The sequence below is a fragment of the Adiantum capillus-veneris genome, chromosome 11 (genome assembly GCF_014529385.1).
Source record: "Adiantum capillus-veneris isolate H3 chromosome 11, ASM1452938v2, whole genome shotgun sequence".
Taxonomy (NCBI): Eukaryota; Viridiplantae; Streptophyta; class Polypodiopsida; order Polypodiales; family Pteridaceae; genus Adiantum; species Adiantum capillus-veneris.
The window spans coordinates 123,480,349-123,621,722 of record NC_140941.1 but is presented as its reverse complement, the minus strand read 5'-3'; the positions used below and the strand labels follow the sequence as shown (position 1 = coordinate 123,621,722).

The following is a 141,374-nucleotide window of genomic DNA, read 5'->3' as shown; positions in this document are numbered from 1 at the left end:
ATAGTGCTCTTGGATTAGAGCGGGTGTTTTGGCATCATTTGAGCCGTTTTGCTCACTTGTTCGTTACATTGATCACCATATTTGTTGACACTTCTCTTAGACAGCTTATGCCAAGTAGTGATGTATTTTGACAATACTTGGTGTATGAGTTAGCCAGGCTTTGGCTATTGTCAGTTGATCGATTTGTGCTCGGTCTTGTCACAGGTTATCGCCATGGATTTGGCATGTACATCATTGTCAGGGTTTGTGCTTTTCCATACAAAGTTTGATGGTTCAAACTTTGAGCATTGGAAAGCAGGTATGCATGATGCATTGACTCAGTTGGGCCAAGTGTTGCCACTACACAGCATGGATGCTAGGCCAGATTCTATGACTGACGATGAGTGGGAGGACTTGGATGAGCTTGCACGTTCGACGATCATGTTACACCTTGGTCAGTCTGTCTATCGCATTGGTTTGGATGCATGTACAGCTAGAGAGATGCCTACCATCAAAGGACGATCTTGCAGACATAGAGATGTGTGTTGGCATTGTTGTCATACAGGGCATGTACGTAGGTGTTGTTTTTGACGGATGAGACAACGCAGGAGACATCACAAGAGGGATGCTATCACTTTGGATGATGTGGGAGCAGATGTAGCGTATGTGGCTACGCATGACGAAGATGTAGCCTTTGCTTCCATGTTTACTCTTGACTTTGTGAGTCACTTATGAGACAACGGATGCCAGACAGTGCTGGATGAGCACAGTTTTAGATTGCATAGTGGACAACTAGTCATAGCTAGAGGTGCTCATGTTGGCACGGTTCATGCGATGTGAGTACGTCATGTGCAAGACGGATCAGTTTTCGTGAGTACGCAGCCATGCAGAGAGATGAGACATGTCTCCTTTGCGGATAGGTTGCATGATGCTCCAGTTTGTAAGCATGTTGAGCCAGTTGTGCAGACAGTTGTGCAACAGGGCATGTCATTTGTGGATACGATGACGAATATGGATGGCTTGAGTGTTGAGGATTCAGCCGTGATTCAGTCATTTATGGATATGCTTAGGCCAAAGGTTGATGTATGTGAGTTAGAGCTAGGCATTGCTATTACCACACAGGGTTCATGACAGAAAGATGCTCTTGGTGCGCATGTGACATGCGATGGACACGAGGATGGATTCCAGGGATCGAAGTTCGGTTGTGAGGATGATTTCCATGAGTGGAGTTTTGAGCCAGATTTGACTGAGATGGTCAGATTGGCAGATATTGCTAGGATTGCATCAGCATTTGGGAGTCTCATGTACGAGATACTCATCTCGAGACCCGAGATTGCATTTGCAGTAGGTGCATTTGTAGTGGGAGCAGTTAGTCATGCAGTGCCTGATGTTGGCCTTGAGCATAGCGGTACTTTGCAGCGTATGGTGAGATACATGCAGGATGTGTGCGGCTTTGGTGAGGAGTATGGTGTCGATCGCTCTATACTTTCTCTACGATTAGAGCTGGATGCACACAGATCCAGTGAGCTAGTGGGGCGTTGGCTGAGATCATACTTGTGATGGCCTTGTACAGGTTTTATACGGTTTTATTTTATCTCTCACGGCCACATTGGCCTTTACGTGGGAGGTTGTTGGGGTAAAGCCCCATGTGGCCGGTTAGGCAAGGTGCCTACCCACTATACTTATTCATTATGTACATAATAGAATAAGGGGGCTCACATGTAAAGAGTGAGTTTTAGCCCCTGCAAACACAAGGTCTCCTCTTCTCCTCTCTTCGCCATCGCTGCACACACTCACACACGCTCTCACTCGCACACTTCATTAACTTGGCTTGGCTATCTACTCAACTCTCTCTCTCTCTCTCTCACTCACACACACACACACACACACACACACACACACACACACACACACACACACACACACAAACACAATGTGATGAGCTCTCACAATGTGTAGATGACTTCTGAAATGCTCATTTGATGGTGTTAAAGTGATAATTGGCAGAAGGAGCTTCATTAGCAGGTTTGAAATTCATGGCTTTTCTCTTGCCTCTATAAGAAGGTATTCAACCACTTTTGAGAAATCTTATGTTTAAACACAATCTCTCTGTTATATCAAACATTTTTGCAAGCAGGTTTTTTGTTTGAGAAGTATCACTTACTTTAGGGATGGCATGGATACCCTTTTTAGATTTAATTAGGCTTACACGGCATCATGCTGAAAGCATTTGTGTGTAGATTTTCACATAGTTCTTATACAATAGAAAAGTATTATGTCCTTCTAAGGATGCTATGCTTGCAAATGTTTTTGGTTTCTTTTTGCATTTACAAACAAGTAAAGGGTAGCCTCATTTGTGATGTATACGATAACTATATCGAGTGTTATAACTTGCATATGCTTAAAATGTTATTGATTGCAACATTGAGAGATAATTTGTGTTAATTATGTTGTCATCTCTTGCGACCTTTTTGTGAAGACATATGCGGGACACTCTACATGCATGCAAGGAAATGCCACTCTTTGATTTTCTTAGTTGTCTCCAGTTATTGCCATCTCTGTGTCTTACTCCCCCCAATGCTATGCTATCCTTTATAGTTTTTCTCCCTCCCCACCCCCTCTCTTTTTCTCTCTCTCAAGAAATTCTCCCTCGAATTGGTTTACTAGTGTGCTTCTTTCATCAACTAGGTTTGTTGGGTAATTCTTGAAATCAATAACAAGGGGAAGGGGTCTTCGACTCCTGCCTTCCCACTTGAAGCATGCTAAGTACTAACTTAATCTTTTTGTGTGGATGGCAGCACGTAATAGGTTCCTTCCTTGGGGTTACATACCAAACTACACATGTAGTAGCAGATTCAATCTTGCTCGAGAAAATCTATGTTGTTGTCTTTATAACGATAACACAAGTGTAACTCGTTTGTATGATTATTGGAATACATTGTACTTTTTCAAAAAATCAATTTGTCAAAATGCTTTTACAGTTAGATTTTATGGAGGTTTATATATTGTCTAGTCAGTTTCGTTGTATGATTCAATAGATTGAAAGATTCAATCTATTGTTGGATAATAAATATAAACACACACACACACACACACACACACACACACACACACACACACACACACACACACACACACACACACACACACACACACACACACACGTGTACATAACCAATACTTACCTCATCTGAACTTCTCATAAAGCTTGGACTTCTTGTGGATCTTAGGCTCATAAACCTTCAATATATAAGGAAAATGATGAACTCATATTATGGCAGAAACAGTGAGAGTACAATGTTCACAGAAACATTGTCTAATACTACTCGTGAGGCCTTACAACTCCTATTGGAGCAACAATGATCGTAGAACCTTTGTTTAAAACTAAACAACACTCACATTACAATTGTTTTTAGAGATACAAACACATCTGCACATGTTTTGAGATTCAAACCAATAACGTAGAGCTGATTCAAACAAAAGAAAAATTAAAAGATAGACAACATACTATATGGGTAAAAGCGACGTGACATGTTAGTGTCCATTTTTTTGCTTCTATCTGTCTATCCATAATCTAAGCAGAATCAAGGGTAGGTAAATGAAACTACGCTTTTCCTTTTTTTGCTTCTATTTGTGTATCCATAACCTAAACAAATTCAAGGGTAGGTAAATGAAACTACGCTTTCCCTTTTTGTTTTTTGTTAGAAAATATTGTAACCTAAGCGGTATCTATAGCCTTGGTATCCTAGAGTAAAGGGATTCGAACCTTTGTCGGTACCAAAGCTGACGCCTTACAACTCGCCTATACTCCATATAGTGGTAACCAAGGGAAAGGAGCAAAGCTCGGAGAATAGGCAAGTTAACTATGGCACAAGTAAATAGGCTTGGTAGGAATTGGACCTACAATATTATCATTATAAGTGATATGTTTCAACCAATTAAATTACAATCCTACTATCGGCCCTCTCAAGTAATGGACTCAATAGATTTGTGAAGGAAAAGCAAGGTTTTACACTACAAGAAAACCAACACCTTAACATGATCAGTGATACCTATGCAACCCCTGACGATGACCTAGTAATAGGAATCACAAAGGTTGCTAAGCAGTACCACGAAAGACATAAATAATGGCAAGTAGACATCTCAGAAGGGAAGTCATTGATTTGCTCGAGATGAGGTTAGGATTCTAAGTCAACTGAGTGAGTGTATGCGAACTTAGTTGCAAATAGGACCAATCAAGCGCTCTCGATTTTCATACATAGCCTTGCTATTTACAATTAATATTGACTTGTCTTGCCTCTATCCTAGGAAAAAGTCCACGAAAATTAGAGATGTTATGATAATTAGTTTGGGCGACTAAGGTTTTTGGTTTAAAGATAACTGTATGATTGTCTAAATAGTATGATTATAGCCCACTAATAAATAGGTACCCAATAGCACCACACCATACCGTTATCCACAGCCTTACGTCCAAAGGGCCCACGTAAGTTGTTCTAGGTATCTTTTTTCAAGTTGCACGCATCCAAGATCAACCGAGTCACCCACTTGATTTTCCTTCTCTAAAGGGGGCTCAGGGAAAGTCCAACATCTTGGGAATTTAGGATAGCAATGTCTAGTATATCTATTGGATCCGATTGTATATTACTTATGAGAGAGTTAGAGAGGAAACCAAGAGATCAACCCATGACTCTCGTAGTTCCAAATTCCTAAAAGCCAAAGTTTTTGAAAGTGACACGACTTTAAGGGCGTTTCTTTTGCAAAGAATTGTTCTTCCATTTGCGTGAAGATATCTAGAAATTAGAAAATCTTCTTCGCAGTCCTTAATACCAAAAAGGGTGGGTAGGATCCTTTTGAGGTGGGTGATGCTCAAGTTGTTCATAATATTTAAGATAGGTTTTGTTTTAGAAAAAGATAAGCGATGACGGATTTCAAACCCCGACACTCATGACGTGCTTTAATCCCTTAAGCTACAAGTGTTTTTTTAAAATTGTTTACAATGTTTTGTGTTTAGCCCTTTGAGGTATTCGGATATCTCAGGGACATCAAATTTCCTTTTAAAAAAAAACCCCTTAATTCTCGCTTTGACTACCGCCAAATGGGTAGATAATACAAGGTATGCGATAAAGAAGAGAAATTGTAATGAAATATGGGTAATAACATTGATTGTAGCAGAATTTAAGTAACAATAGTGAGCATTTCCTTAAGAGAATCCTTAAAGAGCATAAGGAGAGTACTCGATTAAAAGTAGCAAAACGAACATTATATCTAGCTAGCTTGGCATGAACAATACTTGCAAAAGAGAGAGAGAATTAGAGAAATTGACAACAGTTTAGGATTGGATTTACTTGGAGCCGGTCCCCCCTCCAAAAGGCTTTTGTATTATAGATTCTCCCTTGAAGAGAGACTTGGTACAATACATACTTTGTGTTCCTTGAGACCTTGTTGATGCCATGAAGATGGTAAGCTTCATGCGCCAATATTATGCCCCTAACTAACTTGCAAAAGCATTAACTTGTCCTCGGTCTCAATCCCAAGACCCCAAACACCTTCAAAGGTGGAGAGAGCTAGCAGTGAGTGAGGGAAGGGAAGAGGAATAAGAAGTAGCATACGAGAAAGAAGTACTTTCCTCACCATAGCTTACTATTGGAGCTTGGCTTAGCATAGAAATATAGATGCTAGAGAAGATGAGCATGCCATTGAAGCTTGACTCTGGGTTGGATTTACATTCCATAGCTATTGGATGCATCCAACATCAGCAGCCATTTTCACCTTCTCATGGACATTATTTTTCCATTTTCTATGTATATATTCATGGGCTCACATTGAGTTCCAAGTTGTATCTGTTTATTCACTCCATGTACTTTGGCCGGCCGACGATAACTTTTAAAACCCTAGGTATAAAAGTGAATGTAGCTCATGTGAAAGGGGAGATATCATTTTGAGAGAAACCTAGAGTAGAGAAGAAGAAGAAGGATGCTATGGAGGTGGAAGCATGGAGCCGCATGTACTCTTTTCACAGACTGATTATATGCATGCAATGAAGATGCGTCCTTTTGCCTTTCTCTTGCTTTTCATTAAGCTGTGTATTAGTGTTTTGATGGTGTAGATTAAGAACTCATCGCTCTCTAATTCTTGACTACTTATTGTATGTATGATTCTAGTAGTGGGTGCATGATTAGATTAGTGTATAGATTAAGGATTTGTGTATGCATTGCTCTAATCATAACTCCATGAGCTTGGGTGAGCTTGTGATTAGGATGTGACCACGAGGATTAATAGAGAATGCAACGATTAGCAACCTTGATTAGCGTAATGGTTAGTGTGTGTGCATACACTAATCCCTTTCATTAGTTCTCTCTTCTTCCTATTGTAGACGATCTCATGTGATTTCCCCACTCAATTCTATCTCATTTCTCTCACACAATCACCATGTGTGAGGTTTCCATGCCCTAGACTGGGTAGCTACTGTAATGGAAATGGCCTATGGACTTTGAAAGTAGCGGAATTAAGAAATTATGTGAAGCACTTTTGAGAGATTACTTTGTGAGCATAGCGGACGAACTTAATTGATGGTAGCAACATAAACATGGCACTTAGTTAACTTGGCATGCATAATACTTTTGCAAGAGAGAGAGTTTATAGAACATGACAATAGTTGAGGACCGGATTCATACGGAGCCGGTCCCCCCTCCAATAGGCATTTGTATTATAATTTCTCCCATCAAGAGAGACTTGTTACAATACAATCTTTGTGTTCCTTGTGACCTAGGTGATGCAAAGAAGATGGAAAGCTTCATGCGTCACAAGCATAACATAAACTTTGTAGAAAGCATCAACTATCCCAAGCTTCAGTCCCAAGGCCTCAAACACCTTCAAAGGTGGAGAGAGCTAGCGGGGAATGAGGATAGGGAAGACGAAGAAGAAACATTTCATAAAAATAAGAAATAGTTCCTCACTTATCATTACTCTTCTTGCTAGCATACATAATAGCATAGTAATGAAGATGGAGAAGATGACAAGCTTAAGCATTGAAGCATGGATCTTGGTTGGATTTGCATTCCATAGCCAAGAGTGTTGATGTAGGCTCTCACTTCTCACAAGCTTGGAGAAGGAGGTGGTGTTCCTCAATTTTCACCAAGTGAGAGTAGTCCACAAAATGAGTGTATGTGTGGTGTATATCCCCCTAGCACCCCCCTTGCTTGCTTTGGGTGAGTGGTAGTCCACATGCTTCAAGCTCATTGGACCCCTTTCCCCCTAGCCAATCACATGCATCATGCAGTTAAGTACATGGGTAGTCTTTTGACAAGTGTCGTCCTTACCCCTTAGAGAGAGAGAGAGAGAGAGAGAGAGAGAGAGAGAGAGAGCTTGAAAATATCTAGATATTTGTTGGATGGAACTAGAAGCTCATTGGACCCCTCTTTAGCCCAACCAATAGCATTCAAGCACACCATGTGGTTAAGCTCAGGGAGAGTCTGACATGTGTCCCATGTGTCCTTTGAGAAAAGGGGTGCTCTTTGGGTGAGTGGAAGGTTAGGTCAAAGATTCCCCTAACTTTGGAACTTTCATGCATAGGACGCTTCTCAAGCACCTTCCTCATTAAGTTTGTAGGGTCTCTTTTTGACTCAAGCACCTTACCCCCATGCATGGGAAGCTTCTCAAGCACCTTCCTCATTAACTATGACAAGTGCCTCAAGTGACTTAGTCATCAAGCATGACAAGCACCCTAGGTGGAGTTCCCACCTCAAGCTCATCCCTAGCTTGCCTAAGGTCAAAGGCAAGTTTAGGTCCGGTTCCCACCTCAATCTCAGCCCTAACTTGCCTAAGGTCAAAGGTAAGTTTAGGTTGGGTTTCCACCTCAAGCTCAGCCCTAGCTTGCCTAAGGTCAATGGACTTTTAACACTAACCATTGGAGGTCTTTAATGAAGCTAACCCTAAGATCTTTTAAGCTCCATTAGTTAACCTTGCTCTTTGACAGACCCTCTCTCATTTGGGCCCCTTTACCATTCGCCCCGTGTTGAGATAGATCCGTAAGCACATGTCTATATTCTAGCCCTTGTTCCCATTCATTATCCCACATTAAATGATCAGTTTAATATGAGAAAATCATTTGGGTTGATTAGATATTAGATTTAATGACATTACCTCTCTATTGAAATCATAGTCGTCTTTGACTATGAGGTAAAAGAGATAAAACCATAGTCATTAGTCAATTTGTCTTAGCGGGTAGAGGATCCCTTTTTACCCTATGACATGATTCCAAGATGGATGACTAATCCATTTGCTGCTTTGGGAGACATAGCTGCCGCAAGCATGTCTGCTCTTTAGTCCATTTCATCCTCCCAAGTAGAGTGACAAATTCTACATGGTGTTTGAGAGACGTCGTCATCCCAAACATGATTCTTAGTATGCATACTACTTAAATTTGTGCACAATAAAGAGAGAATTAGTCTTATAAAACAAAAAAATTGATCATTTAAAAGAAACATGTACATTTACTTACTCGAATGTAGCATTGTAAGCGTTGACAAGGTTCATACTATCCGTAAGTTGGATTCCTTGTATCCATCTAGCATCTTCAAAAGGATAATTTTTGAACTTAATAAGATACCGTCGGATAATCTTACCATGTCATAGTACCTTGTCTTCATGTCAAAGGATAGGTTCGGGTTGTAGCATCTCTTCTTGGTCTTCGATTTCGGGAGGGTCTTCAATAATTGGTTCATTTGGAGGCTCTCCTTTGTAGGGCTTAAGTAGGCTCACATGAAAAGCATTGTGTATGAGCCAATGGTTAGGCAACTTGAGTTGATAAGCCACCTCATTGATTGACTTCAAAATTTGAAAAGGACCATAGTATCTTTTTGCTAGTTTAGCATAATACTTTTGATGGCCCGTAGGATTTTTGCCCCTCGTTTGCCTCCATCGAGCCTTACGAAACTTAAGTAAGACCCAATCATTTTCTTTGAACGTTAAGGTCCTTCTGTGCTTGTCAGTAGCAGCGTTTTTTCCTTAGTTGGGAGATGGATATAGCCTCCTTAATCTTTTGAAAAGATGCTTGCAGGTCATGGCTATACTCATCGGCAACGAAGATCTTCCCATGTACTTTAAGTAGCAAGGGACGTTTAGGTCTTCCCTCTATGATTTCAAAAGGTGCTTTTCCCTTAGAAGTATGGATAGTATTATTATATGCATACTCTACAAGAGGTAAGTACTTTTCCCATTGTGAGCGTTGATCTACTTCTGTAACATAGATCTTTAGTAGATCAAGAATCGTAAGATTAGCTATCTCACTTTGGCCATCCGTTTGTGGGTGATAGGCCGAAGAGAAATTCAATCTTGTACCTAGATTTTTGAAGAGACCTTTTCAGAAATTATTGGATATTCTAGGATCTCTATCTGACACGATGGATGTTGGCAATCCATGGTGTTTGAAAATGTGTGATATGAAGAGAGTTTCCATTTGGTGTGCCTTAATAGTCTTCTTGATAGGGATAAAGTGTGCTTGCTTGCTAAACATGTCGACTATTGTCCATATTCCCGTATTCCCCTGGATAGACTTGGATAATCCAAAGATAAAATCCATGGATATACTCTCCCATGGTGAATTAGGAATTGGCAATGGCTGGAGTAATCCAGGTTGCTTCCCTCTATCATACTTGGTCTTTTGGCATACCACACATTTTGAAACATACTCTTGTATGTCCACTTTCATGGTAGGCCAATAAAAGTACGTCTCTACTCCTTGAAGAGTAGGTTGAATGCCTCTATGCCAAGCATAGGGAGGAGCATGGGATTCATACATGACTTTCTCATGAAGGGAGTGGGTAACACATAGCCTATTGCCATGGAGAAGATAACCATCATGCAAGGTGAATGGTTCCTCTTTCTTCCCAAATCAAGGGCTGACATTATGTCTTTAAAGTCAGGGTCAGTAGCATACTCATCTATCATAAAAGATAGATCATTGTGAGTTGCTATTGACACATCATTAACTTTTGGTCTTTGTGAAAGTGCATCAGCCACTTGATTGTGCTTACCAGCAATGTGAGCAATGTGGAAATTAAATTGTGAAAGAAAATTTGCTCACCTCATTTGTTTGTCGGAAAGCTTTGTTTGCGTCATGAAGTACTTGAGACTTTGATGGTCTGAATGGAGTCCCCAATAGATAGTGTTTCCATGTGTCTAGGGCATGTAAAACATCTAACAACTCTTACTCATAAATGCCTAAGACCCGTTCATCCGTGTTGAGCCTTCGGCTCTCATATGCTATGGCATGCCCTTCTTGAAGCAAGATTGCTCAAAGGCAATCACCACAAGCATCACATTGGACCTCAAATGGCTTTGAGAGATTCGGAAGCATAAGGACTGGTTGGGAGGTAAGCTTCTCTTTGAGCTTGTCAAAAGCACTTTGCTCCTTAGCAGTGCATGAATACTTAATATTTTTCTTTGTTAAGTCATGTAATGGTCCTACTATTTGAGAGAAATTTGCTATGAAGCGTCTATAGTAAGCACACATACCAATAAAGCTTCTTAGCTCATGTAGATTCCTTGGATTAGGCCATGCTTTTATTACCTCCAAATTTGATGGATCCATACGGATACCATCTCCAGAGATAATATGACCTAAGTATTGAATCTCTTGAAGGAAAAATTCGCTTTTCTTTGATTGAGAAAGAACTTATTCTCCCTTAATGCTTGAAAAATCACTTGGAGATGTTGCTTGTGTTCCTCCAAGGAATTGGAGTAGATGATGATATCATCAAAGAACACTCCAGTGAATTTGCGGTAGGGTCTAAATTTTTTCTCCATTAGCCGATTGAATGTAGCTGGGGCATTAGTCAAGCCAAAAGGCATGACTAAATATTCATAAAGGCCAAACGTTTTACGAAACGCGGTCTTTAGGATATCTTCATTCACTATCCTTATTTGATGGTAGCCACTTTTAAGGTCAATCCTACTGAAGTAGGTAGAGCTTGTAGCTTATCAAAGAGATCTTCTACCCGAGGTACGGGAAATCTATTTTTCATAGTGATATGGTTTAGTGCACGATAGTCCACACACATTCGGTATGTACCATCTTTCTTTTGCACTAAAAGGATTGGAGAACAAAAGGGAGAGGAGCTAGGCCTCACCATCCCTTTGTATACCAATTCTTGTACTTGCCTCATGATCTCCTCTTGTTGAGCTTGTGAAACTCAATAAGGAGGTTTATTAGGCGGTGAGCTTCCTGATAGGAGCTCAATTCGATGGTGATTATCCCCTCGTTTTGGAGGTAAGTCCATAGGGATATCATCGATGAACACTTCTTGGAATCCTTTTAGAAATTTAGATAAGTCTAACTCTTCTTGATTCCTACCATTCACCTTTGATGAAACACTGGTCCTTTTAGGGACTCTTTGACAAAAAATCATGCACGCAGATACTGAGCTCTTCATTGATTTATCAAGAGCAAGAGGATTTACAAGTGGTATAGTACGACCAGACTCATTAGCATCTATATACATATTCTTTCCCCTATAGGTGAAGTAGATTCTCCTTTCAGGGAACTTCATGTTAGGAGCCATGCGGTTGAACCATGGTACCCCTAGGATAGCATCCTCATGTTGGAGAGGAGAGATAAAGAAGTCTTCTTTGTCGATATAGCTTTGGACATGAAGCCTCAACTTCCCAATCAAGGGAGTAACGGAGGCCTGCTGTCCCTTGAAAGCGACATCTGCAGTTCCAACATCTCCCATCTCAAAAGCTTGAATGCCCAACTTGGTGGCCAACTCCATTGATATGAAGTTGTGAGTAGAACCAGGGTCAAACAAGATGAAGGCATCATGCTCCCTTACCTTTCCCCAAGCATAGGAGAGAGGTGATCCTTTGCAATGAGCATCCTCTTTTGGACCTTTGATAGTGGAAGCTCTAGGAGTCTCATTGCGAGCATTTATTTTGGGGCAAGAACGATAACCATGTCCTTGCAAACATTTGTGATCCTTGCAAAAATTTTCAAGCTCTTCAGGAGAGAGTTTATTTTACCGTTGTAAACTCCTTTTTCCTTGGACCGATTGTTGTTGTTGTTGAAATGGCCTTGGGAAGAATTTTGGGCATTAATTTTCCCCTTTGCATCACTTTTGTATTTATATCCATGTGCTTGACATTTTGTCTAACCCCTTGTTGGAAATTGATGCGTGAAGCAACCATGGTATGGTGGATTACTTCACTGATAGAACTAGGCCGTTGAGAGTTGGCATACTTGACCATCTCTTTAGGTAATCCTGCATAGAATTGTTGCTTTTGCTCAGTAAAGTCTATCTTTTGAAAGACAGTAGCCTTGAGATGTAAATCCCAAAACTTGTCCACATATTTGTGGATAGACTCATGAGAAAGAAGCCTCAAACTCCACCATTTGGTGAGCACTTTGTCCTTTGCATCGCTTGCATGATGGAAACTCGTAGAGCTTTCCATGTCTTTGGGGCTTCGCCATGCCACGAAGGCTAGCCCACCATTGACGAGCCAATTTTTGGAAGTGCATAGCTACATGGTGTAGCTTGGAGGACTCCGTGAAGCCCTCATCTCCAAAGGCTGCATCAAATTGTTGCATGAAGGCCAATACTTTGTCGGTAGCATCAAAGGCCCCCATCATAGGTGAGAAAAGAGATACTCTTTCCTCCCTCTTTGAACTTATTTAGCTTTTGTGACCTTCGCCATGCACGGTAAGATTTGCGATGTCCTCCCCTCTGTATTCTCTAGGAGAATAGCCATAGCTTTCATCGATAGAGGAGGAAGGTGAAGAAGAAGGAGAAGAGGGTGACCTCTTTCTTGCCCTTTTCTTCCTTGGTTTCCTCTCTTCCCTTTTGGAGTGACAAGGAGAAGGACTATGGGTTAACCATTTCCTCTTGGGAGGAGTTGGCGATCGTTTAGTCCGTCTTCTTCGTGGAGCCACATCTTCGTAGGAATTTAGGGATTCATTACTTTCTTGATCTTTGGATTTCTCCTCTCGTATGGGAGAGAGTCTTCTTTTGGGGGTCTCATCAAGAGGCCTCCTAATCTCTCTCTCCTCTTGGAGAGGAAAGGAAATCCCATAAGCACAAAGTTGTTAAGTAACTTCGGCTTGCAAAGCGGGGTTGCCAATAGGTTGTTGCAACCTAGTGACAAGATAATTAACAAACATGGGGGCATTATCATTGGCACCTTCATGTGCAAAATCAAAGTTATGAATTTTCATTCTACTCTCTTGGTTATTGTCAGCCATGCTAATTAAACTTATGTGTTTACTTAGTGTATGCTTTGGCAATTCAAAACCTTAGTTGCTACTCCTCTTAGCCTTTGAAAATAGGCACTTAAGTATCTACAACCATGGCTCAAATTGGTTAATGATAGAGAGTAGTGGAGTGAGTCTAACATAGCAAAGTTGCCGAGGGATAGCTCCTTTCGGACTTCTTATGTCTCAATAATGGTAAAGCCGTAGGCAAGTCTAAATAGACTCCATTATTAAGACCAAAGCTCCCGAGTTCTGCACCATATCCCACATAGTGAGCTCAACAAAACCGATAATAGATCCCAAACCCACTTACCTTAATATAATTAACAAAAACAACCATTAATAGGTTACTTAAGGACCTCTTTTCTTAAGCAAGAAAAGAGAAACCAAATGCTCTGATACTAATGTAATGGAAATGGCCAATGAAATTTGAAAGTAGCGGAATGAGGAAATTAGGTGAAGCACTTTTGAGAGATTACTTTGTGAGCATAGCGGGTGAACTTAATTGATGGTAGCAACATAAACATGGTACTTAGTTAACTTGGCATGCACAATACTTTTGCAAGAGAGAGAGTTTATAGAACATGACAATATTTAAGGACCGGATTCATATGGAGCCGGTCCCCCCTCCAATAGGCATTTGTATTATAGTTTCTCCCATCAAGAGAGACTTGGTACAATAAAATCTTTGTGTTCCTTGTGACCTAGGTGATGCAATGAAGATGGAAAGCTTCATGCATCACAAGCATAACATAAACTTTATAGAAAGCATCAACTATCCCAAGCTTCAGTCCCAAGGCCTCAAACACCTTCAAAGGTGCAGAGAGCTAGCGGGGAATGAGGATAGGGAAGAGGAAGAAGAAACATTCCATAGGAGAAAGAAATAGTTCCTCACTTATCATTACTCTTCTTGCTAGCATACATAATAGCATAGTAATGAAGATGGAGAAGATGACAAGCTTAAGCATTGAAGCATGGATCTTGGTTGGATTTGCATTCCATAGCCAAGAGTGTTGATGTAGGCTCTCACTTCTCACAAGCTTGGAGAAGGAGGTGGTGTTCCTCAATTTTCACCAAGTGAGAGTAGTCCACAAAATGAGTGTATGTGTGGTGTATATCCCCCTAGCACCCCCCTTGCTTGCTTTGGGTGAGTGGTAGTCCACATGCTTCAAGCTCATTGGACCCCTTTCCCCCTAGCCAATCACATGCATCATGCAGTTAAGTACATGGGTAGTCTTTTGACAAGTGTCGTCCTTACCCCTTAGAGAGAGAGAGAGAGAGAGAGAGAGAGAGAGAGAGAGAGAGAGAGAGAGCTTGAAAATATCTAGATATTTGTTGGATGGAACTAGAAGCTCATTGGACCCCTCTTTAGCCCAACCAATAGCATTCAAGCACACCATGTGGTTAAGCTCAGGGAGAGTCTGACATGTGTCCCATGTGTCCTTTGAGAAAAGGGGTGCTCTTTGGGTGAGTGGAAGGTTAGGTCAAAGATTCCCCTAACTTTGGAACTTTCATGCATAGGACGCTTCTCAAGCACCTTCCTCATTAAGTTTGTAGGGTCTCTTTTTGACTCAAGCACCTTACTCCCCATGCATGGGAAGCTTCTCAAGCACCTTCCTCATTAAGTATAAAAGGTATCTCAAGTACATTAGTCATCAAGCATGACAAACACCGTAGGTGGAGTTCCCACCTCAAGCTTAGCTCTAGCTTGCCTAAGGTCAAAGGCAAGTTTAGGTCGGGTTCCCACCTCAAGCTCAGCCCTAGCTTGCCTAAGGTCAAAGGACTTTTAACACTAACCATTGGAGGTCTTTTAATGTAGCTAACCTTAAGGTCTTTTAAGCTCCATTAGTTAATCTTGCTCTTTGATAAACCATCTCTCATTTGGGCCCCTTTACCATTGGCCCGGTGTTGAGATAGATCCGTAAGCACATGTCTATATTCTAACCCTTGTTCCCGTTCATTATCCCACATTAAATGATCAGTTTAATATGAGAAAATCATTTAGGTTGGTTAGATATTGGATTTAATGACAGCTACCATTCTTGGATTGATAAATTTGTTGATTCTTTGGAGCTATGTTACGAGGGAGTTAACATTTGGCACCATTGCCGGGGATGATAGCCTAAGCTAGAGGAGAGTTTTTGAGTATAATCGAGTGTTTAGGAGTAGATTGAGGTAGAAAACCCCTAATTTTTCACTAATTTTTGACTAATCCGCTACCAATTCAAGTGCGTTACGTGTGTGTATGCCTAATTAGAGGTTTAGTCATCACTCTTTTGATATGAAATTGTCAAAATTTTGACTAAAATTGAGTGATTTTTGAGTGTGTAATTAGGGATTTTTTTTCCTAATAAGGCTCTCTAATTACTCTCTAATCACATGTGCTTTTTGTGCTACACATAGCTAAATCGTTGATTAGAGTTGTGATTATAATCCTTATGTGTTTAATTTCATTGAAGATGATACTACACATGAGATTTTGTGCTCAATTGATTGTAGGTGAAATGCTGTGAAGCGGTTGCTAGTACACACGCGTGTGTAGGCATCAATTGGAGTTGGAAATCGACGTGTTGCTCATGAAATTGTGAGTGCACTAACCCACTCAATTGCTGATTTGGTTTGTAGGTTTGATTACAAAAAAGATTAGTACAAATTTAAGTGCAATTAGTATGTCTATGTGTAGACAAAGTGTGCACTTTCGAGTGCTAATTATGGCTTAATTGGTGCCAATTAAAATTGTGAAAGACAATGACTTGTTTGATGATGTTATGACAATGATGGTTCAGATTTTCTGATTGCTAAAATTACGTCGTTATGTCGTCGGAATTGCGATAGAAATTGTGTGTGTGCACTAATGACCGGATTTATGCTTAATTTTGCTAGTTTTGCACGCGTAATTGAACTAGTAATTGGCTGCAAATTGATGTGTGATTAATTGCATTGCAAAGTCCAAAGCACAATAATCAAGTGCATGTGTAGAATTCTGCCTAATCACATCATGAAGTTTGCTAATTTTTGGGTCAAAATTGGGCAAAAAAGAGGCAAAAAACGATCAATTTTACATCGATTTGATTGTCAAATGTATTGAAATTGATTGGAATTGTAATCTTGATGTTTCAAGTACTGAAAATCAAGTAGAATGAGCTGCATACTTTTCAAAAAGAATTTGGTTAATTTTTTGTATTTTTTGTGCTAATTTAGTCCTTAATATTATTAATTTTTTAATCAAAAATTAATGAAATTGTAAAAATTTGATGTGAACAATTGATTCAAAACAAAAATTTTGAAACGATGAACTCTCGCTAAGTTTTTGGTTGTTTTTAGCTTTTTCCCGGGTATTTTTTGGATAATTTTACCTTTTCAGACAATTTTTTTATATATTTGTTGCATCTGTGTATATTTTCACCCGCCTCGCCTCCATGACCACCGGACCCTGCTCAACCTCACTTGCATCCACGCTTGCACTTACCTTGTCCCACACTCGTTGCCCCCGTGCACACACTCTCTAACCAATCTCCACTCCTTGACCTCTTGTGAACCAACCCGTGCGCGCGCGCACACACACACACAAAACAAAAGCAAAACAAATAAAAGAAGAAAAGAAAAAAGACTTAAAAAAGAAAAGACAAGAAAGTCAAATACACAAATAAACATACACACACACACACACACATACACACAGACGTTTTCTCTCTTGCGCACAAAAAAATAAAAAAATCAAAAACTCAAAAAATAAAAATTTTCAAAATTTTTGCTTTTCTCTATTTTGTTTCTCTTCATTGCATTGCATATGCATCAAACATCCACACACGCGCAGTTCACATGCATTTAAGCACGAATAGGCACTTTTGGAGCACCGAGAGTCATATTTCATCCGAAATTGTTCGATTTTGTCGATTTGAGCCGTTTTTAGCATATTCGAGTCAGATCACACAGACAAACCTTGTTTGACACGGATTTTGATTTTGGATCTAGGATTTTCCAAATTACATGCTTTAGAGCTGTTTCACGCGTAATATTGCATTTTGGCTCGATTTGACAGCAGAGTCCCACGATTGACCATATTTGACCTCGACTTGTGATAGAGATTTGTTTTGGTCTTGATATTGACCAAATTTAGCTAGTTAGAGTTTGGTCACATGTGAGATCTCGATTTGGACACTTTTGGCTATTCTTAGCACACCAACGCGTGATTAGAGTTCGATTTGGTTACTAGACCTACATTTGGCTACGACTTTGACCGAGTGACCGATTTTAGAGCCGGATTACACACTGAGATCTCGATTACCATTTAAATATCAATTCATTGCCAGATCACGCCTTATACCTAGTGCATTGGTTTATTGTCCCCTAGCACCAGAGTTGACCTAGATTGCTAGACTTTGGCAGTCATGGATCTTGAGGCCATATTTGATCAATCATTATGGATCCATGGAGAGTTAGATGGATTACCTGTGTACATCCATGTAGATACCCATCAGAGGTATATCTAGATTCAACCCACAGATAGCTAGGCCCCCAAATTTCAGATGCTTAGAGCCCGGGCACATGCCACATTGCCAGTTCATCTTCTTGATGGTGTTGGTACAATATATAGACACATGATGGAGGAAAGTATGGAGCATATCACTTTAGCCCATCTTGAGGATTGCAGAGACACACTTGAGCCACCACAGATTTCATCATTGCGAGTGTGTGACGTTGGACCCATATATATGGATGAGGATAGGAGGTTTTACATGAGAGAGCTTGCTAGCTCTGGAGAGTATCCCTTCTATGATACAATGATTGTGATTCCCCCAGGTTCCTTCCAAGGTACCTACAGGAGTGTCCATGATGATTCTACATATGTATTACTATGTGGACTACGATATTCTTCTTCACGGCCTAGTGATACTCAGAATACAATAGATATGATGACTATGCAGCCTACAGGACTTCGATCACCTCTAGGATTTCCATCCTCACCACCATCTAGGAGTCTGACCCCAACAGAGATCATAACAGAGGCTAGGGCAGATATGGATCATAGGATGCAGAGACATACTAGTGCACAACAAGAGCTACAAGCCACAGAGACAGCTACACCTCAGATTTTGACTGTTCCTACTATTAGCACACATGTTAGAGAGGTTGTAGACATGGTAACACCTTCCACATTGCCAGCCATGAGCACACCAGATACTGAGCTTTCCAACTCACATGCACCAGATTTATCGATGATTGCTAGATCACCTAGAGCCACCATGCAGGCACACAAGCCAAGCCTAGGGTTGACACTTCGAGTATTGAGGACCGAGATGAGATTGTGCTACATTTTGTAAGCCATAGAGGAGCCAGGCCTTGGTTTCTTAACCATGACAGGACCTGATGGGGAGGAGCTGGGAGCACAACGGAAGAAGAATATGCACGCACACACTCACACACACACCACCATAGCCACACACAGGTTGAAGGGGGAGAGCCAATGTACTGTATGCCCCCCTTTCTTTCTTCTCTTATCTTATGCACTAAGGCACAATACACATTGTACTTAGTGTTAGTGGCTCACACAAGTGTATAGCTGTACACTTAGGGTTAGTGGCAGTTAGTGATGGGCGGTCGGCCACATGGCCATTAAACCTAACACTCTCCCACTTGATGGCCAATGTGGGAGACTATAAAAATGGAAGAGCACCACTCTTCACCCAATGCCCATCAACTTACAATAGTGTTGAAACTAATGGCTGGAGAGACTCTTAGTGAGTGCATCCGCTGTGTTCTCTGATGTAGGAATTTTCACTAAATCAAGGCTCTTGTTTGCTAGGCATTCACGACTGAAGTGATAGCGCACATCAATGTGTTTCGTTATGGAATGAAACAATGGATTGTTAGCCAAGGCAATAGCACTTTGACTGTCACAATGAAGAACTGGTGTACATTACTCCAATCCAAGATCTTTCACTAGGTGAGCAAGCCAAATAGCTTCTTTGCATGCTTCATTCAATGCAACATACTCTGTCTCTGTGGTAGAAATGGATGTACAATCTTGAAGTACAGATCTCCAAGAAATAGCAGAACCAGCAAATGTGTAAATCCAACCTGTTGTTGATTTATGACTGTCAACACAGCCTGCATAGTCACTGTCTACAAATCCCTGAATGGATGACTCTCCACGACCATAGCATAACTGTCTATCTGCAGTGCCGCTCAAGTATCTGAGAATCGACTTGACAGCATCCCAATGCTTTTTACCAGGGTTAGACATAAATTTGCTGACAACTCCCACTGCATGTGCAATGTCAGGTCTTGTAGCCACCATGGCATACATGAGACTACCACAAGCTGAAGCATAAGAAATTTTAGCCATCGCAGCGTTTTCCTCAGTAGATTTGGGACAATCGTTCTTGCTAAGTTTCAAATATGCAGGCAATGGAGTACTCGAGGCCTTCCCCTTCTGCATGTTGAAACGATCAAGAACCTTGTGCACATACTCTTTTTAAAAACAGGTACAACAACCTGTTCTTACGATCACGAGTAATGCGCAAACCCAAAATGTGATTGGCTTCACCCAAATCTTTCATGTCGAATTGAATTTTCAGCTTGGTTTTCAAGTCAACAATGTCCTTCTTAGAATGACCAGCAATAAGCATGTCATCTACATAAAGGATAAGCATAATAAGATGTCCATTTGGTTGTCTTTTCATGTAAAGACATGGATCCTCATTACTGCGCTTATAGCATAGGGAACGCATAAATGCATCAAACTTTTGATACCATTGTCTGGACGATTGCTTCAAGCCATAGAGACTTTTCAGAAGCTTACAGACCAAATGTTCCTTGCCCTTGAGCACAAACCCTTCAGGTTGCTGCATATAAATCTCTTCCTCAAGATCACCATGTAAGAAAGCTGTAATGATATCCATTTGATCAAGCTCCATATCTTCAGTGGCAACCAAAGCAAGCAACATTCTTAGTGTCTTCATCTTGACCACTGGAGAAAAGATTTCCTGGAAATCTACACCATATTCTTGCTTGAAACCTTTGGCCACTAAACGAGCTTTGTAATTCTCAACATTGGATGCAATCTTCTTCTTGTAAACCCATTTACAAGGCAAAGCTTTCCTACCTTTTGGCAATGGAACAAGTTCCCATGTTTTGTTCTTTGCAATACTGGATAGCTCCCTCTTCATAGCATGTTCCCACTGAACCTTATCATTGGCTAGCATAGCCTCTTGGTAACAAGAAGGCTCACCACTATCTGTCAGCAACACAAAGTCCACGCTTGGAACAAACCGTTCTGGCGGATGTGAGACTCTTTGAGATCTCCTCGGCTGATCAGAGCTTGTACTAGCCTGTGTAGTAATTGGCTCTGGAGCTATCTGTGCAGGAGGTGATACATCGAAAAACGTCACTTTCCGGAATTCAACTTATTTCGTTGGCTGCCTATGCATCTTGGTCTCATTGAAGACAACATCACTGCTATAGATTATTGATCGACTTTTTGGATCCCATAAACGATAGCCAAATTGACCATCTACACCATAGCCAATAAAGATGCATTTCCTGGACTTAGGGTCAAGCTTAGCACGCAACTCCTTGGGTACATGTGCATAAGCTTCGCAGCCAAATGTACGGAGTTTTTCATAAGACAACTTATGTCTGACCATAACTCCAAAGGTACACGAAACTGTAATGAAGCATGTGGTGATCTATTGATCAAATACACAGTAGTGTATAATGCTTCAGCCCAAAACGCTTGCGGTAAATTAGCCTGTGATAGCATATACATAATCCTCTCTTAGATGGTCCTATTCATTCATTCGGCAACACCATTTTGTGCAGGGGTATAAGGAGCTTTAAACTCACGCTTAATTCCCCTACTTGAATAGAAGTCTGCAAACTCTTTGGAGACATATTCTCCACCATTGTCTGAGCGTAAAGCTTTCAACTTATGTTCAGACTGAGTTTCCACACTAGATAAGAACTTTTTGAAACAAGAAAAAGTCTCATCTTTAGACTTCATGGCATAAACCCAAACATGTCGTGTTGCATCGTCAATGAATGTAACATAATAAGACGCACCACCATGGGATTTAGTAAGGCATAGGCCCACATAAATCACTATGCACAAGCTCTAAGGGCTTTCTTTCTTTGTCAAAAGACTGTGTACGATGTGCTCGTGTTTGCTTACCATATTGACAGTGTTCACAAAACGGAAAGTCAGAAAATGATAGAGACGGTAAGTAGCCCAAACGAGAAAGAGTTTCCATTCCCTTCTTTGACATATGACCTAACCGGCTATGCCACAAAGCAACAGTTGGCAGCTCGGTTACAGAAAGAACACTGTTCTTGTCAGATACATAACGAGGATAAAGTGTACCAACTTTAGAACCATGGGCTAAAATAAGATGACCGTTTGCAATACGCCAAGACTGCTGATGAAAAGTGACTTTGTAACCCAAGTCATCAAGACGTCCAACTGAAATCAAATTTCGTGTCAAAGCTGGAACATGACGCACATTATGTATGGTAAACCTCACCCCATTTTCCATAAACATAGCAATATCACCTATGCCCACAATGTCACAAGAGTAGTTGTCACCTAGCGTAACAGTGCCAATGGTTTCCTCATATGTAGTAAACCAATGCCTATGAGGTGTGACATGCAACGAAGCACCCGAATCAAGAATCCATGTATGGGACACTTCACCACTAACAAGTAGCTCTGCTGGCATAGAACTCTGCAAAGATAGAGTTTCTTGTGCATCATAAAATACATCATTATTTTCAGTCAACATATTGATGTCTTGTGCATCACAATCATCTTGCACTATGTTCAGTTCTTCAATCTTAACCGAACTCTTTGGTTTCTCCTCTTTATCATCATTGTCTTTGCCTTTGCCTTTACCTTTGTCACGCTTCCAAGCATAACAATCCCTATTTATGTGACCAAACTTATCATAATAATGGCATTCAACATTGCGACGGCCAGGAGACTTTGATCTACCTTTTGATGCATCTCTATTGCCCTCTTTCTTGGATTCACGATTCCAAGAATGACCTTTATGTTGTTTTCCATCCTTTTGCACATAATGAGCTTCGCCATGATGCGAGCTATCCATAGCCTTGCGGCGCATTTCCTCTGACAAAAGAGAACTAGTGACATCAATGTACACTAGCGTACCATTAGGAGCAGAGTTACTGACAGCTATGTAAAGATATCCCATGAGGGTGGCAACGAACAAAGTAAGAAGATTGCTTTCATCTCGTCATCAATATTGATCCGTTGTGCACGAATCTGGGCAAATAGAGAATCAAAGTCATTAATATGACTAGCAACACTGGCTGACTCCTTCATGCGAAGGTTAAACAATTTTCGCATCATGAAAACCTTATTACTTTTCGTATCCTTCTCATAAGTGTTGCATAACTTTTGCCATAAAGCATAGGCAGATTCACATTCTAGCACTGAAAAGTACACTGACTCAGCAAGGTGCAATCTAATAGTAGATCTGCATAGCTCATCAAGCTCCTCCCACTGAAACTGAGTCAAATTCATCTCTTCAGTCCGTGTCGCATAAATAATAGGCAATTTTTGTTTCTTTTGGACAAGCACATCTTGCATCCGATTCTTCCAAAGCTGAAAATTAGTGCCTCAAACTTCTTTATATCATAAATGTCACGGTCTTTGCTAGTAGACATGGTGACAAAACTACCAAAAGATTCTGGGAAAATTTCGGCAGAGTCTCCTTTGTATTTGGGACTATGTCAACCAAAATACGAGACAAAATGACCAAGTATGTCACTCAGAAAGCATAAAAGAGAGCAATGCCTCTCAAATGCACACTATATAGAGACCGACTGAGGCACATAAACAGTCAAACTGACCATAGACTGCCAAATCGGCGTCAAAAGCACCTATACCACTCTATACATGTCCTATGGCAAGGCCTCGTAAGGGATGCTCCAGCTACCTGTATCACCGAAGGTATCTCCACATTTGAGAATACCCCAGCTCAATGAAAACCTCATGCTATCGACCCTCAACAACGTAGGTTATGCAGCAAAAAACGTATAGCCAAGTCTTAGAAATGGCTATCTTCTGGACTAAGTCTCAGAAATGGCCGGGACTGCCGTACTAGCCAAAAGATGGCTCCACAAAACTGTACAGTGGCAGTATCCACAAAGACGTACAAGTCTGTCAAGACGCTCAAACAAGCATCAAAAGCATGTGCCTGCAACTAAACATCCCTGCGGGGAGTCAATCCGCTCTCAAAAGAGCTCAAACACTGTCAAAAGTGTCAACATGTGCATGTATGCATAAACAACTGCTCCCAATGGAACCATAATATCGCAAGCACTAAAACCTGTAGCATGTACCTGTACCTGTACCTGTAGTAGTCGAAGAAGACAATGCTGTCAACCTCCCACTCTATGTGTGTGTATGAGGCCACTCCGAAAGAGGCTACACACTCCTAAATGAGCCGTGGGCTCTCGTAGATGGAAGAGACTGCAACAATGGTACCTGTAACTGACTATGGAAGCACTGCAACACAAATTACCACAAGAGGGCTGAAAATTTCAGCTCCTGAACCGTAGCTCGAATGGGGGTTTTGATGGCTCAAATGGCTCTGAAAGGTAGGTAAAACCCCCAGGACACCTGATGGAAGCGCTCTTGGGAAGCTGAACTTGCCAATAGCGAAATCGAAATCCTGTTTGCACTCTTGAAAGTGTGTGTGCGCGCGGAAACGATTTCGGGAATGAAACCGCTCTGATACCAGATGATGGGGAGGAGCTGGGAGCACAACGGAAGAAGAATACGCACGCACACACTCACACACACGCCACCATAGCCACACACAGGTTGAAGGGGGAGAGCCAACGTACTGTATGCCCCCTTTCTTTCTTCTCTTATCTTATGCACTAAGGCACAATACACATTGTACTTAGTGTTAGTGGCTCACACAAGTGTATAGCTGTACACTTAGGGTTAGTGGCAGTTAGTGATGGGCGGTCGGCCACATGGCCATTAAACCTAACAGGACCGAGAGTTCACATACACCTCCTAGACAAATATCCCATCTCAGGTCACCTCCCAGAGCTTCATCACCTAGACAAATTTTGCCACAGAGCATAGTTGATCAGGTGCGATCTAGAGTGATTGAGATGAAGAGGGCGAATGCTGAGATTGTTGATAAGACGAGTACACTAGAGGGCCCTACCATGGAGCCACCTACATTGCCAATCCCAGAGGTTGACCCTACGAGGGATGTACAGCCTAGTGAGATTGCACCTACACTAGACACGAGTACTGAGCCACTAGAGATTGATAGAGTCCCTTATTCCATAGCCATTATTGGTGATCCCCTTTGCACCTATCATAGAGGTAGATGTCCACCATAGCCTATATATGAGGAGATAACCGATGCACATGACCATGAGAGTGTTGACATTACTACAGAGCCTTTAGAGACAGAGATACCTATAGAGACAGATGCCTGTATAGAGACACCTACTCATGAGCATTCACCACCAAACTCATTGATGATTGAGCACACAGACCCCCCATGCGAGACACGGACATATGAGGTATTTAGAGACCATGATTGTCACCCCCCGAGTGTAGACGCACACATCAAGATATAGAGACCTTTTTTACGAGAGTGACTTCTACCATTGATAATTTTGTTGATTTTTTGGAGCTATGCTACCAGGGAGTTCACAATAGCCAAGAGGTGTTGGTGTAGGCTCTCTACTTCTCAAGCTTGGAGAAGGAGATGGAGTTCTTTCTAAGCACAATGAGAGAATGTGTGAGTAGGTGTGTGAGAATGAGCAAAAATGAGATCTCCTCCTTGCCTAGGTCGACCCCTCTCTCTCTCTTTACACTAGTTTGATCCCAATTGGCCCTTGCCAAGCCTGGCCAATCACAAGCTATGGTAATTTCAAGCAATAGGGGTAGCATTTGGACAAGTGTCCTTCTTTCCCCCTTTGAGGAAGAGAGCTTAATTAATTAATTACGTGCATTGAAATTCTCATTGGACCTCCCTGAAGGCCATCCAATAGGCTTTAGACACAGCATGAGGGCATCATGGGTAGGTTCTTGACATGTGTCTTTAATGCCTCTTGAGTCTTGGCCTGCCTTGAGTGTGTGTGTGTGTGTGTGTGTGTGTGTGTGTGTGTGTGTGTGTGTGTGTGTGTGTGTGTGTGTGTGTGTGTGTGTGTGTGTGTGTGTGTGTGTGTGTGTGTTCCCTCCTATGCCCCTACCTTTAGGGCTCACCCCCTCCTTTGTAGGGATCATCTTTGACTTGCAGACATAAGCACCTTGGTCATCAAGCATGACAAGCACCTTGGTCATCAAGTACGACAAGCACCTCAAGCACCTTAGTCATCAAGCACGACAAGCACCTCAAGCACATGCCTAGCTTGCCTAAGGTCTAAAGTACCTAAAGGTATTAGTCCTAAGTCCTTTTAACACTAACCTTTGGAGGTATCTAATGAAGCTAACCCTAAGGTATTTTAAGTCCATTACCTGCTCATTGCTCTTTGGTTGACCATCTCCTTTTTGGACCCTTGATGAGAAGTGGCTTTCTCTCCTTTTTATCCCGTGCTGAGATAGATCTAAAAGCACTTATCTATATTCTAACTCTTGTTCCCATTCATATTCCCACATTGATTGATTAGTTCAATATGGGATAGGTAGATATTATATTTTATGACATTACCTCTCTCTTGAACTCCATAGTCGTCCTCGACTATGAGGTAGAGAAGATAAAGCCTTGGTCATTAGTCTATGTTTCTTAGCGGGTAGATGATCCCTTTTTACCTTACGACATCATTCCAAAATGGATGACTAATCCATTTGGTACTTGGGAGACTTAGCTGCCACAAGCATGTCTGCTCTTTAGTCCATATCATACTCCCAAAGTAGAGTGAAAAATTCTACTTGGTGTTTGGGAGATGTCGTCCTCACAAACATGATTTCTAAGCATGCATAATACTTAAATTTGTGCACAATAAAAAGAGAACTAGTCTTATAAGACAAAAACATTGTTCATTTTGAAAAAAAAAAGTACAATTGCTTACTCTAGTGTAGCATTGTAAGCATTGACAAGGTTCATACCGTCCTTAAGCTGTGTATCTTTTGCATCCATCTAGCATCTTCAAAAGGATAACTTTTGAAGTTAATAAGATACCATCGGATAATGTTACCATTTCTTAGTACCTTGTCTTCATATTGAAGGATGGATTTGGACTGAAGCACCTCTTTTTGATCTTCGATCTTGGGTGGGTCCTCAATTATTGGTTCTCTTGGTGGCTCTCCTTTGTAAGGCTTAAGTAGGCTCACATGAAAAGCATTGTGTATGAGCCAATGATTGGGAAAATCTAGTTGATAGTCCATCTCGTTGATTGGATTTAGGATTTGAAAAGGTCCATAGTATCTTTTTGCTAGCTTAGCATAATACTTTTGGTGGCCCGTAAGATTTTTGCCCGTAGTTTGCCTCAATCGAGCCTTGGAAAACTTGAGTAGGACCCAATCATTTTTCTTGAAAGTTAAGGCCCTTTTGTGCTTGTTAGAAACAAATTTTTTCCTTTGTTGTGAGATGGATATAGCCTCCTTAGTCTTTTGAAAATATTTTTGTAGGTCTCGGCTATACTCATCAGCAGCAAAGATCTTCCCTGTAGTAGTATGGACAGTGTTATTCTACGCATACTCTATAAGGGGTAGGTACTTCTTCCATTGTGAGCGTTGATCTACTTCCTGAACATAGGTCTTGAGTAGATATAGAATCATAAGGTGAGCTATTTCACTTTGGCCATCCGTTTGTGGATGATAGGCCAAGAAGAAATTTAGCCTTGTACCTAGATTTTCAAAGAGACTCCTTCAAAAATTACTGGTCATTTGGAGATCTCTTTTCAACACTATTGATGTTGGCAAGCCATGGTACTTAAAAATCTGAGATATAAAGAGAGTTGCCGTTTGATGTGCCTTAATAGTCTTTTTGATAGGTATAAAATGTGCTTGTTTGCTAAACCTTTCGACTATTGTCCATATTCCCCTATTCCCATGGATAAACTTGGGTAATCCAAAGATAAAATCCATGGATATACTCTCCCATGGTGAATTAGAAATTGACAATGGTTGGAGTGATCCATGTTGCTTCCCTCTATCATACTTTGTCTTTTGACATACCATGCATTTTGAAACATACTCTTGTATGTCTGTTTTCATGGTAGGCCAATAGAAATACGTCTCTTCTCCTCAAAGTGTAGGTTGAATTCCTCGATGCCCCACATAGGGAGGAGCATGAGATTCATACATTAATTTTTGACGAAGGGAGTTAGCAACACATAGCCTATTGCATGGAGAAGATAATCATCCTGCGAGGTGAACGGTTCTTCTTTCTTCCCTAAGGCAAGAGCTGAAATAATATCCTCAAAATCAGGATCAACAACATACTTATCTATCATAGAAGATAGATCATTGTGAGTAGCTATAGACATTGCATTTACTCTTGGCCGTCGTCATAGTGCATCGGCCACTTGATTGTGCTTGCCAGCAACATGAAAATTAAATGTGGAAAGAAAATTTTTCGACCTCATTTGTTTGTCGGAAAGCTTGGTTTGCGTCATGAAGTACTTAAGACTTTGGTGATCCATTCGTAGGACGAATGGAGCCCCCAAAAGATAATTCTTCCATGTGTCAAGGGCATGTAGAGCAGCTAGTAGCTCCTTTTAAAATATGCCCAACACCTCGCTCATTGGAGTTGAGTCTTCAATTCTCATGTGCTATGGCATGCCCTTGTTGAAGCAAGACTACTCCAAGGCAATCTCCACAAGCATCACATTAGACCTCAAATGGTTTTGAGAGATTCGATAGTATAAGCACAGGTCAAGAGGTAAGCTTCTCAAAAGCATTTTGTCTTTTGCAATCCATGTATACTTAACGTTCATTTCATCAAGTCATGTAATGGTCCTACTATTTGCGAGAAATTTTCAATGAAGCGTCTATAGTATGCACACATACCAATAAAGCATCGTAGCTCAAGTAGATTCTTTGGGTTAGGCCATCCTTTAATTACCTCTAACTTGTTGGATCCATACGATACCATCTTGAGAGATAATGTGACCTAAGTATTGAATATCTTGAAGGAAAAATCCACTCTTCTTTTGATTAATGAAAAGCTTATTCTCCCTCAAAGGTTGAAAGATTACCTAGAGATGTTGCTTATGCTCCTCGAGAGAATTGGAGTAGATGATGATATCATCAAAGAATACTCCAATGAACTTGCGGTAGGGCCTAAATTTTTTCTCCATTAAGGATTTAATGTGGCCGGATCATTTGTCAAGCCAAAAGGCATGACAAGGTATTCATAAAGACCAAATGTTGTACAAAATGCGGTCTTTACAATGTCTTCATTGACTATCCTTATTTGATGGTAGCCACTTTTATGGTCAATCCTACTGAAATGGGTAGAGCTTTGTAGCTTATCAAACAGATCTTCCACCTGCGGGTAAGGGAAATCTATTCTTGATAGTAATCTTATTTAGTACTTTATAGTCAATACACATATGGTATGTGCCGTTTTTCTTTTGCACTAGGACTGGTGAACAAAAGGGAGAGGAGCTAGGCCTTACCATCCCCTTACCCACCAGTTCATGTCCTTGCCTCATAATCTCCTCTTCTTGATCTTGGGAAACTTGATAAGGAGGCTTATTAGGCGATGAGCTCCCAAGTAGAAGCTCTATTTAATGGTGATCATCCCCTCGTTTTGGAGGTAACTCTTCAGGAAATGTCATCAATAAAAACATCTTGGAATCTATTTAGAAAATTATATAACTCTAATTCCTCTTTATTCTTACCCCATTTCCATTGGATAAAACATTAGGATCATTTATGGACTCTTTAACAAAAATCATGCACGTGAAAACTGAGCTTTTCATTGACTTATCAAAAGGAAGCATATTTACAAGGGGTATAGTGTGACCTGATTCATTAGCATATATGTACATGTTCTTTTCCCTGTAGTTGAAATAAATTCTCCTTTTAGGGAACTTCAAATTGGCGGCCATGCGGTTGAACCATGGTGCCCCTAACATAACATCTTCATGTTGGAGAGGGGAGATGAAAAAGTCCTCTTTTGTCAACGTAGGTTTGGACATGAAGCCTCAATTTCCAATGGAGGCTTGTTGTCCCTTGAAAGCCCCATTGGCAGTCACAGTGTTTCGCATCTCAAAAGCTTGTATGCCTAACTTAGTGGCCAACTCCGTTGAAATAAAGTTGTGAGTAGAGCCAAGGTCAAAAAGGATAAAGACATCATGCTCCCTCACCTTTCCCCAAGCATAGGAAAGGGATGATCCTTTGCAATGAGTATCCTCTTTTGGAGCTTCGACCATGAAAGCTCTAGGAGTCTCATTGTGTGAATTTTTTTGAGGAAAGAACGATAGCCATGTCCTTGATCCCCACACTTGAAACATTTATGGTCTTTGCAAAAAGCCTCTAACTCTTCACGAGTGAGTTTATTTTTACCTTTGTAAACTCCTTTCTCCTTGGTCTCGTTGTTGTTGTTGTTGCTAGTATTGCTTTGGGAAGAATTTTGAGCATTGTTCTTTCCTCTAGGTTCATTTCAGTCTTTAGTTTCCATGGGCTTAAAATTCCTTTTAGCCCCTTGTTGGAAACTCATTCGTGAAGCGACCGTAGTATGGTGAATCACTTTAGTGATGGTCCTAGGCCTTTGAGAGTTGACATACTCGGCCATATCTTCACGTAGTCTTGCACAAAATTGTTGTTTTTGTTCGGCAAAGTCTATCCTTTGGTAGACTGTAGCATTGAGACATAAATCCCAAAACTTGTCCACATACTTGTGGATAGACTCATTGGGAGATAGTTTCAAACTTCGCCATGTGGTAAGCACTTTGTCTTTGGCATCGCTTGCAAGAAAGTGCTTCATTATGGAAACTCACAGAGTTTTCCATGTCTTTACCTTGTAGAATAGCCCACCATTTTTGGGCATACTTTTGAAAATGCATACCTACATGACGTAGCTTAGAAAACTCCATGAAGCCCTCATCTTCGAAGGCAACATCAAATTATTGGATGAAGGTCAAAACTTTGGCTGTAGCACCAAATGTGCCATCCTACGTGAGAAAAGAGACGCTCTTTCTTCCCTCCTTGAACTTCTTAAGCTCGTAGGACCTTTTCCAACCAGTATCGAATTTGCGATGTCCTCTCCTCTTGTATTCTTTAAGAGAAAAACCGTTGCTTTCATCTGAAGAGAAGGAAGATGGTGAAGATGGAGAAGAGGGTGACCCCTTTCTCGCCTTTTCCTTCTTTTGATTCCTCGCTTCCCTCTAAAAATCACGAGGAGAAGGACTATATGACAATCTTTTCCTCTTGAGAGGAGTTAGGGATCGTCAAGACCACAGTCTTCACGGAGCCACATCTTTCGAAGAATTTGGAGATTCACTTCTTTCTATTTTATAGGGTTCTTCCTCTTCTCTCACCAGAGAGAGTCTTCTTTTGGAAATCTCTACAAAAGGCTTCCTAAGCTCTTGGAGAATCCCATGAGTGCAAAATTGCTGGTTAGCTTCGGCTTGCAAAGTAGGGTTGCCCATAGCTTGTTGCAACCTAGTAACAAGATAGTTCAAAAACATGGGGGCATCATTAGTAGCACCTTCATGTGAAAAATCAAAGTTGTCAATATTCATTTTACTCTCTTTATTATTGTCAGCCATGCTAACTAAATTTATATCTATGCTCCTTTGTGCTTTGGCAACTTCAAAACTTTAGTTGCTACTCTTCTTTTGAAAATTAGCTCTCAATCTGCCACACCCCATGGCTTAGAGATTGTTGATTGCAAAGAGTAGTGGAGAGGGTCTAACAGTGCTCGGTTGATTATGGTTCCCATTGAACTTGCTAGTAGCTCAATAATGGTTAAGCCAAAGGCAAGCCCCGAAAGACTCCATTATTAAGTCTATAGTTCCCAACGGTGTACCTCGAACTAAGTTCATTCCAACAGGGATAATAAATCTCTGTCCCACTTACCCTCTTGCAATGAACATGTCCAACCTTTTATGGACAACCTAAGGACCTCTCTTGGTAAGCAAGAAAAGAGAAACCAATAGCTCTAATACCAACGTAATGGAATATGGCTAATAACATTGACTGTAGCGGAATTTAAGTAATAATAGTGAGCATTTCCTTAAGAGAATTCTTAAAGAGCATAAGGAGAGTACTTGATTAAAAGTAGCAAAATGAACATTATACCTAGTTAGCTTGGCATAAAAAAATACTTGCAAAAGAGAGAGCGAATTAGAAAAATTGACAACAATTGAGGACTGAATTTACTTGGAGCCGGTTCCCCCTCGAAAAGGCTTTTATATTATAGATTCTCCCTTGAAGAGAGACTTGGTAAATACGTACTTTGTGTTCTTTGAGACCTTGTTAATGCCATGAAGATGGTAAGATTCATGCACCAATATTATGCATAACTAACTTGCAAAAGAATTAACTTGTCCCCGGCCTAAATCCCAAGACCTCAAACACCTTCAAAGGTGGAGAGAGCTAGCAGGAAGTGTGGGAAGAAAAGAGGAAGAAGAAGAAGCATATGAGAAAGAAGTACTTTCCTCACCATAGATTACTCTTTGAGATTAGCTTAGCATAGAAATATAGATGGTGGAGAAGATGAGCATGCCATTGAAGCTTGACTCTTAGTTGGATTTGCATTTCATAGCCAAGAGGTGTTGGTGTAGGCTCTCTACTTCTCAAGCTTAGAGAAGGAGATGGAGTTCTTCCTCAACACAATGAGAGAATGTGTGAGTGTGTGTGTGAGAATGAGCAAAAATGAGATCTCTTCCTTGCCTAGGTCAACCTCTCTCTCTCTCTCTCTCTCTCTCTCTCTCTCTCTCTCTCTCTACTTTAGCTTGATCCCTATTGACCCTTGCCAAGCCTGGCCAATCACAAGCTATGGTCATTTCAAGCAATAGAGGTAGCATTTGGACAAGTGTCCTTCTTTCCCCCTTTGAGAGAGAGAGAGAGCTTAATTAATTAATTAATTGTATCTAAATTCTCATTGGACCTCCCTAAAGGCCATCCAATAGGCTTTAGGCACAGCATGAGGGCAACATGTGTAGGTGCTTGACATGTGTCCTTAATGCCTCTTGAGTCTTGGCTTGCCTTGTGTGTGTGTGTGTGTGTGTGTGTGTGTGTGTGTGTGTGTGTGTGTGTGTGTGTGTGTGTGTGTGTGTTCTCTCCCATGCCCCCACCTTTAGGCTCACCCCTTCCTTTGTAGGGATCATCTTTGACTTGCACACCACAAGCACCTTAGTCATTAAGCACGACAAGCACCTTAGTCAGCTCAAGCACAACAAACAGCTCAAGCACCTCAGTAGAGGCCTCGCTTGCCTAAGGTCTAAAGTACCTAAAGGTCCTAGGTCTAAGGACTTTTAACACTAACCTTTGGAGGTTTTTAATGAAGCTAACCCTAAAGTCTTTTAAGCTCCATTACCTGCTCATTGCTCTTTGGTAGACCATCTCCCTTTTGGACCCTTAATGAGATGTAGCCTTCTCTCCTTTTGATCCCGTGCTAAGATAGACCCAAAAGCACATATCTATATTCTAACTCTTGCTCCCATTCATTTTTCCGCATTAAATGATTAGTTCATTATGAGAAAATCATTTGAGATAGGTAGATATTAGATTTTGACAAAAACCCAAGTGCCATTACACTTTGGTATGTAGAAATGGTATTAGGCAACAACAACAGTAATGTACAAGACAACAACAACACAAATTGAAGACAAAAAAGGAAGAATTTAGCTTGTCTTTTGGAGTCCTGGCTTTATTGGTAATAGTATTGATGTACATGTTTTTTTGTTTATTTTGCTACTATCATGTCATGGCACAATAGCTACCATTACATTGATGAGGTAACGGGCCCATACTCAATGGGCCTACTACCGCATTGAATATGGTACCTAAAGAGGGGCGCACACACACACACACACACACACACACACACACACACACACACTTACACTTGTACATATAGTTGTCATTCTAATACTTAACTCATCTGACCTTCTCATAAAGCTCAAACTTCTTGTGGGTCTTTGGCTCATAAACCTTTAATAGATAAGGAAAACGATGAACTTAGACTATGAAGGAAACACTCTTTGGATACTCTAAGGATGTGTGTTCAAAACGCATTATTTTGACAAAAACTTTCTAGTTAAATTCCAAAGTACTTAAGTTTGTATTATACAAGACTTCTAATGATTTTTTAGTTTAGACATATATAACAAATGATAGGCTCTTTGACACTTGTGCTACGTATATATATTAAAAAAAATATATTTTGGTCTTTATATGACGGAGGTGAGAGTACTATCCTTGCTTAAAGGTTTGTTGCAGCACTCGACCTTGACAATGAAGACCTAGTTCATCTACAAACTCACTTCTTGTTTTGACTTATATGATAATGGGAGTGATTCCTCATTTTAACTAAATTGTGCAAAAACATGATTCGAATACATAATTTATTTAATGCAAATACTGTTCTCTACATTTATATGGACAACCTACTAGAGCAAAATGCTCATAGAAACATGGTCTAGCATTGGTTCACAAGCCTTAAAACTCCTAGTGGAGTACAATGTTCATAGAAACATTGTTCAATACTGTCTCGGAAGGCCTTAAAACTTCTATTGGAACACAATGGTTCTTACACAAGTTTTTGGAGACACTAAGGGAAACACTCACTAAGGTTGTTTTTAAAGACAACCACTAGCTTAATGACGGGCTTTACTTATATACTTATCACATGGATAAGGAACAGGGGCCATACTTAATGGGCCTACTACTTCATTGAGTATGTTGCTTGAGAAAGGGCATGCGCGCGCGCGCGCACACACACACACACACACACACACACACACACACACACACACACACACATGTATGTGTACATATGGATGTCGTTCTCTAACCTTAACCAATACTTACTTCGTCTGACCTTCTCATAAAACTTGGATTTCTTATGGATTATAAACCTTCAAGAGATAAGAAAAATGATGAAGTCAAATTGTGAAAGAAACACTGTTGAGATACTCTAAATTGTATAGAAAAGATTCAAATGCAAAAATAACTTTGTACAAATACTGTTCTGCTGTTTGGGACTAGCTATCTTTTGAACATGTTGTTCTTTTGTGCTTTAAGTAATCTATTTAAACCAACCACACACAATTTGTATGAGTAGCATTTTTCTTTATTGTAAATCCTATTTTGTAAGTAAGTTTAAATTCTCTTACCCTCGGGAGTTGTCCATCATTAAATGCAACCCTCTTGTACTCCAATTCTCCCTTTCAATATATGGCTAATAGTCTATTATTAGTTTTACTAACTTCACTATTCTAGCTCACACAAGGCATATGAATCACTATACATGTTCTCTCCTTCCTTAGCTACGTTTTCCCTCTCCTTTATATACATTACTTCCCATCCTCCAAAAGAATACCCTTACTCCAATCATGCACCCAACTTATTGGATAATTAGTAATGGAGATGTCTTCTACAATACAAGTAGGATGTTATACTCATACTGAATTTGTGCAATTTTTGTTGTTCATCACAATGAATATTTTGGTAGCTGTTGACTTGTCGAGCACGCTCTCCACTGCTTACAAGAACACATAATACCCTTGTAAGAGGCTTCTATAGTATGGCATGCATAAATGGCTATTCCACATTTAAAGCCATACAGCTCCTTATTGGTTAACTTGGTTAACTACTTCCAAGCGACCAGGTTTAGTGCTATGTGCGCCTTTTATTGAGATTAGTTAGGACTAGTTCTCCACTCTCTTATATGCACACCTTGCTACCTTGGTCCTATTCCTTCCAATGCCGACACCCTAGCCTAGATGTTTACTGGTGTTATGATTCTCCAACGACATCATTTCCAAATGCCTTGAGCTTTTGATTACAGACTCAATTGTGATAAACTATTAGTGTGCCTTGAAAGTTCATTCTTTAGGCCACCCTCACCTATTCTATGTTGCCATCTGAAGGTAGTTCTTGTGCAAAAATTTGGCTTTGGTTTAGTGACTTTCACTATCACAATCATCTCTATTTGGTTCAGACCTTAACTTACGGCTATGGATACTTTTGCTCACTTTTATTGGAGAGTTGTTTAACGATAGCCTTGAGTCGTACTTTGGATAAACTAGAGTGTATAGGACTTTGTATTCCCCTCTGAATTTGCTTACCATGAGAAGAAGTTTTGTGCTTACTCAAAATCTGCAATGTTCTCTTAAAATGAGCTTTGTGATCATACTTAAGATTCATGACTTATTAGGTTTTCATTCTAAAGTGATCACTTCTTTAAAATATTCGAGTTGTGCGATGTACTCCAAGTTGTGAAAATGAGACTCAGTTGTAACTGAGTGATTTTTTTATAAAGGGTGGCAGACAGAGCCCAATTACCCACTCCAATTACCCTGATCTTGCTAACCCTGATCCATTGTTAAAAATAATTCCATGATCTGATACTCAATATTTTCATTTATTTGTGTTCTTACATTGTCATGTTTTAGATTAAAGGTTGATAAAGGCTTGGATAGTAAATGATAACCCCACCCACACATACACACACAAGTGAAACGTACAAATTGTGCCCTTGGAAAACATAGTATACAATGATTGACAAATACAGACAACTTGCATGATACAAAACCAGCACATTTTGACTAACTGCCGTCTGTCTCCAATCAGATTTCCCTCACCACCATGTTTATGCCACCAGAACTACAGCGACATTTTCCTCCAAGTTAGCCGGCATGATTTCACCATCTTGATTGACACCCCACTTTTAGCTGCCAAATGAACTTATGACACCACCATTGTATGGGTGATCACACAGTGCAAAACCTTTCTTTGAAAGGTTGTGTCCTGGGCTCTGAAGCAAAACACACTGTAGGAACTCCTTTGTTGTACGTCTTCATTCAGCAGTGCCAAAATGCTGACAGCAGAACCAAATACTTCTTTGCTGCTTTTGTGACATATCAAACAAACCACTTGGATGCTATACAAAGTTCAAACCAGAAGGCTTGCTTGATCATCCTCCATCCCCTTCCCTCATAACTTGATCGATTGATTGCAAACCAGACGAGCTAGCCTGGAAACATGGAAGGCAACAGATTTGATGAGAATGCTACACAAAAGAAAGACTAGAAAACAAGAAATTTAAGGTCTACATGAGAAAACAAGGATGACAGAGAAGTAAAGGGAATTGCCACAATTTGAAGCAAATGCGACAAACACAATGACAAGTAAAAGCGAAAACAATAGGACGTGAAAAATAACTCACAAAGGAGGTCACACTAGAATAAGGAAAACTCTGATTCAATATCATGAATGACCATTGAATAGGATACTGGCAGATTACTTCTTGCCAGCCCAGGATACATATCGTGGTTTGTCTATCAACATTTTAGTCCACTAAGTTGTTAGTCAGACAGACATACCTTAGTCTGGTCAAAGATCTCTTTCATTCGCCTATACTGCTGTCTTGCAAGCTTTGACCTAACCATGGATTGAACCAAAAGCACTGCTCTATCCAGGGCATCCTCAGCTTGCTTTCTGCCAATTTGAAGAAAATCACTGCCATCTTTGCTTTCAACACTGACGGGTACTTCTGGCTGGTAGCCTCGAAGCCCTTTACGCCTTTGCCTCCATCGCAATATTGCTTTTTCCAGGACTCCAACCGACCAGATAATCTTGTGGTAGTGCTTTCGCGCCCTGTGCATTCGGTAGTATGCCTAACAAAGGGAAAAGACTTTTCAGAATCATTTTTAAAAGGGAAGAATGAAGAACAATTCTGCATAAGTCATGTAGGTGCTAGATAATAGTAGACAGACATGATTCTCAGTACATACCTAGAGACAAATTAAAGAAGGTAGCAAACACAGGTAGATTCCTTATGGATTACATGATTCTTCAACCTTAATCTTAATAAAATGCTTCTTTTAAAAGGGGAAGAATGAAGAGCAATTCTGCATAAGTCATGTAGGTGCTAGATTATAGTAGATAGACATGATGCTCAGTACATACCTAGAGACAAATTAAAGAAGGTAGCAAACACAAATAGATTCCTTATAAATTACATGATTCTTCAACCTTAATCTCAATAAAATGCTTCTTTTAAAAGGCGAATAATGAAGAAGAATTCTGCATAAGTCATGTAGGTGCTAGATAATAGTAGACAGACATGATGCTCAGTATATACCTAGAGACAAATTAAAGAAGGTAGCAAACACAAATAGATTCCTTAATGGATTACATGATTCTTCAACCTTAATCTCAATAAAATGCTTCTTTTAAAAGGAGAAGAATGAAGAACAATTCTGCATACGTCATGTGGTGCTAGATAATAGTAGACAGACATGATGCTCAGTACATACCTAGAGACAAAATAAAGAAGGTAGCAATCACAAATAGATTCCTTATGGATTACATGATTCTTCAACCTTAATCTCAATAAAATGCTTCGAATTGAGATTAAGGTTGAAGAATCATTTCTAAAAGGAAGAATGAAGAACAATTCTGCATAAATCATGTAGGTGCTAGATAATGGTAGACAGACCTGATGCTCAGTACATACCTAGAGACAAATTAAAGAAGGAAGCAAACACAAATAGATTCCTTATGGATTACATGATTCTTCAACCTTAATCTTGATAAAACGCTTCAAAATGCCAATAGAGTAATAATTATGAAAGTATAAATCAACTTCTGGCTTAAGAAGTCCAGCAAGCTGCAAGTCTACCTGGATTTTGATGACATTCTGCCGCAAGCTGAGGTAATTTTTCCTAGTTTTCCAAACACGAAATCGATTCTGAATCTGCAAGGCTGCACTTTCCTTCTTCTTCCGTTCACGATGATTTCTGTAAGCTCTCTGAATTTTCTGAACAGCTATTTGTTCTTCCACTGAAATACCATATTCGTCTTCCTCTTCAATAGCATGCAAGCGCTCCCTCATAAAATACTCTTTGAAAGCTGCATGTATCCTTGCTGAAGAGATGGTTGCATTGCCTATGGCTGATAGGGAATCCTCCAGTGCAAGCTCATCCTCAACTGTTTTTATGCTCCTTCGTAAACTCATACTCCTCCTTAAGTATTCAACAACCCGATGTCCTTCATCATTTGCAGACTCTTTGTCCCGATCCGTCTCAGCAAGCGTTAAAGTTCTGAGATGAGATACCAAATCCTGTTCAGACAAGTAACCAGCCAGACCATCATGACCCGCAGATGCAGCAACATCTGCTGGAGTACATCCTGCCTTGTTTTCAGGTGTCGGATCAGAAATTGTTCCTGGCCTTGCACCTGCTACAAGCAAAGCTGCTACCATGCTTTCTCTGCATCCAGAAGGTTTGATACAAAGATCCTAAATTTAGAAGAACATAAACATATTGTAACAACAAAAACACATAGTATACAAGCATGCCCAACCACAATACACATTCACTACACAAAGCCGTCAAGTCATCGGTGTGGAAGTTTAAACCTACTATGAAGTATACGATGCCTACGAATATCCATAACTCCTACACTTCATCTTTCCATCTCTGAAAGGGGTCATGAGGTGATCAAGTCTTCTTTGATCGAGTTGGTCTATCCACAGTCCTAAACTAAACAGTGCTGATGAGAAGGAGATTGCCCCCTATGGCTGCTCTGCATGCACTCTACTACAAAATACAAGCACCATACACTTAGCTCTCTCTGTCACGACGATGACTGCATAGATATTATATTCTGGCAGAGAAGCTGCACAAACACGATGGAAACATGAAAATGGAATTCCAAGAGGCTACAAAGGAGAACAAGATTTTCTTTTGCACTAGAAGTGATGCAATGAATAAGAAGGATTCCATATCTCATTACCAATTTGGTATAAAGATTTTACCTTCCATAATATGCAGCCCAGTGTAGAGCAGTCCAGCCCTGCTTGTCTCGGAAATCAATGCTCATTCCAGAGACCTTTAGAATGTTCAACACCCACTCATAACCGAGAGCAGATGCTAAATGCAGGGCATTTTGTCCTGAAGAATTGAAACATCGCCAGCTTTTTCTGTCTGATGAAGGTCTTTTAACTATTAAGTCGATCATCATGCTCTTAAGAATTAGTTGCAGAAGTAGGTCTTTGACCTCAGGCACATCAATAGACCGCTTGTCCAATAAATTATCAAGATGAACCCATTCTTGCTCTACGGCATCTGTGAGATGTATGGCTTCTGAAGGCATGGATGCAAGTTCTTTCTGAGGTTTCGTTTTGCTATGATCAATACTGTCTAGCAGTAAGTGTGCCAATTTGCATTGTAGCCTTGTATCTTCATAGGCTTTGTCCAACCCTGCATCAGTTGATTGCTTTTGAGTCTGTATATCCTCTTTCAGCTCAAAAGGTATAACATCACTGCAAGGTTGCTTGGTGCCATCAGTAATGTGAAATGAGATTTTGCCTGGAGCGACATTCTTAGGTGTCACAAATCTAAGGACACCTAATTGAACCACCTCTGCGCGAACTTCTTTGTCACCATAAATGCAGTACCAGTCTATCTTATCAAAATCCGTCACATCCCCATTAAAATGGCCTGTTATAATCACCTGCAGTAGAGGTGCAAGGTCAATATTGTTATGCAAGTTTTGCCCATGGGATATTAGGGCAAAAAGAATACCTTAGCAGCTTCTGATGCAAAGCTCCAGGTTGGTGAGTAATCTGTTATCTCAAAAAACAGCTGTTGCTTGAAAGACGGAGTCATCTCCTCAGTTAGTGGAGATTGCAATCTAGGTTGAGCTCGGTCTTGTAGAGAAGTTTTGTCCTCGTACATTGGAGACCCTAGGACAGAAGAAGAATTGGGTGATGGTGCTAGAGGGCTTGTTTTATTCTCGACAGGGAGCTCTCTCTGCATCCACCTATCTAAACTGTCTAGTTTTTTCAAGACTTCATCTCCGTTGTCAAGCCAGGACATCTGCAAGTTAAGCTCAGCATTGTGTGTTCCATCTGAAACACACTTCTCTCTTTTGACAAAGCTGCTGTTTTCTGATTGCATACTGTAAGCAATCGTTGTGGATAAACAACTAGCTTCGGGAACATACACCTGTAAAACCGTCGCAAGCCCAATCAGTTTAATCAAAGTAATGTTTTCTGCCGAAATAGATAGCAACCAAAGTCATGCACAATTTATGATCCAAATCAACAAAGAAGAACCAAAGTTATGCACAATATATGATGCTCCTATTATTGCCTATACATGGATGTAGACCTCCAAATGACAGCAGTACCATTGAAGCATGAAAAATACTTAAGTGCACGTGTATCATCCCATAAGAAACGCTTGACATACAAAAAAAGAATTCGCATGTGCGTGTATGGGGAAAAAGCACATATGCTCTTGGGTGTTCAAGTGTTGTCCGACTAAAGACCACGACTAGTGTCATCAAGATGCTTAAACTGTCTTAACAAACACAATGAAAATTAATGTAAGTGGACAATCCGAGTTAGAGCTCACTGCTGCTGCCCCCTTCGCCTCCTTCCCTGCACACACCTCTCTGCTCCTGCTGTGCCCCCGCCCCACCCTTTCCCCCGTTTTTTCTTTTTTTTCTGTTTCCCCTCTTGTTGCTTGCTCGGGCCTCCCAGCTAAGGAGTTCTTGAATCAAGTAGATTTCCCTCTTCTTCGCCTTCTTGCAATAGCAGTCGCAGATGGAGGTCTCTGCTTCATCTCAGCGGGGCTCAATGTAACAATGTTAGTCTTGTAAATAATTAATTTATTTACTAAATTTTTTTTTTAATTTTTTCCCAAAAGAGAAAATCTTTCTATTAAAATCACCTCAAGGGCACGGACCCCAAGGTAGAATTACATCAGAATAATACATAGAGAACACCATAAATGGTATCACCAAAAGATAAAATCCTAGGGCAATCTAAGATACAAGATTGCCTCAAATCAAGGCTAGATATGGGGGTTAAGTCTTGAAGACCTCCTAGGCGTCTTCAAAGACTCAGCAGACTTCTTAGCACTTTCTACCAAAGAAGGAAAATGCCGCTCATAAGCTGAATTTATGCCTTCATAACTGCTGCTGATATCCAAATCATTGCCTTGAGAATCAACTGGCGGATCATGAAGAGCTGGTGAAGAAGTAGTATCCGAGGAGAGAGGAGAAACATTTTCTCTTCTTCTATACACAAGCTTTGTAGCCTTTGTCCTCCTAGCTCGTTGTCTTCTTTTCTTCCGTTCCTTCCTCCTAGCTTTCTCTGCTTCACTTCTTCTCCATACCAAATGATCTTCCAATCCCCCATTCGCATGAAGTGCCTCTTGTTTTGAAGCTTGCTTCCTTTGATCAGGAGAAATCCTGCGTCGAGTACAATTTGCAGCAACATGGCCTTTTCTGCCACAAACAAAGCAGTGACCAAGAAGACCAATGAAGAAAACCCTCTGTAAAATTTCTCCCCCATGAATGGTCAGGAGCGAAATAAATTGCGGAGGGTTCTTCGCCAAGGATGGGAAGAGCACCATCCTAATGGAGATTGTGCGATCCTCATCATCAGGAATCATAGCATCTCCAACCACAAAACCCATACATCTCCCAATTTCATTAACATGCAGAGCAAATTCTGGAAGAAGTCCTGGGAATCTAGTTGTAATTGCAGTTCCACCTACAAGTCCATTTAGATCCATTCCCTGTGTCCATCTGGCAAGAAAGCCTATGGCAAAATGAAAGTCCACAGGGCCCTGTGCTAAGACCTCCATGGCTTGACTTTCAGACTCAAACTGCACCCTGAAGAAGCCTCTCCTGAGAGGGGAGACATTCACAATCTTAAAATTGACAGAAGAAGCGAAGCTTGAAAGTAGAATGTTCTCATGGGTAGAATAAATGTTAACATTTGGGAGTTAGTTGCACATTTTTTAAAAGTGACTTGTGAACTTTTAAAACTTAAAAGTTAAAGGGTTTTAAAGTTCTAAAGTAAGTGTGCCAAGTGGCACACTTACCCATGCAAGCTCTCTCTTACCCTCCCTCATCTCCTAGCGCCCCCTCCTCTTGCTCCTGTCTATTTAAGTACATCACCCCTCCCTCTTGGGAGGTTGGCAATGCTCCTAACCCCCCTAATGTGAGCATGCTCTACGCGATGGAGCTCTTTATTAGGCTTGAGAGAAGCCCCTTGTGACATATGTGGAAGCTCTTTTTCCATTGTCTAGAACAAGGTCTCTCACATCCATAGCCACCTTCTTGAGAAGTTTTGTCACGAGAAGTTGCACCAGACGCTCATTTCGTGTAGCGGCTGCAAATTCTCTGTTTTCAGCCACTAATCATCTCAATTAGGACGATTTTCAATGGAGTACTCATAGAATCTCGGTTTTCTCTACTTATCCTACACGTACACAAAGTTTGGTGCAATTCCATCTTGAAAAACGCCTCCATTTCGGCATTAGAACGTGCACAAGTAAGAATTTCAGGTTATGTGCAGAAAATTACAGCAAGAGAATGTGTGCGTTCTACGTGCTTCTTCCTTGTGATCATTGCAGGAATGATTAGGTATGAAGGGGACCAGTTAGACTCTCTTCTTTGAGAGCTTCGGAGGAGGTTTGTGGAAGATAGACTCTCATTTATGAGAGCTTCCAAAATCTCACAGAAGATGGAAAAATCCTCTTAGCAATTAGAAAGTAGTTTTCTCTCACTCTCAACCAGAAGCAGAAAAAGAACAAGAAAGAATTGAGGACAGGCGTTTGCCCTGTTCCTGTGATTGTGAAGATTCTCCCTTAGTAAAAAAGATATTCTCTTTATGGGGGGGGGGGACCAACCCATCTTTTGGTCCCCAATGATGTGTCAAGCTTTTCTTTCACTTCTTAGTTCTCTTGAGTATATAAATTTCATTTAAAAGTTAGTTTACGATTCTATCTTCTGTGACGCTCAGAAGCAGCCCCCTCGCCCGACCCCGCAGAGCCTACCATCTGACTTGTTGTTCGCTAATGGAGTAAGCGAGCCTTGCAGTAGAGGTGGAGCGCCTCCACACCACCTCTATCATTTGCAAAATTATTGACACCCGACCTGACAGAGGCGAGGTGCGTGACCTCCTTCAGGCCTTCCTTCTTTCAAAGGTGGGAAAGATCATCAACGTACAGGTCCCCACGCGCACCTACTACTAGATCGAGTTTGAGACTCCCAAGATAGCAACCAAGGTCATTTCGATGAGTCCGCTGGCCATCCAAGTAGCTAGGGCGGCCCATTTTGACCGTGGCACCATGGTTTTGGCCCTGCCTCTGATGTTCTTGTCGAGGAAGCAGACCTACCCATCTCGGTTTGCTTCCTCGGCCTAAGGAGAGAGTACCTCCCGCTACTATGATCCGCTCTGAGATTGGGACCATTTTGGAGACACTGTGCACGGCAGCTTGAATTGTTGCCAAGGTAGTAGGCATATCTACAGTCTGCGTTTAGGTTTGTGACACCCACTCTCTCTTGGAAGTAGTCTTGCTGCCTAGAGTGAGAGGTGGATGGATCCGCCAAAGCGTGGAGTACTTGGGACTCCTGAAGTGCTTCATATGTAGATAGATGGGCCATCTTGAGATCCCCAACAGACAGGGCAGCTGGGGACAGGTGGCCAGGGCGGATGTCAGCAGATAGATGTGTAAAGCTCAAGTTATGGGCCATGCCGATCCTTTCGGATTGCGAATCGAAGCTCTGGATTGCAGGATACGGTCATTTGAAAGTTTGCCGGGGGTCAGATCTGTGCCCACCTGACGGCATGGGGAATCAGACCACCAGGCATTTTTTGGGCCTTGACCAAGTTCTGGGATGTAGCAGGTATTGTGTGGTGTTAGTCGAAAGTTATGGCTCGTCAGTTGGAGACTCCTTCCACCTCAGCCTCGCCACCGCCAGCTCCCTCTCCTCCTCCACCCGCCGTCTCTACTAAACCCCCCCTCCCCCCTCCACCTCCTCCTCCTGCCCCTCCCATTTGCCCCACTAGACCTGTAGCCTCGTCTCCTGGCCCCTCGCATACCCTGTCATCGGCCCAAGGGACAAGGCATTCCTAAACAACTCAGAGATCTCTTGGCACTGCTTTTGCTACGAGCCGATTAGCTTGGGAGAAACAGTCCTACCTGAGGACACCACTTTCGGTGTGCGCTTCCTCTTTTGCAATAGTCCTGCGAGGGTTGACTGATTTTGACATTCGTCGGTGATGGGATATTTCGACTACGGCTTTACACGCTTTCTTGGCGACCCATCTCCCTGACCTCTGAAGCAGCTTGCTTCAGAGTTCATGTTCTTTTTCTGGTAGCCAAAGCTGTAGATGCCTTGGACACAATGGTTGGTTTCTTTGTGTGGCAAAAATCACACAGAGTGGACTATGCATAGTGTACTAGATTGGCTCAATGTCCAAGCCCTTGAGTTCTCTCACCACACAGGGGACACACAAGGGACATGGGAGTGAGATTTGATATAGACCCAATGGACGATGGCCATGTTTTCTGTGATGCCGCCTGATGCACCTTGTTGTAGACACATTGCTATATACTTCTTTGCGGACACCCAGAGTGCGCCTTGCTATGTGTACGCACATGAGGATTCTTGGACAGAGGATGTAGCTATACGGACTGCACGCTCACCTTGGGCCTGAGTTGGACAAGCTCCACCTTTCTCGGGGTCATTTGGATGCAAACTACTACCCATCCAAGCCGGCCTCGAAGATTGCTAGATTGGCTGCTACGGCAACATTGGTTATCTCTCATTGACCCCGGTTTGTACGCTAGAGGGGTAGATTGAGATAGGAGCTATAGAGAGATGCCTTGTGGACGACACGATAGATATGCTTCAGGAGCATCACCTTTTTGAGAGCCGTATTTGGCGTTGTGGATAGATCTTGCGTGATCACTATGAGACATTTTGGTTAGTTGCTTTAGGGCCTAGAGGCATTCAAGGAGGTGCATGTATGACTATTGCAGACTCATGGCAGCAGGCCATTGTGGACACAGATATTATTGTGCCATGCAGGGCCCAGTGGGTTAGTATGCACATTTAAGGTAGTCTTGTGGGCTTTTTGAACGTCTTATGTGCTATCCATGTGAGTGCACGGGCTGAGTTTTGGTCCCATATTGTGGAGTCATGGCCTCATGCGGAGCAATGGTGCATTGGGGGGGGAGACTTCAACACGCTTGAGGACCCTTCGCATAGGATTAGGGGCAACCATATTATTGTGCGCGGAGTTGAGTTGGCTACTTGGGAGCTCCTATGTATTACTATGAGGATTTCGGATGTATGGTAGCATGTAGGCTTTGTGCGGCCTCCAAACAACCTCTCTTTCTCTCGATCTGACCGTGAAGTAGGTGGGGTGAATCTATCCAGGATAGATCATTTCTACGCTAGTGATCACATCTGCGACATGGGCGGTTCACCATGCATCTTGGCAGGGACAATTTTTTCAGATTATGCGCCAGTGATCCTACTTTGACAGATAGACAATGAAGTGGCAGTCTCGTGCTACGCATCCCAAAGAGAATTTTGTTGACAAAGGTCAAAGAGCAGGTCGTGGCGCTTTGGACAGCGAGTAGGGACACACCCGCTGACCCTGCTGCTCAAGGCGCCATTGGCCTTTGTGGAGCTTAGTCGTTTCTTCAACCAGAAGTTGGTAGCCTGCTTGGTTGCAGCCCAAGAGAAGGAGAAGTGGCTTCAATGGGGCATAGCTTCTTTACAGAGGATAGACGAGTGTCACCCAGGTATGATGGAGGATCAGATGCAACAGGCTCAACAAAAGCTTTTTACCATTGAGGAGCGGTGCCACGAGTTTGCCTTCCATCGTGCCTTCCATCGTAAGGGATCTCAGTGAACCTAGGTGGGAGACAGAGTTACAAGAGAGTTTTTTGAGATGATGGGTCCTCGTCATGCACATACCAGCGTTCGCCAGTCGAGGAGACCGGATGGGACTATTGCCACAAAGCCTGATGATATGCGTATCGTTGCTACTGATTTCTACCGCGAGTTGCTCTCAGCCGAGCCACTTTCAGAGGGCAGGGATGCATGCAAAGAGCAGGTATGGGCACAAGTGCCTCGCTTAGTCACTGAGGAGATGCGGTAAAGTCTTCAGAGCCCACTCCAGCCAGACGAGCTTCACGAGGCTCTCAGGGCACTCCCCTATAGGAGCTTCCCAAGGAAGGAGTTTCTATCGTTGCTATTGATTTCTCACTTGGAGTGTCCAAGCCTGTAACAACTCTCACCGGCTATTCCTGCTGCGGCTTGGAGCCTATATAAGCAATCCCAGCGTTCCCTCTTCACCAAGTTCTGCCAACGCTAGCACAAGGAGTTCATACTGCCGAGAATCTGCAAGTGCTCACGTGAAGACATCGTGCGAAGGTCACTTTTCCGTACTTGGAGTGACAGATAAAGCTTGTGAATACGCTCTACGGGTTGTCGCTTTTGTGTTTGTGCTTTTTTGCAGGTTCTCCATCATGGAGAAGAATTGTGGTACATCACATCTCGCTAAATCTTCTCGAGTTCTTGCATCGAGTTGGAGAGGTTGATCAGGAACTCTTTTTGTGCTCAGGGCAAGACACATAGTCTGCTCGGACCAAGAAACTTTGCTCGGGCCAAAGTTTCATGGCAGGTCATTAATTTACCTTGCTCTCAGGGAGGGTTGGGGATCATCGACCCAGCACGGCAGAGTAGAGCCCTCCTTGGGAAGCTCATTGTCAGAGGTCTCCTTCCGAAGGAGAAACCCTGGGAGGAGCTACTGCTTCACCGGATTCTTGGCCGGGTCGCACAGACGGGCGGTACATGGAGCCCTTCCACTCACTAGATTTTCACAGAGTTGCGCAGAGTCGGCATGAGTAGGAGATGGGAGGACCGTCTTACTGTGAGCCTACTTCCGTCTTGGGAGCCGCTGCGGAGTGGCCTTGAGCAGCACCAGCCCACATGCATTGGCAGCCACTTACATGGAATCGCTTGATCACCACACAGCAAGGTCACATGGTTGGTAGCCGACCTCACGTCAATTGGGGCCCATGGCAGAGGGTCCAGCTCGTACTTTTGGTGATTGGTTGCAGTTTACAACACTTCTTGAGGAGACTCGGAGCCTTCAGCTGCGAGACATGAGGGCGGTGCAAAGCATGTGTCAGGATATTGTAGAGGCTATACCAGTAGAGTGGCACAACCCTCTTCGGCCGGCGGTTCCCTACTAGATGGGGGCTTTCACTCGATTGGAGGTCCTCATTGCCATCATTAGGGCTTGCTCAGACACAACTTTCTACACGTTCTTTGAGGTTTAGAGAGAGAGTGGCCTCTATAAAGTCACTACTAAGGCATCAGAGGTGGCCGAGTATTGTTTTTAGCGGATCCTAGTTGTGGGCATCAGTGGCAGGACTTGTGTGATAGACCCTGACCTGTCAACTCTTGAGTCAGGAAATTGGCGGTTATGGGCTTGGGAGTGCCGCCCTCTGGTGCGAGTGTAGTGGGGGCTTTTAGCGGGATCCTTTTGCTTCAGCCGATCACCTGGGGACTGTAATAGACTTGGACACTCCAAGCCAAAGATCAAAAGCAACACACGTGAGAGAGACTGGAAACAACTGAGCAGAACTGAGAATAAAAGAGAGAGACGACACGACACGACGTAGTTCTACACCCTTATGCACTGGCCCCGAAGATTGGTGCCCCTTCTCGGTATTTCTTTATTATTATGCTTCAGAAAGTACAAGGTCCGAGGGTCCGCTCTTTGGCAATGATCCCAGCAAAACTGCCCAAGAGATGAGGCCCTGGCAGAGAGAGGATCCTCGGAACTTGTACTTTCTGAAGCATATTAATAAAGAAATACTGAGAAGGGGTGCCAGTCTTTGGGGACAATGCATCTGGGCACACCGCCGTGCTGTATCATCTCTCTCTCTCTCTCTCTCTCTCTCTCTCTCTCTCTATTCTCAAGTATGTTCAGTTGTTTCCACTTTCTCTCACCTGTGTTGCTTTAGATCTTTGGCTTGGAGTGTCCAAGTCTATAACAAAACTGCCCTTCTTTGAGTACTCAGCACGACTGGGACGTCACATACTAGAAAGGCTCGTCCTGCTGTAGTGGATCACTAGCAAGAGGAGGGTCTCACGTCCGAGTTCTTCGCACATTTTTGGGGACATCTATGGGACAACATACCATCGAGGAGAGCCACTATGTTCTAGTGGCTAGTTGCCCATCTAGCTATTGCAGTTGGGAGTTGGTTGGTGCACAATGGCCACTCTGGGGTGTGTACCGTGCACCAGTCTTTGGGGACAATGCATCCGGGCACGCTACCAAGACCACGTCCATCGAGGCCTAGAGGAGTCCGTCTTGATCAGGCCACTGCACAGGGTCGTTCTCCACCAGCAGATCGACAGCGCACTATGCGTGACTTCTTCAGTAGAGAGGGAGAGGACCTTGGGACACAGACTCCATCTATGGATACAGCCACACCCCCAGGACCACGTCCATCGAGGCCTAGAGGAGTCCGTCTTGATGAGGCCACTGCACAGGGTCGTACTCGCCGTCCTCGACCACCCGGTCCTCGACCCAGACCCTGCCATTTGCACCAAATCAGAGCCATCATCGCTCGACATCGGAGACGAGTGCCACCTTTCAGCGGCCTCTCTATACTGGATCTACCCATCTGCGATATCCTGGGATAGAGGACAGGGAGATAGAGAGTTGATGGTCAGATTTGGGTGGGATCAATCATGTATTTGTACATATTCTCAGTTTTAGCTTGGTTTTAGCTTTGTAGACTTAAACATCACTATGATGTTGAGTAGATCCTTTTTTTCTGTTTCAGTAGACGAGAGATGTATTACCAGATGTATAGTTTCTTGTCTCATGGGCCATTTTGGCTCTTTCGAAACGTTAATATATCTTTCTTTCTTTCTTCCTTTCTCTCTCTCTATTCTCAAGTATATTCAGTTGTTTCCACTTTCTCTCACCTGTGTTGCTTTAGATCTTTGGCTTGGAGTGTCCAAGTCTATAACAAAACCCCCCTTCTTTGAGTACTCAGCACGACTGGGACGTCAGCATACTAGAGAGGCTCGTCCTGCTGTAGCGGATCACTAGCAGGAGGAGGGTCTCACGTCCGAGTTCTTCGCACATTTTTGGGGACGCATATGGGACAACATACCGCCGAGGAGAGCCATTATGTTCTAGTGGCTAGTTGCCCATCTAACTATTGCAGTGGGGAGTTGGTTGGTGCACAATGACCACTCTGGGGTGTGTACCGCTTGTGACCATCCCCCTGAGACACAACATCACTGTCAGTGGGACAGCCCCATGGCACAACAGGTTTGGCTTCGATTCCTCCCGCACTTTCGACAACTAACCATTACACGTGGGGTGCTACAGCTTGGTCCACCCTCACGGGGTCAACACCTTGTTTTGAGATGGCTTCAGTCAACCGGATGATTGTGATACAAGGAGGCCGGCCGCCGGCTACCCTCCAGCCCCCCACAGAGCTTGTGCCTCAAGAGTGGAGCAAAGATAGAAAGTGTTGTTAGGAACTCATTTGCAACGTGACACTATGGTTCATTTAGAGAGCCCGGTCTTTGAGGCTCGTCTCGTCCCACCGACGAAGATTGTACGTGACATCTGGTTGGAGCTAATCCATACACTCAGGAAACAGTTTGAGAGACTGCACGGCAGCTCCGACCGCAGATATTTGAGAGAGTTCGATGCCCAAGAGGTATGTCAAAGATCATTGCTAGCAATATTGATCGTAAGCAATATGCCCACTCTCTCCCAAATTGTTTGAATTATACATAGATGAGATAGCCGCCTTCATTACAAATGGTAAAGGCGGCGGAATCAACTTGGAAGGTACTTCAGTCCATATTGTGTTGTAAGCTGATGATATATGGTTTCTGAGTCTCCAAGAGGACTACAGCAGCAGTTGCATGCATTAGATGACTTTTGTACACAAAGAGGCCTCACAGTCAACCTTGGGAAGACCAAGGTCATGATCTTTCACACCTCAAAACAAGGCGGAAACCATGCTACATTCAATCTTGCACGCGGTGAGGTGGTGGTCACTTCTTATGTATTCACTATGGGATCAACAGCTAGGGCTAGGCTGACAAGATAATATGCTGCATTGGCTATGTTGGAGAGACAATGCCACAGGCACACTTCCAGGAGCCATAGAGAAAGGGGTGGCATTCAGCACTTCAAAACAACTTGAACAGAGAGAGAGAGAGAGAGAGAGAGAGAGAGAGAGAGAGAGAGAGAGAGAGGGGGGGTGGCTCGCTGTGACTCCTTCACCCTCCTGCAGCCTCCCCTTCCATTGCACACCTTCTACCTGCTCGCCCTCACTGCCCCGTCTTACCCGTAACACAACCCAACCCCCCGTGCATATTCCCTAGCAGCCCGCTCTCTCTCTCTCTCTCTCTCTCTCTCTCTCTCTCTCTCTCTCTCTCTCTCTCTCTCTCTCTCTCTCTCTCGCCCACTTCAATCCCTCCTCCACCTTCGCTTTGTGCCTCCCCATGGCACTTGCCCACTCGCTGCCCAAAAACTTTTCGTTTTTGCTTTGCTTCTCGCATCCTCCTTGCTTGCTCAGGCCTTTTCCTCAAGGTGGCCTGACAACGAGGAGAAATCTGCAATTGTCCTTCCTTTCGCAGTGTTGACACAAATGGAGGCTTCTGCTTCTTCTTCTCAAAGGGACTCAAGCAAAGCCCCCTTGCCCGACACCGCAAAGTCTACCATCCAACTTGCTCTCTCGTTGATGGAGCAAGCGAGCTTTGCAGCAAAACGCCTTCAGGCCACCTCTGTCATTTGTAAGACTATCGGCACCCCATCTTGTAGAGGCGAGGTGCGTGATCTTGTCTAGGCCTGCCTCCTTGGGCGTGGCTACTACCAGATCGAGTATTGAGCCTCCTGAGATGGCGACCAAGGTCATTTCGATGAGCCTGTTGGCCATTCGAGCAATCACGGCCCATTTTCGCGAAAGTGGCGCCATGGTTGTCACAAAAATACGGAAGCGTAAACTGACTTTTAATTGTACTTCAAATGCGAGAGAGAGAGAGAGAGAGAGAGAGAGAGAGAGAGAGAGAGAGAGAGAGAGAGAGCTTGACACTTCATTGGGGACCAAAAGATGGGCTTATCCCCCCTCCCATAAAGAGATTATCTTTATTACTAAGAGAGAATCTTTACAAGCACAGGAACAGGGCAATAGCCCGTGCTCTATTCTTTCTTTTCTGCTTCTCACTAAGAGAATGCGAAAGCTACTCTCTGATTTCTGAGAGGATTTTTCCTCTGCTATGAGATTTTGGGAAGCTCTCGAAAACGAGAGTCTATCTTCCACAAAACTCAACGGAAGCTCTCAAAAATGAGAGTCTACCTTCCGCTAACTGTGTCCCTTTATGCATAATCATTCCTGCAATAAAAACAAGGGAGAAACACGCAAAATGCACGCACACATACTTGCTGTAATTTTCTGCACATAACCTGAAAATGTTACTTGAGCACCTTCCAATGCCGAAATAGAGATCTTTTTCGCGATGGAATCGCATCAAACTTTGTGTATGCGTAGTGTACGTAGAGAAGAACTCGATTCTATGTGTACTTTGCTGAAATTCACCCTAAAAGAGATGATTGAGGGCTGAAAACAGAGAATTTACAGTCACCACACTCTACGGAGAGAGTACTTACTGCAACTTCTCGCGATGAAACTTCACCAAAAGTTGGCTATGGCTATGAGAACCCTTGTTCTAGACAATGGGAGCATGAGGCCACCACATATGTCGCAAGGGGCTGCTCTCAAGCTTCCGTGGAGGGCTCCAATGCGTAGAGCATACTCACAATAAGGGGGGTAGGGGCGTTGCCAACACTGTGAAAAGGGGGCTCCTAAATAGCCAGCAGAAAGAGGGGGCGCTAGAAGAAGAGAGAGGGTGAGAGTGAGAGTGAGAGAGCCACTTAGTATTGGTAAGTGTGCCAAGTGACACACTTACTTAATAACTATAAAACCATTCAACTTTCACATTTAAAAGTCCCTAAGCTATTAATAAAATGTGTAAATTAACTCACAACTGCACACACAGATGCTACTAATGAAATGTTAGATGCTCCGTAGCACAATGCCGTACCGACACTGCTCTAGCATTACCTGCTCGCACCATTTTGTCCAACACAAACCATTCAAAATAATTTAATTGACTTATTCTAAGGCCGTAAAAATAATTCAGGCCTTAAGAGTTACTGTTGTTCTAAGGACCCCATCTCATTCCTGTGCTCGCACTGACACGCGTAATTGTCTGACCCTGAAATCTGAGGCTACTATCTACCCCTTTATTGAAGACCCGATTTCCCAATCACTAGGGCTTCAGGGTATTTTCTGCTAGGGTCTACCTCAAGTGCTCTGGCCCAAACTTGGACGCACCTGAGGCCCCAGATCTGCTAGATCTATATTGATGTGCACACAACTTATTAGATAATTATTTCCTTGTAAATAAATTAATTATTTACAAAGTCTGACATTGTTACATTGGTTTTGACCCTACCTCTCATGTTCTTGTCGAGTAGCGGATTTGCCCATGTCAATGTGTTTCCCCAGCCTGAGAAGCTTAAGTCGTTGCCAAGGCAACAAGTGTACCTACAATCTGCGTTTTGGTTCGGGACACTCACTCTCTTTCGAAGGTAGTCCTACTGCCTAGGGTGAGTGGATGGTTCCGCCAAAGCGCGGAGTATTTGGGACTTATATGCAGACATCTACATGGGCCATCTTGCGAAGGCCTGTCCTTGCAAGAGACCCTAACTTGCGCCACACACGGCACAGACTGAGCCTACCAAGGTTGGCCAGACACAACAGACAGTGACCTTGGGTGCAACCAACTGGCACCTCCTCAAAGACTAATGGCTAGTAGCAAGTGCATGACCGTTGCCGCCCGGGATAGGCACGCCCCGCAGCCCCCCTTGGTGGTCGACTTGTGATAGGCCAGCAGCATTGGGTTCCTACAAAGAACTGTTTCGATCCTCTCCAACAGGATGGTCCAGAGGAGACTCCATCCACCTCAGCCTCTTCGCCGCCAACCCCTCCTCCCTTGGCCCACCGACTCCATCCCCCCCCCCCCCCTCCCTCTCCTCCTGGCTGTCACCAGCCAGTGGCAATTCCATTTTTGTTCATTTTCTCTTTCTTTGGGGAATTTCGTTTGTTTCACCTTTTGGAAACACCCCTCTGGAAATCTAACTGCCCTGCATTGCACAGCCAGTGTGGAACTGTTCAGAGAGAGTCCAAGCCTGAGGGCTAAAGAGCACTAAGGTTGGACAAGGACTATGGTTAGCCAAAGTGGGGTCATTGGCCAGCCAATGCGGAATCCTTTGCTACGTAGGCTACATTTGGGTGTGGCTGCAGTGTACAAAGAGGGTTAGATGACCTAGAAGAATGTAATGGCAGAAACTCCTAAATTTTAGGGACTGCTTTTTTTCGACGGCAATGTCTTCGCGTCATTACGTGCAGTTTGACATGGGGATCATTTTGTTACTCTGTGGCCAAGTCAACAGAGGTTGCAGGTGAGATATTTTTAGACCTGAGGGTCTAAAGCGGGAAAATGCACAAATGAGTGACACTTGGCACTCCGAGGCCAGTTTACTACTTAAAGAGAAGGCAAAAACGTGATTTTCAGCTGTGAGCTCGTTTTTGAGAGCTGTCACAGGTGGGAGAGCTTCAATGGAGTGTTGGCTTACCCTCTATGTATAGTGAGGTACAGGATGTCATGACCTGCACACCTCTCACTGCTCTCTCTCTCCCCTATTCTTTATGGTTATGCCCCTCTAGTGGGCTCATCAGATTGACCATGTACAGTCTTGTGGTTTGATGCTCTATTGCTGAGGCAAGAGTCTCCCTGAACAGGAATAGGAGTAGCTAACTGCTACTCCAAAGCAGGGAAACGAGAGGGTGATAACCTCTCAAGTAAACACACAAAAATCAGCACTGTTTTATTGCTGATTTTGGGCTGTTTTGGGACTCTTTTGTGCTTGGAATCATGCCAGAATCAAAGGGCACGTAGTCCAAGGCATTGGGAACAGTGCAGGGACAGTTGACAGCTGAAATTAGGTCAAAAACAGGTCCTAACCAGAAAATACAGCGGTCTGAAATTTACTGTTTTGCAGCCGTATGGATGATAGATGCATTGGGAACAGTGCCCAATTGTCAGAGAACACTTCCTTGAAGTGTTGGGGCTCAAAACAAGTGAAAAACAAGAAATTCCAGCGAGCTGTAATTGCTCTTTTTGAGTTGGAATCAGAGGGTTTATGCCAGTGGAAGTGAGTTCCAGCAGAGGAATTGGTTTCGGGTCAATTTTGGAGCCGTTGTGCTGCCAAAATTTAGCCAAAACAGGTATTATATTGCTGGATATAGATTAGGATTCTCGGAACTCTGATTTTTGCAGGTTTGGGGCTGTTTCGATGCCCTAAATCCTTCCAGATTCAAGGGGTAACTAACCCAAGGTATAGGGAACAGTGCAGGAACCACAAGGAGCTGAAAACAGAGAAAAACCAGTCAATAACCAAAAATTACAGAGGCTGGTTATGCTCTGTTTTGGTCAATTAAAGGTGGAATCGGGACAAGGACAGTGGTCTCCTTAGGTTTCCCTACTTGCAGACTGTTTTGGGCAGGGTTCTACGCCGTTATGCTGCCCAAATTCCTCCAAACAGGATAGAAACTACGGGATACATGTTAAGAACTGCGGGATACAGGTTTAGTGCTATAAGCACTCTTTGTACTTCCTCTTAACTGTAAAAGAATAAAGAAATACCGAAAGGGGCCCCTATTTAGGGGCCAATCTAGTGTCTGACTCGCATACAGATGCATTCTAGCATCTGTATCCCATTCCCCTCTCTTGTGTCATTATAGCACAGGTAGAATAGACGACTAATAATGGGTGAAAGCTAAATCAAGGTTTTAAGTAAAGTCTACCGCCCTTTTTGAAGTTAACAGGCCGGTTTCATGGTTCCATCGACGGGATTAAATCACTTTTTCCTCAAAAAGTGAGCCTTGGTCAGTTTGGGTTAAAGACACAGAGAGTTTTTGGGATGACCTTGAAAACACAGAGAGTTTGAAAGTAGATCGAGTGGATTTACAGGTGAGAAAGGCTACGAGAGTCTTTGTTTGGATACAGGTGAGAAAGGCTACGAGTCTTTCTTTGGATACAGGATGGATGGCAACAAGGAAGAGGGTTCCTCTTCAAAGGATAGACAGCCTATTCCAACTGCACATGAAATTGGCGAGAGTTCAGGCAAAGCAGAGAAAGCTTTGCAGGTTGTTACTGTTGTGACCATGTTCAAGCAATTGATGGAGAATCCAAGATTTATGGAGTTCGTACAATCCTCATCAATAGCACATCAAGTTCAAGGCAGTTTTGGCATGTCAGAAATAGTGTTTAGGGGTATGCAAGGCATGGTGCCCAACCCCATGTATGCAAACATTGGTTTGCATATGTTTGCACCCAGGATTTCAGGGCACACAAGGTCAGTTTGGGGTGTCACAAGGCAACTCAGGTATGGCTGGTTTTTCAATCCCATCAGTGAATATGACACCTGGACATCAACATGTTACTGGCCAGAGAGTACAGATGGCTCCCACAGGTGTACCCATTATGCAAACTGTCTCTTTTGACAATTTGGAGTCAATGGATAAGCTAAAGCCATACAAAGAAGATGATCAGTGAGTCCATTGACACATTCAATGGCTTTGATGAGAGGACAAAGGTTTTCTTTTTCCTCGAACAATTTGACAAAGCATTTGTTGGAAGGAGCATTTAAAGTCAGGAAAGCTGCCACTTTTCTGAAAAAAAATGCAAGTCAGTGGTGGAATACACTGTTGTTACAAGGACAGACTCCTTCCACTTGGAATGATTTCATACAGGTACCGAATTAGCTAAAGGCTAATTCAAAACAGGTACAAGATTGATTTAACAAGATTTCTTGCGAGAAATCTCGTATAAATCAAAGGACAAGTAGTCCTACTGATGCAGAAGATCAAAGGCTACGAATTGGTGTGATTGGCACGCAAAACAGAGCCCGAAAGAAGAAAATACAGCTTGCTGCATTTTTCTGCAGATTTAGGGTTTTGACCCTATTTGATGCCTTTTTGTCCCAAGAGCTTCGGGGAAGCTAGAGGACAGTGATACAAGTGATCTCGATCATTTTAGGAGCTAAAAACAGAGAATTCAGCGTGCTGAATTTCCAGGACAGGTTTGCAAAAGTGCTCTATTATGCATGGATAATCACTTGGATATGTGGATTTTTGGTTGTGAAGGTTTCTACTATAGTTATGCTACCAAAATTGGGTCAAAAAAAGAAAATTCAGCCCAATAAAAGTGATAGCATAAGGATAGATCACAGGTTAATCTCCAAAGATCAAGATGAAGAGCAGAGAAAGATTGTTTTCGATGCTCAGTATGCAAATCAGTGATATTCCATAAAGGCTGAAATTGCCTGAGAGTTGGAAGATTCACAATGCGTTTCACGTGAGTCTTCTCAGACCCTATGTGGGTGATGTGCCAGAAGATATGCCAGTTGAAGATCAGCCGGAAGTCGAGGAACTTGACGAGATCTTGGTCCCGGAACAGATTTTGGCACATAAAGAAACAAAAGAAAAGGCAAGGTTGCAAGGTGCTGTTTGGTAAAGTTCAAAAGCTATTCACCTCTGGATGTCAAGTGGATGGAAAAAAGTGAACTTGCAGAGTCACTAAAAGTATGGAAACTTAAAACCTTGGTTTAAAACCTACCTTGACCCCTTGAAATTCAGAGCTAAATGGATTGTCAGTGTAACAATGGCTTCTGAAAGAAATGATTTACATGGTACTTACAGTGAGCTCAAATGAAGTGCATGTCACATGAATGTTAGAGCTGTACAGATTGTCAGTTTGGCAATTGCTCTTCTGGAATGTCCAAAAGTTTGTTTAGTGCTATAGAAGTGAGTATTTCTTGTCAGTTTGTCAAGGGTACAACAATTATTTCTATTGAAGAGTACATGTGTAACTGCATTCTTAAACTGTCGGTTTGGGTATGCTCGAAACGTTGCTGGATCCAACGTGTACTAAAAGACAGTGGCAAAATGTGACGCTTCCATTTTTTCATTGGAAAGTTATGGACTCAAAGCAATGGGAGTGTGACGCTTCCACTATGTCATTGGGACAGGGTTCACACCCAGGCAATACATGTGTCAACGAGGTGTTGATTGTGAGCATGTATATGTCGTACATGTGTCGACACGGTGTCCGGACACCCGAGTGCTGACTGTAAGCATGTACGACATAGGTGCAAACGAAGACATTTGAGATTTCAAGAGGGGGGTATGTCGGCAATTCCATTTTTGTTCATTTTCTCTTTCTTTGGGGAATTTCGTTTGTTTTACCTTTTGGAAACACCCCACTGGAAATCTAACTGCCCTGCATTGCATAGCCAGTGTGGAACTGTTCAGAGAGAGTCCAGGCCCGAGGGCTAATGAGCACTAAGGTTGGACAAGGACTATGGTTAGCCAAAGTGGGGTCATTGGCCAGCCAAAGCGGAATCCTTTGCTACATAGGCTACATTTCAGTTCTGGGTGTGGCTGCAGTGTACAAAGAGGGCCAGATGACCTAGAAGAATGTAATGGAAGAAACTCCTAAATTTTAGGGACTGCTATTTTTGGACGGCAATGTCTTCGCGTCATTACGTGCAGTTTGACATGGGGATCATTTTGTTACTCTGTGGCCAAGTCAACAGAGGCTGCAGGTGAGATATTTTTAGACCCGAGGGTCTAAAGCGAGAAAATGCACAAATGAGTGACACTTGGCACTCTGAGGCCAGTTTACTACTTAAAGAGAAGGCAAAAACGTGATTTTCAGCTGTAAGCTCGTTCTTGAGGGCTGTCACAGGTGGGAGAGCTTCAATGGAGTGCTGGCTTACCCTCTATGTACAGTGAGGTGCAAGATGTCATGACCTGCACACCTCTCACTACTCTCTCTCTCCCCTATTCTTTATGGTTATATCCCTCTAGTGGGCTCATCAGATTGACCATGTACAGTCTTGTGGTTTGATGCTCTATTGCTGAGGCAAGAGTCTCCCTGAACAGGAACAGGAGTAGCTAACTGCTACTCCAAAGCAGGGAAACGAGAGGGTGATAACCTCTCAAGTAAACACACAAAAATCAGCACTGTTTTATTGCTGATTTTGGGCTGTTTTGGGACTCTTTTGTGCTCGGAATCATGCCAGAATCAAGGGGCACATAGTCCAAGGCATTGGGAACAGTGCAAGGACAATTGACAACTGAAATTAGGTCAAAAACAGGTCCTAACCAGAAAATACAGCGGTCTGAAATTTACTGTTTTGCAGCCATATGGATGACAGACGCATTGGGAAAGTGCCCAATTGTCAGAGAACACTTTTGGGAAGTGTTGGGGCTCAAAACAAGTGAAAAACCAGAAATTCCAGTGAGTTGTAATTGCTCTTTTTGAGTTGGAATCAGAGGGTTTATGCCAGTGGAAGTGAGTTCCAACAAGGGAATTGATTTCGGGTCAATTTTGGAGCCGTTGTGCTGCCAAAATTTAGCCAAAACAGGTGTTGTATTGTTGGATACAGATGAGGATTCCGAGAACTCTGATTTTTGCAGGTGTGGGGCCGTTTCGATGCCCTAAATCCTTCCAGATTCAAGGGGTAACTAACCCAAGGTGCAGGGAACAATGCAGGGGCTACAGGGAGCTAAAAATAGAGAAAAACCAGTCAATAACCAGAAATTACAGAGGCTGGTTATGCTCTGTTTTGGTCAATTAAAGGTGGAATCGGGACAAGGACAGCGGTCTCCTTAGGATTCCATACTTGCAGACTGTTTTGGGCAGGGTTCTGCGCCGTTATGCTGCCCAAATTCCTCCAAACAGGATAGAAACTACGGGATACAGGTTAAGAACTGCGGGATACAGGTTTAGTGCTATAAGCACTCTTTGTACTTCCTCTTAACTATAAAAGAATAAAGAAATACCGAAAGGGGCGCCTATTTAGGGGACAATCTAGTGTCTGACTCGCATACAGATGCATTCTAGCATCTGTATCCCATTCCCCTCTCTTGTGTCATTATGGCACAGGTAGAATAGACGACTAATAATGGGTGAAAGCTAAATCAAGGTTTTAAGTAAAGTCTACCGCTCTTTTTGAAGTTAACAGGCCGGTTTCACTGGCCCCCCCCCCATTCCCCCCACTCGACTAGCAGTCTCGTCTCTTGACCCGTGTCATGAGCATTCCTAGACAAAGGATGTAGCTCTATGGACTGCACGCTCATCTTGGGCATGGGTTGGGCACACACTTCAGGCACGCCTATCTCGGGGTCGCTCGGATGCAAACTACTCCCCATTCAAGCCGGGCCTCCGAGATTGCCAAGTTGGCTACTTACCCCACGAGGATAGTCTCATGGAATGTGCAAGGCTTGGTGGACCCCAATACCTATGCCAGAGGGGCACACTAAGACAAGAGCTTCAAGGATGTTGTGGGTGGCACGATTGATGTACGTGTGCTTCAAGAGCACCACCTTTGTGAAAGCGGTATTCGGCGTTGTGGACACATCTTGCGTTGTCGCTATGAGACATTTTGGTCAACTGCTTTTGGGCTTGCAGGGATTTAGGGAGATGTATGTATGACTATTGCAGACTCATGGCAACAAGCCATTGTGGGGAGAGGTATCATTGTGCTAGGCAGGGCCTGGTGGGTCACTATTCAAGTTCAAGGTAGTCTTGTAGGCTTCTTGAACATCTATGCGCCCAACCATGCGAGTGCACGGGCTGAGTTTTGATCACAGATTTTGGAGTCATTACCAAGGTTTACAGACAATCCACTATCCTCCGCAAAGCTTGCATACCCTCCAGTGAGTCAAAGATCAATACAATATCATCAACATATAACAACAATGGAATCCATGTCGCAGCCAACTGGGCACCTCTATCACCCTCTCTGTCCATGTAATCAGAAACCTCATCTATATACATACCAAATAGAGTAGGAGACAATGGAAAACCTCGTTTCACTCCAATATTGGAGTGAACTAAACTACATATCCCCTCTAAAGTGCGTACATGTCCCACGACCGATGTGTACAGAGCCATGATCCCCTAAATCAACTCAATGGGCACTCCCATCTCCTGTAGTATGCGCATCAATCACGTTTTGGGCACCATGTCAAATGCTTTGCGGAAATCCACAAAGCAACAATAAATCCGTCTCCCATGTGCCCTACCCTCAATGATGGCTCTAAGTGTAAGAATATGGTCAAGAGTGGAGAAGCCTCTCCTGAAATTGGCATGTCCCACTGCCCATATGCCCTTACTCTCTGGAGTCTACGAATTTTCTCAACTACAATGGTGTATTGGAGGTGACTTCAACATGCTTGAGGACCCTACGGATAGGATTGGGGGTAGCCATGCTACTGTACACGGAGCTGAGTTGGCTGCTTGGCAGCACCTATGTATCACTTTGAGGATCTTGGATGTATGGCAGTATGCATGTTTTGTGCAAACTCTAGCCAGTCTCTCTTTTTCTCGGTTAGACCATTGAGTAGGAGGGGCGAATCTATCCCAAATAGATCGCTTTTACGCTAGTTATCACACTTGTGGCATGGGCGGTACAATATGCATTTTGGCAAGGACTACTTTCTCAGACCATACGCAAGTGATTCTTACTTTGTCAGATAGACAACAGAGTGGCAGACTCATGCTTCGCATCCAAGAGAGCATTCTATTGGATGCAAAGCTCAGCCAGCAAGTTGGGTAATGAGTTTGGACACGCCGTGTGACCCTACTGCTCGAGCGGCCTAAAACTGGCCTGTAGGGAGGTAGACTTTAGCTTTCACCCAATCTTTACACTCTTTAACTTTATGACACAAAGGAACTTCACAACAAACCTGTGACTAAAATTCAACACTTCAAGGCACTTCACGACTTGGTAGCTAGAGCACTCTCAAGTAGACAGCGACTCTCACAAGTGATGACGTGGCTATGGACAGCAGAAACCCTAATTTCTGCCAAAAACCCTAAAATTCCTGCAAACCCTAATTTTTGCCAAAAACCCTAATTTCCGGAAATCGCGGAGGCTTTTTTTTTTTTTAATAATTTTGAAAATGATGAGCGACGCAAATTTTGCTTTTTTCTCTACAATATGAGAAAGAGAGAGAGAATGCTTTTGCTTTCAAGTTTTGACTTCTGTGAGAGAGAGAGAGCAATTGCTTTTGATTTGAAGCTTTTGGGGCTCTGCTTTTTGGCATCCCTTGTAACCTTTAAATTAGTGGTGAGGGCCTCACTTCTCAGAGCATCTGGACGCAGAGTCTGAGAGTGAAACCCTAGCCATTCTCTTGTACTTTGATTTGATTAATATAAAAAGAAATACCGAAAGGGGCGCCAGTCTTTGGGGCCAATATCTCTAGGCACGGAACTCCGCCGGGCCAGTGTACATCTATTGTGATCAGTGACTTGTTTTGAAGTGGTTATTTGGTGCTGTTGCGGTTGATTCTTGACTTGGAGTGTCCAAGTCGGTTACAGTGGTATCAGAGCACGGCCGATTTCTCTTCTACAGGAAATCCGATCCCCAATATTTTTTTTCCGAGGCACCTATGCCTTCACGCAAGGATCAATCGACTCCCTCTGCATCTGGAGATGCGGGCAGGGATCACAAGGAAGATTCCGACAGAGAGTATGGCCCCCCTTGGCCTACTCAAGCGGAGCGGCGAGAGATGGAGCGTCGCCAGTTGATCGGCGATGCAACAAAGATGATGCTCAATTTTGCCAAGGACCCAAGATGGCAAAATATATGAACTAGACCTCTTTGGAAGAGGTACAGACGGAGTGGCAGAGAACCACAACACCACTCCCGAAACACGCTCTCAAGAAACCTTCTGCCTCCAAGAAAATATATGGAGAAGGAACTGGAGAACGTGGTTGATGCACGGATTGCTCAGCTTTTTGACGCGCAAAAAGCACGGCAAAAAAGCACGGCAAAAAGCAGAAGAAAAGCACTCACTTTCCAGGTTATTTGGATCATTAGTCAACTTTTGACAAGGTAAAGAAACAGAAGAAGCGTGTCAAGTTTGAAGGCTTACTCAGTTCTTCTTCTTCTTCTGACAGTTCTTCTAGCTCTTCAGACTCGAGCGAAGAAGACAGAAAAAGCAAAAAGCGAAGTAAGACACAAAGCTTCGGAAAGGGCAAGAAAAAGGCAAAGAAGGCTACATCTCGCCCAGAGACTGACAGTTCTACTGAGGACTTGTCTACAGACAGCTCCAATTCCGATGACGGAAACTTCTATGCGAACAAGAAGAATTTTTACAAGCTAACCAGTATGACTTTCTCGAAGATGAAAGCAAGAAAGTCCGAGAGTTTAAGGAAGGTGGCCACTCGATCAAGTTTGATACTTTTTCAGGATACTCAAATGCTTCGAAGGCTTTATCTTTTATACAGCAGTTTGACATAGCTTTCGCGGGAGGACGCTATTCAGAGCACTCCAAGATTCGGAGAGCTGCCTCTTACATTAAGGGGAATGCTCGTACTTGGTGGTCCACGCTTCTTTTAAACAAGACTGCGCCAATTAAATGGCTGAAATTTAAGAAGCTTTTTATTTCTTCTTGGTTGACGCAAGAATATGAACGAGATATACGAGCTGCTTGGAACCATCTTCGGATGACCAAGAAAGATACAATCAATGCTTATTGTGAAGGATTCTGGAGCTCTTTTCTACCCGCCTCTTCATTCAAGAAAATCTCATTCAGAGAACAGATTGAGCGGTTTACCTTGGGTCTACCTACAGAGATCCGAGATCACTGCTTGGAACAGAAGTCAGCTTCTATTCAGGAGTTGATGAGTCATGCAAAGCGGGGCTTTGGCATTCACTCTGGCAGTCTGACCTACCCCATGGATGAGGCCATGACACAACGAGCCGAACAGACTTCTGGGAATGAAAGTAGAAGGAAAAAGAGCAACCCAGAGAAAAAGGATGCACGACCCAAGCTTACTCCTGAGGAGAGAGCTCGCTTCATCAGAGAGGGGAAGTGCTTTGGATGCGGGGAACATGGACATATCTCCGCGAAGTGCCCTAAAAAGGCACAGAAAGAACGGAATGATAAAGACGACGACAGGCCTGAGTGTTCCAGAGCAGCTGAGGAATGTGGCAGAAAAGACAGATAGAAAAACAGAACTGGTACCACATAGCGTGGAACCTACACCAAATATAATGAATGAAAGTACAAACCTTACCACTTTTGGGGCAAAGTGAAGGATCAGGAAGCTCTTTTGAAGGAGCCAAGGCCAACTTCTTTTCACTTGGAATTGGCGGCTCGATTTGGAATTACGCCCGACAGACTAACGCCACAGACGGAGGTAGTTCGACTGGCACCCGGATGGGATGTTGCCATTACAGCGAGCATTGCAAACTTCGTTTGCAATGACAGAGATGTTCAGGGCACGCGAGTGACGTTCTACTCAGGATCCCTTGGTACCACAAGAACTACGCCGTGGTTGACTACCGGGTCGAGAAAGCGACTTTGATAAATGAAGGGCTTAGAGATTGTACTTGATGAACTTCAGTTTCTTACTCATTCTTTTGGGAGAGAACTGTACGATGGATAAAGGTTGAATATGTTTTGACGTGATCAAAAGAACGCCAAGATTTTTCTCCACACTCATGCCGATTGCTTTTCAGAGGGCCTGAAGATCAAACCATTGATCTGATACATGGAAGCACGCCACCGAATCGGCCACCTTATCGTGTGAGCCGAGTACAGAATGAAAAGATTATGAACCCAGTGAAAGACCTCTTGGAAAAGAGTCTTGTCCAGCCTAGTACTTCACCGTATTGCTCTCCAGTGTTGTTGGTTTTGAAGAAAGACGGATCTTGGAGAATGTACATCGATTATAGCGCTCTCAACAAAATCACCATCAAGAACAAATTTCTGATTCCTAGGATCGATGATATACTTGACAGGTTACAGGGATCCTCGTGCTTTAGCAGGATTGACTTGAAGAGTGGATATCATCAGATCAGGATAGCGCCAGGAGATGTCTACAAGACAGCTTTTTGGACGACTTTTGGGTTATTTGAGTTTTTGGTGATGCCTTTTGGCTTAACCAATGCTCCTACGACATTTAACCGGATGATGGACAGGATTTTTCGAGAGTACACGCTATTTGTTGGCACTTTCTTTGACGACATCATTGTTTTCTCCAAGAATGAGGCATAACTCAGAGATCATCTGCTTCAAGTCTTTCAGGCATTACGAGATCACACGTTAGTGATTAATGCAAAGAAAAGTGAATTTTTCCTACCAGAGATACACTTTTTGGGACACATTGTGTCAGCAACAGGAGTGCAAATGGACCCGGCCAAGATAGAGACTATCCGTGATTGGCCCGATTTGAGGAATGTCCATGAAGTTAGAAGCTTCTTGGGAATGTGTTCGTACTACAGGCAGTTCATACGAAAGTTTGTAGAGGTTGCTTCCCCTTTGCATACCTTGACACAGAAAGGAGTACCTTTTTCGTGGGGACCCACAGAGGTGACTGCCTTTCGGACATTGAAAGAGAAAATTGACTACGGGACCTATTTTGACTTTGTCGGACTTGCAGAAGGCATTTGAAGTATATTGTGATGCTTGTGGTCGTAGTCTGGGTGCGGTCTTGATGCAAGAAGGCCATGTCATGGCTTACGAGAGCCGTTTGTTCTCTAGGCCGGAGATGACAGCACAGATCTATGAGAAAGAGCTTTTGGCGGTTATCCATGCTCTTACTCAGTGGCGGCATTACCTACTCGGAGCGGATTTTACTGTCTTTACAGACCATCAGAGTTTGCGCTACTTCTTGTCACAGAAGCAGCTTTCGGAAAAGCAGATGCGGTGGGCGAACATCTTGTCACAGTTCCACTTCCAGATTTGAGGAATGTCCATGAAGTTAGAAGCTTCTTGGGAATGTGTTCGTACTACAGGCAGTTCATACGAAAGTTTGTAGAGGTTGCTTCCCCTTTGCATACCTTGACACAGAAAGGAGTACCTTTTTCGTGGGGACCCACAAAGGTGACTGCCTTTCGGACATTGAAAGAGAAAATTGACTACGGGACCTATTTTGACTTTGTCGGACTTGCAGAAGGCATTTGAAGTATATTGTGATGCTTGTGGTCGTAGTCTGGGTGCGGTCTTGATGCAAGAAGGCCATGTCATGGCTTACGAGAGCCGTTTGTTCTCTAGGCCGGAGATGACACCACAGATCTATGAGAAAGAGCTTTTGGCGGTTATCCATGCTCTTACTCAGTGGCGGCATTACCTACTCGGAGCGGATTTTACTGTCTTTACAGACCATCAGAGTTTGCGCTACTTCTTGTCACAGAAGCAGCTTTCGGAAAAGCAGATGCGGTGGGCGAACATCTTATCACAGTTCCACTTCCAGATTGTCCATGTGCAGGGACAGAAGAATGTGGTGGCAAATGCTTTGTCTCGGAAACCGTTGGTTCTGGCTGTTTCCGCGATACATCATAGGAGCTTCAAGGATATGGTCGATCAGTATGCCACAGATACAGATTTTGCAGATATTTTCACACGAATACAGGATGGGGAGACAGTAGTTGGATACTCCCTTCGGGAAGGCTACTTGATGAAAAAGACTATGTTGTGCGTTACACAGCCGTTGAGGGATAAGGTTATGATTGAATGCCACTGTCCACCTTTTACAGGTCACCGCGGCATTGCTACCACCATGAAGGGGGTAGAGAGATACTTCTTTGGGCCGAGACTCAAAAAGGATGTGGAAGAGTTTGTGCGCAGTTGCTTGGTATGCCAGAAGGTCAAGTTTGACAGGCATAAGGCACAAGGATTGTTACAACCTTTACCCATACCCACCCACCCCTGGGAAAGTATTGCAATGGATTTCATTTTTTATCTCCCTAGAACACAGAATGATCACGATGATTTTCCGATTACATGGCACGTCTGAGACGATTGTCTCCGACAGAGACCCCAGATTTATGAGTTTGTTTTGGAAGGCAATTTGGGAGAACATTGGCATGCAGTTGCAGTTCTCGTCATCGTTCCACTTGCAGACTGACGGGCAATCTGAGATTGCCAATTCAGTGATTTTAGATTTATTGAAGTCTTGTATCTCGAATCAGAAGACTCAATGGGAAAAGAACTTACGTTTGGTGGAATTTGCCTACAATAACACGATACACTCTTCGACGGGGAAGACGCCATGTGAGACTGTTGAAAGTGCTGCGAAGGTTCCATCCTTCCTAAGCACGAAGATTAGATATTTGAAGCGGATGAATATTCGCGAGATTTGGATACAGCTTTTGCCAAGGTTCGCGAGACTTTGCAGGAGTCTCAAGAACGACAGAAAAAGGCAGCGGATCGCCATCGTCGCGACTTGAAATTGAAGGAGGATGATTGGGTGCTCTTACTTTTGAGAAGGCACGCCTACGAAAGAAAAAGGGAAAGGAGAGGCTTTTTCCAAAGCTTAGTATGCGATACTACGGACCTTTCCAGATCACTGACAAGATAAATGATGTCTCCTTCCGATTGAAACTGCCAGATACTTGGAGGATTCACAATGCATTGCATGTGAGTCTCTTGACGCCTGTTAAGGGTGATGTGCCTGATGATGGGGAGCCTGATGAGCAACCCGAAGTGGAAGAAAACGAGGAGATCCTTGTTCCTGAACAGATTTTGGCACATAACGATACGAAGAAAGGTAAAGTCCCAAGGCGGGTTCTTGGTTTAGTTCAAGAACTTTCCTACATTTAATGCGAAGTGGATGGAGGAGGAGGACCTAGCAGATACTGAAACCGGCCTGTTTGATCCAAAAAGGGCGGTAGACTTTACTTTAAACCTTGATTTAGCTTTCACCCATTATTAGTCGTCTATTTTACTTGTATTTTCAAGACACAACAAAGGGGAGAGGGATACAGGCTGCTAGATTGCACCTGTATGAGTAGACAGACACCAGATTGGCCCCTAACTTAGGCGCCCCTTTCGGTATTTCTTTATTGTTCAAAAGAGGGAATAAACGTTGTGGTTCCTACAAGCTGCCCCGCACAAACTCGGCTGAATTTCCACTGTTCCAGCCCGATTTCGGCAGCATAACTGTACTAGAACCCTTCACGGTCAGTATTCCCACGCATTGACTGACTTTCCCGACGCATACGGGCACTTTGCAAAACCTGGCGAGAATCTGCAGCACGCTGAATTCTCTGTTTTCAGCCCTGAAAATACGCCAGATCGCCTGTACAGCGGTCCCCTTGCGTCCCCGAACCTCCTGGGGGTATTAGGGTCCGTTTAGGGCCAAAACCCTAAACCTGCAAAAATACACAGCAGGCTGTAATTCACTGTTTCGGGCTCCGTTCCGCGTGCCGGTCGCATCCCTAGCAAGTCCTCGAGCTCCCGCACCTGTAGGGCTACTTGCCCTTTGAATCGGACGAGATTTCTGGCGTGAAACCTCTCCGAATTCACCTGTACCTGCGGGGGGATTAGCCGCTAGCTAATCCAGTACCTGTGCAAGAGGCTCTTGCCTCGGCAATCGCGCATGAACCCACACAACTGTACATTGGTCAAATGAAGAGCCCACTAGAGGGGCATAACATACTGCCAAAGGGGAGAGAGAGAGCAGTGCGTAGCGTGCAGGGCATCACTCCTGGCACCGCACTGTGCATAAGAGGGAAAGCAAGCACTCCATAGCTCTTAACCTGTGACAAAATCTGAAAATGAGGCTCTCTCCTCTTCAAATTCAGCGCCACTTCTTGTTGCATAAGGCAAGTGCACCAGAAGGTGCCACTTGGCACTTTTACAAGCATTTTCCCGTTTCGGGGTTGCCGCCTAAAAATATCCCAACCGGTTGCCCAGTTGACTTCACGGCAGAGTAAGAAAATGTTCCCTTTGTCATTCCAGAGGTAATGACGCCAACACATTTTCAGGTCCCAAAATAGCAGTTCCCTAAATTTTAGGAGATGCTGCCATTGTATCTTTCTAGGTCATCCGACCCTCTTTGTACACTGCGGCCACATCCAGAACTGAAATGTAGCCTCTGTAGCAAAGGATTCCACTTTGGCTAGTCAATGACCCCACTTGGCTAACCATAGTCCTTGTCCAACCTTAGTGCTCTCTTGCCCTCAGGCCTGGACTCCCTCTGGACAGTTCCACACTAGCTATGCAATGCAGGGCAGTTAGATTTCCCGAGGGGTGTTTCCAAAAAGTGAAAGTAAATAGATAATAAGAAAGAAATCAACAAAAAGGATAGATAGTAGTCACACGCTGGTGACACTACCCCCCTCTTGAAATCTCAAACGTCCTCGTTTGCATCTACGTCGTACATGCTTACTGTCAACACTGATGTATTCAACACCTGTCGACACATATACGACACATACATGCTCATTGTCAACCCTGGTGTATTCAACACCTCGTCGACTCATGTATTGCCTGCGTGTGAACCCTGTCCCAATGACATAGTGGTAGCTTCGCACTCTGCCATTGCTTTGAGTCACTAACTTTCCAATGACAAAATGATAGCTGCACATTTTGCCACTGTCTTATCATAGACGTTGGATCCCGTAACACTTTCGAGCATACCCAAACCGACAGTTTAAGAATGCAGTTACACATGTACTCTTCAATAGAAGCAATCACTGTATCCTTGACAAACTGACAAGAAATACTCACTTCTATAGCACTAACCAAACTTTTGGACATTCCATAAGAGCAATTGCCAAACTGACAATCTGTACAGCTCTAACATTCATGTAACAGGTATTTCATTTGAGCTCACTTTAAATACCATGTACATCATTTGTTTCAGAAGCCATTGTCACACTGACAATCCATTTAGCTTTGAAACTCAAGGGGTCAAGGTAGGTTGCAAATCGAAGGCTTCCAGGTAAAGTGATAACACAGTTGGTGACTCTGCAAGTTCACCTTCTTCCATCCACTTAGCATCCATTGGTGGATAGTTTCTGAACTTTACCAAGTAACGCCTAGCAACCTTGCCTTTCACTTTCCTTTCTTTGTGTGCCAAAATCTGTTCAGGGACCAAGATCTCGTCAAGTTCCTCGACTTCCGGCTGATCTTCAGCTGGTATATCTTCTGGCACATCACCCACATAGGGTCTGAGAAGACTCACATGAAACGCATTGTGAATCTTCCAACTGTCAGGCAATTTCAGCCTATATGCAACATCACTGATTATGTCGCATACTTGAAAAGGCCCATAGTAACGCATGCTGAGCTTTGGAAAGAGTCTTTCCTTGCCCTTCATCTTCTTTAACCTTGCCTTTTCAAACCGTAGAAGCACCCAATCACCAAGTGAATATACCACTTCACGACGGTGACGATCAGCTGCTTTCTTTTGCTTTGCCTGAGTCCTTTCTAAGGCCACTTTGACCTTCTTGTACATTTCATCCATGTCTTGAACATACTTATCTGCTTCAAATATCTTGTCCTTTGTATGCAGTATGGGAGGAACTTTCTTGCCACCTTCAACTATCTCAAAAGGTGCCTTGCCAGTTGATGAATGCACTGTATTATTGTATGCATACTCCACCAATGGCAAATACTGCTCCCACTTTCCTTTATGCTCTGACACATAGCACTTCAGCAGATCTAGGACAGTAGAATTTGCCTCTTCTGACTGCCCATCTGTTTGAGGATGAAATGACGAAGAGAATTTGAGCGTGGTACCCATATTCTCAAACAAGCCTTTCCAGAACAAACTAGTCATGCGTGGATCACGGTCGCTAATAATCGACTGTGGCATGCCATGATACTTGAAAATATTGCTCATAAACAAGCGTGCCATCTGATCTGGCTTTATCTTCTTCCTGACAGGAATAAAATGAGCCTGTTTGCTGAATCTGCAAATAATGGTCCAAATACCATCGTTTCCTGTCTGCGTTCTCGGAAGATCAAAGATAAAATCCATAGCAATACTTTCCCATGGTTTATCTGGAATAGGTAGTGGTTGCAATAACCCTGGTGCCTTTTGCCTGTCAAACTTGACCTTTTGGCATATTAGGCATTCTCGCACAAAGGCATCCACATCCCTTCTCAATGTAGGCCAATAGAAGAATGTCTCAACCGCTTTAACTGTAGCATCGATACCACGATGCCCTGCATACGGTGGGACATGACTCTCTTCCATAACTTTGCGTCGCAATGGCTTTGTGACACACAATCTGCCATGCATCATCATGAACCCGTCTTTAAGAAGATAGTGTTCATGACGTTGTCCATCCATTAGTTGCTCGAAGACCCTTGCAAAATCTTCATCATTTGCATACTGTTCTCTCATATCATCAAGTTCATGATGATAAGGAATCGACACAGCTGAAATTTGTGGCTTTCTTGACAAGGCATCAGCCACAACGTTCTTCTTGCCTTCCACATGCACAATCTGAAAATGGAACATGGACAAGATATTTGCCCATCGCATATGCTTCTCAGATAACTTTGTCTGTGTCAAGAAGTATCGCAAGGTCTGATGATCCGTTTGGACAACGAAATCTGCACCTAGCAGGTAGTGTTTCCAACTTAAGAGCGCATGAATCACAGCCAGTAACTCTTTCTCATAGACCTGCATGGTCATCTCTGGCCCTTGCAAAATTCTGCTCTCATAGGCTACTACCCTGCCATCTTGCATTAGCACAGCACCAATGCTACTACCGCAGGCATCACATTGGACCACAAATGACTTCCTAAGATCTGGCAACACAATGACTGGATCCGAAGTCATCTTTTCCTTTAAGAGACTAAAAGCTGAAATCTCTTTTTGTGTCCATCTAAAGGTGACTGCCTTCTTTTGAAGAGCATGTAAAGGTGAAGCAATCTCAGCGAAATTTCGGATAAACCTTCTGTAATAGGAGCATAGTCCCAAAAAGCTTCGGACATCATGCACCGTCTTCAAATTTGGCCATGACTTGATCGCTTCGACTTTTGCAGGATCCATTCTGACACCGTCCTTTGAGACAATGTGTCCCAGAAAGTGAATCTCTTCCAGAAAAAACTCACTTTTCTTTGCATTGATGAGCAACCTATGACTGCGTAGCTCTTTGAACACAATGGCCAAGTGATGCCTATGCTCCTCTTCATTCTTTGAGTAGACTATCATGTCATCAAAGAATGTACCAACAAACTGCTGGTGTGGACGGAAAATTCTGTCCATCATCCTATTAAACGTAGCAGGAGCATTTGTGAGACCAAAGGGCATCACTAAAAATTCGTAAAGGCCAAACGTTGTTCTAAAAGCAGTCTTGTGCACATCCTCTGATCTAATGCGGATCTGATGATACCCACTCTTTAGATCTATCCTGCTAAACATAGCTGCTCCTTCTAATTTGTCCATAATATCATCAATTCTAGGTATAGGGAACCTATTCTTGATGGTATTCTTGTTCAGTGCACGGTAGTCGATGCACATACGCCATGAGCCATCCTTTTTCTGCACCAACAACACTGGAGAACAGAATGGAGATGAACTGGGCTGAATCAGCCCCTTTTCTAACAACTCCTGTACTTGGCCCATTATCTCTTTCTGCTGAGCCGCACTAACCCTGTACGGAGGCTTATTTGGTGGGCTACAGCCTGGCACCAAATCTATCGCATGGTCCTCGGGTCTCTCTGGCGGTAATTGAGACGGTAATGAATCGGAAAAACAGTCACTATACTGTTGTAAAAACATTGACCTTTCTTTATCTAGCACAGATAAATTTGATTCATCAAAATCTGACACTTCACGTGCAAAAACCAAGTACGCAGAAAGATGCTTTTTCATTACAGAAGTAATAGCAGAAGCTGATACAGTAGGAATAGACTCCCCTTTAAGTATGAATCACCTGTGTTCGAGCCTTAACAGGCTTTTGAATATGATCCAGTGACCCAACTTGCTGAGACGGAACCGGAGGTTGCAGAAAGGCTAAAAACCTCGGATTCTGCATTACTTGTGTGAACATAGCCACAGCAGTAGCCAACTGGGTCCTGAATATATCATCATCAGTCTGTGGTGGTCTTGAGGACTCACCCACTTCATGTGTCTGTTGACCCTGTGAAGAGGAAACCTCTTCAGTCACATCATCTGGTCTGTCAGCCATAATTACAATTCCCTGTGTCTGGTCTATGATCCCCTGTGTCTTCAAGCCCAAAACTGACCAAGGCTCACTTCTATGGAAAAAAGTGATTTAATCCCGTCGATGGAACCATGAAACCGGCTTGTTTGATCCAAAAAGGGCGGTAGACTTTACTTTAAACCTTGATTTAGCTTTCACCCATTATTAGTCGTCTATTTTACTTGTATTTTCAAGACACAACAAAGGGGAGAGGGATACAGGCTGCTAGATTGCACCTGTATGAGTAGACAGACACCAGATTGGCCCCTAACTTAGGCGCCCCTTTCGGTATTTCTTTATTGTTCAAAAGAGGGAATAAACGTTGTGGTTCCTACAAGCTGCCCCGCACAAACTCGGCTGAATTTCCACTGTTCCAGCCCGATTTCGGCAGCATAACTGTACTAGAACCCTTCACGGTCAGTATTCCCACGCATTGACTGACTTTCCCGACGCATACGGGCACTTTGCAAAACCTGGCGAGAATCTGCAGCACGCTGAATTCTCTGTTTTCAGCCCTGAAAATACGCCAGATCGCCTGTACAGCGGTCCCCTTGCGTCCCCGAACCTCCTGGGGGTATTAGGGTCCGTTTAGGGCCAAAACCCTAAACCTGCAAAAATACACAGCAGGCTGTAATTCACTGTTTCGGGCTCCGTTCCGCGTGCCGGTCGCATCCCTAGCAAGTCCTCGAGCTCCCGCACCTGTAGGGCTACTTGCCCTTTGAATCGGACGAGATTTCTGGCGTGAAACCTCTCCGAATTCACCTGTACCTGCGGGGGGATTAGCCGCTAGCTAATCCAGTACCTGTGCAAGAGGCTCTTGCCTCGGCAATCGCGCATGAACCCACACAACTGTACATTGGTCAAATGAAGAGCCCACTAGAGGGGCATAACATACTGCCAAAGGGGAGAGAGAGAGCAGTGCGTAGCGTGCAGGGCATCACTCCTGGCACCGCACTGTGCATAAGAGGGAAAGCAAGCACTCCATAGCTCTTAACCTGTGACAAAATCTGAAAATGAGGCTCTCTCCTCTTCAAATTCAGCGCCACTTCTTGTTGCATAAGGCAAGTGCACCAGAAGGTGCCACTTGGCACTTTTACAAGCATTTTCCCGTTTCGGGGTTGCCGCCTAAAAATATCCCAACCGGTTAACCGCCCAGTTGACTTCACGGCAGAGTAAGAAAATGTTCCCTTTGTCATTCCAGAGGTAATGACGCCAACACATTTTCAGGTCCCAAAATAGCAGTTCCCTAAATTTTAGGAGATGCTGCCATTGTATCTTTCTAGGTCATCCGACCCTCTTTGTACACTGCGGCCACATCCAGAACTGAAATGTAGCCTCTGTAGCAAAGGATTCCACTTTGGCTAGTCAATGACCCCACTTGGCTAACCATAGTCCTTGTCCAACCTTAGTGCTCTCTTGCCCTCAGGCCTGGACTCCCTCTGGACAGTTCCACACTAGCTATGCAATGCAGGGCAGTTAGATTTCCCGAGGGGTGTTTCCAAAAAGTGAAAGTAAATAGATAATAAGAAAGAAATCAACAAAAAGGATAGATAGTAGTCACACGCTGGTGACAGATACTCCTCAGATTGTGAAACTTTACCTCGATGTTTTGGTTTAGCATAGTCTACTCCAAACGGAACCCAGAAACTCAGCTTGGCCGAAGATCTGGTGCAGTTGGATGCACAAGAGGGGCGTTACTCCGCTCCTTTGTCAACAGATGCCTCGATTTTGATACTAAAGCCATTGATGTCTCTTTGAGCTTCAGGGATACTGAGAGCTGACAGTATTCTGCTGGATGACTTTATGAAATGGAATTCCTGATAAAGATACTGATTTGTTCTTGACTTCTTGTGAGTGCACGAACTGATAGCCGAAATGACTGCAGCATTTTGGTCTGATTGATCTGGAATAGACATGGTTGCAATAAGGGTTAGTCAATCGACATCGATGAGGTCCCGATTGGACCTAGATGTGATTGCTAGCTACATTACCGATAAATCATGGTCTAAGATCCGAATGAATGTTGAATGTCATGTGATGTCCTGTGATGTCCTGTGGTGTCGTGTGATGTGACTGTCGATTTTGTACATGTGCTAGATGTGTGTTCCTCGTACGTAGGTACTAACAGTCAGTGTCTGCTAAGACAGTTTATGGCTTTTGTCAGTTTTGCATGCGTAATCGCGGTCGATTACAATGCTTTCAAGAGGGGGGTATGTCACAAAGTGATGACATGGCTATGGACAACAAAAACCCTAATTTCTGCCAGAAACCCTAAAATTCCTGCAAACCCTAATTTTTGCCAAAAACCCTAATTTTCAATTTTGCGGAGGCTATTTTGGGAAAAAAAAAATTGAAAATGATGAGCGACGCAAATTTTGCTTTTTCCTCTACAATATGAGAAAGAGAGAGAGAATGCTTTTGCTTTCAAGTTTTGACTCTTTGTGAGAGAGAGAGAGAGAGAGAGAGAGAGAGAGAGAGAGAGCAATTGCTTTTGATTTGAAGCTTTTAGGGCTCTGCTTTTGGGCATCCCTTATAACCTTTAAATTAGTGGTGAGGGCCTCACTTCTCAGAGCATCTGGACGCAGAGTCTGAGAGTGAAACCCTAGCCACTCTCTTGTACTTTGATTTGATTAATATAAAAAGAAATACCAAAAGGGGTGCCAGTCTTTGGGGCCAATATCTCTAGGTACGGAACTCCGTCGGGCCAATGTACATCTATTGTGATCAGTGACTTGTTTTGAAGTGGTTATTTGGTGCTGTCGCAGTTGATTCTTGACTTGGGAGTGTTCAAGTCGGTTACAGCGACACCTTGTAGGCTCCAAAGACTGGCGTCCCTTTCGGTATTTCTTTATTCTTATTACACTTGAGAAAAACCTGTAAACTTCTAGAGCTGTCCCATTTTTGTCGGGCTGAAAGTCCCCTATTCTAACCCAATTTTGGTAACATAACCACAGTAGAAGTCTCCACGGACAAAATCCCAAGTAAACAGTGACTTTCCACGCACTTTGGGGCACTTTACAAAACCTGGCGAGAAATTACAGCGTGCAGAAATCTCTATTTTTAGCCTCCAATTTGCACTAAAACACCTGTTCACTGATTCCCTAGCTTCCCCGAAGCTCCTGGGAACTGTAGGCCTCAAAACTGGCCAAAACCCTAAACCTGCAAAAAAATTACAACAAGCTGTAATTCTCTGTTTTGCGCTCTGATGGGCGTGCCGATCACTCCTGTGGGTAGCCTCGAGCTCCCACACTTGTAGAGTCACTTGCCCTTTATATTAGACGAGATTCCTCGCGGGAAATCTCTCTAAATTGTCCAATACAAGCACCCAAGGCTTTACCAAGGCTCCCCTGGCATTACCTTGCAATGTAGGTGCGAAACCCTAAACCTGCAGAAAAACACGGAAGGCTGTAATTTTCTGTTTCACATCATTTGGAGCAGAGCAAATACGTCTGCGCGTGTCTTAGAAGCTCCCGCATGCAATGGGATAATTCCCCCATTTGCGTGGATAGTTCCCATGTAAATCAGACGAGTTTTCACGCGAGAAAACTCTGCATTCCTTAGCGATGGAATTGTGCGTACCTGAAGGGGATTAGCAATTAGCTCATCCGATTCCTGTACAGAGGGCTCTTGCCTTGGCAAACGCGCATAAAACCCCCAAAACTGTACATGGTCATCTAGTGGGACATGATGTGGCGTGACCCCATGGACAAAAGTGATGACGTGGCAAAAATGTACGACAGGGTGCCACGTGGCAGCAATACGGATTTTTGCATAACGCACTGACATGCTGACGTGGCAGCCTCTACGGATTTCCGTAATTTATGTAGCCCGCTTTTGGGGCTCTCCTTTTGGCATCCCTTGTAAACTTTATAAGAGCCCCTGGCCTCACTCTGATGGCACCTGGACGTAGAGTCTGAGAGCAAAGGTCCCTCGGGATTTGTACTTTGCAATGATTAATGAAAAATAAATACCGAAAGGGGCGCCAAACTTTGGGGCCAATACCTCTGGACACGGGACTACGCCAGGCAGTGTCGACTCTCTCTCTCTCTCTCTCTCTCTCTCTCTCTCTCTCTCTCTCTCTCTCTCTCTCTCTCTCTCTCTCTCTCTCTCTCTCTCTCTTAATTGATGTTCAATAATTTTGAAGTATCGGTTTGTGTGTTGCTATTGATTTTTGTGTTTGGAGTGTCCAAGCCCGTTATAGTGGTATCAGAGCACAAAAAGATTCTTCTTCTACGGATGATCCGATCCTTTTTGCAGCACAGGCAGGTTTTTGTAAAAGAATGTTCATGCCCCAACCCCAGACTTAATAGGTACTCCCACCCTTCATACATCGCGCATCACGCGTGCTCCCATCTATATCGCTTTGTCTTACAGGGCATAAGCCATAAAGAATTCCTAATTACTTATGGGTTATCTCGGAGAAACAGAAAGAGATAACACTACATGTGTGAAAAGATTGGTCAAGTACTCCAGAGACCCGAGCACTTGCGAAACACCTGAAGAATACCCCGATTGATGAGATTTACTCAAGATGGCGTGAGGCCATTGCTTCTTCTCTCAGGTGGGGAGGAAAGTTGAAAGGATAGACGAGTGCAAAAAAGCGGAACCTGTGCTCGCAGGAAGAGCCAGACAAATTTCTTGAACAGAAGACGAACTAGAGGACCGCCAGAAGATAAGCCAGAAAGTTACAAAGTAGCAGCCAAGCGCAGAAAAGGAAAGATGAAAGCAGGACTGGTACCACATAGCATGGGGTCCGACCCGAATCAGATGAACGAAAGCACAAAACTTTGTCGCGCATGGAGCAAAGTGAAAGATCAGGAAGCCCTCAATCTTTGATGGAAGGCCAACTTCACTGGCGGCTCGACCTGGAATTACGCTCGATAGCCTAAGGCCACAAGCGAAGGCAGTTCTAGCAGCACCCGGACGGGATGTTGCCATTACACCTGTCATTGGTAAACTTCGTTTGCATTGTAAGGGGTATTTACGGCACAATAACTTTTATATCATGCCTTTGGAAGGGTGTGATGTCCTCCTAGGAATCCCTTGGTACCACAAGAACAACGCCGTGGTTGACTATCAGGCTAAGAAAGCGACTTTGACAAATGAGAAGGGCAAAGAGATTGTACTTGATGGAAAAAAAAACTAAAAGGTCCAATATGTTTGACCTCGAAAAGAAACGACAAGATTTTTTGCAAACTGAGGCTGACTGTTTCTCTGAGGGTGTACCAGGCGAGTTGCCTCCTTCACGTCCTGAAGATCACATGATTGATTCATGGTAGTACACCACCAAACCGGCAACCTCACAGAGTTAGCTGAGGCCAAAATAAAGAAACAACGGACCAAAACAGATTTCCACATTACGAGGATCGATGATATACTCGATTGATATGAAGAGTGGTTATCATCATGTCTGAATTGCTCCTGGACACGTCTACAAGACAGCTTTCAGGATAACTTTTGACATTTTCAGACAATTTTACGGGCACTACGAAAGCATAAATTGGTTATAAATGCGATAAAAAGCAGATTTTTCTTCCCTAAGAAACACTTCCTGAGACATATCGTCTCAATAGTAGGGGTAAAGATGGACCCGGCTAAAATTGAGACTATTCATTATTGGCCTGATTTGAAGAATGTTCATGAGATTCGAGCTTACATTATCAGTGGTTCATTCGGAAATTTCCAGATATAGTTTCTCCTTTGCATATGTTGACTCAGAAAGGAGTTCCTTTTATTTGGGACCAACAGAGATTGCAGCCTTTGAGACTCTTAGCGAAAAGTTGACTACTAGGCTCGTGTTGGCCTTAACAGACTTGCAAAAGCCATTCAAAATTTACTATGATGCTTATGGTGAAACCGGCCTGTACTTTCAAAAAGGGCGGTAGACCTTAGACTTAAACCTTAGTTGCTTTCACCCATTTAATTTGTCGCCCACTTTACCTGTACTTTCAAGACACAACAAAGGGGAGAGGGATACAGGTTGCTAGATTGCACCTGTATGAGAAGGCCGACACCAAATTGGCCCCTAACTTAGGCGCCCCTTTTGGTATTTCTTTATTGTTTAAAAGAGGGAATAAACGTTGTGGTTCCCTACAAGCTGCCCCACACAAGCTTGACGGAATTTCAACTGTTCCGGCCCGATTTCGGCAACATAATTGTACTAGGACCCTTCACAGTTAGTATTCCCACGCATTGAATGACTTTCCCGACGCATACGGGCACTTTGCAAAACCTGGCGAGAATCTGCAGCACGCTGAATTCTCTGTTTTCAGCCCCGAAAATGCGCCAAATCACCTGTACAGCGGTCCCCTCGCGTCCCCGAACCTCCTGGGGACCGTTTAGGGCCAAAACCCTAAACCTGCAAAAATACACAGCAGGCTGTAATTTACTGTTTCGGGCTCCGTTTCGCGTGCCGGTCGCATCCGTAGCAAGTCCTCGAGCTCCCGCACCTGTAGGGCTACTTGCCCTTTGAATCGGAAGAGATTTCTGGCGTGAAACCTCTCCGAATTCACCTGTACCTGCGGGGGATTAGCCGCTAGCTAATCCAGTACCTGTGCAAGAGGCTCTTGCCTCGGCAATCGCGCATGAACCCACACAACTGTACATGGTCGATTGAAAAGCCCACTAGAGGGGCATAACATACTGCCATAGGGGAGAGAGAGGGCAGTACGTAGTGTGCAGGGCATCACTCCTGGCAACGCACTGTACATAAGAGGGAAAGGAATCACTCCATAGCTCTTAACCTGTGACAAGAACTTGCAAAATGAGCCTCCCAGCTATAAATTCAACGCCACTTCTTGTTCCATGAGGAAAGTGCACAGAAATGTGCCACTTGGTGCATTTACAAGCTATTTCGGGGTTGCCGCCTAAAAATCTCCCAACCGGTTGCCCATTTGACTTCACGGCAGAGTAAGAAAATGTTTCCCTTGTCATTCCGGAGGTAATGACGCAAACACATTTTCAAGTCCCAAAATAGCAGTTCCCTAAATTTTAGGAGATGCTGCCATTGTATCTTTCTAGGTCATCTGACCCCCTTTGTACACTGCAGCCACACCCAGAACTGAAATGTAGCCTCTGTAGCAAAGGATTCCACTTTGGCTAGTCAATGACCCCACTTTGGCTAACCATAGTCCTTGTCCAACCTTAGTGCTCTCTTGCCCTCAAGCCTGGACTCCCTCTGGACAGTTCCACACTAGCTATGCAATGCAGGGCAGTTAGATTTTCCGAGGGGTGTTTCCAAAAAGTGAAAGTAAATAAATAATAAGAAAGAAATCAACAAAAAGGATAGATAGTAGTCACACGCTGGTGACATATGGTCGCAGTTTGGAAGCAAGCTTGATACAAGAAGGCCATGTATTTGCTTATGAGAGCAGGACGTTTTTACATCCTGAAATGGTTTCACAGATTTATGAAAAAGAGCTATTGCAAGTAATCCATACTCTTACTCAGTGGCGACACTATGTACTTGGAGCTGATTATACAGTCTTTACGGATCATCAGAGTTTACGCTACTTCTTGTCACAGAAGCAGCTTTCGGAAAAGAGGATGCGATGGGCTACCCTCCTGTCAATCACAGTTTCACTTCCAGATTGTCCATGCTCAAGGACATAAGAATTTACTGGCAGATGCATTGTCTCGGAAGCCCTTGGTTCTGGCTATTTCCGCGATTCATCACAGAAGCTTCGAGGATACAGTTGATCAGTACGCCACGGATCCTGACTTGGTTGATATTTTTACTAGGATACAAGATGGGGAGACAGTTTCACGCTATTCCATATGGGATGGCTATTTGATGCGGAAAACGATGTTGTGTGTTACACAGCCCTTGAGGGAAAAGGTTTTGACAGAGTGCCATTGTCCACCTTTTACAGGCCACCGCGGCATAGAACCCACCTTGAAGGGTGTGGAGCGTTACTTCTATTGGCCGAGGCTTAAAAAGGATGTGGATCACTTTGTTCGCAGTTGTTTAATATGCTAAAAGGTTAGGTTTTGACAGGCATAAGGCACACAAACTCTTATCGCCTTTACCCATTTCCACCCGCCCCTGGGAAAGCATTGCTATGGATTTCATCTTTGATCTCCCCAAGACTCAAAGTGGGTATGATGGCATCGACAGATTCAGTAAACATGCCCACTTCATTCCGGTAAAGAAAACAGTTAAGCCCGACCATTTGGCGAAACTGTTTGTCCCACAGATTTTCCGAATATATAGCATGCCTAAGTCCATTGCTTTGAAGAGAGATCCCCGGTTTACTAGTTTATTTTGGAGGGCAATCTGGGAGAACATTGGCACGCGGTTGCAGTTCTTGTCCTCGTTCCACCCTAAGACAGATGGCAATTTGAGATAGCCAATTCAATGGAATTGGATTTGTTGAAGTCTTATATTTCGAATCAGAAGACTTAAAGTGAAAAGTATTTGCCTTGGTGGAGTTTGCCTACAACAACACACGGGGAAGGCGCCATTTGAAGTAAGGTTCCTCAATATCTAAGCACCTAAGACAAGATTCTTTTGAAAGAAAAAAAGTCTAGAAGGCATGGAAGGCCATCTAGCCATTCAAAGGAGGAGAGCTCGTCCTCTTTTGACAATGAACAGATCAACAAGAAAACCAAGGAGTTCAAGGCAGGGAGTCAGGCCGTCAAGTTGATATGGTGGTCTACTCTATTGCTACGCAGAGAAGCACTTGCGACGTGATTAAAATTCAAAACAATTTTCACTCCACTTGGATATCAAATGAATATGCACAAGATGTCATCACGACTTGGCATCACTTGCAAATGACTGAGAAAGATCCATTGGATGGGGATACTTATTTGCTAGTGTCTTCGTTTCGGAAGATTACTTTGAAAGACCAGATTGAGCGGTTTTTTTGTGGCTTGCTAAAAGAGATTCGCGACTATTGTCTAAATTAGAAGTCTGACTCTATTCAGAGACTTATGCAACATGCTAAGGAACGATTGGAACGCATGCCGGCTCATTCACTTATCTTACAAACAGGATACTATCCACCTCAACAAGGCAAGAGTCCGCCAGATTGAAAAGAATGAATCAAGGGAACCGGATGACATTCCTCACACGATTCTGGAGAATCAGAGGGTTCCGACGAACTAAGGGAACCATATGCAAGTTCATCAGAGGAGTCTAGAGAAAGGGGATCAGATGATAGTGCGTCTTAGGGTTCCGATGATTGAGATGACATGCCAATGGACAGGGGAAGCTAAAGAAGCTACCCACAAGTCCCAGGGCACAAGGAAAGAAAGAAAAAAGGGAATCAGCTGGTAGATCAAAGATTTCCCCAGACCAAGGATAAGATTTTTGAAGGAGATCAGTATGATCTAGATCTTGATACTGCTTTTGCCAAGGTGCACAAGGCTCTTGAGAAGTCTCAAGCACAACATAAGAAGGTAGCCGACATGACTTACAGGTGAAGGAAGATGATTGGGTGCTTTTACGGTTTGAGAAGACACGCCTAAGGAAATGAAAAGGAAAGGAGCGTCTTTGTCCAAAGCTAAGATACTATGGCCCTTTCTAGATTAAAGAGAAGATCAACGATGTATCCTTCAAACTGAAGTTGCCAGATACTTGGAAGATTCATAATGCTTTTCATGTGACTCCCTTGAAAAATTTCAAGGGTGTGGTGCCAGTCAACAAGGAGCCTGAGGCGCAACCTGAAATGGAAGAGAGCGAGGAGATTCTTGTTTTGGAACAGATATTGGCTCATTAGGAAAGAAAAGAGAAAGGTAAATGAACGGCGATTCTTAGTTAAGAACCATCCAGCATTGAATGCGAAGTGGATGGAGGAGGTGAAACCGGCCCGTGGGGCGGTAGACGTTAGCTTTCACCCGATTCTTCAACACTTGACTTTACGACACAAAGCAATGACTTAAAAGAAACCTGTAACCGACACTGAATTACACTTCAAGACAAATAGCACGGCCAAGAAGCTAGAATGCTTCCAAGCAGACAACGACACCTGTAGGCCCCAAAGGTTGGCACCCCTTTCGGTATTTCTTTATTCTTTAACAGAGGGAATAAAACCTGTGATTCCCTACAAGCTGCCCCGCACAATCTGGGCTGAATTCCATCTGTTCTGGCCCGATTTCGGCAACATAACTGTACTAGGACCCTTCACAGTCAGTATTCCCACACATTAGATGACTTTCCCGACGCATACGGACACTTTGCAAAACCTGGCGAGAATCTGCAGCACGCTGAATTCTCTGTTTTCTGCCCGAAAATGCGCCCAATCTCCTATATAGCGGTCCCCTCGCGCCCCCGAACCTCTTGGGGGTATTAGGGACCGTTTAGGGCCGAAACCCTAAACCTGCATAAATACACAGCAGGCTGTAATTCCCTGTTTCAGGCTCCGTTTCGTGTGCCAGTCGCATCCGTAGCAAGTCCTCGAGCTCCCACACCTGTAGGGCTACTTGCCCTATGAATCGGACGAGATTTCTCACGTGAAACCTCTCCGAATTCACCTGTACCTGCGGGGGATTAGCCACTAGCTAATCCAGTACTTGTGCAAGAGGCTCTTGCCTCAGCAATCGCGCATGAACCCACACAACTGTACATTGGTCACATGAGAAGCCCACTAGTGGGGCATAACATAACTGCTCATAGGGGAGAGAGAGGGCAATGCGTAGCGTGCAGGGCATCACTCCCGGCACCGCACTGTACATAAGAGGGAAAGGAAGCACTCCATAGCTCTCAACCTGTTTCAATCTGCCTGTGGCTGAAAATGGTGCCCCTTTTGCTGATAAACAACTCGCCCAGCTCTCCCAAAGTGGCAGAATTGCTCACGAGCTGACACCTCGTGCAGTTTCCGACTCTGGCCAGCTTGGCTAAAAATATCTCAACTGCTACGTCAATTGACTTGGCAGCAGAGCAATAAAATGTTCCCCTTGTCATTCCAGAGCTAATGACGCGAACACATTTCACGGCCCAAAATAGCAGTTCCCTAAATTTTAGGAGATGCTTCCACGGCACTCACACTGGTCGTCCGACCATCAATCATCACTGGAACCACATCGGTAAATGCAATGTCGGCCAGCTATAAGGTGATTTACACTCGTAGCCCCACCGTGGCTAACCTTAGTCCATTTGCTCAACTTCAATGCTCACTGGCAGTTCGGCCTAAACTATCATTGTCCGCCTCACACAACTCGGGCATTGGCATTTCGAGAGGGGTGCTTTAAAACAAGTCAAATAAAATTCCCCCAAAAAGAAATCAACAAGTAAAGTTGCCACAGACTTGTGACATACCCCCCTCTTGAAATCGCGAACGTCCTCGTTTGCATTAATATCAATCCATTAGTGTGTACAGCACTTCATGGACACCGTATCACGGCTGTCAACCGTTTCGTGTGTACACACCTGGTTAACATGGTACGAGACATACATGCTCATAGTTAACACTCTTGTGTATTCAACACTTGTTAACTCATGTATGGTCTACCTGTGAGACTGTTTCATTGACATAGTGGATAGCTTTCACACTGTGCCACTAGCTTTAATAGAGTCCATAACTTCTAGTACACTTCGAATCCTTCAAGCTTAATAAACCAGCAGTTTAAAAATGCGTCAACATGTACTCATTAGAAGCAATTGTTGTACTCTTGACAACTGATAAGACATACTTACTTCTATAGCACTGAACAGACTTTTGGACAAAACTTTTATTCCCCAAGAGCAATTGCCAAGCAGGGTACACTTCTATTGCACTAAATCCATAGATACATGAGAAGTGCTAGCTCCTGGATCACCCCCCTCTAGCGCAGATCTCTTTCCTTTTGACCTTTGCTCTTCTTGAGTTGGAGAATACGTAGGTGGTAAACCAAAGGCTTCAGAGTAGAGTTGCAATACATTTGGTGACTCTAACAGTTCACTCTCTTCCATCCATTTTGCATCTATAGGTGGATAGTTCTTGAACTTCACCAAATATCGCCTTGTAACCTTGCCTTTGACTTTTCTTTCCTTGTGTGCCATGATCTGTTCTGGGACCAAAATTTCATCAAACTCTTCAACTTCTGGCTGCTCTTCAACTGGCATATTCTTTGGCACATCACCAATAAATGGTTTGAGAAGACTCACGTGAAAAGCATTGTGAATCTTCCAGTTCTCAGGTAATTTCAGCCTATAACTGACATCACTGATCTTCTCTGTTACTTGAAAAGGCCCATAGTAACGCATACTAAGCTTTGTAAAGAGACTTTCTTTACCTTTTCGCTTCTTTAAGCGTGCCTTTTCAAACCGCAAAAGTACCCAATCACCAAGTGAAAACAACAATTCACGACGGTGGAGATCAGCAGCTTTCTTTTGCTTTGCCTGTGTCCTTTCAAGGGCATGCTTTATCTTCTGGTAAATTTCATCCATATTCTGTACATATTGATCTGCCTAAAAGATCTTTTCCTTGGTATGCAAAATGGGAGGAACTTTCACATGACCTTCGACAATTTCAAAAGGTGCTTTTGCCTGTTGAAGAATGCACTGTATTATTGTATGCATACTCAACCAACGGCAAATACTGCTCCCACTTGGCCTTGTGCTCTGACACATAGCACTTAAGCAGATCCAAGACAGTAGACTTTGCCTCTTCTAACTGCCCATCTGTCTGTGGATGAAATGACAATGAGAACTTAAGCATAGTGCCCATATTCTCAAATATGCTTTTCCAGAATAGACTTGTTATCCGTGGGTCACGGTCACTAACAATCGATTGTGGCATACCATGGTACTTAAAGATATTGTACATAAAGAAACGTGCCATCTGATCTGGTTTTATCTTCTTCCTAATAGGAATGAAATGAGCTTGCTTGCTGAATCTCCAAATAATGGTCCAGATTCCATCATTTCCTATCTGTGTTCTTGGAAGATCAAAGATAAAATCCATTGCTATGCTTTCCCATGGTTTATCTGGAATCGACAATGGCTGTAACAGCCATGGTGCCTTTTGCCTGTCAAACTTGACCTTTTGGCAAATCACGCATGCTCGCACAAAGGCATCCACATCTTTCCTCAAGGTAGGCCAATAAAAGAATGTCTCAACCGCTTTCACTGTAGCATCTATACCACGATGCCCTGCATACGGTGCGACATGACTCTCTACCATGACCTTATGTCGCAATGGCCTAGTGACACAAAGTCTGCCATGGATCATCATAAAACCATCTCTAAGGAGGTACTACTCATGACGTTGTCCTTCATGTAACTGTTCGAAGATCCTTGCAAAATCTTCGTCATTCGCATACTGTTCCTTCATGTCATCAAGCTCATGATGATAAGGAATTGACACAGCTGAAATTTGTGGCTTTCTTGATAACGCATCAGCCACCTTCTACATGCACAATTTGGAAGTGAAACATGGAGAGAATGTTTGCCCATCGCATATGCTTTTCCGATAGCTTTGACTATGTCAGAAAGTATCGCAAGGTCTGATGATGCGTTTGGACAACAAAATCAGCACCTAGCAGATAGTGTTTCCAACTTAAGAGCGCATGAATCACAGCCAGTAACTCTTTTTCATAGACCTGCATGGTCATCTCTGGTCCTTGCAAGATCCTGCTCTCATAGGCTACTACCCTGCCATCTTGCATTAGCACTGCACCAATGCTACTGCCACAAGCGTCACATTGAACCACAAATGACTTCCTGAGATCTGGCAAAACAATGACTGGATCTGAAGTCATCTTTTCCTTTAAGAGATTAAAAGCTGAAATCTCTTTTTGGGTCCATCTGAAAGTGACCTCTTTCTTTTGCAAAGCATGTAAAGGTGAAGCAATCTCTGCAAAGTTGCGAATGAATCTTCTGTAGTAAGAACATAGCCCTAAGAAGCTACGGACATGCACAGTCTTAAAGCTGGCCATGTCTTGATTGCTTCTACCTTCGCAGGATCCATTCGGACACCATCCTTTGACACAATGTGTCCGAGGAAGTGGATCTCTTACAAGAAAAACTCGCTTTTCTTGCCATTGATGTGCAATCTGTTCCTGCGCAACTCTTCGAACACAATGGTCAAGCGATGCCTATGCTCCTCTTCATTCTTCGAGTAGACTATCATGTCATCAAAGAATGTGCCAACAAAGTTCTAATATGGACGGAAGATCCTATCCATCATCCTATTGAACGTAGCAGGAGCATTTGTAAGACCAAATGGCATCACTAAGAACTCGTAGAGACCAAATGTCGTTCTAAACGCAGTCTTGTGCACATCCTCAGGCCTAATTCGAATCTGATGGTACCCACTTTTAAGGTCGATCCTGCTGAAAATCGCCGCACCCTCTAGGCGGTCAAGAATATCATCAATCCTTGGAATAGGAAACCTAATCTTGATGGTATTCTTATTTAACCCACGGTAGTCAATACACATGCGCCACGAGCCATCCTTTTTCTGTACTAAGAGCACTGGAGAGCAATAGGGTGACGAGCTAGGCTGAATCAGCCCTTTCTCTAAGAGCTCCTCCACTTGGCTCATAATCTCTTTCCGTTACGCCTCACTAACCCTATATGGTGGCCTATTTGGTGGGCTACAACCTGGCACCAAATCAATCGCATGAGCCTCAGGCCTCTCCCGCAATAGTTGAGACGGTAATGAATCAGAAAAACAGCCATTGAACTTTTGCAAAAATTCTAACCTGTCTTTATCTAACACAGATAAATTTGACTGGCAACTATCTGAAACATCACGTGCAAAAACCAAGTACGCAGAAAGATGATTCTTTATTACAGAAGTGATAGCAGAAGCAGATACAATAGGGACTAACTCTCCTTTTAGCTTTACATCCAAGATGTGAGTTTTGCCCCTATGCTATACAGTGATCTTTTTGTTGTAGGCATCCAAGACTCCATGCACTCGGAACATCCACGGGATCCCCAACAAGACTTCACATCCTTCCAACGGCATGATGTAGAACTCTTCTGTGTCCACATACGACTGAATATGCAGACGCAGCTTTCCAATGATGGGAGTAACGCACTCTGAGTGGCCAGGACATGCCAATCCTGCCTCTGCGGTATACCCCATCTCTTCAGCTCTGATGCCCAGCTTCATAGCTAATTCTGGTGTGATAAAGTTCGCTTTGGCACCTGGATCAAAGAAGATAAGTGCCATCTGGTCTCTAACTTTACCCCACACTCTGCATAATTCACTGGCATCTGTACTAGGCTTGTCGCCCAACATGTCTGGCACTAAACCTGCCGAGGGCATAGGCTTCTTTCCTTTCTTGTCCTCTTTGTCATCTGAGTCAGCTGGCCTTTTCTTTGGTGGACAGTTAGCTGCAAAATGACCAGTCTCCTCGCATATAAAGCACTTGTTTTCAGCCATCAAGACCTTCTTTTCCTCGGGCGTCTTATGCTTAAAAGGCTTCCTTTTCTGCTTCCTTGCCTGCGCTCCAGAAGTCCCGGCTGAATCCTTGTCTTTGGTGGCCTTTTCTGACCCCTGTGACGCTTCAAGAGCCGTTTTCGCAAAGGGCTTCTTCGCTGAATTTTTCTTTTGCTGCCCTCCTTTCTCATTGCTCGGAAACCCACTCACTGTCTTCTCCTTTCAACAAGGCAAGACCAGTGTTCGCAACTTCCATAAGTTGAGTGAGGGTAGCCACTCTGTTCTTGGTACAGTAATCGCAAAGCCCTTTAGGCAACCCACAACATTACTTCTCTTTCTGCTCTGTCAATGGCACAAATCCGTAGGAGGTCACTGAGAGTAACGCTTTACAAAACCTCATGTTGTACTCCAGCAAGCTCTTGCATGTAGCCGAAGTAAGCTGGTGCCAATCTGTCATGACGTCGGCTTCAAATTCATCTGACAACCAAGCAGATGCAAACATTTTCTTGAAGTAAACCCAAGTGGCGGGTGCCTGTCCTTGCATTAACAATGTCGTCCACCATGTGAGCGCATTGTCCTTTAAGAAAGTGGCAGCTTTTCTTACTTTAGAGGCTTCTGTAAAATTCCCTCTTGCATAAGCTGTATCAAACTGTTGGAGGAAAGTAAGAGCCTTTGTTTTATCCTCGAAGCCACTAAAGGTGCTGAACTTCACAGCTGCACCTCCTTCTTTGTATGGTTTTGGCTTCTCTATTGGCCCCAAATTGTCATAGGGAAGCGTCTACAGCATGGGCACTGTAGTAGGGACCATCTGTGCCCCTTGGTCATTGAGATTCTGCATCAAAGGTGCCATATCTGGCTGCTGTCCAGAAAAACCAGCCATGCCAAAATTGACTTGTGGCACCCCAAACTGGCCCTGATTGCTCTGAAAGCCTTGCTGCATGCCAATGTTACCATACATGGGGTTTGGCGTCATGCCATGCATACCCCCAAACATTGTTCTAGGCATGTACTGTTGGTTTCCAGGTGCATAACCAGCCATACTTTGGAACACGGATCCACCCCCGAAATATCCAGGATGTACCGTGGGTGGTGGAAAAACTTGACGCATTGCCTGTAGATTGGTTCCATGTCCATTCAATACAACATTTTGACCCTGAAAGGTGGCACGGATTTCCGCATAACGCGCTGACACGCTGACATGGCAACCTGTACGCATTTCCGTAATTTGCGCTGCCTGCTTTTTGGGGCAGATCTTAGACCAGATGCTTTTGGGGACTATTTGCTTTTGAGTTTGAAGCTTTCGGGGCTCTGCTTTTGACATCCCCTATAAACTTTATAAGAGCCCTTGGGGCTTCACTCTGAAGGCATCTGGACGCAGAGTCTGAGAGCAGAGGTCCCTTGGAATTTGTACTTTGCAATGATTAATGAAAAATAAATACAGAAAGGGCACCAGACTTTGGGGCCAATACCTCTAGGCATGGAACTACGCCGGGCCGTGTCGACTCTCTCTCTCTCTCTTAATTGAAGTTCAGTCATTTTGAAGTATCGGTTTGTGTGTTGCTATTGATTTCCGGGTTTGGAGTGTCCAAGCCGGTTACAATTGCCATATGTGTAGAGGAGAGAGAGAGAGAGATGCGTGAGAGCAATCATCACACTGTATGAAACAAGGGAGAAGGCAAGCTTTCCATTAAAGCTGTAATCACCTGCATCCACTACTCGCACACACAGACTGTGGAGCACACTAATAAAAATCAGCCCCCAACCCCAAATTTGGGCGCCCCCTCTTGGGATGAGCTTCTGGAGAGAAAGTTGACCTACACATTGCTCTCCTACTGCCATGTGTCCAGTTTGCTCCTTTTGGTTTAATTCCTAGTACCCACCAACTTATGAAGTCTTGTCAAGGGGCCTAAATAACTTTAACCGAGCCTAGCCACTTCTTTACTAGTCGGATTCCAGTGCCGATCGACCCAACCATATTCTGGTTGCTTGGTCTTGACTCCTATCTTGGCCAACGGCCATTTCACACTGGCCATGCAATGTCTGAGCATTTGTGATTTTAACAAGAGGGTCTCAAAAATTAAATAAAAATCAAGGGAAAAATCCAAAAAATATATATAGTGGTTGTCACAGTCTCGTGACACGGCCACTTGCCTTGTGGAACTTAGTCACTTCTTCCTCTAGGAATCAGCAGCCCGCTTGGCTGCGGCCCGAAAGGAAGAGAAACGGCTCTAGCGGGGCATTGCTTCTTTACAACAAATGCAAGAGTGTCAACTAGGTAGCCCTTGGATGGAGGATCACATGCAAGACTCGGCAACAGCTAATTACCATTGAGGAGCAACGCCATGGGTTTGCCTTCTACCGTCGAGCATCTCAATAGACTAAGGTGGGAGATAGAATTACTAGTGAGTTGTTGACATGATGGGTCCTCGACATGCGCATACCAGTGTTCACCTGTAGGGAGACCGGATGGGACAATTGCCATAGAGCATGATGATATGCATGCACTTGCTATCAACTTTACCGTGAGTTGCTCTCAGCAGAGCAACAGTCAAAGCGCTAGGATGCACGCAAAGAGCACGTGTGGGCATAGATACCTTGCTTTGTCACAAAGGAGCAGCGCCAAAGGCTTAAGAGCCCACTCCAGCTAGAGGAGGTTAAGAAGGCTTCGTAGGCACACCCCCCCCCCCCCCAACGAGATAGCTACCCAAGGGAGGATGGTTTCACCAAATTCAGAGGTTCTTGGTCAAGACTTGTGTAGTGCATACCAACACATTCTGCACACTGGGGAAATGCTAGATAGCGTGAGCGAGGGCTTGATTTATCTCATATACCTAGATGAATCCAGGATAAGCCTAGATTCACCTATTAAGGAAAGTGCAAGGTATAGACCCATGGTAGTCACCCACAAGACAATATAACCATCAGCTCATCATGCGTAGCATTGACTAAATACCACGACATCCCCACTAACGTCGTCAGTGCCCAATAGTGGGTGTAGAACTAGGTACTAACATATGCTCCCAAACACAACACACGCCACACCCACACACACATGAGCATACATCAACACATAATTCAGCATACTGAGTTTTTGTCATGACTCCGGAGATCAAGGGCAGACTCAACCATAATGAAGCCTAGCACTAAAAGAAACATTAAATCGGAAAAATTAGCACAAAAAATGAGGTAGTTGATAGGGCATACGCACCACAAAGATAGAAAGAATTAGCACAACATCAACTGGTCGTCCCTAAGGAGAGGGAATCTTTAAATGAGATTCGGAAGTGGCGACCCATCACTATCCTCAACTCACCCTACAAAATTTTGACGGCTCTGAGTTTTCAAGGATTCAACCGCTACTTGAGAGCATCATATACGAGACACGTACGGGTTTTGCAAGGAGCGTAGCATCCTTGACAATATTTTCGCCTTCTGGGAGGCAACTACTCGCGCTCGTCTCTGAGGAGAGGATTTAGTGGTGCTCCTTGACTTTGAAAAGGTCTATGACAGAGTGGATCGGGGCTTCCTTGAGGGCACTATCTGCCGGATGGGCTTTTCAGATTCTTGGATTACAAGGGTGTCGGTTCTCTACAAGTGTACGCAAAGTCAGGTGTTGCCGGCAGAGGAAAGAGGGGAGCGCTTCGGGCTCACAGAGTTAGTACGACAATCTTGCCCCTTCTTCCTATTCTATGCTGAGGCGATGAGTTGATTTTTGACTTCATAGGAGCTTGGCTTGTGTGGATTGCAATTACCTATTCGAGGACATGAGCTTTGGGATGCGGAGTTTGTTGATGACTCCGGCATGTTTTTGGAGGGCCAGGAGGCCAGATGTGAGCAATCTCTTGAGGTGTTCTGCTATGTGACAAGAGCATTGACTAACTGGCAGAAGACAATGGCATTCTTGGTTAGTCGTGCTCCCACGCCCGATTGGTCGCGTGGAGAGAGCTGTACATGGATACCCTCAAGGACACCGGTTTGGATTTGTCACCAGAGCAGCAGATTGCTCCTCTCCTCCTATCCATCCAAAGGAAACTGCTCCATTGGAGCTCGACAGGGCTTTCCCTTGTAGGCGGGGCTGCAATGGCCAACCAGGTGCTTTTGACTACTATGTGGTACATCACGTCTTACTTGATTTTCTAGAGTTCTTGCATCGGCCAGTTGGAGAGTTTGATCGAGAACTTTTCGTGGTCAAGGCCGCACACACAGTCCGCTTGGGCCAAATTTTCTTGGTAGGTCATTACTTTACCTTGCTCTTAGGGAGGGCTAGGGATCATCCACCCAACACCGGCAGAATAGAGCTCTGCTTGGGAAGCTCATTGCCAGAAGTCTCCTTCCAGAGGAGGAGCCCTAGAAGGACCTGTTGCTTAACCGGATTTGTGCCTGGGTCCCACACACGGGAGGCCCATGGAACCCTTCCACGCGCACAGAGATGCGCAAAGTGGGCCTCAACAAGAGATGGGAGGACCGTTTTGCTTTGAGCTTGCTTCAATCTTGGGAGAAACTGCGGAGTGACATGAGCAGCACATGCCCACTTGCATTGACGAGCGCTTGAGACACCCACTTGCATAGAACCCTTTGGTTAGCGCACAATAAGGTCACATAGTTGGTAGGGGACCTGATGTCTCTTGGGGTCCAATGGCAAAGGGTCAAGGCCGCACTTTTTGAGACTAGTTGCAGTTTACAACACTTCCAGAGGAGGTTCAGAGCCGTCAGTTGTGAGACATGAGGGGGATGCAGAGCATGCGTCAGGATATTGTAGAGGGTATACCAATAGAGTGGCACACAGAGGCTCCCTACTGGATGGGGGCTTTCACTCAACTGGAGGTACTCATTACAGTTCAGGCCTGCTCAGATGTAGGGTTTTGCATGTTCTTTGAGGTTGAGAGAGAGGGCCTCCTCCTAAGTCACTATTGAGGCAACAGAGGTGGCCGAGTGCTCCTTTCATTGACTCCGAGTTGTGAGCATCAGTGTGTGTGATAGATTGTAACAAGCTTGGACACTCCAAGCGAGAAATCAATAGCAACACACGAACAAAACTTCAAAATTGATTTTTAATAGAGAGAGAGAGAGAGAGAGAGAGAGAGAGAGAGAGAGAGAGTCGACACGGCCCAATATAGTTCCGTGCCCAGAGGTATTGGCCCCAAAGTCTAGCGCCCCTTTCAATATTTCTTTATCATTAATCATTGCGAAGTACAACTCCCGAGAGACCTCTGCTCTCAGACTTTGCGTCCAGATGCTCTGCAGAGTGAGGCCCCATGGGCTCTTTTATTCTTCCAAGGGATGCCCCAAAAACAGAGCCCCAGAAGCAATCAATCCCCAAAAGCTGCCAGCGTGAATCGCAGAAATCTATACAGCCTGCCACGTGGCACAGCCAGCACAATTTACGAAACTCTCAGAGTGCAAGCTTCTGGGCTTTAGGGTTTTAGGCCCCTCGCCCGAGGTACCATAAGTTGGTACAACTTTGAGCTTCAGTTCTTTAATTCTTTGTGTCCCTTGGGCCCCATCGGAAGGGAACCCTTGTGACATTTTATCTGGAATCTGTCCGGGTGGTCATGCCATGTCATCATTTTGTGACATAGACCCAGACATATCAGCTCTTAGAGTCAGGACACTTGCGATTATGGACGTGGGAGAGTCGTCCCCTGGTGCCAGTGCAGTTGGACCCAAGGGAGTGATTTTGATGGGACCCTTTTACTCCAGCCAATCGCCAGGGGACTCCTTTCTTCTTGTACACAGCACGGCTGGGAAGTTAGATATTGATAGTGGGAGAAACATTTGTCCTGCTACAATGGACCATTGCCAAGAGGAGAGTCTCACAACTGAATTCTTGGCAGAGTTTTCGGGGCGCATGTAGGTTAGTAGATAGCTGAGGAGAGTTGCTAGTTGCCCATCAGGCTACTGTAGTTCGGAGTTTGGTTGGTGCACAGCCGTCACTCTACAGCATGCACCGCCTGTGACTATACACTTGGGACACAGCACCACTGTCTGTGAGAGTACCCCATGGCATAGCAGGTTTGGCTTCGGATCTTTGACTGATGCCTGCACTTTTGCCAGCTAGCCAGTACACTTGGAGCGCTACAGCACGGTCCACCCTCACGGGCCTAGCACTTCGTTTCGAGACGACTTCAATCAACAAGATGATTGTGATTCAAAAGGGCTGGCCCGGACTCCAGCCAGCCGCAGAGCTTGTACCCCAGGAGTGGAGCCGAAATCGAGAGTGTTGTTGGGAGCTCATCTACAGCCTGACACTTTGGTTCATCTAGAGAGCCCGATGCTTCCACATCTTCGAGGCTCGACCCGTCCCACCGGCGGAGACAAGCGAGACATCTAGCCAGAGCTGATTCGTACGCTCAGGGGAGGCTTCAGGGCAAATGTCACATGCACATCTAACTCTATGTGCATGTGGACAAGCTAACTCCTACTTCTAGGGTTTAGGACAACCTAGGAAGTGTTCTGGCACCCTTGAGAGCCTGTACGCAGGACGTGCATGTCCAGGCACTTTAGCGTAGTTGGATACCCTCTGATTGCACACGAGCACACCCAGTGTCTGCTAGGTGTAGAGTGTTCCCATACAGTATCGTTAGTACCAAGCCTAGGTAGTAACTACATACAAAGCACCTCTTATTAGTAGTTTATTAACTTACTAATAATTGACATTTAGCATCATTTTAGAAATTCATGGGGGCTCTATGTGAGACTGCTCGGGCCAGCACTACTTCCCTATATACCCCAGGGGTCACCCAGTGAAGATCAGAAGTCAGAATCACACAACCCATGGGGAACCAGCCCATCAGTACCCTCATCCCGTGGTATTTTTCAGCATGACCTCTTAACAGCAGCAGCGTAGCATCGCCAGCAGTATCGCTCGTCAGCATTTTTAGCCTTCGTCACCAGATCCATTTTGCTTTGTCTCTATAAATTTTCCTTTTGTTCCCTCATTTGGTCTTCTAGTTGCTGGATCATTTCTTTTGCCTCTTTTAGCTCCTTCGGGAGTTCATCTTTTTCCTATTACATTGTTGAATGAGGCCAAGCAACCAATTGTATCATGATGAGGGCCTATGTGTAGGAGATTAGAACCTTATAGAAAGTTTCCAAGGCATAATCACCTGGAACAGCATATGGGAATGAGACTGGCAAGCCCATCAAAGACGGAAACGGCTTGCTCATTTCACTGGAACGGCTCTTCACTGGAACGGCTCTTTAAAAGTACAGTGTGTATAAAAATTTTGAGACTCCCGCAAGAAAGGGCAAGAAGGTAACGAGAAACGGGGGACTTTGGAAGCAGAGTTTCCAATCTGATAGGCTCCGAAACGGAGTTTCCTTGTAACTATGTTCCGAGGTCCTCCTTGTATGGTTGCTGCAGAGAGCGCTGCTTGTCACATGCCCCTGGGAGGCAGCCCTTGCCACCAAGGGCAAAGGGTTCCCTTACCCTAGGGGAAACAGGAAGCACCGAGCTGGCAGTACAAAAGGTCTGTTATGTAAAGCAAGCCCCTTGCTTCTGTAAACAAGGAAGACCTCTGCTGCAATTGTTGCAAGTACCAGCCAACTAATGTTGAAACTTGAGCTCCACTCAAGGTTAGTTTGAAATTGCACTTGTTTAAACTTATTTATGTACATGAAACAGAAACAGCTGGTGCTGGCTAAAAGTTCACGAAGGTGAGAGCACTCCAAGAGACCTTGTGAGCTCATGAAGAGAGTGGAGAGAGAATGACATTTATTAACTTCTGCAAAACGCCCAAATCTACGAGACCAAAAGTTACAACCATGGTAAGAAAAAATATCAAGCAATACAGCAATGCCAATAAGAAAATCACGGGCAAGGTCCCGTATACGGACTGGATGTGGGGCTACAAGTGATACAAAAGTAGGTAGAGAACAGTGGAGAGAAGTGGGGGGATGTTGTTGTTGTTTTTTTAATTTTTTTTAAGAAAGTGGGGGGGGGGCAAACCTGACTTTCATAAGGACCTTGCAAACCGATAGGCGCTCCCTCGCAAACCACATTTTGAAAACAATAATTTGACATTGGCATATGCACAGCACCAATAACATGGTCCTCACTGTGGCCAAAAAAATTGGTTGTGGGGTCAACCATTTGCGATGTATTGCTCCAACCGATATGACTTCTATTGACATTTCCACCACCTCCTACATTATCAACAAGCCATGATAGCATCTTTAGTGAGGCATACTTATTTAGCCCTGTTCATAAGCAGATGCTGCTCAGACACCTCAAAATCATACCTTGATAATTTACCTGCTCACAAGTTGAACTCATTCTGCTGCTGAGAAACTGCGATTCCAGTTGTGTATTACCAAAACCAGTCTCCCCTGTAGATCGAAGATCCTCAAAATAAAACTTGTCAAAATCATCTTTTTCATTAGAATTAAGCTCTGAAAATTCGAGAGAGGGATCTGAAGCGGGTCCGGCTGAACTTTCTGAGCTCAAGACTGGCTCTACACCTGTGAAATACGAGCTTAGTAAAGGCTTATATGTGGTATTCGATTCATGCTGTGTGTTCTGTACAGGGGTAGTAGGTTGGCGAAGATTCATGTTGGACCTAACCTGCAAAAGAATAGTGTTGCAAGGCAAATATTTGAAGGATCAAATCAGCCAAGACAATTTGATACAAGCAACATTATACCTCTTTAACTTCTAAGTAATGAACGAGAACAATATGCTCAAGAGCCCTGCGAAAAGGATCAAACTGATGATCAGACCCTGCTGGTTTGCATAAAGTGACACTATCACTAAATAAAGTACCATTCAAGACACAAAAAGCAAGACTAGGTATGGCTTCTTCAATGTTAGAAGGGGCTGAAGTTGTACATACAACTAGTCCCCCACTCACTGAAGCCACTTGTGACAGGAGTAAATAACCAAAACTTCTATCTTTTAGAAAATTAGATTTGACCACCGACTTGTCCAATAACCAGTAAACTCTCCGCTGCAAGCTGGATTCGCCTTCCCCATGAGCATAGTATACGTGTATTTTCTCCTCACTTCCAACCTGGAAACAGAAGCTATTATGTCACCTCTGAAATATTGCTCTGATTAACAATAACAAGCACAACCACTATTGATTGCCATTTGCTCTGTTACCAGGAACAGCAAAGAGAGAATGCTATATTAGTAAAGAGTTTAAATAAACAAGGTACAGTTGTGAAAAACAACCGCACTTGGAACAGTCAGTAAAACTCACCTTCAAATGTTCATGGGCCTCTTTGACAGTTTTGTTATCCTTTTTCTTGCGCCATGGGTGGCCATCCCTCCGAAAGTTACGAAGCATCTTTCTATCAAAGAGGACTAATGTGCCACCTTTGCAAACATGTCAACATTAGCAAACACATTAAAATAAAGTGCAACCATGAACTTAAACAAGCAGAAGTCATTGCTTTTTCTTATCAAGGGGGCCAAGGGAAGGTGTGCATGTTTCTTTTTTGTGTGTTTGTGCATGCGCGCACACGCGAGTGCATGTTGTACTTTTTGCTGAGGATCGACTCTGTGATTGGCATTATGACAGTTCTTCTATGCGTACATTATCTGCCAATATGGTCATGAACATTTGGCATGCTAAACTTCCCCTGAAAGAGTGGTATGGTATGGAATATGATAGCGGATTACTGCAATATGGTATGGAATATGAATAAACGTATTGCACCATGGCACAATAAGGTCATGAACATTTGGCATGTTAGACTTCCCCTAAAAGACGATTGTTCATGTGGAGATGTCTCATTGGAGTTCTCCCAACTGGCTGATTTCTTCATACCCAAAGAGTTGCTTCTTCATGATGCATTCGGTGCACTGCAAAGACTAGACTATCCCGCATTTGTTGTGGTATTGCTCTCATACGGATAGGTTTATTGAATACATCCCTACATGTCTTTGCACTCATTTCCCTGGGATATCTTTTGGTCGATATTTCTCGCTTTTTGGAGTGCTTTTGCCATTGCTTCGGCCGTATTCATACTTTTTTGCTTCGGTTCGTTTTTGGATGCTCTGAACAGTTTGGAGAGCACGTACGTTTTTCATGGTTTAGTAGCTACAAATGGGCTACATATTCCTCTTCGAAACTCTCTTCATCAATCCCTTACACTTGCCCACAACTGGATGAGCTCTCCTCCCTTCACTAAGAGTTCTACTTTGACTGTTTCTGATTTCCAAAATTCCCACATGTAATGGTTTCTATGGGTTTTCCTCGTTTGAAGTTTCCCATAAGTAATTCAATCTGATATTACTATTAAAAAAAAAGTGTGTGTGTTGTGTGCACATGCATGCGTGTGCGTGTGTCCGTGTGCGCGCGCGCGTAGGTAGATGTGTGTTTGTGTGTGCGCATGCACGCTTAAATTTTGTATTAAAATAAACATCTCAAGGGCGCACTCCTCAGACAAAATAAACAAAATATGCCGACCACCACAGAAGTGTTGTCCCAATATCCATCACATGTACAAACCATAGTTGCAATCATACTCGTATGGTTAACTGAATCATACCCTTCTGGAAAATTGTTATCATACCCCTATGGAAAATGATATCATACATACATGGCTGAAATTCGCAAGAGAAATTCAAGCTAATGAAGTTGATGCGGACATTAATTATGATTGAAATACATAGCAATATCCAAACTAAAGTTGTTAAAAGGTTTATATTTCTATGGTGCTACAAGTGCATACCATGTATAATCGTTTGCATATTTCCAAATAAAAGTAGGGCCACGTATGTTTTAAATTCAAGGATCAAAACATACTCCAATCATACTTCCATACTTGTATGTGTTTGTTATATGGAAACATATAGTATGGCACAAACAATTACCGAGACTATTTCATGGTTCTCAATCTCTCACATCTCCTAATATACACATTTTTGTCATGTCCAAGAGGTGGAAAATTGTCCTTGTACTGATCATGAGCACAAAAAAGAGGAAAATGTCAAAAGTCGAAGTTGACGATGCGAACACATATAGAGAGAGAGAGAGAGAGAGAGAGAGAAAATGAAATGTTATATTAACGTCTTCAAAAGGCCAACGTGACCTATGAGACCAGAAAGTTACAATGTGGTGGATCTGATACAAAGTCAAGAGTAACAAAATAACAACATAACAAAACAAAAATACTATGGAATCCTAAGCTGCTCGATGTGAACTAAGCAAAGTAAGCAGCTAGCTGGGATAGCTAAATCACAGGAGATCTAGCATCGGTCGCTGGCGGGTCTCATCAATCTCCTCCATGGTTAGTAGTCTGACCAGGCGTCGTGCTGACCGGGCGTCGTGCATGCCTGGCCAAAGTGATCTGAATCTTCTGATGCAGCCTCCGTCGATGTTGTGTAGTCTTCTACGGTCATGGGCGTTTGGATCTCCCAGCTCAATTGCTCAGTCGATCAATGTACCTCCGGTGTGAGACGAATGTGAGCTCTGCTATGGGAGTAGCTCCTCCTGCTGTCCAGTGGCTGCTCTAAAGAAATTTGTGATCCGTCTTTGAGACCGGCTAGCCTCTCCACTCATTGGGCTATCTCTGTGTCTGTGCAGCACGAGCAAGAAAAAACCCAAGCATCTCTGATCCTCGTATCCCATGACTCTGGAGAGTGGTCCAAACCCCTCTCTAAACAAGCAATGGAAGCGGCCTCGTATCTCGTAGTAGACAGGGCAGCGGCATGTGTAATGCAACTCTGTCTCAGGCTCCATGTCACACAAGGGGCGTGTCCTGGCCTCTGCTGGTACTCCGCTGTATCTCCCAGTCTCAATCCGCAGCTGGTGAGAAGATGTGCGTATCTGGCCAATAGATGCACATCGTATCCCATGAGACAGGTGGGTGTCCATGTATCTGGGTCTCGTCACAAAACCGTCCTCTGTAAGCTGGAGAAGATGCTCTCTGTAGAAAGCCATCTTCGTGCCCAGCTCCTGTGCTGGCTGTAGTCTTGGCGGATGAGCCTGGTGATCTCGGATTGTGGAAGAGTGAGAGATGGTGCATCTAGTGTATACTGAAAGGGTGGCAACCTGTCTATGCTGAACCCATGCGCCTGAAACCATGATGTCATCTCCCCATACCAGCATGTTGTATCTCCCTGCATGGCTAACTGTCGAGAGGACTCAAGTGCAAGGCGGGCATATCAGTCTCTGGGAAGTTCCCACATGCGGTGTATGAAGAAGACTGTTCTGGTGAGCACCTCAACCACTAGTGGGGAGGCCACTAGCTCTGCTCGGATAATGGCAAGTGGTATTGAAGCCTTGACTCTAATGAGCCGCGAGATCATAGAGACCAGAGGTTTTTCCATGTCCCCCCATCCATCAGTGCGACCAAACCTCCCGTGATGATCCAATGAAGGTCCCCATATCTCAACTCCATAGAGCAATGTAGAAGCCACCAAAGTGTCAAAGAGCCAGAGCTTCGTCCGAGGCTCCTAAAACTGAACACATCCTCTCCAATCTACCCAATTCCGCATGGGCTCTGGTCAATCTGGTCTTTGTTGCTCTCCTTAGTGAAAATGCAGGTCCGCTAAAAACCACTCCAAGGTAAGTGTAAGCATCTGTATACTCCACAGTCTCCTGACCGTATGTTAATGTAGGTGTTGACCTCCTGATCCACTGTGGGGTGGTATTAAACACCATAACCTTGGTTTTACCAAGGTTGACAGACAAACTACTTTCGTGGGCAAACTTATGCAAAGCATCCAAGTCACGTTGCATCCCCTCCGAGGAGTCGGAGATCAACACAATAGCATCAGCATATAACAATAGTGGAATCCATGTCCTTGCCAGCTGTGCACCTCTCATCGATCTCAATGCAGTTAGAAACCTCATCCACTTCATACCGAATAGAGTAGGAGAGAGCGGGCAACCCTGCTCACCCCAATAGTGGAGTGAACCGGTGTAGATAGACCCTCAGAGGTGCGTACATGCCCTACTACTGATCTGTACAATGCCATGATCCCCCAAATGAGCTCTATGGGTACTCCCATCTCCTGTAATCTGCATCAATCTAGCTATGGGTACTATGTCAAAGGCTTTGCAGAAGTCCCCAAAGCTACAATAGATCCGTCTCCCATGGGATTTGCCCTCCTCAATGATGGCCCTGAGTGTCAAGATATGTTCAAGAGTAGAAAACCTCTCTTGAACCCTACCTGCCCAGCTGCACGCATTCCTTCCCTCTCTGCCCATCTACTCAGCTACTGCTCAAGAATGGATGCGTACAACCGTGCCAATGTGTGTCCAATCATGATAGTGCAATAATTCCCAGGCTCCATAGGGTCTCCTGACTTGAAGATAGGTACAATCGTAGATAGGCTCCAAGTATCAGGCAAGCCCTCACACATGGCACGGTTAAACATAACTCCTAGAAGCTCTGCTAGTAGATCTCTGGCATGCATGAAATGCTCCGCCACTAAGCCATCATGATCATATGCTCTCCCAGTCCTCATCCTAACAATGGCCTTCTTCACCATCTCGGCAATGAAAAAAGCACATGTGTGTGGGCATGGATCAGGGGGGTCAGGAAGGGGCGGCTATCCAGGTACTGTGTACAAAGATTACGCGTATTGACCCCAGGTCTCTGTAGAGGTAATGGCGGAGGGGGGGGGGGGGGGATGGCTCATGAAAGAACCGCCATGCCTCACGCGAGTCCTAACTCAAGAATAGCTAGTATAAATCCTGCTCTAGTCGAGCCAAAAATGCCCTCTTCTTCCACCGCACTAGGCATCGGAAGTCAATCTGTGAGTGATGTCCCCCAATAGCACCTCCCTCTGAAGTCTAGCTCTAGTATGGCGGCATTCCTCATCATACCAGCAGTTCTAAGGCATGCTCCCTGAACAACGTCTCTGCTCAGGCTGGGTGTGTGGGTATGCCTCTGCTGCTGCATCATGTAATGTCTGTGTCAGCATAGTAGTAAGCTCCTCAGTGCATAGGCGTCTGTAGATCCCGTCTATGTATACAGAATTTGTCTCCCGCGTGAAGGTGTAGCGAGTAGGGGCTGCTACCCGTGGCCTGTGTGCTACACTGAACTGGAAAGAGATGGTCAACGACACGAGCATGATCCACTGCCACCCCAATAGGTCTGGGCCCAACTGTGAGATCCTGGATACTAGAGATGAGACTAGGCTATGCCATGACATAATCCACTGTGCTGGCTCCATGTCTGTGTTGAAAGCATGTGAAACCTCCCGCAGCGGGAAATCTTTGTAGGCCATTCAAGATGGCCAGTCCATGTGCAGTTCCCATGTCTATCAAGTGTCACCCATACTCAATATATTCCACATCCTGTGATAGTCTGGACAGGCCCGTCCCTACAACATCTAGCTCTCTCAGCATCTCCTCTGAAGTATCATAAAATACTGTCTGGTGATGGGCAGTCCTAGCATTGAAGTCCCCTAAAATGATAATGTCACCATCTCTAGAGAACTCCCATATGTCATCATCCAAAATAGAAAAGGGGGACTATCTATCCTTTGGGTGATGCATAGACTAACGTACTCGAGGAAAAGTAGCAAATAGCAATGTAAAGATATATGCCCGTCTCTGCTCTCAATCTCACCCACATGTACCTAACCTGCTCATCCCTGCGGGCTATATGTATCAATGGCTGCAACTCCTCTCTAAATAACACTGCCACTCCCCCTGAGCCCCACCCTATGTGCTTTGATCGCATCTCCTGTTTGCAAGATGTCTTCCATCTATATCTACTGATGTGAGGAACAGATTGCCATGGGCCTGATGTGTCCCAGAGTAGAAGACGATGTCTCTTCCAGTAAAACTATCATCAAAGCACCCACATCAAGGCACATAGATCCATTACAATTCCACATGGCAACTTTGAGTGTGGTCCCACAAGTCTCGCACCGTCATTTGGAGCGTCACTCCAATATTACCACTCTTCCATCTCGGTAAAAGGCAATCTTGCCTTTTTCCCTTGCCGCTCTAATCTCCGGCATTATCTCCTACATATGAGCGATCTGCGAGAGGGTGAGATCATCCCTGAGAGAGATGCCCGTATTTTTAAGAGATGGCCTTTTCTTCAAAAAGACCTTCGCTTCCATGGAGGGAAAACGAAGGATGAGTGCCCTTTCTTTCAAGGTTCCCCATTGCTTCCATTTTTTTTGTTGCCCACTCTCCAAGCTCTTGTGTGCATCGGCTCATGAACCCCCATCAAAGCCATGAGTTCTTTTACCTCTTCGTCCGCATTAGCTTCGCCTTTGAGGCCGCAAATTCTCACATGTAAAGCGCGCACACGTCTTCTTTGCTCCTCCTCTAGGGTCAGATTAATAATAGTGGGTGTGCACGAGAGAGAGAGAGAGAGAGAGAGAGAGAGAGAGAGAGAGAGAGAGAGAGAGAGAGAGAGAGAGAGAGTTTGCTCGAACCAACCAACCAAGCAATGAATTAAATAATTATACAATGGGGGCATAGTGATGCTTATATACTCTCCTGAGGGACCTTAAATATCCCTCACACAAATTGCCCCGCCAAGGCCCATGTCAAATAAGTTAAATAATAACCTAAAATCAAAAAATATATAAATAGGATCGCATTGGACATTCACTTGAGATGCATAAACTTTAACAGAAAACACACCAGCTTTTTCTCTCTAGATCCTCCCTTTTCTCTTTTCTTTTTATCACGAAGAGATTTTCATATTAAAATATACAGCTTAAGAGCACAGCCTCAAGATAAATGTACAAAGTGATTACCACCAAGGTGTGATCCCCAAATCCCTGAAATATACAAAAAATTGTCCAAGACTTTTCTTGTTTTTTAAAACGGAGGTCTTACATATATACTTTTCTGTAATCCGCCAGGGGGAATACTGTTTCATGAGGGTAGAACAAGAACGTCATTTATCAGAACTGCATTAAGCCATGTAGTGTAGGAAGAGAGATGAACCGAGGAGGATTTTTCAGAAGTCTCTCTGATCTTCTACATTTATATTTTTCTATGATTCAAGAGGGGGAAAGCTCTCCTCGAACTGTGTCATGAGCACAAGGATCCTGCTCTGCCGCATACAAAACAATATCTTGGTAAACCAATAAAGAATACTCGATGTTGTATATCACCTCCATGTATAGTAGGTAGAGAGATGAACTGAGGAGTATTCTTCACGAGAAGGGTGAAGTCAATCTAAGGGTGGGGTGTACACACCATCAGACGATGCACCACCCTCGCTCCAAAGAACGGCCAGACTGCTACCAACCTCTATACTATGCGGCTGAAACTCAGGTAATAGACCTGGAAACTTGGCTGTAACTGCTAGACCCTGGCAATACACCTAGAAACTTGGCTGTGACTACTAGATCCTCGCTGAGGACACCTATATCCATCCCTTGCCTCCATCTATACAAGTTACAACACGCTCTGCTGAAGCTGAGGGTACTATATGCCAGACTAGCCTCGTCTAGTCTTTCGAATTGGACCTAGTAGCAACCTCTCTACAATAGAGACAATCACAATCCTAGGAGTAGGTGGCATGAGAGAGGTAGCTCTGCAGAAGTCAAGAAGCTGGCTCTCTGGCAGCGTCTCCATGACCACTTTGCACACCAAATAGCATGCCTCTAATATAGCTGCCAAACTGTGATTGGAACTGAGTGTATCTCCTGAAAGTCTAATGGATACCCTATCATAATGATGAAGAGCAAACTCACCTCCAATGTACTAAGAGCCATCGTTGCTGAGTCCCCCCCCCCCTTTCAGGTAGCTGATGGTTACCGGCTTGGGTGTGGCGAGCGGTCTTTCTCCGTTGATCTCCAGCTCAGATAGTCCATCGGGTATCCACTGTTTTGTAGGGAGCAGTCTCATAAGCGGTGCTCTTCACTGACGGCATTGGAGTGCTTGTGATACATGCGCCTTCCAGGTGGGGAATTTTACTTGGTCACCATCTCCAGCTATTAGGTTGCTTTCGGCTGCCCTCAATGGTAGATCAGTGAACACACTCACAGGCGCATCAACTAAGATCTAGTATCTCTATTTCCTAAAATTGAGAACTCAAAGATAACATCAAAGATGATTTTTGAGGAATTTCACGTGCACACACACACACGCGCGCATGTTTTGCAATGGCAGTGGCAATGGACAACGGACTGTCTGAGCTGGAGGTCAATGGAGAAAGACTGTTGACAGCATGCCACACCCGTGCCAGTAACCATCAGCTACCAAAGGAAAGGGGGACGGGGGGTGTGTTGCTGCATGACCAGCAACGGTGCTTCTTGCCCTCAATGATAGATCGGCGAACACACCCAGGCGTCAACTAAAATCTACTATCTCTAATTCCTAAAATTAAAAGGTCAAAAATATCATCAAAGATGATACTTTGAGGAATTTCACAGACACACATGTTTTTCAATGGCAGTCGCAATGGACATGATTACAACCCAACAGATTTTAAGCAAAATCATAAGAGAGTCTTCCATTGTGATTCTAGGCTCACAATCCTTGAAAATATGTGTGCTCTAATGATCACAATAAGCCTGTCACATAAACAATCCAGCTCTCCAAGAAAAGCAAGATCTGGAATCATAGAGCATTATGGAATGAGCAGATGACTGTTCACCTTTGTAATTAAAGACTACAAAGATTAAGCCCCCTGATGAGGGTGTGCGACCAGCATGGTCTGGATCAGAGACTAGAACTTATCTACTTTTTCTCCAAACAAATCAACTTTGAAAATAGAGCTCAAGAAAAAAGGTATCAAATTCACCAAGAGTGGTAAATTTACAAGATGAACGTGACTAGATTTATCCATGTTTCTTTTCAGAGAAGACTAACAAAAAAGTTCATTTTTGTAATAGTAGAAGAATACTTGGTGGCAAGTTCACAGGCTCCTTGCTGATTGAGAATCTGAAATGATTGGTAAGGATCTCATAAATCTCAGACGGCCGCAGCCAACGTGACATTGCCTCTTGCCGCAATTTTTGAAAATCTGTGTCTGTAACAGTTAACAAATATTATGTTCAATTCATGAACCTGTGAAAGTGAGACAATTGATTTATATTAATTGATTCATGACCACATTAGACTAAATAAGCATGCATAAACAAAACTGTACAAGCTCAAAGATATCGAACTTTTGGAGAATGGTCATTTTTGAAGCTGGCTGCACCTTGCTTGGTACTATAAACTGGCAGACCTTAAACCACGTAAAGCATATGAAAAGGACTCTAGTTGACAATGAAATTCAAATGCCAGGGCCCAGAACATGTCATGGCTGCACCTTGCTTGGTACTATGAATTGGCGGACCTTAGACCACGTAAAGCATATAAAAAGGACTCCAGTTGACCATGAAATTCAAATGCCAGGGCCATGAACATGTAAAGCACAAATGAAGTCATGACAAATAACGGAAAGCCAGCCATAGTTCATCCTCCATCCAACAAGGAGCCACCTTTTACATATACACAATCACATCACATCCAACTCCAAAAACCATTTGATATCAATTCACATTAGCTCCAGCTATCAGAAGAACAGCACCTTGTTGTAGACCCTCCGTCTCAAAATTTTAAGCCATGACTTTGTTTCCCTCATAAGTTCCCATGCCAGGAAAAGCCTCACAAGGCCAAGGACAACCATAGACACCCTCACTCACTAGATCTAGATGGGGAAACACAGGAAATGACATCCAAAACTCTAACATGCTCACCCTGAGTCTGATTTGAACAGACAAAAATGATGAATCAAACACTTGAGGATATGCCGAAAGCATATGTTCCCAACCGGTAATCTCAGTGGGAAACTAGATTTAGCCCATTCAAGCTGAAGTGTGGATATGAGCCTGAATCCCCTATCACTGTTGGCTTAGGGAAAGTCAAAGATCGCCATGCTTGCAATTTCTTGTATAACATGCAACAAATGCTTGAATTAGCCAAGGGTAACGTAAAGGCAACTCGTGATCAAGTTACCAATTATGTTAACCAAAAGAGGTCTCCAAGGACTCTTGATGTGTTTTGACAATGGGTTTATTTGAAGATAACCAAAGATTGCAAGACAATGAGAATAGGAAAGCATTAAAAGCTTTCACCAAAATTTTGCGGTCCTTACTTTATCACAAAAAAGACACACTCAGTTGCCTATAAGTTAGCTCTTCCTTCAGATGTCAATGTGCATCCAATAAATCATGTCAGCCACCTTAATGAAAAGATAGGTGCAGCTCATACAAAAATGTTGTTGTGGAGAATGTTTGGGAAGATGTCCGAACTTAGTGTGTTCCTCGTGAGCCTAAAGTAGGTTTTAGATCAAAATACCCGTCACACTCGGCATGATACCTATGACCAATACTTAAGTCAAATGGAAGGGTCAACTTGAAAGATTTGTTGGATGATAATCAGCAAAAGTACCGGACACAGACTGTCTCACACAAATCCCCTCCTACCTTCAGAACCAACCATAATCTTCGCTGAGAAACAGCAGAACTCCTCTATCCTCTACCGTCTGAAAACTGCAGGTTCTCAAGGGTTCTTTGCGACAAAATTGAAGCAGAGCACCGTCAGCCCCCTCCTATTGTGAAAGCGCAGATTTTTTGGATGTCTCCGCGATGAAAACACAGCCACAAGTCGCCCCATGCTGGCTGAAAATGGAGTCCAATTAGTGTCTTCATGCACTCCCAATCGTCCACTAGGCGCCAACAAGCAAGCTCCGATACCATGTCAAAGTGCAACAAAAGGTGTGGTAACAGGGAGCACGGTCAGGGGGGGGGGGGGGGGGGGGATGATTGCCTGAGCTGTCACGAGGACGTGGCAATTGCTAACTTGAGTTGTTGGTTTCTTTCCGATGATTTTTGTTTAATTTTTGAGACCCTCTTTTTGAAGTTGCAAATGGTCGGACATTGTATGGCCAATGTGGACGGTAGTTTCACCCGCAGACGGGAAGTTGGTCGGCACTAGAACTTGTGAAGTAAAAGGATGTCTAGGCTCAGTTCAAGATCATGTAGGTCCCCCCGTCGCACTAAGCAAGTTGGTGGATACTAGGAAGTGAACTCAATAAAGGCATAAAGTCAAGGTGGGACTACCAACAGAAAGTATCCGACAGTTGTGCCACATTGCACTTTTAATGAGGATAGATGGTCAGAAGACCAGTGGGAGCCCAAAGGAAGCATCTCCTAAAATTTAGGGAACTGCTATTTTGGGCCATAAAATGTGTTCGCGTCATTACCTTCGGTATGACCAAGAGAACATTTTATTACTCTGTTACAAAGTCAACTGATGCACCAGTTGAGAGATTTTTAAGCGGAAAGCTTAATGCGGGAAATTGCATGCATGAGTGCCAAGTGGCACTTTTTGGCCAATTTACCAAGTTTGGGACAACAGAACTCGTAACTGACTTTTTGGAGCAGTTTTGGAGGCTATTAACTCTGATTTTCAACCATTTCTCTCCATTTTTGAGCTTCCCATGACTTTGCCTAGGACAAAGGAGCTCATTTTCAGCACTGGAAGGCATCAGATGCGTGTTTATAGGGTTGTTTTGCTGCGATATGCAAGTTTTGGCAACCATGAAAATCTTCCCCTTTTTGCATCTATTTGTTCACAGATGCATTACAAGGCAAGGGCAGCAGAGGGGGCGCTCGATTTATGCTGGGGGGATGCTTCATTGAGAACCTGTCACAGGTTAAGAGCTATGGAGTGATTTCTTTCCCTCTCATGTACAGTGTGGTGCTAGGAGTGATGCACTGCACACTACACACTGCTCTCTCTCTCTCTCTCCCCTACGTGCAGTTATGTGATGCCCCACAAGAGGGCTCCTCATTTGACTGATGTACGGCTGTGTGGGTTCATGCTTTTGTGTTGAGGCAAGAGCCTCCTTCAACAGGAACAGGGGTAGCTAACTACTACTCCAAAGCAAGCACCGGTGAGGGTCATAACCTCACCTTACAGGTGCGTTTTCAGCGTTGTCTATGCGCTGTAAATTGACTGTTTTTCAGCCATACGGACGCCAGAACCATTGGGAATCATGCCCCACTGGCAGAGGACAGTTAAGGGACTGTTTGGGAATTGGTTTTGCGCAAGTTTTGGGGCTGTTATGCTGTCGAAATTTGGCCAAATCATGTAGAGGGATACAGGTAAAGAATTCCCAGGACTCTACTTTGTAATTTACCCTCTCAAAGAATAAAGAAACACCGAAAGGGGCGCCAATTTTGGGGCCTACAGTTGTCGGCGTCTGCTCGGGGCATTCTAGCTTCCGAGCCGTGTGTGTATTCAAGTGTTAATTCCCGTCGCAAGTTCGCTTTGCAAAGTGCTCTGTGTGTATGTTTAAAGTAAAGAATTTCGGGTGAAAGCCAAAGCCTACCGCCCCTCTACGGGCCGGTTTCACTTTTTGGCCAATTTACCAAGTTTGGGAAAACAGAACTCGTAACTGACTTTTTGGAGCAGTTTTGGAGGCTGTTAACTCTGATTTTCAGCCATTTCTCTCCATTGTTGAGCTTCCCATGACTTTGCCTAGGACCAAGGAGCTCATTTCCCGCATTGGGCTTCCCGCTTAAAAATCTCTCAACTGGTGCATCAGTTGACTTTGCAACAGAGTAATAAAATGTTCTCCTGGTCATACCGCAAACACATTTTATGGCCCAAAATAGCAGTTCCCTAAATTTTAAGAGATGCTTCCGTTGGGCTCCCACTAGTCTTCTCACCATCTATCCTCATTGGGACCGCATCCAAAAGTGCAATGTGGCCCAACTGTCGGATAGTTTTTGTTGGTAGTCCCACCTTGACTTTATGCCTTTATTGAGTTCACTTCTAGTATCCACCAACTTGCTAAGTGCGACGGGGGGACCTACATGATCTTGAACTGAGCCTAGACATCCTTTTACTTTACGAGTTCCAGTGCCAACCAACTTCCCGTCTACGGGTGAAACTACCATCCACATTGGCCATACAATGTCCGACCATTTGCAACTTCAAAAAGAGGGTCTCAAAAATTAAACAAAAATCATCCGAAAGAAACCAACAACTCAAGTTAGCAATTGCCACGTCCTCGTGACATGAGCTATGCCTGGCCAACAGTGAACATGACCACCTCTTAGGTGAGTCCTATAAATAGGATTGTCGTTTCATTTGTGGGACATCATGTGTGATCAACACGCTTAAACATCACAAACAGTCTTGATAGCCTTCAGGTGCCTTGTGCGACGTAAGAAGCGAGCATTCCTAGCTCAAATGGAACGAGACTTATACCAGTTGTTCTTGAGTAGAGACTCGCGAGAGGCATGACGTTTCTTTCATAAGCGCTCCCCTCCCCCAGTGATTACTTCTCCTAATGTGTGGGGTCAATACGCAACATCCTTATATATGGTCCCTGGACAGACACCCCTTCCAAATCCTCCTGAGCCATGCCCATCTACGAGTACCTTCTTTACCACTGAGATGATAAAGACGGCCACTGACAGGATGAGGACCAGGAGGGTAGATGATCATGATGGTCTAGTAGCAGAGCACTTTATACATGCTAGAGATATGCTGGCAAAGGTTCTTGCAGTTCTATTCAATCGTGTCACCTGTGAGGGTCTACCTGAGACTTGGAGACTGTCTACTGTTTGTGCCTATCTTCAAGGCAGGTGATCCTACGGAGCCTGTAAACTACAGTACTATTATGATTGGAGACACATTGGCACGGTTGTATGCATCTGTCCTTGAGAAGCAATTGAGCAGATGGGGAGAGTGAGAGCATACGAGCAGGGGGAAAAGCCGGTTTTAGGAGAGGCTTCTCCACTCTTGACCATATTCTGACACTCAGAGCCATCATTGAGGAGGGTACGGCACATGGAGACGGATTTATTGTAGCTTTGTGGATTTCCGCAAAGCATTTGACATGGTGCCCAGAGCCAGATTGATGTGCAGACTACAGGAGATGGGAGTGCCCATTGAGTTGATTTGGGGGATCATGGCTCTATAAAAATCAGTGGTGGGACAGGTACGCACTTCAGAGGGGGTATCTGATTTAGTTCACTCCACTATTGGAGTGAAACAAGGCTGTCCATTGTCTCCTACTTTGTTTGGTATGTATATAGATGAGGTTTCTGATTACATTGACAAAGAGGGTGACAGAGGTGCCCAGCTAGCAAGGACATGGATTCTATCACAAACTGCTGGCATGTCAAGCCATTGAAAAACGGAGCCAACCTGCAGATCCTGGATGAGGGGGCTAAACCCTAAGTGAAGAAGCAAAAGCAACAAAAGAAATTTTACCAACTTGCAAGTCTTGCCGAGTGGCCTATTTTTAAAGAAGAGTTCCCGCCAACTTATGGGTCCCCATCCGATGGGGCGGCGGGCCCAAGCGACATAAAGGCATTAAAATAAGGCTGGACCATCACACACAAAAAATAGCATAAAAACTGATGACGTGGCAACCAGTACGGACACCCGCGTTTTACGCTCATGACGTGGCATGCCTGTACGGATTTCCAAAATTTGCGTTGACCAACTGACGTAGCAAGCCTGCACAGTTTTCCGAAATTTGCACTGACTTGCTAACGTGGCAGGCCTGCATGGATTTCCACGAATTGCGCTGCTGACGTGGTAGTCGTACGGATTTCCTGCTTTTGTGCTGGCAGTTTTTGGACCAAATGCTTTTGAGTTTACTACTTTTCATGTAACTGCTCTGAGACCAAGGGCCTTTAAATATGTGCAAAGGGCTCAATCTCTGGCACTCTTCTGGGTGAAGGTGTAGAGCGCGAGTACCGGCATTGTACTGAGTTCAAGTGATATAAAGAAATACCGAAAGGGGCGCCAAGGTTTGGGGCCAATACTCTCTAGGATGGAATTCCGCCACTCCGTGTTGCGTGTGCTCTCTCCCTCTTTCAGTTCAGTTGTTATTGAAGTGCTAAAAGTTTGTTCAGTTTGTTCTTTTCTATTGGCACGTGGTACTCGTCTTGCGACAGTGGTATCAAAGCATTAGGCGTATGCTTTTCTAACAGTATACCGGTCCTAAAAGAGAGTAGACAGAGCAAACTGGCGCTTCGAAAGGCTACTAGAATTTTATTTTGAAAAATCTTTATATGCCGAACTCGGACTTATTAGCCACCCCCACTCTTGTTATGGTTCCAGCTACATGGCTTCAGCATCATGGACAGCTTGCCTCCCTTCCAGTATTCCCTTGATGCACCATCGTTGTCTCTTACACGGATGGAGATTACTAGACTCATTCGCCAGGACTTGACCCAGTGTTACGGTGTGCCATTGGTCAGATACGGGCATCTTCACACCAGCTTGAGATTGAAACTGGTAGATTCAGAGGGATACCAACAGCTAGCAGGATATGCCGCCTATGCCATACAGAGCCAGTGACGGAGACACATCATATATGTCAGTGCACAGTGTATTACAAGATACGGGGTCGCTTCCACTGTCTATTCAGAGAAGGCTTCGGACCCTTCTCGAGAGTCATGAGCTATCAGGACCGAAGATGTGTTGGCCTGTATCTACTTGAGTTACACAGACACAAAGATAGTTTACTAAGGAGATATGGAGAGAGACAATCCCAGAGACAAATAACTGATATCTTCACACCAGACACTGGACAGATAGAGGAGCAGCCACCACTGCAAAGCTCAGCTCATCGTCACACCCACGGTACTCTCATTGACCGAGCATTGGAGCTAGGGAGATCAAGACGCCCACAACTAAGGAGAGGAGCTTCACAGCATCGACGGAACAGAGGATCTGAGCCATACTATCTCGACATCCAGAGTACAGATGAGGATGGATTCATCACCCATTGTATCTTTCTCGCGTATTAGGCACCCATTATATCATTGATCACACATAGCGTTCTCTCTCTCTCTCTCTCTCTCTCTCTCTCTCTCTCTCTCTCTCTCTCTCTCTCTCTCTCTCCACCCAGGCGCCCACGACTGAGGAAGACTACACAGCATCGGCGGTGACTACATCAGCGGATTCGGGTCACCGTGGCCCGATATGCACGATGCCCGGTCAGACTACTGCCATGGAGGAGATTGATGAGATCCGCCAACCACCGATGATGGACTTCCTGCGATCCTAATGAGGATTGTATATCATGCTCACTCTTGTATCTGCCCTTGTATGTATCACTTCTGTCTCAGCCCTGTATCAGCCTTTGCATCAGATATTGTATGAGCCCCCCGCCCCCTACAACTTACCATCTAGTAGGCAAGGAATTTTGATATTTTTTTCAGCACCCCACGTTTTATCTTTTGTACCCAGACATTGTACTAGATTCCACCATGTTGTAACTCTGTGGTCTCATAGGTCACTTTGGCCTTCTGAAGACATTAATATAGCATTTCATTTCATTTCATTCTCTCTCTCTCTCTCTCTCTCAAGTGTGGTAGATTGCTTATGCCATTTCCCTCTTAAACAACAGGTCTTGAGTTCAACTCTCCTCGTCGGATGGATCTTTAAGGTCTCTTGGGATAGTTTCCTACGACGTTAAAATTCTCTTCTTCTTCTTCAGAGGCTCTACCAGCTGAGTGGCTCACCCCTCTAAAGAGAGCAGTTCCCAAATGGATGGAGGTCTTCATGCGACTGGAGGTCCTCATCGCAATTCGTGCTTGCTCGGAGTCTGTACCCCCCCATGTTCTTCGAGATCCAAGGAGAGGATCGACTTCACACAATCTTGGTAGAGGCTCCACAGATTGCAAAGGGCTGTTTTCAGAGGATACAAGTAGTGGGCATTTGTGGGAGGACCTGTGTCAGATCCTGACCCAGCACACCTTGAGACAGGAAACTGGAGGCTTTGGGCTTGGGAGAGCTGCCCTCTGGCACGAGTGCAGTGGGACCCCGGAGAGTGGTTTCGGAGAGACCCCTTCTCTTCAGCCGACCACCCTCAGATCCCTTTCTTTCAGTACATTGTTCGACTAGGGTGACACATACTGGCAGCACGCAGAGAGGCTCGTCCTGCTGCAGCACTTCATTGGCAGGAGGAGGGTCTCACATCTAAGTTCTTGATAGGCTTTTGGGAGAGGTTGTGGGACTCTAGACAGCCGAGGCGAGTCACTTTGTTCCAGTGGCTAGTTGCACACAGAGCTACAGCAGTGGAGAGCTGGCTGGTACATAGTGGCCTCTCGGTAGCCTGTGTAGCTTGCCACCATCCTTTGGAGAGTCAGTGTCATTGTCTGTGGGCCTATCCCATTGCACAGCAGGTTTGGCTTCGGGTTCTCCGGCTAATGCCAGCTCTTTCCATAGCACGACAATACACTTGGAGAGTTGTTGCCTTGGTCCACCCTCACGGGCCTGGTGCTATAGTTTGAGCTATCATCCACCAGCAGGATGATAGTGATCCACAGGGGGGTCGACCTACACTTCAGCTTGCCACCACAGAGCTTACCCCCCAGGAGTGGAGCAGTGAGAGAGAGGTTGTTGGGAGCTCGTCTGTGGCCTGACACTTTGGTTCATTTGGCGGGCTCGTTGTTTTCGCATCTTCGAGGCTCGCCCTGTCCCACCGACGAAGACTGTTCGCGACTTTTGGTTGAAGTTGGTCCATACTCTCAGGGGTCAGTGTCAGGTGCAGCGGAATTAAAATGGTGAAGATCTAGTTTTACACTTCCACAAAATCCTTTCCTTCTTTCCTTGCGTTAGTGAATGTTTTGTGCTCAATGAATGTTCCTTTTATGTTCCCCTGAAGAGAGGGGTTGAGAGAATGCAATAGAGATGTGTAGAGGGAGAGAGAAAGAGAGAGAAGAAGAGAGCGACACCCCCGATGGGGTCCCAACCAACCCTCTCAAGGGCCCCCCACACCGTTACCAATGTGGTATTTGCTTTAGATTGCGTAAATGGAATGCAGACTCTAATGACTTGACGACGACAAATCACCACGGTAACTCCTCCGGAAGAGGCACCTCCGAGGCTGATTTGATGCACCTTTGGATCCTTCTCGATGTGGGATTGCGGATGGCCACCAAGGGTAGATTTGGGGCTGATTTGCGCTCCCGATGTGAGAGGAATGAAGGGCTGCATGACGGCTGCAAAAACGCAGATCTGCGACGAAAAACGCAGCAGTTCTCTCGTGTAGAGCAGGGCCGAAAACGCAGATCTCGATGACGGCAATGATGGGCAGCAATGTGAGCACTAGATGCCGGCGAGAGAATGGCCGAGAGGAGGCTCGATGGGCTGCCGAAGTACCGGAGCGCAACGGGAATAGGCAACGTTAGCAGATCTCGCACCGTTCGCGACGGAATGGGCTGAAAACTGAAAACGCTGGCTGATCTGCAAGGCTAAGGCTGGCGCAAGGGCTGAAATCTGCAAACGCTGGGACTTCTTGCCAAAAACGCCAAGGCTGATTTGATGTGAAAATGATAGGCTGATCTGTAGTCTCCTGGTAGCGCTTGCTCAATCTTCTGCAACTTCCTTCTGCAACTTGTCTCCAAATGGGAGCTCTCCTGCTCCTTTTATAGGTGAGGCATAGGGCCTAGGCCTTATGGATTAATTTAGGTTGAGGTAGGGCAACTGTCCACCAGGTTTTCCAACAAATAAATCATTTTTAAATCATAAAAATGATTTATTAAAAATAAGTCCAGGGGGTCCAAATCTGGGTGCAACTGTCGCACGCCCACTCGGGAATCCGATTGACGCGCGGTCTGGCACGTCGGATTCCTCTAACCTAGAACTACATGCTCGTCATGCCAGATGCCCACCGTAGTATAATAACACCTGTCAAAACGCATATACAAACCATTTATGCAAGAGGGTTCCAAACTGGAAAACCTAATCTAATGGATTTGTCCGAACATGCAGGTCCTGCGAATAGGCTCGCAAAATTGCTGGTACTAATCCTCCTAGGATTCTAGACATCCCTATCTAGGAAGAAGGGGAAAACTGGCTCTGGAAGTCGATGAAGTATGTCCACGTGGCACAAGAGCCATGTGCACGTGACAACTAGTTCGAGAGGCTTCAATGCAGCTCCGATCGCATGCAGGAGCGCAGAGAGGCTTTTCTGCGACTCTAGCGCCTTGGGCCCTTCTTCACCATGGTCTAGGGTGCACCCAGATGGCACTACTGTCCACCGGTGTGGCTTTTTCCCCCTCCCATCTCGTGATTTAGGCCCCATTGTACATATTTTGTTTTCTCATTGGGAGAGTCTCCCCTTGTCTTTGATGTAGCCCTCTCTTGTAGAGGTGGTTGTAGCCCTATGGGCAGTTTTAGTAACTACTGGAAGAATCTTTTTCACAGAAAAAAAAAAGTATGGCACCCCCTTGCTCGAGCACCAGCGACAAATTGAATGGCGATAACTACGCCCATTGGAACTTGATTAATCATTATGCGACTCTCGTTCTCGCGGAAAGGCTTATGGGACATAGTTGACGGCTTGAAGCCCCGTCCTACGAGGGATCCCAACAACAGGTACACCCGCCTTCAAGATGACAAGTATCAAAAATCGTCTCCCGATTGGGATGCTTATAATGCGAAGGCAATGTTGGCCATTGTGGAATCTCTTACAAAGGAAATTTCTCGAGCCATTTAGACTTTGAAGACTGCCAACGATATGTGGTTCGAGCTCGTTGGAATGTTTGATCGAGATTCTACGATGCGAGCAATCACCCTTCTTGGACAGTTATTTGAATTTTGCCATCCAATTTTCACGAGATCCATGCAATCATTCCTTATGAAGGCTAAAGTTATCCATGATCAACTATCCGCTATGAAAAGTGCACTAACCAGTACTCAATTAGCTGCTTTGGTTCTCACGAAGTTGCGTGAGGAGTATGAAACGGTGTCTAGGACACTTCGGCTACAAATCACAAAGGAAAAGCTGGAATTCGATGATCTCAGCTCTTTTCTCATTGAGGAGGAATCCGCGTTGATAACTCAAGACAAAATTCACATCTCTAACAAATGTGTGGAAGCACTTGCTGCTTCGGATTCCAGAAAGAAGACCAAGAGCCATTGTTACAACTGTGGAAAGCATGGTCATTTGTCTAAAGATTGTAGATCCAAAGGCAAAGACACACATTTTACAAAGGACAAAGGCAAAAGCAAGCATCAGAGGAAAGCAGTGATAGTGACGCAGGGAAGGAAAGTAAGGAATCTGGTCGTGTAGTAGAGACTACACTAGAAAGGACTCCCGCCTTCTAGACACGTGGAGATCGGTGCCGCCACTAGCTTCAGCCAGAGAGAGGCTTGTGAGTAGCAGAGAGGGGCAAGCAGTGCTCCCTATAACTAATTTGGACCCTTGTGTTGGAGTTCCAAGTTACTGGTGTTTGAATCGGAGGGTCGGAGTTCAAGGCACATGCATCTGGCAGGGAACCAATCAGACGTATCTAAAACACTATGAATGAGTGCACCAATCCATTGTTGTTGGCCGGATTATGGACAGGATGTGTTTCAAACTTCATTAGTATTTTGGACGTAATGTGTTCACAGTTCACGAGTGGGGATACTTGGTCGTAGTGTGGTCTACAGTTCAATTTTCTAAACGGTAACTGATGCTCAAGATGGCATTTTTTCTAAGGTACAAAGTTGAGGGTAGCAAATCCAAGGTGTATCCAGCATGATAGTTGTTGCTAGGGTGTCCATGGTAGCTTCTTCATCGACTTGGTCTCACCATTTAATTTCCACTATGAGTAGCAGAGAGGGTGTTAAAGTTATAACATCTCAAGTGAACTGCCCAATGTGATCCCATTATTTATTTTGGCTTTTAGGTATTCATTTTACTTATTTGTCAAAGTCTAGGAAGGGCAATTTACTTAGATAGGTATATATGCAACCCATTGCCCCATTGTAATCATCAATTATTCATTGCTAAGGTTGGTTGGTTCAGGAGACTCTCTCTCTCTCTCTCTCTCTCTCTCTCTCTCTCTCTCTCTCTCTCTCTCTCTCTCTCTCTCATGCTTACTCTCCTTGGTCTCTACGCTTTGGCATCGTCAAATTTGATAGAGATTGTAACAGGACGGGCACCACGTGCCAACGGAAAAGAACATATTGAACAACTTTAAGCACTTTAAATAACACTAAACGAAAAGAGATGCATGACACACGAGACGGAGAGTGGCGGTGTCAAGTGCAGTGGAAGTGAATGTTGAAATTTGCTCAAGATAAGTGCTCCGAATTGTGCTCAAGGGTTCCTTTTACTTAGGGAAGGGAGAGCCTTCCGTTCCTTTAGTGAGAGAGTGTAAATGATCACAAACAAAGTGAATGACACTGTGAATGAAGGTACTGAGACTGAGAGATAGAGAGAGAAGAGAATACGACACCAGAATGTTGTCAAACCCTCCTCCAAGGGCCCCACTCTCTATGGTGAGAGGTCTATGCTATTGATTGCACAAATCTGGTACAATGGTCTAGATGCAATGGACTTGCCGACGATGTCGACGACAATGATGACGGCGACCAGACGGGCTGAAAACTCAAAACGCTAGGGGCTGAAATCTGCAAATCTGCTATCTGCTGAATTCTGACACTATGTCGGCGAGGACGGCGATGACGACAACGCGACGATGATGCGCTGAAAAACGCAGATGCTGAAATCTGCGAACAGTGGGCTGAAACTGAAAACGCTGGCTGATATGACCGTGCGACGAGGATCTGTTGCGGAGAGGTGAGATCTGCGAGGTTTGGGGCTGCTGTTGCAGAGTCTAAGGGCTGAAAACAGAAAACGCTGATGCAATGGCTGATTCTGTCGCTCGCCGGGAATCTGCAAAACGCTGATGTAAATCTAGAGAATGTGTTGTCTGTTAATGATGACCATTGGCATGTATGTATAAAGGCAGTGTTTGCTAAAGGAACGGATTGAGTTTTGCAAGTCTAATCGCGGACAATTACTCTTCTTTCAAGAGGGGGGTGTGTCACAAGAGGGGAGTAATCGCGGACGATTACTCTTCTTTCAAGAGGGGGGGTTGTGTTTCATGGCCCCTACAGGAGTTAGGGCCATTAAAACCCTAACATGGGCAGCCGACTGAGGAGACCAGCTTATAGTGCTAATGTGGCAATCCACTACGGACCCACCCGGATATCGCGGAACTGATGCGAACGTGGCACTATACGGACAAGCCCGTAATTCACAGAACATGTTGACGTGGCGCTATATGAGCATGCTCATAATCCACGGAACCTGTTGATGTGGGTTGTAGCATACTGTACAAACTTCCATGTTTTTGCGGTAGATCAAAGTTGCGCCAGTTTTTATGATCCAGTTGCTTTTGGGGAAGTAAGCTTTCCATATCAGTGCTTTGCCTTGGCCTTTAATTATGTACTTGGGGGTCTCCTTCCGCATTCTAGATTTGCTGAAAGCAGAGGAGCACCCGGCACTTGTAACCTCTTGAAGCAATATAAAAGAAATATCGAAAAGGGTGTAAAGGTCTTGGGGCCAATGCAGCTCCGCCACTCTGCATCTCTCTCTCTCTCTCTCTCTCTCTCTCTCTCTCTCTCTCTCTCTCTCTCTCTCTCTCTCTCAGTTTAGTTGTTTTGAAGTGCTAGAAGTTTGCTCTTTCAGGTGGCACGTGGTGCCCTCCTGTTACAGCAACCATGACCACGCCACCTCTTAGGTGAGTCCTATAAATAGGATTGTGGTCGCATTTGTGGGAATCTTCTATAATCACCACACTTGGACTCTAGGCCCTTGGTAGCTCTACCTGCACACCTGTATTGGTGTCGGCTTGGTGGTATGGGACACCAGCCCTTGTGGTAGAGACTAGCCCGTTGACTACAAGTTCGGGGGTTGACAAACTATCCCAACTCCCTCTGAAACTGCCCAAGACCCATAAACTTGGGAATATGAGGAGTCACATGCAAAAAATAGGGGAATCTAACTAAAAGCCCAAGTAGTGGGCACACCAAACAAAAATTGGTAATCCCCCATGAAGCCTAGACTCTAAAAAGGCCTCACAAGAACAGGCACAGCCACAAAGAAGGCCTCACTCACTAGGTCTAGATGAACACACGAGATGACCTCTAAAACTCTAATACAGGCCGAGTGGTATGAAAGACTCGGTCTTACGCAAGCATGTCTACGTCCAACACTAGCCCGAGTTGCCGCAGGAAGGTGGCTACCGTTCGGTGATTCGTCCAACATGTGTCCTCAGGCAATCCAGGTAGCCGAAAGATTTTTTTAAATTTGTTCCAAATAGCATACAAGGCAGCTCCGACATGGCTCAGACATGGCACTAGGAAACCATTTAGATAGTGTCCAAGACCTTTCTTTACAATGGACCACGGTATCCACTAGCATTGCGAATCACCTATGAGGCTATGTAGCTCTTTCCCCCTCCCATTTATGATTTAACCGGTGTACAAGTGTTATTGATAATGGGAGAGTCCCTTTTCTTTTTTCCTTATGTCCTCTGATAGGGGAGATGTTGCCTGCGCCCCATGGTGGCAAACCACAAGGCTGATGTGCCGCCTCATAGGTAAGGTGATAATGCCCATGATCTCTTTTTAGGTGAAAAGCATGCAGAGGAGTTGCACCAGTAGAGGGATACCATATTCTTAGTACAGGGTTACCATCATCAATCTCTGTTGTGCAATTGGCGACTCCTTGTTGAGTCGCACAGAGCTGAGTAATAAAATCAGTATAAAGCATATTTCTCCCTTTAAAATCTAAGCAAAGTATATAGTACATTCATATTGGTACCCCAATACTGCCAAGAGGTGACAAGGAAGACGAAAAACTCTTGCATAGAACGTCAGATAAACAGGGGTAAACAAGTTGACAATCGAGAGCATCTTCGGATAGATACTCCCTGATATCCGAGCGCTCTTTGAACTAGATACTGCCTTTCATAGAGGCTGAATGTCAAGCCCTCTTTAAACTCAAACCAGTCCTTACAGTAGAGGACAGACAACGTAATTACAAACCACGCAAGGTTAAAGGAAACAAGAAATATATTCCTTTAAACCACAAGGCGGCACGAGGGACTTGACCTCAAACCCCAGAGACAAAAGTAAACTCCATAATGCCTTGTCCTCTGAGTCTGGGTCCTCTGAGTCTGGGAAAAAAACTGAAAAACTCCATGCAATGCCACAAGAAACTACTGCAAGAACTGAAGCAGAAAAACATAAAGGAAACTATATAAAAGCTTGGATTAGCTGCAAATGCAAACGAAGCGCCACCACTTCAGACAAAATTCTTGCGTTAGGCTAGACCACAATATGCGAGCGGCCAGCATTTGAAAATAATTCTCCACCATCAACAGAATTGGTAGTGGGTAGCTGGTGGGGCGTTCTATATGTTTGACATTCGATCATCTGCTTAACAGAGATTATAAAATCCGCTGCATACTCAAACAAAGGAAATTCTTTCGTCTTAAGCAGAGGCAAAACAAAGGTAATTTGAGCGCAGCAACGACACATTCATAGTTCATAGAAATTCATAGTTTAAGACTGCAAGGCCGTGTCCACACACAGAGAAACGAGATGAGTTTGTACAAGTACCAAATTGCGATCCATCGTGGAAGGTAGCCATAAGAGAGGCGGAGCGGTCAGTCCACAGAAGGCGCCCTCCCTCAGCTTATTAAGTCAAAAGCGGTACTGCACCACACCCATTTTCAACAATAGAAAACTATGTAGAGAGACTCGCCGACAGCAAGGTGTGCGCGGGTGAGCGCGCGCGCGGGCGTGAGAGAGAGAGAGAGAGAGAGAGCTGCTGGAGGGGGCCAGGGGATGTAAAGCTCTCTAGTAGGACAGCGTACCGGCGTGTTGTGCTACAGTTGAGAACTTCAGCTTGAGCGTGTCGTAGGGTCGTGTAGCGTGTAGGAACATTGAGACTAACGAGAGAGAGAGAGAGAGAGAGAGAGAGAGAGAGAGAGAGAGAGTCACGTGTGTGTAAGAGCATGGTCACGCGAGGCTTAGTTTGTCGTAAGTCTAACAGCCGTACGTCTGACAGCGAAACCTTTCCACCGGCATAGTTTTGTAACTGTGCCTTCTTCCGCTTCTCTCTCTACTTGCTACTGCCAGTCAAATTCTTTGCGACCTGTCAGATTCTGTCGAGGCTTAGTTCTCACTAAGCCTCGCGTGACCATGGCCTAATATAGTGTGTGCGACTGCAGAGTTGGAACTTGGAAGTATTTGTGGACCCAATACGTATTCATCGAGTACGGCCCCGCTAATCATTTCTAAGAATGTATCGAGCAAAGGCTAAGAAGTCTCCCCCATAGCCCTGCTAGAGGTGCTTTTAGAGGGCCCGCCAAAAAAGTTTGCGTTGTCCCATAAGCCTACCTGCATCTTCACATTTTTCGCCTATTTCGCATGTGCCTCTCATCTGCATCTTTGTTGGGGGGTGCTTCAACCACCCTTTAGAGTACAGAATCCTCTTTTTATTGGCTATTGCCAGTTCGAGAGGGTTGTTGCTTGTGCGAGAGGGCTACCAGCTCACGTTTTATCTGTTGTAACCTGCTCCAGGCAGGGTTATGGGGTGCATGCTCTACTTCAAGAAGCTTCTCTTGTTGGCGAAGGGCCCTCCACGGTGGAGGGCCTATGGGGAAGCGTTATAACGTGCCTCAGCTATATAACTCATCTGAGCATAGGGTGATGGGATCAAGGGCTCATATCCCACTAGGGCCCCCACATCCATTAGGTGTCATAGATTTTATATCTCAAGTACTCAATGACTTTTTCCCCCAACGTTTGCACGCCTAAATTCAACGAAGACACCCATGAGGACATGCTCTGGCTGTGTGGTTAGTGCACATGCCTCCTCATGCCCAGATTGTGAGTTCAATTCTCGGGGGGGGGGGGTTCCTTTGCTCGGGATCTACGATGCTCATTCATCCCATTGTAGATCCCATGAGCACATGCTCATGGAAGATATATTGGACAACAAACATGGACCGAATTTGCGCCCCCCTAGCCCTAAGCTCTCTTTCTAATTTCTAAAGCATCAAGGGGGGTTCCATACTCTAGTCATTATATCACACAAGGTCCCTTAGAAGGGATCTACTCCCAAATTGGGCAACACAATGCGTGCTTGCTCTCCATCATATCATCAAGTAAAGTAGGGGTGAACTAGGGCGTAAACTAGGGTAGTGTACACCCACCATGCTGACATGGACATGTGAAACACGATAGGGTGTGTAAGGCTTTTGCGGGGAAACTATGAGGTTACGGGTGTTCAGTCTCATGTGATGAGAGGGTGGTAAACTAGGGACACCATTCTTTTCCCCTTGGGAAATTGGAGGTTCCATATCGCGTAGTGATCTCTAGATGATCTAGGGTCATCGATCCCTCTTGAAGGAGCTCGTGTGAGATAGTGACATGAAATCTACATTCATCCCTTTTACCACTCTATTGAGGTCACACACTGCTCTGCAAAGACCAGTAAAGAGTAGCTAAATAGCATAGCAAGTAGCCTCTACATGGCTAAGATATTGCCTTCTTATCTCAATACTACCTAGAAAAGGCAACACGCTACACATACAAGCCATCAAGTAGATTGGAGCTCAACCCACCATAGTTGAAAGGCTACACACAACTATGCAGCATGTATATGCAACTTGCAATTGCCAAACATGTTTCTTTTTGGGAGGACCATGTTCCTCGTTGTTGGAATCACAACCCAGTAAGTGTGAGATGATTGTTAATTGGTAATTAATCTTATTTGTTCATGAAGACTACTCCAAATCGAGTTAGTGTATGACCGAGCACCAATACTTCGCCACTAGGCAACAACCCCAAAAACAAATCATCAATGGCACCATTGTACATAGCATTGGATGTTTTCAAGATAAGCTCACATCTAGTCTGTTTTATGGGAGTTGAGGTTTGGAGCAAGCTTTAGAGGGAGCTTTTTTTTTGGGTATTGTTAGATTTACCGATTCTAATGAAAAAGCTTGCTCCAAACAAGTGTCAACGAAATCTCTCTCGAATAGCTCGCTCCATATTCTTGTCTCCCTCCCTCTATCTATTTTTCTTTATCTCCTTCTCTCTCTCTCCCTCTCTCTCTCTCTCTCTCTCTCTCTATATATATATATATATATATATATATATATATATATATATATATATATATATATATATATATATATATATATATATATTGCACACATTCTCATGAAATTGAGGCTATACATCTCTATCTCACTCCCTCTCTCAACCACTCTGTGTGTGTGTGTGTGTGTGTGTGTGTGTGTGTGTGTGTGTGTGTGTGTGTGTGTGTGTGTGTGTGTCACACAATACACACACAACACACAGACTACACACAGTCTACAAATAGTTCATCTAAAGACATGAAATCCAAACAATATTAAGCGTTGAGAATCTTGCAGGAATATATTTCCATTCAATTACAACAAATATGTGGCCATCTACGTCAGCTTACAAAAAGTTCATAGGTTCAATGTAGGTGGGCTCAAGTAGACATTCCTACTTTGAGCCATGGGTTGGCGGTTTTAACTTTGCAATACTTGGTTTAGAGCCCACCAATGATCCTTCCCTTGTTGCATGATCCAACTCAATCACTTGCCTCTTTCCATGCTCTTGCATCTCTCTGAGACGGTTGGCTTGCTGATCCAAGATGGAATGAAGTTTGTTGGCATACTCTTTATTGTCTTCAAAAATTGTAACCATTCAACCCATTTGGCTCCCTAGTGATTCCAAAGCCCCATAGTCTTCTCTGTACACCTCGACATCATGTTCATTTGTGTACTAAGTAAGCAATTACCAAGCAAGGCCATGCCCATGTTCCATACCTCCTATAGATCAAATATGCTCAGATAAAATTGTGAAACTATACCTCTTATAGTTTCAAAATATCACATTGTACCTCGCAATGGCATGCCACTTTCTTGTTTTTTGAGTCACCCTCTTCTAGCATATCGAACCAGGTGTCCTCTCATGGAAACTTAGTGGCTTTTGCTAGCTATGGTTGCCCTTTCTTCATTACAAAGATGAACAATGAACTAATATGCTTCTTGAAAATTGGTGTCCTACAGACCACTACGTTCGTGTGCTCCACTTTTCATCCAGCAACACCAGAGATGTCTCGAACCATGGCATGACCATCAGCTTGACACACAACCACCAATATTCGTTTGTCATTGGCCGTTGCGTGCGTGAGCCGAGCTAGTTTTCTGAATTGGCATGCATCCATATTATTCCATTGCAGGACCTTAGTTTTGAAAGTCCATGCACAGGAGAATTGGTAGGCAAAAATAGAATTGATGCATGCAATGCATAGCCAACTGGAATCTCTTGACGATATGGACAAAGGCCTTTCTCGATCCATAACCACTCTCAAAAGACAACTGATTCTCTTGTTTCACAAAACGTCTTAGGTTATAGGAGTTCTCAAATTCCACAAATCTTTCTAGGTTATAGTAGTTAGTGAAATTATTGGTTTGAGGGATGTCTAAACTCTTCACATCATCGGGATCACTTGAAGCCATAGCCCATAGAAAGTACGTCTTCTTTCTTGGAGGGAGGTCTGTGCAAGCTAATCCGTGCAATTGCTCTTGTTGAACCCACTTTGACGATCGAAAGTTTCATTTGACTATTAGCAAAATCCTACAGGTCCAAATTTAAAACCAAAATCCATGATAAAATATGCAATCCATAATCCTATCAATCATAATGAACCTCCACCAATCATCTCCCAGGGTTGGTTCAAAAACAGCCAAAGCGTGTTTTTTCATTCTTCAAGGGGGGCCATCCATTTCAAAGAATGCTTTTCTGTACGGGGTCTAGAACTCTGATAGGAGCATTTACTCCTTTTTGGCCATAATCTTCTTTAGGGTTAGAGCATACTTGTCCTACACACAACAAACACCAATGTTTCTTTTAATCACCACCAAATGATTCATGTTTTTTTCTGAGGTATTTAATAGACAAAGAATGGTGTCACTTATCGAATGTAATAGCTGTGACATTACAACAATATGAACATTGTACCACGCCTTTTTTTCAACTCTTTTGTCTATGTCCTCTTGCATCCAACTATAGACAATGCATGGCAGAATAGCTATGACAACTTCTTTAGAAGCTAGTCCCATTGCACGTGTGAGTGTGTGTGTATGCGTTTGTGTGCAGTGCGGTGCATGTGGGGAAGGGAAGAAGCAACACGCGTTGTGTGGGTGGAGCACACCTAAAGAACGAGAGGATCTCCTTATTCTTTTAGGTACAAGAAGAATAAGGAATGTGTGGTCAGTGGGCGAGCGATCGTCCACCCAATCGCAGACAGACATAACGCCTTTACCCCAAAAAACTCCCACTTAAAGGCGATGCACCGATAAGTGAGTGCTACTAGCTAAAGTACTAGTATGTACAAGAAAACAGGTTTGCGCAAATGCGGTGCATGTGCAGAGAAGGTGGAGCAGCTTACCACAATGTGTGTGAGAGAGCCCCTTATTCTTTTGTCTAGTAAAGAATAAGGTGTGTACAAGTGATGGGGTGGTTGGATGTCTTTGGCACGTTTGATCGGGATAAGAGGCACATCGCTTTACCCCAACAATCTCCCTTTAAGGGCGAATGTGCCGATAAGTGGTACTACTATAGGACCTAACAATATGTATAAGAGGTATAGGGAGGAAACTCGTCTCAACCTATGCCCACTTGCTTGATGCATGCCGCCGTATAGGCTCTAGCGGTGTGTGAAAGTGCATTCCCTGCTAGAATCAGCATGCATATTCTATAGGTATCTTGACCTGCATTGCTCCATGATGCATCATGCTACTATCAGTCATCGCTTGACTGACAACCCCAACTACAAACACTCCCATTGCAGTTGTTATGTTGGGTCTCGACACTAAGCGGTCCTACATGAGATTCCCGAAGGCTGATGACAAACGTGTAATCTTTGTGAGCATATCCATGCCAATCATATCAATGCCATGTTCAATGATCTCTGCCAATCTATCCACAGTAGGTATCTCAACGCTCACTGCATCACCACCAGAACTAGTCACCTCTGGGCTCGTCAATCATGACTTCAAGGTAGTCATCACTACCTCATCATCCATGGGGCCTATATCCACATGTCCTAACATCACCATATCAGACTCTAGCATGATCATGTCAAAAACTCCATATCGCTCATCTCCATGGTAGGAGGCATCTCTGTCCTAAGAGGATCAATCTTCTATGTCTCGCTAGAGCATGGCCGCTCTAACTCTGCATCTACAAACATGTTGTGCACAACACTTTGGAGCTCACTTGTGAAATATACGTGTCTATTCTCTCACTGGCATGAATGTAATGTAATTGAGACTATGCAGTTTTGCACCTCAGATACATGCATAGGATAGACCAAGCCAATCTTGGCTCCTCTCGCAATGCATATGGAAAGAGTGCTCTCTAAGCTACCTGACATCCACTGTCTCTCAAGTGTCTCATTGAGATCAACTATGTACAATCTCATGAACATAATGCACATGTCGTAGCATATAATATGCACCACTCGATAATGACAAGCATACATCTCCTGCACCCTCTATGTCATATGCTGACCCGTCAACTAGATGCACACGACCAAGCCTCCCACTAGCAAAAGCGCTAAACCAATCACGACATGGTGTGACATGGAATGCTACATACTCATCTAGCAGCCATTGAGAGCAAGTGGAATCTCTATCCGCCGACATAAAAGCAAGAGGAATAATAGAGGTAAACATGGCATCACCATCACTAGCATACAAAGCCACCTCTCTAGTTTTTGTCAAAATTGTCTTTGCATCACGTATACATTTGTGTCGCAAAAACGTCGAATGTGCCCTATGTGACCACAATGCCAACATCTCAAGTGTCGACGTGAATGGCACCGCTGCCTCGTGCGTCTAAAGCAATGATGTTTAATGTGCCCTATGTGACCACAATGCCAACATCTCAAGTGTCGACGTGAATGACACCGCTAGCTCACGTAAGTCGTCATCGTGGACTCAGAACTGTCACACGTATCAACTACTATAAGTGAAGCTATGGCTCTACAATATGTAAAAGAGCAATGTGCATAAGCCAATGTTGAAGAGAAGTGCACCAAACCTGGAATGGAAGGAGCTCCCTACTACGGGGAGAAAACACTCTAAAAAAGAGCTCGTCAATACATGAGCACTCAAGCGCATCAACACATGAAATTTCATGCAATAGTGTAACCACATTGTGCTTTGCAATTGTCCCATTGATGCAAGTCTCAACTGCCAAAAGTACATGGAACTTGTAACCAATGACTACCTATAAACTATCTATAGCAAATTATGTAGTAGACCCATGATCAAAATATTCATCGATCGGAAACAGTGCACACCATAAGTTTACCTACATACCATAACTTTACATGTAGCCACTACGAGCGTACACAAATCTCACTCTTGCGAGAATGGATACAAGAGCACCAATCCATGTCCAAAAACAATCATACGCCCGTCAATGTGGGAGCAACGTTGACCACAATAAGAGAGAATTACCATCTCAATTCAATGACCACGAATACATCAACAGAGTCTATGGCAATCAAGTTAAAAGTATGGTGAGAAATCTAGGGAAAATTGGATAGAGTCTCCCTTGCAAAATGAGAAATATCTCAATGCAAACTCTCAAATCATAAACCATATCAAGATGTCAAAGTGGGAGAAGCTCTCAACCACTATAAACTGAGAAAAATCTGTCAACCAAAAGTACGGCAAAGTGGGAGTAAACCTCGACCACTATAGTCTTCGAAAGAGGACTCTAAACCATAAAACATAACATTGCCCAATACCAATGAGTAGAAACACCGAAATGGCTCCACAATTCACATACAATGGCAATCCATGCTCAACGTACATCAACGGATTGAATGCACATAAACAAGCGCAAATATAGGTGTAATCCAGAAAACTGATCAATGCCAAAAACAATGCTCTCAAGTGAGCTCATCATCACTCAAAAGTGCTCACCAAAATGCATGTACAATGGGTATCAACTATGCGCCATTAACCATGTGCAAACCCATCTGCAAAGATCATAGACCGAAGCACAAAATCACTCCCAAAGTATCCTATGAAAACATGTGAAAGAAGCTCCACATGTGTCCTTGGAAAACCACCTCTCTCAAGAGACCGTTTCGATGGTGTGTAAACGCCTCCGTGCTTCGTGACCCAAATCTACTAAAAAGCCTCAAACCTCAAGCTCTACACAAGTTGGAATTGAATCTTCAACTCAAAATTTATGCACCTAACTTTAAGCACCCGCCGTGCTTCAAAAGTGAATCAAGCTCGCACACTGCGCAAAAACAAAAAACCTGAAATTTATGTATATAGTCAGTCCGAGCTGCATATCAACAAAACGGTGAGGAATTTGTAAAACTTTTCTTTTGCAAAGTTGTTGACCACGGAAGGGGTGACCTCGTACAAAATTTTTACATCTACATTCTAGAAGGAAAAAAACAAATTTGAAAATAGTACTACTGGGCACACAATTTTCAGGGAAACACCTTCACCTACACAGAATCTTTCACACACTCTTTTGAGCTTCACAAGAGCATACATCACTCTCAGTTGAGCTCACAGGCTCCCATTTCATTCTCACAAAGCTTCCAAGATTTCTTGATCTCTCAACCGTCGAGAGAAATCAAGCTATTGCCTCAAATCTCTCAATACTACCGTGCTCCTGTGATCGCCATGCGCTCTAATACCAATTGAAGAGTGCCCGAATGTGGTGCGTCTGCAGAGAGGGAGAAGGAGAAAGAGAGAGAGAGAACACAAGATGTGGGTGGAGTAGCTCGCCACAATGTGTGAGAGAGAGCCCATTATTCTTCTATCTAGTAAATAATAAGGTGTGTATAAGTGATGGGCGATTGGAAGTCTCTAGCATGTCCAACCGGGAGAAGAGGCAAATCACCTTTACTGCAACAATGCGCACCATTCATAACATGTCTATGTAAGACATGGCCATGAAAGTTTTGTCGTTCAATCTACAAATACATGGAAATAAAAGCCAAAGCTATATATTACGTTTCTAACTGCAAACAATGTCTCCACAAATAAATTGTAATATACTTGTTTATACGTGTCACTATAATTAGCATATCTGCCTCGTTCATGGAGTCCATAGTCACTAGCTCAACTCAAACTCTTGGGTGCAGATTGATGTCTCTCTCATAAGCAACACCTGAAATTTTTTAAAAAAAGACTCACCATAAGTGGAATGCATCCTCCTTGCTTTCTACTCGCAATATCTTACAAAATAAAAAAATCTACTGTCTTTCCAGACCTCCATCCATGCAGCCAATATGGGGTTTCCATCCCATGTTTATAGCATTTTCTTAGAAAACTCTACCCAACAAGTATCCTTAACCTTTGCTTTGAACTCATCATTCAACTCTTACCACAAAGGATTTTATTTTCATATGATTTTGTGGTCAACATGGATAGATGGGTATCCCGGTGCATCCAATGAATAAATAAAATATCCTTTTGGCTCATAATACCCTTCGAGTAAGAAAGTGTCCGCCAGAGGTTTCGATTGTTTGGGTCCTAACTCACCTACCTCGCTTTCTCCAGCTTTGTTGGTCGACATAGTGGATCCACGGCAATGGAGTCTTGCAGTCCTTCTAAATGTTTTGAATAATGTCATAAATCATAATTTACTACAAATATTGCTTTGATAAAATCTAAAAACTAAATACCTTTAATTTTTTAGATGTTTTGATAACATATCCTAACGTAGAGGATGTTAGTAACATCCTCATTTATTTGAAAGTCATCACTAGCATTAGCTCTAGTCGACATGTATGCTTCCATTTCTTTGTCATTGATTTCTCCTCCAAAATCTTCCACATCTGCGACAACTTTAAAGGAGGCATCCTCATGCACTTTTATATTTTCTTTTGCAGCCTCTTTGATTGCACATTTAGGTGCAATGGGTGGAGATGGCACACTATTGACACACGTGTTCTAGGGAACTAAAACACTAGATGTTGGAGACACATCTAAGTGTTTTTCTTCTCTCCTTGCCGTCTTTTTGAAACTTGACGTAAACCATTCATTCTAATTTTCTTATCTCAAATGATTCTCTGCCAAATTTAATTAAAATATATCTAAGAGAGAGATTGAAAACTCTTATCGAATCGTCTTTTGGCCATGCAATGAAGCTTTTCTCCGCCTTTTTCAAGGTATTTATTTCCATGTCCATCGGTGGGACATGGGGAAGAGGAGCGTCTTTGACATCGTACACTTAAATGCTAGCAACAGAATAGCAACCATATGGAAACTTCCTTCCATGAAGATGATTTAAGGTTGACGTCTTCTCAATTTGTTCTTGCTCAACTGCATTTCCATTGTAAATGAACTCAACGAATTGGATTTCTTTGTAGGTGAAAATAGCTCTAAAGAAATAAAAATTTAGTGATTTTCAATCCCTCTCTCTGTCTCTCTAGAGCTTCCTCTCTCTCCATCTCCATCTTCCTCACTCTCTTTCTTCCTCTATTCTCTCTCTACTTGTCTATCTCTCCCTCTCCTTTCTCTCTCTCTCTCTCTCTTCCCTCCCCACCCCTCTCACTCCCGAACTATCTCTCTCCATTCATATCTATGTCTCTCTCTCTTCCTCTCTCTGGGAGAGAAGGGGAGAGAGGTTTGAAAAAAGAGAGGGAGAGAGAGCAAAAAGGATATGGATGGGGGGAGAGAGAGAGAGAGAGAGAGAGAGGAGAGAGAGAGAGAGGGGGGGAAAGAGTGAGGGATAGAGAGGCAAGGGGGGTGGGAGGCGCCCAACGAGAGAGAGAGAGAGAGAGAGAGAGAGAGAGAGAGAGAGAGAGAGAGAGAGAGAGAGAGAGAGAGAGAGGAAAGGACAGAGATAGATATAGAGAGAGAGTGAGAGAGGAAAGGACAGAGATAGATATAGAGAGAGAGAGTGAGAGAGAAGAGACCAAGCAAAAAAAACTTACTTTGATATACTTCCTTGAGTTGTTTCTCCTTAAAACTATAAGAACAATTCAACCTCTTGGACCCCTCTTATATAGACAAATTTTCAAGAGCTCATCCCCCCCTCTCTCCCTCCCTCTCTCTCATTCTCTCTCTCCCTCCTCTTTGTCTCTCCACCTTGCGTTCATACCCCTCTTTCTCTTTCTCCCTCTCTCTAGGAGAGAAGGAGAGAGAGGGTGAGAGAGAGAGAGAGAGATAGATAGTTCTATTATCGGCCTCAAAGGTCAAATATGACCTATGGAACCAAATGAACATGTCACGTGGTGTGAGTGGAGGTCATAAATGACTCTCGATGCTCAAAAATGGCTGAAATGAACGTCGCAGTAGAGAGTCCACATCGTGGTTGGGAGAGGAAGGTATGTAGGGAGAGCTCATGGCTGAATATATGGGGAAAAGAGGACCTAATATGGTCAAAAGTTGAGCACTCAAGTAGTGTCGTGATACTCACTCTCTCGCACTTGACGAGGGTATAAGGTGCAAAGTCGATGAGACTCCTCGCCAATGCCCCAACGTTCTGTCTCGCAGCGTAGAGAATGGGAGCTAAGATGAATGGAGGCAATGGTGCGGATCGCACTCAACGGGATGGGCTCAAGGATGTAGGGATGTGTTCGGTTACCTCGTTCAGAGAAGAAGAGAGATTTGTAGTTTGGGACAACATGTGGGGTGTAATGGCTGAAGCGAGAACCTCCAGATTTCTCCCAAGCCATGATACATTGGCATTGGAAGAAGGCCTCATTAACTTGGGAGTCGATCGACGCATCCTTGACCAAGCGACATGCATCCCATCTTCCAAACCATTTCTTGATATCAAGCATCCACCCCGAACTTAGTATTTTTCTCTTGCACGTCTTTTGGACCTTTTGACTTGCTTTATATGCGATTCTAGGAAGTCGATACAAAGGGCTACGTCGTGTCTTAAGTATGTACTCCACAACCCTTTGCATGCCCAAGACCTCAATGGGAAGCGATCCGGACTCAAGAAGTAAGAGCATGTAGGGTGTTTGTGTCTTGACTTGGAGAAAGTTGGCGAGAAAACGCTTTTGGACATTCTCAAACTCTTTCCAAGAGACTTCCCGATCCTTCCATCCCACACCTCCACTCCATAAAGAAGCATCGGTGTTAGCAATGTGTCAAAGAGGTACTTTCTGAGAGTTCAAACACTTGATCCCTCCAGCATTGCACATGTTCTCAAATGCATAATAAGCCCTCTTTCCGGCTTCCAAGCGACACATTGCGCAACCCTTCCATTTATGATTGGATGGAACCTCAAGGCCAAGGTACTTGAAGTGATCTACCACTTCAAGTTTCTCATTGTTGTATACAATGCATGGATTTTCATCATTGAGGGTCTTTACAAGCATAACCTTGCTTTTGGATCCATAATAAGCCCTCTTTCCGGCTTCCAAGCGACGCATTGCGCAATCCTTCCATTTATGATTGGATGGAACCTCAAGGCCAAGGTACTTGAAGTGATCTACCACTTCAAGTTTCTCATTGTTGTATACAATGCATGGATTTTCATCATTGAGGGTCTTTACAAGCATAACCTTGCTTTTGGATCCATTCACATTATCAAACCGCTATGTAGGTAAAAGCGTTCCAAGACAATCATAAGCTTTTGTGCGTCTTCTAAGGTATGTGCCAAGAGCACTACATCATTGGCATAAAGCAAAAGCATGATCACTGCATTTCCGATCTTAACCTCTTGTATGCCTTCTTGCTACATAAAATCAAGAACCATGCATTCAAATTCATCAATGAGTAGCCCAAAGAGGGTTGGGGAAAGTGGGCATCCTTGTTTGACACCAATGGTGCTTGCAAAAAATTTGAAATTCCATCTCCCATATGTAGTCGACATATCACTTTTTGGTAGATATGAAAGACTGCATGCATAAATTCTCTCGGCACTTAAAGGCTTTGCATACGTCTTCAAAGATTTCCTCGCGGTACCATGTCAAAAGCTTTCTTGAAATCCACAAAGCAACAATACAACTTTTTTCCTTTCAATCGAGACACTTCCATAAGAATTCGAAGAGTGACAAGGTGACCAATAGTGCTATAATGCTTTCGAAAACATGCTTGGACAAGCGCATGTTTGCCATTTTTTTCAACCCATTCACTTATCTTCATCTCCATGATACATCCAAATAACTTTGCCATCAAAGAACGAACTATTATAGTGCGATAGTTGTTCACATTGTTTACATCTCCTCCTTTGTGCAAAGGTTTGATCCAATTTGCACTCCAATCATGAGGCATGCCATGCTGAAGTGCAAGGTTAAACATATTGCATATCCAATATCGTGTTTTCTTGCTTGTCCATTTAATCATTTCAGACTTGACACCTTGAAGGTCCTCTGCCTTGCGATTAGCAAGTTTCCCAAGCGTGCGGTATACATCTTCAATGGTAAAGAAGGGAGGCATAAATGGAAGGGAGCTACAACACTCCATCTTATCAACATTGGGTTGCTCATAGAGGTTCTTGCAATGCATATACATATCCTCAAGAGTCAAGTCACCAAAGCTCTCAACACGCTTGCCTTTTAGATTTTGCCAAAACTTGCCACATGCATGTGCTTTCTCTTGCGCTAAAAGAAATTGTTTTTTTACTTCCCACCTTCTCCTCTTCTTTTGAACGAGTACTTTGTATGTGTGTGAATGTTCCAAGTAAACTTCCTAGTTTTTGCTTGCATCCAACCTCAACAAGTGTTTTCAGGCTTGATTACATTCCATGTCAAACCATTCCTTCTTGGTGCTACCCTTCTTAGACCTTTTGCAAGACTAAGTTTAATTATCATGGATGACAATAATAAAGAGAGTAGAATGAATATGTGACAACTTTGATTTTGCACATGATGTCCCAATGTTTGTGAACTATCTTGTTACTAAATAAACGAGGTGGGTAGATTTTCTTTTGCAATTCAATTTTCATATTGCTGACATTGCCGACAGGCACAATCAAGTAGTTGATGCACTATCACAACGACCAAGGGCAAATGCGGTGTCCATAGCAACTCAAAATGATATATCTTTCATGATAGATGAGTATGCTATTGACCCCAATTTTAAAGATGTAATTTCAGCCCTTGCCTTAGGGAAGAAAGAAGAACCATTCACCTTACAGGATGGTTATCTCCTCCATGGCAATCTATGCTCCTCCCTATGCAGGAGGGCATAGAGAGATTCAATCTACTCTTTGAGGAGTAGAAACATATTTCTATTGGCCTACCATCAAAATGGACATACAAGACTACGTGTCAAAATATGTGGTGTGACAAAAGACAAAGTATGATAGGGGGAAGCAACCTGGATTGCTTCAGCCTTTGCCAATTCCTAATTCACCATGGGAGAGCATATCCATAGATTTTATCTTTGGATTTCCCAAGTCCATCCATGGGAATATGGAAATATGGACAATAGTAGACAAGTTTAGCAAACAAGCACATTTTATACCTGTCAAAAAGACTACTAAGGCACACCAAATGGCAACCCTCTTCATATCCCAAATTTTTAAACCCATGGCTTGCCAACATCTATAGTGTCGGATAGAGATCCTTGATTGACCAGTAATTTTTGGAAGGGTCTCTTCGAGAATCTAGGTACTAGGCTCAATTTCTCTTCGGCCTATCACCCACAAACGGATGGCCAAAGTGAAATAGCAAACCTGACGATTCTAGATCTACTTAAGACCTATGTTACCGAAGTAGATCAACATTCATATTGAGAAAAGTACCTACCTCTTGTCGAGTTGCGTACAATAACACTGTCCATACTACTACGGGGAAGGCATCTTTCGAAATCATTGAAGAAAGGCCTAAAAGTCCCTTGCTACTTAAGGTACATGGGAACATCTTCGCTCTGTCGATGAGCATAACCAAGACCTACAAGAATATTTCCAAAAGATTAAGGAGGCTATATCCATCTTGCAACAAAGGCAAAAGGCTGTTGCTAACAAGAAAGGAAAATGGTTGGGTCCTACTCAAATTTCCCAAGGTTCGATTGAGGCAAACTGTCATAAAATCTAATATCTAACCAATCCAAAAGACTTTCTCATATTAAATTGATCATTTAATGTGGGAGAATAATCGAGAACAAGGGTTAGAATATAGACATGTGCTTATGGATCTATCTCAACACGGGGCCAAGGTTAAAAGGGGTCCAAATGAGAGATGGTATGCTAAAGAGTAATGCTACCGAATGGAGCTTAAAGACTGTAGGGTTAGCTTCATTAAAGACCTCCAAAAGTTCGTGTTCAAAAGTCCTTTGACCTTAGTTAAGCTAGGGCTGACCTTGAGGTGGGATCCTACCCAAGCATGAGGTGCTTGTTGGTTTGCTTAAGTGTTAGTGGGAACCTTACCCAAAAGCTTGAGGTGTTTCTCACATGCTTAAATGACTAAGGTTCTTGAAGTATTCAATTTAAAGATAACTCTCAAGAGGCATCATGTTTTTATGCTTGATTGATTAAGTCCTTGAAGTATTTAATTCAACCAAATGACTTAATAATCATAAAAGACACATGTTCAAATGATTATCCACATGTGGCCCTCATGATGTGCTTGAATGCTATTGGATAGGTTTTAAAGGGCTCCATTGAGATTTTAGATACATAAAAATAAATACTTAAGTTCTTTCTCAAAGAGGAAAAAGAGAACACATGTCCAAATGAAATAATAAAATAATACGAGAGAGAGAGAGAGAGAGAGAGAGAGAGAGAGAGAGAGAGAGAGAGAGAGAGAGAGGTGTGGATCAAGCATGAGAGAGGGGTATACTCTCCCACACACACACACACACACACATTCTCTCATTGTGTGGAGTGCAAAGTGCAAGAGCTCCATCTCCTTCTCCGAGCTTGTTGAGAAGTGGAGAGCCTACACCAACACTTTTGGCTATTGAATGCAAATCCAACCAAGAGCCATGCTTCAATGCTTAAGCTTGCCATCTTCTTCATCTTCATTACTATGCTATCATGCTATGCTAAGTAAGAAGAGTGATGATAAGTGACAAACTATTTCTTTCTCCTATGGATGATTCTTCTTCCTCTTCCCCACCCTCATTCCCCGCTAGCTCTCTCCACCTTTGAAGGTGTTTGAGGCCTTGGGACTGAGGCTTGGGATAGTTAATGCTTTTGGAAAGTTTATGTTAAGCTCGTGATGCATGAAGCTTTCCATCTTCATAGCATCACCAAGGTCACAAGGAGCACAAAGATTGTATTGTAACAAGTCTCTTTTGATGGGAGAATCTATAATACAAGCGCCTTTTGGAGGGGGGACCGGCTCCAAGTAAATCCGGTCCTCAACTATTGTCATGTTCTCTAATACTCTCTCTCTTGCAAAAGTATTGTCCATGCCCAGTTAATTAAGTACTATGTTCATGTTGCTACCATCAATTAAGTTCACCCTCTATGTTCTCAAAGGAATCTCACAAAAATGCTCACTCTAATTCTCCTAATTCCGCTATTCTCAAAGTTCATAGGCCAACTCCTCCCATGAGAAAACGGTCAACACACAGTCCTTCTCCTTGTCACTCCAAAAGATAAGAGAGGAAACAAAGGAAGAAAAGGTCAAGAAAGAGGTCACCTTCTTCTCCTTCTTCTTCACCTTCCTCCTCTCTCGACGAATGCTATGGCTATTCTCCTAGAGAATACAAGAGGGGAGGACATCGCAAATCATACCCTGCATGGCAAAGATCACAAAAGCTCAAGAAGTTCAAAGAGGGAGGAAAGAGTATCTCTTTTCTCACCTATGATGGCACCTTTGGTGCCACCGACAAAGTATTGGCCTTCATCCAACAATTTGATACAGCCTTTGGAGACGAGGGCCTCACAGAGTCATCCAAGCTACGCCATGTAGCTATGCACTTCCAGAAATCGGCTTGTCAATGGTGGGCTAGCCTTCGTGGCAACGGTGAAGCCCCAAGACATGGAAAACTCTATGAGTTTCAATCATGAAGCAATTCCTTGCAAGCGATGCAAATGAACAAAGTACTTACCGAATGGCGCAGTTTGAAGCTTCTCTCACATGAGTCTATTCATGAATATGTGGACAAGTTTTGGGATTTACATCTCAAGGCTACTATCTTCCAAAAAATAGACTTCGTCGAGCAAAAGCAACAATTTTGTGCGGGATTACCTAAAGAAATGGCCGAGTATATCAACTCCCAACAACCTGGTTCTATCACCGAAGTAATCCACCACACCATGGTTGCTTCCCGCATCAATTTCCAACAAAGGGCTAGACGGAATGTCAAACCCATGGAAAACAAAGACAAAAATGATGCAAAGGGGAAAACCAATGCCCAAAATTCTTCCGAAGGAACTTCCTAGAACAACAACAATAGGTCCAAAGAGAAGGGAGTTTACAAAGATAAAAACAAACTCTCTCATGAAGAGCTTGAAGCTTTTCATAAAACCATAAGTGTTTTAAGTATGGGGAGCAAGGACATGGCTATCATTCTTGCCCCAAAAAAAATGCGTGCAATGAGACTCCTAGGGCTTCCACCATCAAAGCTCCAAAAGAGGATGCTCGTTGCAGAGGATCATCTCTCTCCTATGCTTGGGGAAAGGTAAGGGAGCATGATGCCTTCATCTTGTTTGACCCTGGCTCTACTCACAACTTCATATCAATGGAGTTGGCAACCAAGTTGGGCATTCAAGCTTTCAAGATGGGAGATATTGTAATGGCTAACACAGCTTTCAAGGGACAGCAAGCCTCCGTTACTCCCTTGATTGGGAAGTTAAGGCTTCATGTCCAAAGCTATGTCAACAAAGAAGACTTTTTCATCTCTCCTCTCCAACATGAGGATGCTATTCTAGGGGCGCCATGGTTTGATCACATGGCTGCACCAATGAAGTTCCCTAAAAGGAGAATCTACTTCACCTACAGGGGAAAGAACATGTATATAGATGCTAATGAGTATGGTCGTACTATACCACTTGTAAATTCACCAGCTTTTGATACGTCAATGAAAAGCTCGATTTCTGCGTACATGATTTTTGTCAAAGAATCCACTAATGACATTAATGGTTTATCAAATGAATATGGTAGGAATCAAGAAGGGTTAGACTTGTCTACTTTTCTAAATGGATTCCAAGATGTTTTCATTGATGATATCCCCATGGACTTACCTCCAAAACGAGGGGATGATAACCATCGAATTGAGCTTCTACCAAGAAGCTCACCGCCTAACAAGCCTCCTTATCGAGTTTCCCAAGCTCAACAAGAGGAGATCATGAGGCAAGTACAAGAATTGGTAGACAAAGGGATGGTGAGGCCTAGCTCCTCTCCCTTTTGTTCTCCAGTGCAAAAGAAAGATGATACATACCGTATGTGTGTGGACCGTCGAGCACTAAACCATATCACAATCAAAAACAGATTTCCTGTGCCTCGGATAGAAGGTTTGTTTGATAAGCTACAAGGCTCTACCTACTTCAATAGGATTGACCTTAAAAGTGGATATCATAAAAAAGGATAGTGGATGAAGATATTCTAAAGACCACGTTTGTACAACGTTTGGTCTTTATGAATATTTGGTCATGCCTTTTGGCTTGACCAATGCATCAACCACATTCAATCGTTTGATGGAGAAAATAGTTAGACCCTACTGTAAGTTCACTAGAGTGTTCTTTGATGATATCATCATCTACTCCAAGTCCTTGGAGGAACACAAGCAACATCTCCAAGTGATTTTTCAAGCATTGAGGGAGAACAAGCTTTTCCTCAACCAAAAGAAAAGCAAAATTTCCCTTCAAGAGATTCAATACTTAGGTCATATTATCTCTCAAGATGGTATCCATATGGATCCATCGAAGTTAGAGGTAATAAAAGCATGGCCTAATCCAAGGAATCTACATGAGCTAAGAAGCTTTATTGTTATGTGTGCATACTATAAACGCTTCATATAAAAAATTTCTCAAATAGCAGGACCATTACATGACTTAACAAAGAAGAACGTTAAGTATTCATGGACTGCTAAGGAGCAAAAAGCTTTTGACAAGCTCAAAGAGAAGCTTACCTCTCAACCAGTCCTCATGCTTCCGGATCTCTCAAAGCCATTTGAGGTCCAATGTGATGCTTGTGGTGATTACCTTGGAGCAGTCTCGCTTCAAGAAGGGCATGCCATAGCATATGAGAGCCAAAGGCTCAATATGGATAAACAAGTCTTGGGCATTTATGAGAAAGAGCTTTTAGCTGTTCTACATGTTCTAGACACATGGAAGCACTATTTATTGGGGACTCCATTCATTTTACGATCAGACCACCAAAGTCTCAAGTACTTCATGACGCAAACCAAGCTTTCCGACAAACAAATGAGGTGGGCAAATTTTCTTTCGCAATTTATTTTCATATTGCTCACATTGTTGGTAAGCACAATCAAGTGGCCGATGCACTTTCACGATTACCAAAAGTCAATGTGATGTCTATAGCAACTCACAATGATCTATCTTCCATGATAGATGAGTATGCTATTGACCCTGACTTCAAAGATATAATGTCAGCCCTTGCTTTGCGGAAGAAAGAGGAACCATTCACCTTGCACGATGGTTATCGTCTCCATGGAAATAGGCTATGTGTTACCCACTCCCTTCGTGAGAAAGTCATGTATGAATCCATGCTCCTCCCTATGCGAGGCATAGAGGCATTCAACCTACTCTTCGAGAAGTAGAAGCGCACTTCTATTGGCCTACCATAAAAGTGGACATACAAGAGTATGTTTCAAAATGTGTGGTATGCCAAAAGACTAGGCATGATAGAGGGAAGAAACATGGATTACTCCAGCCATTGCCAATCCCCAATTCACCATGGGAGAGTGGAATTGGAGCTGATCTCTTGAGACAGCTAATTCCAGTGTTGGAAGATTTCAGCTACTAGTGTAGGAAGATTTCAGATAGCACACTGGACAAGAATCAGAGACTAGACTGGAATTTGGATACTGAAATAAGAGACAGACTTATGTACTGAAATAAGGTTCAGATTCAGACGACTGGATGAGAAGTAAGTATAACTGGAATATATGCCATGATTGGGATTACAGATCAAGATTACAGCGAATATGATTTACAGAGAGAAAGTACAGTCGACAATACTGCCAATGATCCTCAAGTACAAGTATAGCCAAGGCGCTAACCCAAATGATAATAATTGCCAACCCGATTACAATGTAATGGGCCCTATTCATACACTTCGAGTTTACTGTAGTAATTACCATAGTAATTCACTGCCCATCCTCTAAGAAGACGTTCCACACAGTGAACTATCCAGCCGTCTACATCCTTCCCTTCTTTCTTGAATTTTGGCAAGATTCCAAATTTTTTGAAAAATTCCCCTGTCTGATTCTGATGTGAGACTGAAAAATCCATCGTCTGGTTCTGATGTTGGGAATCCGGCTTGACCACTGACAGAATGGCCATACAAAGATTGCGAGTAGGCAGCTGAAAAGGCCAAGGATTGCGAGAGGCAGCTGAAAAGGCCAAGGTGGAGCTCTCACCAGGCCAAGGTGGAGCTGTCATCAAGCCAAGGTAGAGCCGTCATCTCCACCTACCTGCTGAGGAGAAAAGTCGCCACTGAATTTTGAGATGGAACTACCCAGTATCCTTCCATTGGACCGTCTTCCGTTTGCCCTTTGACCTGGATGGCGCATGAGAAGTCCCAGTACCAGCATTCTCCTTCTGAATCAGTCGATAAATGGCCTCCTGCTCAAGCTGATCCCGTCGGTCGGTGGTCATCTCTACTTCATAAGGCGTGAGGGAATGATAGGTTTTGGTGTCAGGATCATAGAGTGTACGCCTGCCCTTTCTCAGTCTGGTTCTGGCCAGCTTATGACAATGCGAAGCAGTATGGATCCATCCTTCTGGAAGAGGCTGATTAGTTTTGACTTGAGCTTCGAAAAGAATCTCAGCCATCTCCCAATACTGTGGTGCTAGACCCGGCTTTGCTGCAATGTCTTTTTCAGGCAATTTAGAAGATTCGACCGTAAGTTGTAGCAACTGATTAGTAATCCTG

The 141,374-nt window shown here is 43.9% G+C and overlaps 1 protein-coding gene across 1 annotated transcript; it reads right to left on the bottom strand.

Moving 5' to 3' along the window:
- Window positions 1-35,731: 35,731 nt before the first annotated feature.
- LOC147447948 (calmodulin-binding transcription activator 5-like) lies at window positions 35,732-121,229 on the bottom strand. The gene is made up of 12 exons (XM_086523848.1): window positions 120,929-121,229; window positions 105,402-105,527; window positions 96,821-96,936; window positions 96,540-96,628; window positions 96,263-96,308; window positions 95,862-96,183; window positions 95,569-95,765; window positions 39,929-40,351; window positions 39,160-39,857; window positions 38,023-38,611; window positions 36,722-37,015; window positions 35,732-36,372 (listed from the first exon to the last, which is right to left on the bottom strand). The coding sequence occupies exons 1-12, from the start codon at window positions 120,957-120,959 to the stop codon at window positions 36,313-36,315; spliced, it is 2,991 nt and encodes a 996-aa protein (XP_086379974.1). The 5' UTR covers window positions 120,960-121,229; the 3' UTR covers window positions 35,732-36,312.
- Between the last annotated feature and the right edge of the window lie 20,145 nt (window positions 121,230-141,374).

What these genes read in the sequence shown, in the direction of transcription:
- LOC147447948 (XM_086523848.1), bottom strand. Translation starts at nt 120,959, where the DNA reads ATGGCTACCTTCCACGATGGATCGCAATTTG. An exon ending in ATTACTTAGAAGTTAAAGAG is followed by an intron (nt 96,184 to 96,262) that starts GTATAATGTTGC and finishes ATTCTTTTGCAG; the next exon opens with GTTAGGTCCAACATGAATCT. An exon ending in AGATCTTTGACCAGACTAAG is followed by an intron (nt 36,373 to 36,721) that starts GTATGTCTGTCT and finishes CCATGTTTCCAG; the next exon opens with GCTAGCTCGTCTGGTTTGCA.